This window comes from Pseudorasbora parva, chromosome 24, assembly GCF_024679245.1.
Source record: "Pseudorasbora parva isolate DD20220531a chromosome 24, ASM2467924v1, whole genome shotgun sequence".
Taxonomy (NCBI): domain Eukaryota; kingdom Metazoa; phylum Chordata; class Actinopteri; order Cypriniformes; family Gobionidae; genus Pseudorasbora; species Pseudorasbora parva.
In genome coordinates, this window is record NC_090195.1 from 11,440,221 (window position 1) to 11,584,399 (window position 144,179).

At 37.2% G+C, this 144,179-nt stretch overlaps 5 protein-coding genes across 14 annotated transcripts in view; 3 read left to right on the forward strand and 2 right to left on the reverse strand.

The window, feature by feature from the left end:
* Positions 1–6,497, reverse strand: part of LOC137063544 (neutral cholesterol ester hydrolase 1-like) — an 8,512-nt gene extending 2,015 nt beyond the window's left edge. Inside the window, exons 1-5 of one of the 2 annotated variants that reach the window (XM_067434774.1) lie at positions 6,458–6,497; positions 6,272–6,335; positions 5,011–5,242; positions 4,822–4,891; positions 4,548–4,719 (exon numbers count right to left, since the gene is read on the reverse strand). In XM_067434774.1, coding sequence (XP_067290875.1) covers positions 4,548–4,719; positions 4,822–4,891; positions 5,011–5,242; positions 6,272–6,310 — 513 coding nt within the window. In that variant the 5' untranslated portion in view covers positions 6,311–6,335; positions 6,458–6,497. Of the gene's footprint in view, positions 1–4,547; positions 4,720–4,821; positions 4,892–5,010; positions 5,243–6,271 lie in introns of both variants that reach the window. The other variant, XM_067434773.1, reaches the window with a different exon arrangement.
* Positions 6,498–8,419: 1,922 nt separating this feature from the next.
* Positions 8,420–82,730, forward strand: fndc3bb (fibronectin type III domain containing 3Bb). Of its 4 annotated transcripts, none has more exons than XM_067434373.1 (26): positions 8,420–8,553; positions 27,800–27,931; positions 28,147–28,222; positions 43,757–43,833; positions 45,840–46,071; positions 46,609–46,884; positions 49,795–49,853; positions 52,248–52,381; positions 52,795–52,854; positions 53,882–54,020; positions 54,714–54,767; positions 55,351–55,475; positions 56,921–57,095; positions 57,718–57,804; positions 60,244–60,379; positions 60,485–60,556; positions 61,374–61,495; positions 61,596–61,701; positions 64,655–64,833; positions 65,567–65,680; positions 66,213–66,362; positions 70,035–70,324; positions 72,731–72,940; positions 75,627–75,793; positions 76,298–76,425; positions 80,750–82,730. In XM_067434373.1, the coding sequence occupies exons 2-26, from the start codon at positions 27,824–27,826 to the stop codon at positions 81,047–81,049; spliced, it is 3,576 nt and encodes a 1,191-aa protein (XP_067290474.1). In that variant the 5' UTR covers positions 8,420–8,553; positions 27,800–27,823; the 3' UTR covers positions 81,050–82,730. The 4 variants fall into 4 exon arrangements, with proteins under 4 accessions (XP_067290474.1, XP_067290477.1, XP_067290476.1 ...); XM_067434376.1 differs by having other exon boundaries at positions 66,213–66,336; positions 70,093–70,324; XM_067434375.1 differs by having other exon boundaries at positions 61,377–61,495.
* A 394-nt stretch (positions 82,731–83,124) lies between these two features.
* Positions 83,125–86,771, reverse strand: ghsrb (growth hormone secretagogue receptor b). Its single transcript, XM_067434377.1, has 2 exons — positions 85,672–86,771; positions 83,125–84,175 (listed from the first exon to the last, which is right to left on the reverse strand). Exons 1-2 carry the CDS (start codon positions 86,462–86,464, stop codon positions 83,868–83,870), a joined length of 1,101 nt encoding a protein of 366 aa, XP_067290478.1. The 5' UTR covers positions 86,465–86,771; the 3' UTR covers positions 83,125–83,867.
* Positions 86,772–96,859: 10,088 nt separating this feature from the next.
* pld1b (phospholipase D1b) lies at positions 96,860–138,118 on the forward strand. 2 transcript variants are annotated; one of them, XM_067434952.1, is made up of 26 exons: positions 96,860–96,956; positions 113,071–113,247; positions 113,449–113,615; positions 114,196–114,338; positions 115,841–115,952; positions 116,022–116,087; positions 116,178–116,236; positions 116,357–116,449; positions 116,574–116,726; positions 116,838–116,987; positions 118,057–118,140; positions 119,188–119,269; positions 119,471–119,581; positions 120,818–121,006; positions 121,432–121,642; positions 128,083–128,211; positions 128,427–128,545; positions 128,964–129,074; positions 129,166–129,276; positions 129,443–129,531; positions 129,824–129,937; positions 132,134–132,183; positions 134,596–134,730; positions 136,257–136,410; positions 136,507–136,624; positions 136,788–138,118. In XM_067434952.1, exons 2-26 carry the CDS (start codon positions 113,103–113,105, stop codon positions 137,010–137,012), a joined length of 3,120 nt encoding a protein of 1,039 aa, XP_067291053.1. In that variant the 5' UTR covers positions 96,860–96,956; positions 113,071–113,102; the 3' UTR covers positions 137,013–138,118. The 2 variants fall into 2 exon arrangements, with proteins under 2 accessions (XP_067291053.1, XP_067291052.1); XM_067434951.1 differs by lacking the exon at positions 96,860–96,956 and adding an exon at positions 104,946–105,083.
* A 3,373-nt stretch (positions 138,119–141,491) lies between these two features.
* The window catches only part of tnikb (TRAF2 and NCK interacting kinase b), a 66,863-nt gene continuing 64,175 nt past the window's right edge, over positions 141,492–144,179 (forward strand). For all 5 annotated transcript variants that reach the window (XM_067435353.1, XM_067435354.1, XM_067435352.1 and 2 more), the window contains exon 1: positions 141,492–141,842. In XM_067435353.1, coding sequence (XP_067291454.1) covers positions 141,786–141,842 — 57 coding nt within the window. In that variant the 5' untranslated portion in view covers positions 141,492–141,785. The remainder of the gene's footprint in view (positions 141,843–144,179) is intronic.

The window sequence follows — 144,179 nt, forward strand, 5'->3', positions numbered from 1 at the left end:
ATACTTTTTTTAATACTACCTACCACCTTTTGCTGCGATTACAGCTGTAAGTCGCTTGGGGTAGGTCTCTATCCGTTTTGCACATCGAGAGACTGAAATTTTTGCCCATTCCTCCTTGCGTTTGTGAACAGCAGTTTTCAGTTCTTTCCACAGATTCTCGATTGGATTCAGGTCTGGACTTTGACTTGGCCACTCTAACACCTGGATATGTTTATTTTTGAACCATTCCATTGTAGATTTTGCTTTATGTTTTGGATCATTGTCTTGTTGGAAGACAAATCTCCATCCCAGTCTCAGGTCTTTTGCAGACTCCATCAGGTTTTCTTCCAGAATGGTCCTGTATTTGGCTCCATCCATCTTCCCATCAATTTTAACCATCTTCCCTGTCCCTGCTGAAGAAAAGCAGGCCCAAACCATGATGCTGCCACCACCATGTTTGACAGTGGAGATGGTGTGTTCAGGGTGATGAGCTGTGTTGCTTTTACGCCAAACATAACGTTTTGCATTGTTGCCAAAATGTTCAATTTTGGTTTCATCTGACCAGAGCACCTTCTTCCACATGTTTGGTGTGTCTCCCAGGTGGCTTTTGGCAAACTTTAAACAACACTTTTTATGGATATCTTTAAGAAATGGCTTTCTTCTTGCCACTCTTCCAGAAAGGCCAGATTTGTTCATTATACGACTGATTGTTGTCCTATGGACAGAGTCTCCCACCTCAGCTGTAGATCTCTGCAGTTCATCCAGTGATCATGGGCCTCTTGGCTGCATCTCTGATCAGTCTTCTCCTTGTATGAGCTGAAAGTTTAGAGGGACGGCCAGGTCTTGGTAGATTTGCAGTGGTCTAATACTCCTTCCATTTCAATATTATCGCTTGCACAGGGCTCCTTGGGATGTTTAAAGCTTGGGAAATCTTTTTGTATCCAAATCCGGCTTTAAACTTCTCCACAACAGTATCTCGGACCTGCTTGGTGTGTTTATTGTTCTTCATGATGCTCTCTGCGCTTTAAACGGACCTCTGAGACTATCACAGTGCAGGTGCATTTATACGGAGACTTGATTACACACAGGTGGATTCTATTTATCATCATTAGTCATTTAGGTCAACATTGGATCATTCAGAGATCCTCACTGAACTTCTGGAGAGAGTTTGCTGCACTGAAAGCACCCAATTTTTCAGTTTTTGATTTGTTAAAAAAAGTTTAAAATATCCAATAAATGTCATTCCACTTCATGATTGTGTCCCACTTGTTGTTGATTCTTCACAAAAAAATTACAGTTTTATATCTTTATGTTTGAAGCCTGAAATGTGCCTTATGTTTGAAAAGGGGGGGGGGATACTTTCGCAAGGCACTGTAGGTTACAGATTACAAGTGACCCTAGTTAAAATGTAATAAGTAGTGTAACTTTATTAAAGTAATGTAACTGATTACATTTGATAACTTTATTTTTCTATTTTCCAGCACTGGAACACATTTTTATCACTAGCCATAGGGCCATCCCTATACAGGTTGTCGTCTAAAGCTTTCAGCAGCAATATGGATTTATTGTAATGAGCAGACCTGTTGCACTGCAAATCAAACAAGAGAGCCAATCGAAAGCACCAGCATAGCATCACTTTCCTAAACACGTTTCTAAATAGCATAAGATATTGTACACTCTAAAAAATGCTGGGTTAAAAACAACCCAAGTTGGGTTGAAAATGCACCGACCCAACAATTGGGTTGTTTTAACCCAATGGTTGAGTTGTTCTTACCCAGCAATTGGGTTGTCTTAAGCAACATTTAACCCAACCACTGGGTTAAAACAACTCAACCACTGGGTTAAAACAACTCAACCATTGGGTTAAAACAACTCAATTGTTGGGTCGGTGCATTTTCAACCCAACTTGGGTTGTTTTTAACCCAGCATTTTTTAGAGTGTACATATCAAAAACAGGCAAAGCAACAAATTAATATTATTCAACATATCCTAGCTTTTTACAGAAAATATTAAGATGTAAACCCCATTGTAATCATTAACATTTTCATAAGTAACTGTAATTGAATTACCCTTTTTTCACACTAACTGTAACTGATTACAATTACTTTCTGTAATTCAATTACATAATATAGTTACATGTAACTAGTTACTCCCCAACACTGAATATTGCCCTAAAAAGTAACTAATGACTTTACTTAGTTACTTTTTATGTTACTTTTGCATACTTTTTTCTCACCTGGGCTGGTCTTGTATGTTTGTTTTAAAATAAATAGAACTTATTCACAGCAGCGCCATCTTTCATTTTTAACCAGAATGAAATCGATGTCGTGAGGGATAGGCATACATCTTTTCAGTGGGATGTACTGTTATTTCATGTGTTTTTGGATTTTTCTGCTGATGAAACATTGCAAAAATCTTTCTGAGAAATGTCAGTAGTGGAAAAAACGCTTTTCACAGCGGATGCCATTGAAAATAAGCCTATCCTAAGCTAAGTCTGACAGCCTTGCTTTCATACCCGTTGTGGAGCTGCTCTGAATAAGGTCTACAAGCTTCAGGCTGAAGGAAATGTAAATTCACGCCTGTACAGAAGAGGGAGCTGCTCAAACAAACCTTTCTGCTGTGCTGCCATTCTGGATTGCAGAAGAATAGGACACAGGAGAAGCAAGTTCAACACTCTTACTTCAGCAATAAAAACAATAAAATCACAACAACAAAAAAAGTGATCTAAAGTTATTTTTGCTTATTGTTTGAATGGTATTGAAATGTAATTGCAGCAAAGACATTGCTTAATCAAGTAAGAATAAATACATAAAGTATATTTGTGTAATTAAACATTTAATTATTGCAGGCTTGAATAATATTATGTTTGCATTTTTAAACACTAATAAAATTAGGAATGCACGATATAGCAGCCATCATATTGGTATTGGCCAATACACACTATATTGCCAAAAGTTTTGGGCATCTGTCTTTACATGCACATGAACTTTAATGACATCCCATTGTTAATCTGTATGGTTTAATAGGGAGTTAGCCCACCCTTTGGAGCTATAACAGCTTCAACTCTTCTGGGAAAGCTTTCCTCTGGGTTTATGAGTGTGTTTATGGGAATTTTTGACCATTCTTCTAGCATTTGTGAGGTCAGGCACCTTGTTGGACCAGGCTCACAGTCTCAGCTCAAATTCATCTCAAAGGTGTTCTGTCGAGTCGAGGTCTGGACTCTGTGCAGGCTAGTCAATTTCCTCCACACCAGACTCATGTCACCAGACTAACGCTCATCCATGTCTTTATGGACCTTGCTTTGTGCACTAGTGAACAGTCATATTGGAACAGGAAGGGGCAATCTCCAAACTGTTCCCACAAAGTTGCGAGCATGAAATTGTACTATATGTCTTGGTATGCTAAAGCATTAAGTGTTCCTTTCACTGGAACTAAGGAGCCAAGCCCAACCCCTGAAAAAACCCTGACACCATAACCCCCACTTCACCAAACTTTACACTTGGCACAATACCGTCAGACAAGTACCGTTCTCCTGGCAACACGACAGCGACGTGTGATTTGTCACTCCAGAGAACACGTCTCCACTGCTCTAGAGTCCAGTGGTGGTATGTTTTACTCTACTGCATCCAACGCTTTGCATTGGGCTTGGTGATGTAAGGCTTTGATGCAGCTGCTCAGCCATGGAAACCCATTCCATGAAGCTCTCTACGCACTGTTCTTGAGCTAATCTGTGATTTTACGTGGCCTACCAGTTTGTGGCTGTGCTGTTGTTTTTCTTAATTGCTTCCATTTAGTTAAAATACCACCAAGAGTTGAACACTGAATATTTAATTGTGAGGAAATTTCACAAATGGATTTATTGGATTTATTGAATGCTCTAGGTGCTTGATTGTATACACCTGTGGCCAATTCAATGATTTGGAGGGATGTCCCAATACTTTTGGCAATATAGTGTATGTTCAGTTTTAATGTTATTGTTAATGTTCATGTTTTTTCAGCACTGGTCAGCATGATGGTTTTGAATTGCTTGAAATATGATTGGAATCACTTAAAAAAAGGAAAATACTGTTAAGTGCAAAATGTGCAGCGCAGGTCTGTAATATAAACTACATAAAAATATATTTGCGTGATTATGACATGGCTTTTAATGGTGACTTTTTTAAAATAAAAAATATATATACCAGTATGGATTTAGATTTATTGGCCAATATATATATATATATATATATATATATATATATATATATATATATATATATATATATCGGTTATTGGTTTCAAAAATAAAGAATTATCGGTTAACATCATCGGCAAAAATGTTCATATCGGTGCATCTAAAATAAAAAAAGAATTAATAAATTAAAAATAAAACCAAAATGGAAATGAAAAATATAAATAAATAAATAAATAAATAAACAAACAAACAAACAAACAAACAAACAAACAAATAAATAAATAAATAAATAAAACCTAAATTAAAATATGATACAATTTTTTTTTTTAAATAAATAAAAAAACTGTTGTGTATTCTTTTTCCTCAATAATGAAACTGCAGGGATTTCTCATACCTGTTGCGCCACAGCAGTGGCTAGGTTGGCCCCAGCGCTGTCACCTGACACAGCCACTCTTTTTGGGTCTATGTGGTACCGGTTTAACACCTCAGGTGTCAGGATGTGTTTTGAGGCCTGAATGGCTTCATTATACTGATCTGGGAAACGTGCATCTGGAGCCAGGCTGTACCTGAACATACAAATTATACAAATAACAGCCGTTAATGAACATAATTGAGTTTGTCATGAACGTAGCAATTAAATGATACAGTAGACAACGTGCACTGCTTACTCAATTGATATTACCACCGCATCCAACTCTTCAGCCATACTCCTGCACTGAAGGAAATAAGTTTGCATCTCTTTTAAAGAAAAAAAAAGAAATAAATAAATAAACAATGTATTTTTTACTCACCACTTCTGTCTACTACATACATTTTTAAAAACATTATTAATATGAAATCACATGCATTTCACCTACTTCCACTGCCAAGCGTCCATCCACCTCCATGGAAATAGACCACACCGCTTTTCAAATACAGCTCTTGGCTTGATGCAGTGGCCTCAAACACTTGGGCTTCTACTCCTCCGAAATAAGTATCTGTGACCCGGATGGCTGGGCTGGACTGTGGACCCTTTATTTCATCCCATGATGCAGCATACTTAGCAACATCGAAAGGTTGACTCAGTCCAAGATCGTGAGCTAAAAAGCTCTACAAAAAAAGATTAAAAGTTACAAGGATCAGAGAGCAGGATTGTTGAATGTGCCATAAGGGTCAGCAAATCGCTTTAAGAAAATTCCATTTCTTCAGAAGGAAGTCTCTAATGAAGACTGTGGTAGTTTGCATTTCTAAAAGCATTATAGGCTCATATCCTACATTTTTAATTTGTACTATTGAGAGATTTTAGATAACTAAAATTAACCAAGCGTGAAAAGTAGGTATTTCCATTAACAGAGGTCAACAAATACAATAATGCAACAATCATACAAAAGCCAAAATTTTAATGAACTCTTTTGAAGTGATATTCAATTAATTGAAGTAATACAGTGAAACCACAAATAATCTTATTCAATCCCATGACGCAGCATCGAAAGGTCGATTTACAAGTTAAGCTCTATGTGAAAAAAGGGAATCCTATGTTTGAAGGATCAGAGAGCAGGATTGTTATACAGAAAATCTCTTTACGCAAATTCCTTTTGGAACATACGGATTAGTTCCTAAAGAGTATGATAGTTTTTATTCTTTTTTTTAAAAGCATTACAGGCTCAAATTCCACCTTTTTGCATTATTGAGAGATATTAGACATAGTATTACAACTAAAATTAACACAAAAGCACAAAAAGTTGGTAGATTTAAAAACAAAATTTTGGCTTTTCCCACATTTAAAAAATAATCAAATAAAAATAAACACTAGAAGTGAAATTCAGTTAACTGAAGTAAAAGTAGGATGAATAGAAAAATAATAATTTTATTTTCTCTCTTTTTTTTACACAAATGGTGCCTTTTTTGCTATCAAAATTGTTGTGAGAAATAGTTATAGTTTTCCTTCTTAAGTGTTTAAACTTTATTCAGGCATTTCACAATGTTTTTTTCAAATGTAATATTAAACTATTTCTGAATGAGTGCATAGCTATTCCTCTTTTATTTATGTTATAATGCATCCACATTGAAAGGGCAATTATGCCTATTTGTAATATATAATGCATGTTATATATAATGTAAACAAACGCAAAAGCTTACCACATGCATTACACCACGCAATATTGCATCCATAAACATGAGTTTCCATGGCTCTGATATAGTGCTGGGCAAAGGCAGATAAATATAATAAGCAGCTGCAATTGACAGTAAAATCGCCACGATCAAAATGGACCGCATCATTATGATGCGTTAAGTAAAAGGAACACAAGAAACTTAAAACTATACCGGTCTCAGAGTTCACATAGTGACTGACTGTATGATGTTGTAATACCTCATCTGACCCCAGAGAGCAGTGGTTTTGAAATCACAGCAAATTTTACTTTAAAAGTCCTCAGGTTTGAGAGAACTTTAAATCCATCGTTTTTAATTTTGTGCATTTTATATTATTCGTTGAGGGGTAGCATTCATTTACAACTCGTGCCTTGTGGAATATATCGATATTTACGCGAATGTTTAAGTAAAGGACATCTCATGTTCATTTTATTCTTTTCCGCACTTTTCTGCTACAAGACGATGACTTTTATTTTGAAATATCCTTCACGCTCGGTGATGTAACAGCACTTTTTTGTGTAACAGTTGTTTACATACGTCACATTGGAATGCACTGTATATCAGACATGTCAGCCCAACTATAAAAGCTCTACATTTGTTTTACTCTTTTACTACAAATTATATTAGGCTACTACTACTACTACTACTACTACGATTCTGTTTATAGAGATAGGCTTATTTATATAATATTATTCATCTTGATAATGCTGCTCGTATAGAAGTGGTTGTTAATGTCTTGATAATTCACACTTTAATTGTTCTATCCCAGACTGTGAACAAATCTCTTGAATAAGAATAAGATATGATCTGATTCATTTAATGTTTATGACCACTAAGTGGCGCTGTGGTTTCTCTTTAAGTTATGGTCACTCTTTATGTTATGGCCGCCTACTTTGTCTATAAGAAAAGCTTTGAAATGCTAAAATGCTATATATATATATATAGCAGTTTAGCATATGCTATATATAAATCTGACATTTAAATACACACACATATTTAAATGTAAGATTTTTTTAAACCTTTCAACTATTGCTATTTCTATTTATGCTATTTAATTAAGTAAAGAATCTTAAAATCTCTCTCTCTCTTTCTCTCTAGGGTTATAAATAAATAAATATATATATATATATATATATATATATATATATATATATATATATATATATATATATATATATATATATATATATATATATATATATATTTATATATATATATATATATTATTGTTTTTGCTGTTGTTGTTGTTGTTGTTGTTGTTGTTGTTGTTGTTGTAAAACTTCAATCACATTATTATAACAAGTAAGATTTCTTATTTCACCCACAAATCAGGCAAATAAAAAGAGTTTTAAAAACTTTGATTCATGGGGTTGGAATATTGCAATAAATATTAGATGAACATTTAACAATGCACAGTTATTATAACAGTATGTGTATTGTGTAGCCATGGACAATGATGACGAAAGTGTGAAGTTATAGATTATATTCCACACCTGTGTGGCTTTTTATGAGATATCTTAGTCCTAAAAAATCCTGTGTATCATTTGAGGATGTGAAACCTACAAAAAGGAACTTAATAAGTTTGTGGATAAAGCACATGACTTTTAAACCAGTAATGTGTTTTAGATTAAATGGTTTGTATTTTGAAATAAATCAAAATATTCGTATTCAGCCACAAGTTTAAGTCCTAAAGTGTTATATTTAGCTAATTCAATATTAATGTATAATATAATACAAGTTCAAGAAGACATTTTTACAGAAATTGTTTATATATATATATATATATATATATATATATATATATATATATATATATATATATATATATAGTTGATAATTTATATGTATATATTATCAAGAATTTTTGTAAAAAATGTCTTCTTGAACTTTTTTCTTCAAGCTAGTCATATTTTCTCAAGAGAGCTATTTTAAGAAAATGTATATGAAAAATATAGCCTACTGCTTTCACGTTGGCATGGTTGAGACTAATCTATCCAAAGAGGGCAATCTCTTCTAACATCCACCTTTATCATCATCATCAGACATGAGTCCGTGCGGATGCGGTCACTAATGGAATGGGTCGGGAGAGTATTTGGAGTAATACGGTAAATTTTTACACCCCCATGTGCGCTTCCACATAATTGACATGGCGGAATTCCACACTGGTCTGGTCTGGTCCACCGTGGACTTCGCAGCAACAGAATGACATGCTTTCTAATTCGGGCATTTAGGGACTAAAGTGTTGATAAGCAAGATTTACTGAACCCAAGGTAAGTAGACGCGTTTTTGTTCAAAGTAATGTAGTTTAGGAGGCGCGCGGAGACATTGTTTCGCAAAGTTTCAAGTTGCAGAAAAGCGCGAGCCGGTTGCCTCTTTGATGGGAAAGGGAAGTCTTGAATTTAATGAAAACGAAACGAACCTAAACGAAACTTAGTGCTTTAAACTATTACAACTTTTTACGTGAGCTGATTTACTTCTTTTTTATATGAGTCTATTTTGACAGCTGCATTTTAACTAGCAATACTGCAATTTTTAGGCTATGTTCATCTTGTGTATTTTTTTTTTTTTTTTTGGGAAGGGAGGGGGGGGGGGGGATCTTTATGTTGAACACTGCTAGGTTATATCAAAATTAACTACTAAAACACTCATAATGTCCAAGTGAGAATTAAGAGGCTTCGCTATTGTGATTGTCCACTGCATCTTTCCCGGAAAATTCTGGAATTCGACACCGAATCATTACAAAACCGTTTTTTTATCTTTTCTTTTTTTTATCAACACGGGGGCCTATTTGTAATAAAATTATCTTGCATTTCGCATTGCTCCTACACGATTATATAATATATATATATATATATATATATATATATATATATATATATATATATATATATATATATATATATATATATATATAAAAAAGAACAAGACGGGCTAATATGCCAAAAACAGTTGCAAAGTGACACGTCAATTCCCAGCATCAAGTTGTTTGATTAGGCGTCACGCGAATAATATTTTAACGCCTGGGTTGTAACGTCATTGCAGTGAGTATGACGTATGTTGTATAGTGTACACATACAATCCATATCCGTATATATTTCCATTAATAAAGTTGTCTACGTAAATACACTCACATCAAGGGAAGCGTTCTTTTGAGTAGAATCATTTCAATGAATCACTGAACGTGTTCATAAAAAACATTCTGGGCTGAATTTTACAAAAGCATCGTAACTAAAATGCCTGCAAAGATCGTATAGTTTCATTGGCAGCCCTGAACTACTCGTCCTTTGATCATTCTAGAACAGTCCATGAGGTTATCGATTTAAAAAATAGTTAAACTGAGAACCGTTTGTTTTGGACATAATGAGACGATAAAGCTGACCACAGTAGGAGCGTTTTGAGGATTTTACTGGTGCAACGTGAAGTTCCTAAGAGATGTATTACAAAAAAGATGTTGCACGCACACACACACACACACACACACACACACACACACACACACACACACACACACACACACACACACACACACACACACACACACACACACACGTAGGCACTTGTGTGTGTATATACATAGGTCATGCATAGGTATATAAATAGGCCTTTAATAAGGGAATGCTCTTCCACATTTCAATATGTTATATATGTATATATGTTTGTGTGTGTATTAAATAAAACTTAATTTGGAAGTGTTTGACTTGAGTGTAACTGTTTAATCAATTGCACATACAAAACAGTTGTTTTAAGAAATATCTTTGTATTGTTATTGCCAGCAAGCGTCACATGATGACAGTTATGTCACAGTGTAAAATATTTTCTAAATCGTTTTGTTGAACGGAATCGAAACGAGTTAGACTCTCCCTAAGTAGACAGCTTCATTGATTAGAAGGGGAGTGTTCAAATGTTGCAGTGTTGACACTCTCTTGTTTCCTTTGAGAATGATAGTGTTCAAATGTAAACAGTTGCGAAAGAAAAGAACAGACTCTCACAAAATGTGTTTTGGTAGTGTTTTAGGAAAAGACAAATATGGGTTGTGGATCATATTGTAGACCGGCTCTTTTAGTTGGAGGAAACCCGATCCCAAATACATGACGTCATGTGACATTCCTGAGCAAATCTTGAGGTGCAGACTTTAGAGACTCCAACCTTGGCGTCAAGTTTGATTTCTCTCCTTACTACAGTCCTTGCTGTAGTATTTATAGAGTAAAAAAGTGAAACTTATGTTCTGTAATTTAAACTTTGAATCTTTACAGCAGTGCATACTTCACTGAGACTCCATTTAGGACGTTTTATGTCAAACATAGGGTTTTGCAGACTGATATGCACATAGGTTTTATTGAAAGTAATGCTTTCAATTATTTCCAGTGACTGAAATGTTCATTTCTCTGGTGGTTACCTGACCACAGAGTGAGCACTGATTTGTAAGCATCTCACACCCCCATTAAAACACATAGGCATACTCTGACCCCTCCCAAACCTATAGCCCTTTGGCCCCAAATTCAAACATTAAAAGAATGCAGTGATTGTGGGTACACTGCAAAAACAAACCTATAGAATTTACTCAACAAAATTGAGGTAACAATTTGCACTTAATTTGTTTAGGTGGATTTTGAGTCATGTTTTGAGTCAAGTCTACTTAAATTTAACAGCTATGATACACTAAAAGAAATTTCGTATACTCTAATATTTATCAATACGTTACACAAATAAATACTAATGCCTGATTGTTATTGTATACATCTTTTGTAGCTAGCATAGTAGCATAAGTAAAGCCTTCAATATAAGTCAAGTCGCCTTTATTTATAAAGCACCTTATATAATATAGATCCTTTACAGTGATCACCCTAGACTGCCTAAAACAATGGGCGTAGTGTCTGTGACGTCACCTGTAGATTTCTGAAGAGCATTTTTGAACCCCAAAGTGGGCGGAGCAAGCCGTCGCCATCTTTGCAGCGCCTTGACTCCCTTTTGGAGCATGTCTCTAGTGGCCAGCCGATGAATTGCAGTTTAAGTCACTTCCGAGTTTGATTCAAGAGAATGACCAGAAGGTTGCCACATGGTGATAAGAAGAAAATTATGTATTTCGGCTGTTCAGCTGAAGTCAGTTCATGTTGATTCAGTTCCATTGAAAAGATCATCAATTATTAATACGGTTAATTTTTTTCTAGAAAGTAGTTCTGCAAAAAATTATGTCATCATCCAGCTCAGTTCATTTCTCTTACAGCAGCGCCACAGCACAGTACCAAATAGGAACTCAAACTCCATCAGGTGACAGCACAGAATGGAGAAACCAGGCTTAGTCAGGAGGCCAGTTCTCTTCTGGGCAACGAACGAACGGGGTGTCATTATGATTCAGGCTGCATCATATCAGAATTCAGATTGCGATTGGTAGAATTCGATTTCAAGTGAACAAACTGGTGCCTTTTTGAACAAAATCAGGCCTAACCAAAGTTAATTTAGAATCCGTTTTAGGAGTTCAAAACTGGTAAGCAGTTCTTTGGCTGGTAAGCACCTTTAAGCTACCATTGGTTAATGGCGATTACATAGGTGAGCTCTGAGTTTGGCATGGAAATCTTCTCCAGTTCATTTCTTTTGCTTAGTCCATAGAGATCAGACACAAATAAAAACAAGAACACGCTGCTTTATAGTAGAAATTGAAGTTGTGGTTCTAATTGAAAGCAACACTGTTTAGCATTTTCTATACGGTAAAGCTGCTTGATTTAAAGCAGCCTATTTTATATAAATGTACGTAAGGTGACTTGACCGAGTGCCGTATTGCAGGGCTAGTGCAAACATAACCATGTCACTTTGCTTTCTTAACGGCTGTTTTTGCACCACCTTCTTTGTTTTTTATGCTCATTTTTGTTTTTGAGAGGAAAGCGTGCAGCACTTATTTATTCATCTAAATGCCTTTCTCAGCAGTGTGGTTAGTGTCAGACCACACTAACAGTATCACTGAAAAGATATTTCAAACTTCTTTTTATCCTTAAGTGGTGAATGCAAAAGAGTTTTTCTGGGAGTATATTAGGGACTTGAGAAATTACTTGTCACTGCACTGATGTTAGTACAGCTATTGCTCATTTGCATCTTGTCCTATCATGTCTAGTAGACCAGGTTTGTTCTTTAGGTTCTACTTTGAAGAGAGTTGATGTTATCTAGGTAACAGAAATGCTTAGACGTTTGTGCTAATGGCATTGGATAATCAGATGTTTTGCTCTTTTTGTCTCCATCATGTCCTGAAAGCAATTGTAATGATCTGTCAAGCTGTCAGTACTCCTTTGTTGTTGTTATCGAATCGGTTGTGCCGAATTATTGCTAATGCCAACTTCCCCGAGGGCAACTGAGATGTTTTAATGAGAAACGTATGGTACATTTGTGAAGAATTTAGGCAAGGATTTAGCACAGGGAAGGGTGGTGGTGGTGGTAAAGATCTGGTTTAGGAATGGGTGATTCATGAAGTAGAGCATTTCCTGATCACCATCATACCCTTGAGCAAAAAACCCACAGGTTTCTCCTTCAGTGAAATTCTATTAGATTTTTTTCCCCCACTGTTTTCGGTTATGGTTAAGGATTCGAACATGAACAAGTAGTTCTAGTTGATAAAATCACACAGAACTAGGACTTTTATCTGATTGCCTGTTCCAGTCTGTATATTAGTGGTTAATATATATATGGATAAACCAACTCTTTATCCAGGTTACATCATTTTGCTAGTAGGTAATTACAAATGATTGAATAATTAATTCCAACAATTAAAAAAGAAAAACACAGATTGTTACAGGAATATACTTCCTTTGAGCAAGTCATTGAATCAATCATTCAACTGATTTATGCATTTGTTATCTCCATCTATCTATCTATCTATCTATCTATCTATCTATCTATCTATCTATCTATCTATCTATCTATCTATCTATCTATCTATCTATCTATCTATCTATCTATCTATCTATCTATCTATCTATCTATCTATCTATCTATCTATCTATCTATCTATCTATCTATCTGTCTGTCTGTCTGTCTGTCTATATGTCTATCTATCTATCTATATGTCTATCTATCTGTCTGTCTGTCTGTCTGTCTGTATAATCTTGTCTGTATAATCTTGTCTGTAAAAATCATCTTTAATAGTTTTGTGTTGCTCCATTTTAATTCAGTTGTCATCCGCAATGCTTCATGGGATTGTAGTTATTAATGTCGTAAAGTACACAATCTTGTACCTTTTGTCTTTTTGTCCAATTATCAAATGCCTTTTTGCTTTGAATCAATTTGTAATATGGTAATTCACCTCGGAACTTGTTGGTTTTGTTCATGGCTTATAAATCTTTAACAAGGGCTTCTTGAATATCTCTATAGGGGAAAAGACTAATGGGAAAATACTTCTGGAATGAAGGTCACTGAAAAAGTGGGCACTGCTGCATTCTCTTACAAATTCATAGTGTGCTAGTTTGAATTCAATCTGTCTATGAGTCATTTATTCAGCGAATTTATTCAAAAAAACTGATTCATTCAGGAATGAAACAAATGACAATGGCTGAATTGAGAATTGCATAATAGCATACTGCTCTTACTATTTTTACAATATCTTTTATATGGCAGAAATTGTAAAGGTAGTATCTCGGCTCCGCTTGCACATCTTTAAGTGCGAGTCATTGAAGCATTTATTCATTTAATTTGTTCAAAAACACTGATTCATTCAGGATCACAGCTACTGTGCTACTAGTGAACATTCTACGGTTAATTCTACTTTTTATTGGTGGAGCAAACATTTTGTTGAGATGTTTCTCAGCTCAGATCTCTGAGCTAGTGCATCATTCGATATTCTTCCCCTTCTGATCCTGGTCTCTTTGTGCATACTGTAGGTGCATTGGAATGCACAAAAGGATATTTAGGTGATGAGACCAAACCTTTCCTGCCCTTTTATCTCATCAACCATCAGTTGCTGGAGGCTGGATTTTTGGAGAAGGAATATAGGACCGTGTCTCTTCTGCTGAGCATCACAGATCATAAGAGCCTCTTATGCAGCCAGATCCAGCGATGCTTTGCATTAGATGTTTCATGAATGGCTGATCTACCTGCAGTCCTCTACTGTCTACAGCCATTAAGCGTAACATGTTTGGTACAGATGTCCCGTAACACAAATACACACTAACATAGCTTGGCTCTTTATAGCTGAGGCCCGAATCAGGATAAGGAATGTGACCTAATGACCTTTAGAAGAAGAGGGAGGGAAAGGGACTATGGTGAAGAGTGCTGCCTGTTCGTTCTGTACATACGCGTGCACATGTTTATTCCCACTGTGGCTTGGCTAGAGGTTTGTAAACATTTCAAATAATTATTGCAAAAGCATTTATTTTGTGAGCACCAAGCATCATAAATCCAATCCAATAATTTGCTTTGATAGCAATAAACAAAAAAATGTGGTAACGTTTCTTTTGTTTATTTCTAAAAATATTGTCTAAAACTCATGTGTATCATGTTGTTGTGATAACCATTCAGTGACATCATAGATTTTTTTTTTATAAGCATAAGTTATTTGTGAGCTGTATGTGTTTGAATCATTTATCGTTGATTCATGCTGTAATTTGACTCATTAAAAAGAACCAGCTCTTAAGAGTCATTTGTTTAGGAATCAGACTACCTTATTTGCACTATATATGTTTGATTCACTAAAAAGTACTGGCTCATAAAAGTCATTCTTTTTCGTGATCTGCAGTTCTGGACTACTTTGTTACTGCATGCTGTATGTTTTGATTCCCTAAAAAGAGCCAGATCAAAAGAGTTGTTTGTTTGGGATTTAAACTCCATCCCTAAGCTAACTTTTGAGAGGCTCTCTGCAGCATGTAGACGTCACATCTTTTTTTTATTTGTTGTTCGCGTTATTAATAGGTGTGTTCGACTTGATGCAATGCTGTGCAAAGCACTCTGTGTATGACCTCAAATCGATTTGAAATTATACAGAGCCGTCTGCTCTCAGATCGCTCTAATCTGTATTTTGATATCATACTGATCAGTCTGCACCATGCCGCTTGAACACAGCTATATATTTTATCACCTAAAAGAACCCATTCATAAAAGTCTTTTTGTGATTTGGTTTACACTGTATGTTACACTGTATGTTTTGACTCACAATAATTGAACCAGCTCATATGAGTTGTTTGTTCGGGATTCAGACTCCACCTCCAAGCAAACGTTTGAGAGGCTCTCTGGAGCGTGTAAACATCATCTTTTGGTCCCCAATAGCAAAAACATATCAAAAAGAAAATGTTTACAGGCTTGATACACTGTAAACCTGAATACGTTGGGCTAACTCAAAACGTTTTAACTTAGCAGAACTATCAAGTTTTGAGTATTTTGATAGCAATTAAATGTGCACTGTGTAAATTTTAGAGGCATCCAGCGGTGAGGTTGTGAAAAGCAAACGCCTACCACTCACCCCTCCTTTTTAAAGCAAAGCTACGGTGGTCGACACAGGTCATTGTCTGGAACGGCAGGGAGTAGTTTGTGCTCTCTAGAGCGGTTTGTCTGTTTAGGGCTACTGTAGAAACATGACTATACTAAATGGCGATTTCACTCTAAGGAGACTCGCCGTGTATGTAGATAAAAATTGGCTCATTCTAATAAAACATAATGGTTCATTATGTAAGGTCTTTATGCACCACTGAAAACATAGTTATGTATATTATATTGAATTTCTGTTAATGAATCCTCATAAATACTACACACTGAACTGTAACAAAATATTTAGTTAATTAACTTTTTTATTTTCAGTTCTTTCAGTTATTTACTTCACTGTTAATTAATAAGTTGTCAAAAAGCTTTTTTTTTTATTAAGAAACTCAAAGTTTAAGTATAGATTTTAGTTTTGCACTCGTACATTTTTATTGTTCTTAACTTGAGATATTTGAGTACACTGATTTATACAATTAACTTACAATGATCAGGTTACCTCAACATAAATATTTGCTAGCTATAACAAACTAATTCAGAAAATGCCAACTTGCTGATTTGCTAACATGTTAACAATAACATGGTACAGCACGTACTGAATGAGTACAGCACTTAAAACATGTAACTTACCTGCTCTCAAACCAAGCAGCATGCGTCACTTGTCACCATGATGCTAACTCTCCAGAAACCCACTTAAACAGAAACTCTTCTAAATTAGCATAACATTAATCCCTACTAAGTCACCCTTACCATTAATCTTGCATACATTACACACGTTATATAACGCTTAGTTTTATAATAATAATAATAATTCATTACATTTATATAGCGCTTTTCTAGGCACTCAAAGCGCTTTACATAGAAGGGGGAATCTCCTCAACCACCACCAATGTGCAGCATCCACTTGGATGATGCGACGGCAGCCATATTGCGCCAGAACGCTCACCACACACCAGCTGATTGGTGGAGAGGAGACCGAGTGATTAAGCCAATCAGGCTAGGGGGAAGATTAGGAGGCCATGATGGACAGAGGCCAGTGGGCAAATTTGGCCAGGATGCCGGGGTTACACCCCTACTCTTTATCGAAGAACATCCTGGGATTTTTAACGACCACAGAGAGTCAGGGCCTCGGTTTAACGTCTCATCCGAAGGACGGTGCTCTTTGACAGTACAGTGTCCCCATCACTATACTGGGGCGTTAGGACCCCAGTTTGGTTTTAGCATTTACTCTACCTTTTGAGTGGCATGGGCAAAGCATGCTGGGAAATAAAACATCCCTGTCTAGTTTCAGTTAAGCTTAAGTTAAAAAATGAGTGCATTCAACTCAAAACAATGGAAAGGTTCAGTTTTATTTCTAAATGAACTCATTTGTTTAATTTAAGTGTGTCCTACAAACCAATTAAGTATTTTGAGTTTTAGGGTTTACTTTTTATTTATTTATTTTTTTAAGTGTTTTCCGGGGAAGCACATATATCGGCCACCATATCAATATCGGCTGAGATATGATCATTTTTAATGTTATTGGCTCGATAAGAAAATGTAGCTGATACATTATAGCAAATAAATGCATAATTTCTTTCAGCGGAGACACTTCAGATGCACACTGTTTACAATGATGGTTTTGAATTGATTGAAATATGACTGGAATACTTTCAAAATACAGTTAAGTGCAACATGCAGGACATGTCTGTCAAATAGGCTACATAGAATTATAATGACAACATTATAATTGTGTGCTTTGGACATGGTGAGACTTTTGTTTTTGTAATAAGGTTCTCAGACATTACCGGTATATAAAAATGTAGACTTATATTTATCTGAAAATATATTAGTTATCAGCTTTCAAATAGAAAGAGTTATTGTATCGGCCACAATTTTACTATCCGTGCATTCCTAGTTTCGTTACAAGCTGTTCACACATGGGTGATAAAGCGAAAAATACTTGAAAATTCTTAAATATAGCCTAGTCCATTTTTAAGAAATTCTATTTTTTATCTATCACTCTCACCCTTTCTTAGTCTATTCCTCCTCTTTTATTCTGTCCCTGGACATAATATTTTATATTTTATCATATTTTAAGGGTGTGAGACTGTATACATTTCTCTGCTGTGACCCTGTGCAACTCCTCCGTGTGACTGGAGAATATGATTCACTCAGTTTGACCCAGTTAAGATGCTCCTCTGCTCCTTTTCAGTGCTTGGAGGCCAGATCACATTTCATATTGAGGTTATGCAACACTGAATTTGGATCCTGGGAATCTGTGTCTTCTTTCTTTGCACTGTCCCTCATTTTTTGTCCCTGCTCTTCTTGTGTCTTACTGTTAGTTCTGTAAGGTGAGAGTGGATGGAGTTTCAGTGCGTGGAGAAACAGGGTCAGCTTTTTGAGCTCAGCTGGGTGTGTAACTGCATTATTGTGCCTTCAGGGAGGAACCAGGTCGTGCTCCAGAGTCTGTGGTGTCAGTGTTGGGTTACACCTATATCTCCTAAACAGGAGAGAGGCGCTGAGACCGGTCCTGATGCTGTTATATGGACCAAAGGAAAAGAAAATATAATATAATACAACAAATGATTGTCTTAGACAGCAATGAGATTAACGAGAGGACATTTTTGCTCTTGAGAAACAGTCTTTAGTAATCTCTCTAGAGTGACAGAAAAGATTGCAACAATGTCACAAGCTGTTCAGTCAGATTTACCGAGATACCAAAGTCTGAAATCAAATGCAAGGAATTTCAGTATGAACTAAAACATTTCTCATTAAAATTATCAGGTCTATCCACATTTATTTTACAGCTCTATACTCATTTTTTGTTTTGTTTATTTCTTCTGAGGATTTGTCCTGAGATAAATTTGATACTAGTGTGAAACATAGTTGAGAACTTAATTAAAGGTGGGGTCGGCAATTTTGGAGAGGCTAGCAAGCTAGCTTTGAAAGCATTAGATCCTGGGCAATATGGAGCAAATATATATCTCGATATATTTAGCTATATCTTGATATCTTTACAGGAAACCCCCCAAAAACTACTGCAAAAACAAATATGCGAAATACCACAAAGTCTTTTTATTTTATTTTATTGAAGTGCAAAAAGTTAGGCAGTTCAAGCTACACTGTGTGATATTTTCTCCCATCTGGCGGTGAAAAGGTATATGACCATCCAGTGAATAATAGTTTCTGTTCCCCTCAATTCTGATTTCGTTTTAACTCCTAAGGTGGCTGATTTAGTCCAAGATTAGCATGGCAATCCCCCTCTTCACATTCGACACGGTGCCATCGAGTGTTAAAACACAAAAGGCGAAGCTTGAATTTACGGGTATGTCCCTCTTTGGCTAATGTACTTTCAAGATGGAGGGGCAACATGGCGACCAGCATCCGAACCCTCACCCGTATGTATTTTCAATGGCATATTATAAACTTATGAGAATACTTTATTACTTGAAAGAAGTAAATGTACATTAATGAGCACATATATTTTTGAAAGAACTAAGTGTTTTTAGCTAAGAATAAAATAAAAAAGTTACACAGTGTAGCTTTAAAAAAAATCCCTTTATACAAAAATAATAATTTAAGTGTAAAATAAAGGAAGAAATAATACATATTGCATTTTTTTTCATTCCAAAATTAAACAGCTGAACTCAATGTAGGCAGTGCATATAGAAACAGGGCTTCTGCGACATTTAAGATAAGCAAAATCCCTAATTACATTAACTGTAAAATAAAATAAATAATACATATTGCCTTCTTCATTCATATTTCATGCTTTCAAAAGATTAATCAAAGACTCCTTTTTTATACTTAAAGTAAACAATAAGCATTTTGCAGAAAGATGGGGCCATGACTGAGATATAAATAAACAGATTTTTTTTATAACACCACTTCCTGTTAAATTTATAAGGGCTTAGCCTACTGTGATCAGACATAGCCTACCTTTTATCTGTGCATATCCAATAATCGCAATAATCTATTTGCTTTTTTAGTTTTAATATGAAAAAAGGTTTCATCTTTCAAGTTCGGTTTAATTTGTATCAAAATTCAAACAGTAGATGTCGCGTTCTTTAGCCTACTAAAGCGTGACGGAGCGCCTCAGTGTAAGCAGCAGATTAAAGGAATAGTTCACTTTAAAATGAAAATTCTTTCATCCTTTACTCTCCCTGAAGTTGTTTCAAACCTGTATGAACTTCTTTCTTCAGCTGAACACAAAGGAAGATTTTTTTGAAGAATGTCAGTAACCAAACAGTTAACTGGAGCCATTGACTTCCATAGTAGAAAAAAAAAATACTATGGAAGTCAATGGCTCCAGTTAACTGTTTGGTTACTGACATTCTTCAAAATATCCTCCCTTGTGTTCAGCTGAAGAAAGAAATTCATACAGGTTTGAAACAACTTGAGGGGGAGTAAAGGATGACAGAATTTTCATTTTAAAGTGAACTATCCCTTTTAGCAGATCACATTCACATGAGCTGATATTCCCTTCTTTTCCAGTTACAGAACGAAATATGAACGACAGAAGGTAGGCTATATGATACAGTACAAATTACAGAAGAGCACTCTCTTATAGGACACCCGGGATGTCGCGTTTTTCCCTCTTGGTTAAAACATGAATAGGCCTATTCATCATAATCCCGTGATAAAGCTGACAAAATAATAATAATTATATATTGCAATAATTTTAAAATGTTTTCAAATATGCGATCATTTTGACTCACAACTTGTACTTTGAACTGCATAAACTGGCCGAAAAACCATGCGATCAGTTAGACACAAAACATAAACTGACATGATTGCGGCTGCGAGTGCCAATCACCTCACTGTGGGTGAAACCTGTGATTTGAACTCCTATGATGAATTTTAATATTTTGTTATGAATTTTAGCAAGCAGTTGTGTTAGAAGGAAAATCATGGTCTCTAAACTAAGTCCTGAACAATGAGACATGGCCCGAATGCAGCATTATCTCATTGTTGTAGTCCAGGAGGAACTTTAAAATTTGGCTGCTGTATGTTTGCGGCGTCATGGATCATCAGACCAAATGCAATGATTGGATGAATATTTTTTGGTCCTGAGACTTTAAAACAAAGTGACAAAAAAACACTTTCCCTACCTTTTAAAGGGATAGTTCACAAAAAAAGTCATTGTTTACTAACCCTCATGTGTAGGCTATGTACTGAAATTTTGGCTACCTAAAATGAGCGTGTTCAGCATCTATTTCATACACACAACGTGGATAAGGTACACCATTACATCTTACTGAAATGAGTCCTGTCTCATGCAGGGCCTAATTACTCGATCAGCATTTCAACCGGGGAAAGACAGCTTCTAGGCTTTACAATGTCACTTTACTGTACGTTACATTTACCTCAAGAAAGCTATTCAGTGTCTATAAACTCATTAGTTAGCTAGAAAACTACAGAGAGGAGCATTTTTCTAAATATATGCACTCACTGTATTACATATTCATTAGTTTTTTACTTAACCTAGTAATGTATTCATTATTTAATGTCTGTCATGAAAACAAGTTAAATTGTTTAAATGTTTATTTCACCAACTATAGTAGAAGAAAAATAATACTTTTTCAAGAAAAAGTATAAAAGTAATAGAATTTTCATTAGGGTTCATCGCTTGTATTAAATCTGCATGACTTTCTGTCTGCTGTATTACAGGTCTTCTGAATACATATGATTAGGGATGTGCGACTTCTACGATAATATCGTAATTGTTGTTTTAACGATGTGCAAGCTGACACAGTTGAGCAAATTTGGTCCTGTTCTTTGCGATTCCATCTTTTAAACTTTAGTTAGTGTGAAATGTTGCTGTTGGAGCATAAATAATACCTGTAAAATTATAAAGCTCAAAGTTCAATGCCAACCGAGATATTTTATTTAACAGAAGTTCCCTTTCAAAGCCTACAGCGAACGGCCGGTTTGGACTACACCCCTGCACTTCCTTCAGGAATGACGTCACTAGAACCGTTTGTTGACTAACCCTCCGCCCACAAGTACACGCAAAATAGGGGGCGTGGTCTTGTTGCTCTCCCACGTGGAGAAGAGCGCGCATTCAGCGCTTGCATCTCCCTGTAATGGTAAGAGGCGGGACATTTCCGGGGAAAGTGCGCTAAGCTGCTGTCCAATCACAACACGGGAAGCGCTGGCCCAATCAGAACTCGTTACGTGTTTCTGAAGGAGGGACTTCATAGAACAAGGAAATCATCAGGCCGTTTTTAGGACAGAGGAAACAGCGTTGTACAGATAAGTAACTTGTGTGAAAAATTGTGTGTTTTTTTTACACGTGAAACATGAACTCATGTTATATTGCACACTGTAAACATAATCAAAGCTTCGAAAACACGCGAAGAATGGGACCTTTAATACGAGTGTAACAAATTGTTCTTATACCGTTATACCATACAATTAAAACCATCATTTTAATTGCAGTGTCACTTCGGAGCAGCATTCAACAGTCTGTGTAAATCCATCAAAATGCAAAGAAAGTATATTTTTTTGTCAGTATAGTATTTGTACTCCCTGCATATGATAGCTTCATGGATGAGACTTAAATGTATGTGGCTATTAATAATCTGAATGTGGCTATTAATAAACTGAATGTGTGCGTTTACAAAGGAGATTTCTGTGTCTTGTATCTTTATTGTTATCGTTCACACAAATGATATTCTGTTTATTATAAGCTTGTGCTTGCCATTTAACTCTTTCAAAGTCAGGTGGATTCTGATTGGCTGTTAATGTTTATATCGTTAATCTTCTGGAATAAAATGGTTCTGACAGCGTTTCCAACTATATCGTTCTTCTGGGCTGTTATCGTGATAGTGGTGGTATGGAAATTTAAATTTTGTTATTGTGATAGTTATCGTCTTTGGTGTGAACAGACTTTTACAGCTTGTAGTTCTAGCTTTGTAGTCATGCTGGGCAACTCTAGGTACAAGCCAGGCTAGCAAACCGACTAGAGCAATCTACTAGACCAGACACAAATAAAGGCCAGTCAGTTGGTTTATTATTCTGTCACACTCCTGTAATGTGTCCTTGATTTCCTGTCTGTTCCTTGTCTGGACCGTTATCGCTTCAGTTCCATTGTGGCTGAGATATTTGTGTCGAGATATTTTTAAAGAGGTGATGTCATCTGGCTGTAAATGCTGATCCGAGTCACAGACGTGAGTCAACATCAGGGAGATGGAAATGCTGTGCGCCCCGAGGTGAGTTACTTTGCAGGGGAAAAAAATGTGACATTTAGATTGTTTCATTCTCTGGGAATGTGTGTGTGCAAGCCTGAGCGTGTGTGTGTGTGTGTGTGTTTCAGCTGATCAGGGCTGAGAGAATGGATGGAAGGAGAATAAAAGAGAATAAGGGGGAGATGGAGAGGAAAAAGTGATGGTTTTCTTGGTTTCCCAGCTTCCTCAGTGTTATTATGTGCCATTAGCTGGATTATAGGCCCATGCTAGACTGGGTCCACATCTGGGACTGTAAACCTGCCAGATGCAAGAACAGATTTCTAAAAAGAATTAAATCTGTCTTATGGTGGTGGAGTGTGTGCGTGTGTGGCAGGCAGGATGCTGTATTACTGCTTGGTTGCTGTTGTGAAAATTTTCCAAATTACTTTCTAATGTATAGCTAGATGTAAATTGATGTAGGTTGATTCCCCTGAAAAAAGTGTAAACATTTAGCCTAAAAATTTAGACGCACCCTAGCGGCAGCAAATCTAATCTGCCCGCGAGTGTTGTCTAGCAACTCTCAATACCCTTCTGAGCTGTAAATGCCAAACGCTTGCCGGGCCAATCACAGCGTGTATAGAGTCGGTGGGCGGGGCCATAATGACGACGGCCGAGTTGCGCTTGCGTGCTTCTAGTAAACACAGAAACTGGCGAACTGCGGTCTTTAGAATCAGCTTTGACCACGACTCTGGAAGACTTGGAGTTAAGTTTTTCTCTGAGAAAAGAACAAAGAACGGCACTGAAGTCATTCTTAAAAAGGGAAGATGTGTTCGGAGTTTAGCCGACCGGATACGGTGAATGTTTAATCTATCAACGAGCTCCATTTCACCTTCGTTGCTCTGGTTGGTTGTAGCGCTATCCTATCGCGTGCAGAGGGAGTTTGAAAGACAACCGTTTATCCCGCCCCTCGGATTGAGCCGTCAATGGTGAGTTTCCAGACCAAACATCTTGATGTGGGTCTGGCTTGTCAGGCTTGTAAACATTGGCTCTGTGGTGCTGATAAAACATTGTCTTGACTGTCCTTTACCCAGCAACACCGGCTTAGCCAATAGTGTGAGTTTGGTGTGTGGCTATCTGTTGTATCAACTATTGGATGATGAGCATTTGGGAAACCTGTTTGAAAATAATCAGTAACTTTGTGGAAATTACACTTTTTAACAGTAATATTTAGAAATGCTGGTCTGAATTTTGCTTCTCTGAAGCGTCATGCCTCAGATTTTTTGTGGCATTTTAATGTCCTTTCTGGAAATCTAGAGGAGATGCATAGCGCATAATATTATAGAGATCGCCTTTTCAAAACTTCAGAATTTTGCTATTTCCCTTTTTATAACTGCATTTAGTTGCATCTTTATCAATCTGCACTCTGATTCATGTACTCTAAAATCTGAACCCCTATACATCCAGGTCTTGAGATGTAGTAGATGTTGTCACCAAGGGAATGATTGTTTCATTAGTGTTGTTTTGGTTCTGTGAAAGGCGTGCTGTTTGGCTGTGTGACCGACGGGGAGGTGGTCTAGGGAATACCCCACATCACTGGAACCTCAGCCGTGCCATGAAAGGACTCTGTGTCTTTCTTGATTGACACTTGCTGTGACGTGGTCACAACAACATGACCCGTGAAGGTAGGGGGTCCTGCCTCTTTGTGCGACACCCCCCGCGCTCCCCTCTGCTCTGACATTGTATGAATCTTCTCAACTTTTCTCTCAGGGGATTTAGCCCTTAAACGCCCCCCTCAGCCCTACAGAAGTTCAGACTCCAGCCATCCTCAGGAATGAGGGGAATTAGGAGAGTAGAAAGAAAAGAAAGAATGGACTGATTGCTTGAGGGGTAAAGAGAGAGAGAGAAGTTTTTTGGACCCCAGAGGCCTTGGTGTGTTAAGCCGTAGTGTTAATGATTTTAGTTGGGTGGTAATTAAAGGCCATGGCAAAGAGCGCAGGGGAAAGGAAAACAAGCATGCTCAGAATGAGAACCTGCAGGATGCCTTAGTTGTGCTTCAAGTGAGGTGAATATAGAACTTCTGTCCATGTAATTGTTAAAGACACACTGGTCAACTGACTATTCTTCCAAAACCTGACTTTTTAAAATAATTTAAGTTAGGCTTTCTTTCTTCTTTGGGGGGGATGTCATTTGGATTTTTTTTTTGGAATAATGATACATGTTGGACCAAACAACATTAGCAACTTTTGGGAGGTTTGTTAGTTTCTTGGAATAACGAATCATGTTGGACCAAACAAAAGTTGCAAAAATGTTGGGGTTTTGTTTGTTTGTTTGTTTTTGTTTCGTTTTGCTGTTTCTTGCAATAATGATATATCATGTTGGACCAAAAAAAAAAAGTAGCAACATTTTGGAGTTTTGTGTGTTTATTTTTTTGTTTGTTCGTTTTGTTTAGCTGTTTCTTGGAATAACACATGGGGCCTATTGCACAAAACTAGGATTAGAGATTAAGTTGGGATATCTTGGTGATCTTGTCATCTGTATGCAAAATTTAGTACACCGCTGTCATGTAAACGTGCCCTGAAGGTGCACACACGCCAAGAACGATAAAAATAACTTCATATTGGTGGATAAATTAAGCCAGGATCACCAAGATATCCCGGCTTAATCCATTATCCTAGTTTTGTGCAATAGGCCCATGTTGGACCAAACATAAGTTGCAAGTTGCAGTTTTGTTTTTCTGTTTCTTGAAATAATGATACATTTTAGACCAAAGAGAAGTAGCACAATTTTGCTGTTTTTCTCCTTTTTTTTTCTCGCTGTTTCTTGGAATAACACATGTTGGACCAAAGAAAAGTTGGACTAAACACAATTTGGGGTTTTGTTAGTTTAGTTTAGTTTAGTTTGTTTGGTTTTATTTTGTTTTGCTGTTTCTTGGAATAATGATACATGTTGTTTCAAAGTAAAGTAGCACAATTTTGGTGTTTTGTTTTGTTTTGAGGTTGCTTGGAATAATGATACATGTTGGACCAAAGATTTTGATAATTTTTTGCGTTGGGTTGTTTTGTTTTGGTAAAACCAAGTTATAATAATATAAAATATATAAAATATTAATATACATAAAATATATATGAATAAAGTTAAATGTCACATTATGGAGATTGTAGGTTGCGAACCATTTCATGTTAACTTCAGGATGTTTTCTATTGTGAAATCCAAGGCAACAGGTTGGCTGTTGGTGGTGTGTGTTAGCATATTTGTGTGTGTGTTTTAGCAGTGGAAGTGAAGGCATTTATGACCCAATAAAAAGCCCCTATCTCTATTCTCTCATCTTCCTCTTTCCTAAAGATCAGAGGACGTCTCGGCTCTCAAGTCTACAACTCCTCACGTCTTAAACATTTGTATGTAGAGATTTTTGTGGTTTTTAATAGCCAGCTGAAGTTATTCTAACTAAAAAATGCCACAAAATTCCATGATTTTTATGGTTACATGTGTTTTATGAACATTTTGCTATAGTAAAAACAATATATTGACCTCATGGTATCACCTCAGAATTTTTTCATAGCTTAAGACTTCTGTCTGTAATCACTGTAGTTGTTGTTGTTTTCACGCGCTACTTCAGAAAATCAGATGAATGATTTTTGTCGCTCTGGGTTTGACCCCTGGAGATCACGTGTGTGTTTGGAGTTAAGTGGGACAGGTTATTGCTTTCGTGGAGGGAAATGGCACCAGTCAGCTGAGGAGATGACACTATCATTGCTGATCTTTCCCCCACTACCTGAACTTTGGTTGTTTAAATTTTAAGAGTGTCATGTGAAGCGAATATGAGAGGTGTGTATGCAGCACAAGATTGCGCTTGTTTTGAAGACAGAAGCAGAATGCCTTTTAACATAAAGCTACACTAGCCTATAGAGTACTTACAGATGCACAGCAAACTTGACTGCCGAGCAGGTTTGTTGTGCAAGTGTTTTAAACGTCAGAGCCTGCACAATGCACCATGATGATCGGTGCTACATATACTACGTCTGAAGGATTTTTTTTAACACAAGGTGAAAGATGCTGCATTCATTTTTAAATGTGTGAACCAAAATATTAAGAATGAATTTTAAGATGGCATATTTAGCAAGACGCTAACACTTGCATACAAATGCACTAGACATGCTAAGTGTACATTTGAATTAAAAGCTGAATTTATAATAATATTTTTATAATTGATTTCATGTTATGGCCAATAACAAACACATGGCAATACATATTTCAAATTTAATATTTAATTGAATTTACTATTGAGCTGTATTATTTTTTCTAATAAAACCTGTAATAGTAAGTTTCAGTGATTCTTAAGCGAATTTAAGTATCAAAATATGTAATATATGAAACATGGATAAACTATACATTATGAACTCTTCTAAAGCTAAAGAAAAGTTTTTTGAGAAAGACAAGAGTATGTTGAAGAACATGGCTCTTCTGCCGCTCTTAAAGATAATAAAACTTGGGGCAAAAAAGTGCATCTATTTCTCCCTGCGTGTTCAAAGAATCCTGGGTTTTTTTTCGTTCTTCCTTTTTCCCTTTTTTTCCTCTCTCTCTGTCCTGTCTCCAGGCTGTGGTGGAGAGACTGTCGCCCAATAACTGCATTTTATATACAGATTACATCATCCTTATACAGATTACATCATCATATAAACATGGGTGACATCATAATGATTTCACCCCTTTCCATTACTGACCAGTAGCTCTTCACTGAGTCATGAATTTAAGTGTATTTGATGCGCGTGTCTGGATCTGCTTTATTCTTCATTATGTTCTCATCATGGCTGATTTCAATTGTGGCTAATTGCTCATTTAAGGAGCCTTCTGGTATATAGCGACCGTTTCATTATACGGTCAGATATTATTTGAACAAAGTCTGTATCTTTCTCAGGCTGTTGCACGGAGGGCTCCATGAATGTTCGTCACCATGATGATGACGGACCAAATGATGGACCTCTCGCTTCCATTGGGCAACGAGGTTCCCATGATGCACCACATGATCAATGGCGATGCTCCACAGCAGGTGAGTTTAGGGGAGTCTATCTATTGTCCCTTTGTTTGTTGTTATTGATTTATTTTTATTTAATAAATTGTCAGTTGAGAAAAATTAAGATCTCACGACCCCAGAAATATTCCTCCAAGTCAAAACAGCTCTTTAGCTAAGAACCTTTAGCTAAAGACATAGAATTGCCTCTAGTTTGACGTAATGGATATGTGTGATCTTGTCTTTTTTTATAGGTGATCCTGGTCCAGGTGAACCCAGGTGAGACGTTCACCATCCGCACAGAAGACGGAGCTTTACAGTGCATCCAAGGTTTGTCCAATGAAGATTTTCTTTTCCTCCACTGTATCTTCAAGTAGCTTTCTGTTGCTAAATGTTGCTGTTGTAATCTGTAAATGAATCAGACCTGCTTTGAAATGAATCAGGGTGTTTTCACTCAAGCTTTTGGTGCCATTCGAAGTCTATTTTATGTTCCATTTGTTTATTTGGCGTAATGGCTGCTTTCTAAACTCATGCATGCTCAGAGATGTAGTAAGGTGTGCGATTTGGATGGTTCACAGCTGGTGTGAATCCAAGAACAGAGACGAATTTGGCATAACTTGTGAAGTATAATTAACGTGTCAATGCATTTTGTATTGCTGCTTGTCTTGAGTGAAATTGCCTTTTAACTTGCATTTTAACTTCGCATCTCTTGAAACACATCCGCACCAATTTAGCAAATGTCTAGGACTGCACAATTAATTGAGATAAAAATAGATATATTTATTTTGTTTAACAGTTTTATTTAAAAAAAATAATAATAATAATTAAGAAATTTGGCCAAATATTGCGGCCATACAAACAAGGACAGCCAACCTGGAGATTTTTTTTGGTTGCAACTTTATCACAAAAACAAACCAAAAAAAAATTCCTCCTAAATTGCGCAGCCAAAAAATCATCTCCGTAATAATTATTTGCAAACCTCTAAGGGATCTAGGCCATGTCACAGTTCTACAAAACCATTTCTAACCCTCTTGTGTGTTTGGCCAGTGGAGAGGCATTCGGTCACTGAATCTTTAAACTAAATTATATCTGACCTCATAATGTCTTTTTAACTTAACAAAGGCCGCTGGATTCCCTCAGTAAGAGTTTTTCAAGTGTATGTATGAGATTAAATATGGAGAATCACAGTAGCCTAGACCACAGGACACTGGTTCCGACCGTCTGAGCGCCCGCATCAATGTTTACACAGCTAAGAGGAGCTGCAATGACTGTTTAATTCAATTTGTCCAATGAGAATAGCCGAATCAGCAGCAGAGGGGTGTTTGCTTTATGGCAGAGATGGAGCTGGCAGCTGGCCGACAGAGGAGCGAGAGAGAATGTAGACCGAGAAGGAAAGTCTGCACCTCACAGGTGTAGAATATGATTCAGTTGAAGGCCACGGTAATGTTCTGGCATGTTCAGGATAAGAACTTTGTTTAATTTTCTAATGTTTGTTCAATCTTTGCCAGTTGGCCGTGCCACGCTGGATAAGGCGATTCCCCTGTTATTCTATGATATTGACTTTGCATTTTTGCAAACAATTTGCTGATAAATGTTTTCCCAGGGCTGGGCAGTGTACAGTTGGCTTATCTTTATTAAAACAGTTCTGTAAAGAGGTTGCACATTCTATGTGTGTAATTCAGAGGCTTCCCAAGTGGATGCTGCACACTGGTGGTGGTTGAGGAGACGTCCCTGAAATGAGTGTAAAGCACTTTGGGTGTACAGTAGCACATATGAAATGTATAAATGCCTCATTCATTCATTCATTCATTCATTCATTTGTCTAAAAGAGCAAAATTAAGCTCACAAATCACAGTTAATTGACTTTATTTTTGGGCAATCGTGCAAAATTGCATATTTTCAAAATCAACTTTGTTAGACTTTCCGAATGACATGTCTGCTAATTGGTGTTAAAGGGTTAGTTCACCTGAAAATGAGAATTCTGTCATTAATTACTTACCCTGATGTCGTCCGAGACCCATAAGACCTCCGTCCATCTTCAGAACACAAATGAAAATTTTTTTTTTTTTTAAATCTGATGCCTCAGAAAGGCTTTCATAGACACCAATGTCATTTCCTCTCTCAAGACTCATAAAAGGCACTAAAGACGTCGTTACAAAGCCCATCTTACTACAATGATTCTACAATAATTTTATGAAGCGACAAGAATATTTTTTGTGCGCAAAACCCCCCCAAAAAACGACTTGTATAGTGTTGGGCCAATTTCAAAACAAAGTTTTGAACATTATGAATCGGTCTATCGATTCGGATCGCCAATGTCACGTGATTTCAGCAGTTTGACACGTGATCCAAATCATGAATCGATACGCTGATTCATACCGGTTCAAATCTTTTCAAATTCGGCCCATCACTATATAAGTCGTTATTTCGTCTTTTTGCACACAATCACTATGCTCTCTGCTTTATAAAATGATTGTAGAGCTGTAGTGAGATGGGCTTTGTAACGTCGTCTTTAGTGCCTTAGTGTCTTGAGAGAGGAAATTACATTGGTGTCAATGAAGGCCTTTCTGAGCCATCGGATTTTAACAAAAATATCTTCATTTGTGTTCTGAAGATGAACGGAGGTCTTACAGGTGTCAAACGACATTAGGGTAAGTAATTAATGAGAGAAATTTCATTTTTGGGTGAACTAAACCTTTAAGAAAGTTACCCAAAAATTACATTAACATCTAAATTCTACTTCCCCCTCTAAATCAGCTTTCCAGCCAGGCGTAGGGCTTTTGATCGTTGTCTGCAGGATTGACACCAATTTAGTCCTCCCGAGTAACCGTCAAGAAATTGTGAGGCGTTATAAAAACATGTTTTGCTGCTCAAATGCATCACTTTGCGTTAGTTTGCGAATCCTTGCAGACACATTGTCGACTCGCTCTCATCAGGAGGCCAGTAAAATACACACACATGCTTGCATTTCAGAATAATGACCTTTATATGCTCTCCTCAACTTTATTTATTTTTGTATTCTTGTAATCAAGTTAGTTCACCTGATATTCTTTGTTAAATGCTCTCTGCGTCCTTGTATTCTATCCCTATCTCCTTTCCTTCACTCCTTTTCTCTGGACCGCGTAAATATGTTTCCTGTTGATGTGGCTCAGAGGCCTCCCCCCTCTCTGTGGCCCCCCAATCCCTCACCCCTTTCCTCCAGCACCGAGAAACAGAACTCCAAAAGGCAGATGTCTAATATTAACAGCCATGGTCCCAAAAAACTGTGTGCAAAAATGTCTCCCTTCTGACAGTCAAGAGAGCAAGAGGCCTTGGGCAGACGTTTAGAAGCAAAGGAAAACTTCTAAAAGAATGTGTACATATGGAGATCAGGCACCGCTAACGCACCGCACCTGGCTCGACGCTCTTTCCAGGTTAACCCTGTGCAGACAGCAGTCGCCTACAGCCTCAGGGGAGCCAAAATACGTACATCACGCAACTTGAGTCTTGGGGGGTACGAGTCCTGCTAAGCGTTTGATCTCACTGTGGGACGTGCTGGTCTTGATGAACATCACATTGCTGACTTTTGTTAAAGCATTATGAAATGCACCATGTCTGGCTCCTCTCTATTTTGGGGCCTTCTACAGGACCCGAGTGGAACATCCAGAATTCCCTTAATGTAACGACATTGACGTCTGCAGCCAAGTTTTAGAAACCGAGTTGTGGAACGTCATTCATTAAATTGATCAAAAGTGACAGTAAAGATATATATACCATGTTACATATTAGTTATTTCAACTAAATGCTGTTCTTTTGAACTTTCTAGTCATCCAAGAATCCTGAAAAAGTACCTCAGTTTCCGCAGAAATATTAAGCAGCATATTAAGCTGTTTTTAACATTGATAATAAGCATCACAAAATACATTAATTTTTAAATATATTAAAATAGAAAAATTATTTTTAATCGTAATTTCACAATATTTTTTCCCCTTTATTTATGATCAAATAAACATGGCCTTGGTGAGCATAAGATATTTATGTTGTTTCAAAAACAGTAAAATATCTCAACCAAAACTTTTGAATGGTAGCATATATACATCACATTTACATTTTGATATTTATGGTACTTCAAGGTGCTTAGAGAATATAGTAGGATCACCACTGATACTACAAATTTTTTTTTTTTTTGACATGCTACTATAATATTTTGGATTTGTTCCATGCCAATACCATGGCATTCTTGTAAGTACATTGTAAATACTATAGTATATTCATTTTATAGTACACCAGAGTACATGAAGTACTGAATACATGAATACCATAGTATTATCGTGAGACCCTCGCTTTACGATTGTACTGCTGGAATACTCTTTGTAAGGGTACTGTGCTTGTACCAGTTTTTGGACATGTTCAAAAAGAAGTTTTACCATTTGTAATTGATGCAATTTAATGCAATGCATGGCTTCTATGCACTTATGTGTGCTTTGTTTCTAATAGGGAGTAATGGTTGTCTGCTATCACCAGACCAAGCTAAATCTTTTAAGATTAAACATTGGTCTAGGGAGTCCGCTCTATATTTTCTACTGCACAAAAGGTGTGATTAACGAGCATAGTTCAAATGACTCTGTACGCAATTGGATAGTCCTTCAGCCAATCAGACCTACTATCTATCTTCTCTATCCATCATCGTGTTAAACCCACAAATAGCGCACCCTGTGGATAAACCAGTCTGTGATGCGTCCCTGCAAATGTGTAACAGAAGCAGGATAAATGAATGTACAGGTTTCCAGCCTGAGCTGCAGGGCGAAATTAAATCGCTGGCATATCAGGCTGTTTACCAAGTCTAGAGTAATGGTAGACTTGACATCTTTCTCTCTTCTGACCAATGTCATCAAGTCCATAAAACTTGGATATGTACTTGTGTGTGTATTATATTTACTGTACTCCAAGGTACTTTAAAGAAAACTATGGTGTTACCACAGACCCTTTTCACATTTCTGGGTTCTCCGAGGCGGAAGTCGTCATAATAAGAACCTTTATTAGTGGTGGTGAACAGAAACAAGAAATATAATTGTTGTGTTCTCATTTGCTTCAGTAGCAAAATAAAAAAAATCCATGATAGCATTTCTATGACTTTATAAAAAACTAAAAAAAATATTGAGAAATGTGTAAAATAGAAAATCTCACTCTGCAGCACTTCTGTAATTAAATTCCCGAGTAATATAACACACATTCCTGGTTTCACAGACAGGGATTCGATTAAGCCAGGATTAGGCCCTTTAAGTAGCCTTAATAAACGTTCCTTAGAAAAAAAAGCATTACTGGTGTGCATCTTGAGACAAATCAATGGAACTGACATATTTTAAGATCTGCCAGTGCAAGTGACTTTGAGTTAAAACAGATCAAACATGCATTTTAGTCTGGGACTAGCTTGAGCCTCGTCTGTGAAACCGGGGGCAAAATATAGTGTTGAAATAATCAAGTCATCACAGTCTTTGAAAAATGTCTGTTATGTAGTATGAAAACATCATAATCATAAAAGTAGTAGTGTCCAGTATCTAGTAGTGTCCAAATCTTTCTGCACTTGCACCCAAACTGACATTCTCACAGACAGTAGATTCTCTATGTGCAGAGATGCATATACATGCAAAGAGACGTTGATGCCTCCCATAGTAGCCCGAACAGCAGAGCAGGAGTTCCGGGAACAGATGGTGGTTGGTTAGAGTTATAAAAGTGCATTTATTTATACCAAACTCAAGTCAAGTTGGTTATTTTGCTCTCTCCATCTTGCTCTTTGTTGTTCCTGTTTTCCTTTGCACTGTTTTGCTTTTTATGGCATTTGCTGTGTTTTTTTCCCCTCGTTTAGTGTGTGACTGTTCTCATCTGGTCTGCGCTCTTTCCTGGTGGAGGAAACCCCCTCTGCCGCACAGATGATCATAGCAGAGCTTCAATTCCATTCCTCTGACTCACTCCGCTGAGGAACAGTGGATTTTTTGTGCATCATGGAACGGCATAGAGAGCGAGAGAAAGAGAGGTCTGAGGAAAAGGGCAGCGTTGTGTCTCAGTCACGTCCTTTTCATGGCGCACCCTCGGTGTGTGTTCGTGAATATGCCAGTCTTTTCGAAATCCGTTGGCACACTGGGTACTTTTTTTGAATGAAAGCACTCAGAGGAAAACTTGTTTGCTCAGAGCTTGCTCTTTCATACCTCAGGAGACAAAGACAGCTTGGACTCAAAATTGACCGTTTGTTTTCCCTTATAGACTTATTGTGCATGAATCATTGGTGAATGTTATTCCTGAGGAAAAAAGTCTTTGCAATAGCTCTTCAAAACTTTCTACACCTTTGAAATGACTCTTTTCCCCCACTGACTGACATCATCAAGCCCTTTTATGTTTCTTACCTTATCATGAGCAATCTGTTCCTGATGGATATTTTTTCCTGATCACTGTATGATCAGGAAATGCCCTGTTTCACTTCTAAACGTCACATTATGGCAGTAAAATGGTTTGTAAGATCTTAGTTTTGTCTCTCAGGTTGAGATGTTTCTCATAAAATTACTTAGGACACAAAAAGAAACATTAGATTATTATTAACAAATAAAAAGTATGGGCTGCACGATATATAAAAAATAAAATGATAACAGTATGGCTTTTTGTGATTTATCAATATTAAAAGGCTATGATTTAATATAATAATTATGTGCTGATTACAGAATAACAATGATTATTACAGAATAATAATATCGCATGAATCTCATAATCCAGTGTTTCAGCATCGATTCATTTATTGAATGCGTTTACTGAAAACCCACAAAACATTTATTTGATGTCAAAATAAAAAATTAATGGTTTACAGTATAAGAAATTAAGATGTAAAAATAACATTGTAATTTATACTAATAGTATTATTACAGTATATTTCTTTAAGTCACAATAAAAACAATAATATTTCTTATTTCATAGGCCATTTTCCTACTTTTTTTGAGCTATTAATATGACTAAAGTAATATGACTAAATAAAAAAAATATTGCATAAACAAAATGTTGCAATGTCTACTATTGTGCAGCCCTAGTATAGTCTGACTCAAACTGTTGAGATCAGAAACTCTAATGCACGTGATATTATTGTCTTTTAGTCTTAAGTCTCGGTTTGCTCGCCTTTTTAGTTTTGTTGGTGTCTGGGAGAAACAGTTGAGCTATTGGCGAGATCTCAGTTGTGAAATTTCTTTCTTAGAGCCTCTTTCGCTTGTTTCGTATAAGTTTTCGAATCCTAATTCCTTGGTTTTGCAACCTACTGCCACCGCATTCTCCAGAACATTACACAGTGGAACATTCCACCAGTTTGTTTTCTCTCCTCCTCCTCTTTCTCTTTCTCATTTCTCTAGCTCTTTCTCCGTTGTTTTTTGCTGACCTACTATTTTCAGCTACCACTGTGTCCTGCTGCAGGCTTTCTGCGTGCCTTCATGGGGCAGTGGTTTGGTAATCGTAGTCTCAAGTTCCAGGATAACAAGGGCTCGCATAAAAGCAAACCCAGCAGATTGACACCTCCGGTCCCTGCCAAACGGACTGGCACAGTTTGCACTGCCCCGCTCACAGAACAGGGTGAGTGTGCACTTCACAGGAGTGAACTCCATAACCCTCCACTGGTTCACTAACCTGTGCAAACCCACTTCACAGATTTTATCTGTTAAAAAACATTCTTAAAGAGGCAGTTTACCCCCAAAAAAAGAACTCTGTCATTATGTACTCACCCTTATGACTTCTGTGGAACTAAAAAGGTACAAGTTTGAACGCATAACTTTTGTGCGTATGGCTTGTCATAAGTCTTGCAATGTAGTGCATAGGTTACGCGGTGCTTGTGTGCCATTTTTGGCTCTTAAAAGCACCAGTTCTCATTACAGCTCCCATTACATATTCTTCAGCCATTTATATTTCGTGCTCCACAGAAAGTAAGTCATTTTGGAACAACATGAGGGTGAGAAAATAATAAAAGAATGTTTGTTTTAAAATCAGCTCTGTGTTGGTGTTTTTTGGTCTTTATCTGCTAAATTCAATCCTGGGATATATTTAAAGCAAGACGCCACACTGAGTCTGATCTGTATCTAGAGTAACGCGAGCACATTTTGGGCTTTTTAAGGATTTTTTTTTTTTGACAGACAATGGCACCATTTATGAATGTGACAGGCTTCATCCAGACAGGGCAGATCCAAGAATCTCTCTCTTCCTCTGTCGTCCTCTCTCACCCCCTCTATCATAGAGTCTGAACTGTAGATCAAGTCAGAGCAAAGGAAACTCCTTCTTAAATACAGAGCATGTCTGAGCAGGCCTGCCATGAAACTCTCCTCTTTCTCCCTTGTTTCCTCTCACTACTCTTTCTGCACGTTTATATTTCCATACATAACTTTAAGGGCCAGAGTTCCTAACCGTTTGCTTATGCATTTTTTGGAGTTTCTCATTCAGATGCACAATTTATGGGAGGAGTGTATCACAATGTTATGAATGCGTGGATGAACAAAGTTCCAGATCGTGTCAGAAGACAATGATGATCATTTGGCCGCTTAATTTTACTGTGGATTTGATGACACGGTTCAAAGCAGGCTTTTCTGTTCACTGATAAACCCCCATGTTCAGTTAGGGCAATGCTGGCCAATCCAGCACAAGCTGATCAGGCGTGCAGGGCTGGAGAGGAGCTGGGGAAGGTCCGGTCTGCCTCCTACGTAACTTTCCCTCCCCCTCCGCTGGGGAATCTCCCTACACAAGAGTCCCTTCAGCCCCACTGAGGTCAAACGTGTCGGAGTCGGCTAGTGAAATAACTGACCAGCAGCTATAAATCAGCAGCACGTCTTTACTGTTGCGTGATTCACTCGAGCTTCCGTTGCTTTTGGGTTTTTTCAGGGACGTTGGGTGGGGAGAGGGTAAAGTTCTCAGCCTGTTAACTCAGGATGGGAAGCATGGAAATGAAAACAATGCCTTGAAACACCAGAGATGGCCTGGCATGATAGCGACACCCTGATCTAATTCTCTGAATGGGCTTTTATCAGTGACACTGGGAGTAATTCAGGTCATTCCTCGGACTCGTCCACAGCGGGACTAATCAGCTGCTGAGAGCGGAAGGGTGACGGAGAGGGGGAGCGGCTGGAGGGTAGCCGTGAAGTCGTCTCGTTTTCCTGGAGGGCTGTTTGCATAACGCTCTCCACGCAGGAGCCGAATGAGTCCACGGATGATTTTTATTGCACATCCTGAAAGCCAACACCCTCCCACCCCAAGCATGCTGGGAATTCACAGCCAAGCGCTATATATCCACAGGGCTCACCGTTCCCAAGGCAGGGCGGATCTTCAGACTGTTTGGAATATTATAGTCAGTTTTTGAGTCCGTTTGCTTTAGCTTTGAAAGGTGGGCTTTGTCTTAGATTCAGTTGAATCAACACCGCAGTGTCCCATAGGAAAGAGTTCACAGCCATATTCCTATCTGTGGTGACCAATATCTTAGTTTAATATCTTAGGCATTTTATTTATTTGCTTGCTACATCTGTGCTTCCTTTACATTTTTTTTTTATTTTGCCAGCAATTACATTTCAGTAAACATCTGAACATTAATATATTTTGTTTATTTATTAAATTGTATTTGACCAGTGATTAATTGAAATAAATTATTATAAATTAATTGATGTATAACATCCATCCATCCATCCATCCATCCATCCATCCATCCATCCATCCATCCATCCATCCATCCATCCATCCATCCATCCATCCATCCATCCATCCATCCATCCATCCATCCATCCATCCATCCATCCATCCATCCATCAATCCAGTCATATTTATCTATCTATTTATTTATTGATTGATTAACACTTATATTTTAGTAGTGATAGATTGCAGTTAAATTTCATTACAACATTTAAAATAAAATTGCATTACTCAATACTAAGTAAGAACTTTTACAAGAAAGCAAAATACAAATATTCTTAATTGGCATAGGTGACATATTTATCGTCAGATGAATGAAAATAAGCTGATTCTGGCCAATATATTAGTCTGTCAATAAGTGGAACATAATAAATATATATATATTTTTAAACGTTTACTCAAACATAGTTCAGATGAAATCAATTTTATGTCAGGAGGTCTGGAGCACCATAAGTAAAAAATGGATACTAAGACAGTGGAGTGTGTGTGTTTGAAAGAGCGCACACGTCTCTCTTTTTATGAATACATTTTATTAAAATTCACAGATCCAAGCCAGCAGTCTTGATGGAGATCTTTACCTGTGGGACCTTTGACAGAGTGTGTGTTTGTCTGCATGTCCAGAGGTGTGTCTCGAGGCAGTCAGCCAAGAATATTGCACTAACTTTCATTAATCCAAATACAAACATTTCATAGTAAATATTTAGGACTGCTATACACTTCACCCTGTGATTCGAGCTTGTGTAAATGCAGTGAGGAGAGCATAGCTCTACTGTCTGTTATTTAACAGTGTTTGGAGTTCACCCGAGGAGAGTTACAACAAAATGATCTTAGCATCATATTTTGTTATGATTATGCCATTTCTTCTGTCAAAGTTTAGGCATGGGACTATATAATGGTGCTTGAATTAGCGTAGATTGTGTGTGTGGGGGGAAATCAAATGCCTCCAGGGTCTGTGAAACACAAATGCGTCCCCTTGATCAGTGAGTCTGTTGGATAAACACTTCGGCTCCCTGAGCTGCGAGTTTTCCTCGTTGGATGGAGAGAGACAGATAGTGTTTACAGCAGGAACAATGGGCCATGCAATCACAGACACATGAAAACACACACTGCATGTACGGAGAGACACACAAACCCTCTCCAGAGAAAATTACGATCTATATACATAATCAGATTGACTGCAGGTCTGGAATTCTGATGGCTTCATCTGGCTGAAAGGAAAAACAGAACAATTTCTGATAGATGAGTCCAATTTTAGTGTGTCCTTCAACATTTGTCCAACCAATAGATGTTTCTCTCTCAATTATGAAGATGAATTGATATGCTGCTGAATGTTGTTTTTCCATGTTGTGTGTGTGTGTGTGCTTGAATGTTTCTTTTTCATAGCTCAGTATTTCTATTTTAGTAGTCGGGCTGGGGCATCTCTCTTATTCTTGCTCACATTTTGGGATTTGTTCTAAACCACCTTTTTTAAGTGTTTAGGCTAAGAATTTTTGACTGGGGGACGATAAAACAGTCAAAAATCTGGACGATAAAACAGTCAAAATCTGCTTGACTTATATTCGGGGAAGACTCAGAATATCTTAAAGACTTTAAGTCATAGTTTGCTCAAAAAAGAAGGTATTTTGAAGGATGTATGTAACCAAACAGTTGACTGTTGCCATTGACTTCCATAGTATTTTTCCCCCATGCTATGGAAGTCAATGGCTAACATCAAATGTTTTGTTACACATCCTTCAAAATATATTCTACTGTGTTTAGCAGATTAAATAAATCCATGCCGTTTTGTAACATCTTGAGGCTAAGTAAATGATAATAAATGATTTTTGGGTAAAGTGTGCCTTTATGGGTGGGCTCTTTTGACCACTTTAGCAACCACCCTAGCAACCACTTTCAGCACTCAAGCATTGTGGTGGCAAGATCTCTGTAATAACGTTCGTAGATGGGAAGGAAGAAGGCGGGAACCGGCGAACATTCAACAACTTTTATTAAATAAACAAAACGAAAGTAAACCGCGGGCATCCCCTCGCGGACGACTGCCCGCATACACATAAAACATGAACAAAACTCAACATAAAGTCCAGGCCTGGTCCTCTCTCGTCTTTCGCTGCCTTTGCTCCTCCTTTTATACTCCCGTCACTCCACCATGGTGAGACGAGACCGGTGTGTCGCGCAGCTGGCGCTCATTACCACTCGCCACCGACCCGCTATCACGGGCCCTCGCCTCGCTGCTTGCCACAGTCTCGCTCACATTTTCAGCAGAAAATATAAAGAACGTTTATTCAATTATTTCTTAATTGTTTTTTTGCAATTATTGGCAAAGTACAACTATAGAGCTATAAAAATAAATGTGAAGAACATAGAGAACATGTTTAGTAGTGATCACACAATTCACCCCTGATTCAAAATTGACAACTAAACAAAATAACATGTAATTTACTAGAGGTTCTGACAAAAGAAAATGTTGAATGAATGATTCAATGACTCGCTCATGAATATTTATCTTGTTTTATTACTGGATGAAACATTTTTGATCAAATCTCTTGAATGAATGATTGCAATGATGAATATATTTAAGTCACTTGTCACCGCCTACTTGTGTAATGATGTAATTGATACAAGTTTTATTTGAAGTTAAAAGATGATTGTGCGGCTCTATTTTTCATTTGAAGGTATCATGGCAAATCTGAGCAGTTTGAGTTTTGTGATCTCTTTTGAGGGATGTTAAGTTTTTGTATAAAGTATAAATCCTCATCAGAACTCTCAATGTAATCTTAATGTTGTCAGAAACAACTGCCTGATCTTGTGTGTGTGTGTCCTCCTATGGCGTCCTGCATGCAACGCTTGCTCAAAAACACAGATCAGAATTGCAATCCCTTGCAGAAAAAAAGCACTTCCTTTCTTTGCCCAGTGGCCCTCAGATTGATGCAACACATTCCTTCCAGAAACATCTCTTTCTTTTGCTCTTTTCTGCTTGTCGTCTCCCTGTCTGGCCAAGCTAGCCCTCCAATGTGAATTTGTGGATCTTACTTAGGAACTGATCGTTTGTGGAACATTGAACTTCCGTTCTGCTCCTCTGCAATCTATGTATATGTATGTGCTGTCAATCACTGTTTCTCCAAAAAGAACAAAACCGAAAACTCCACTTGGCAGCTTTTTCTCGAGAGTTTATCTGGAATAAAAGCAAAAATACATACTCATGAGAATCTGCACGCACACATACTTTGGTAGTGTGTCAGCGGCCCCCAGGACTGACTGAGTGGACTTTATAAAGTACCCAGCAGGCCCTGCAGTGGGGGAGAGAGCCTCTCTCTGGAGCACAAAGAAGGGTTTGTTCTGCTGAAGAGGCTCTCTTCCTCGACAGCCTCCTGAGAAGCCTGGCAATCCAGCAGCTTTACCCCTCTTTTCTTGCGTCCACCTCTGTCTGTCTCTCTTGCTGCTCTTCAAACTTTTACAATGGCTCATACTTCCGGTTATGGATGTGTACAAAACCCTTTCCCTGCCTCCCCAACCTGGGCCTAACTTTTTTGTGAATGAATGATACCTCAAATCGTGGCTTGATGAGGAAATATGTGCCATTACTATTCTAAAATATGTATTTTAGAATATTTATCTAATTTATTTTAATTCCTGTATAAACCTTCATCTTCAGTTAGGGACTTTTCTCAGCAAAATTGATCAGCATTTATATACTATTATAGTATTTATTTAAAAAAATAGCTATTATATTATTTAAGTTTTTTTATTAGTTTTTAAAATATTTCTATTTAGGTTTCATTTATTTTATTTCAGTTTTAATTTTAGCAATTTTACTAGATGCTAATTCTAATTTTTGTTTAGTTTCATCTAATATTTATATTTTATTATATGCCTGCTTTCAGTTATTGAAAATGTGATTTTTAAGGATTTTTGTTCTGGTTTTTTTTCTGTTCTGTCTTTCTATCCTTTAGCCTTCACGCCATCCATCCCTTCCACCCCTTCAACTGAAGTAGAGGAATGCTTGTGTTGAGTTCTCTCTCGCTCTCTCTCTTTCTTCTTTCTTCTTTCTTTTTCTCTCATGCGCTCTCTCTCTCTCTCTCTCTCTCTCTCTCTCTCTCTCTCTCTCTCTCTCTCTCTCTCTCTCTCTCTCTCTCTCTTTTTGTGGGTCAAGGATGAAAGGGCTCTTCATATTAAGAGCCTGTGATACAATCCTGTCACTCAGTCATCTAACCACCCCCACCCTCCCAAAACCCTCAAACCCGACTCCTCCACTCTCACAGGAGCGAGAGAGAAGGGGGTCTGAATCCGCATACCTGCGCGAGACCTTTTCCAAACACGCAGAACAATCTGAATGGATTTTGTTGTGCTCTGTACACGTCGACCCATGAAAAGGTTATTTTAAGCTGCAGTGCGTATACACTCATGTCCTGGTGAATCGACCCACACACATTGCTGTGTACACAAACCCTTCCCCCGTCCCCTCCCCTGAAGAAACTCCTGTGAAGCCCCTTCAATACAAGCACAAACAGGGTCTTATTCAAACCCGGCATCCACTAGCTGCAGAGATACTGACCCCGGTATTGACTGATGGGGGAGAAACCGAGGAGAAACTGTAAAATTCATCAGGGTGATTTTGTGATTTAGTGCACCGGAGGCTGTCACGCCATGGTTCCTGCAGGGTCTGAAGGAGCCCGTGATTTCTAAAACAGCTGGTGGCTCTCCTCTACACGAGCCCCGGATGAGGGTACGCAATTTGAGTTACTTCTCTAGGCTTTATATTCTGACAATAAACAGTCGGTGTGGTGGGTGGAGGGGTTTCATTCACCGGCGTCCCATGAGAGCCATAACAGAGAGGGTTTGTGTGCCAGCGGTGGCTTTTTCTTCCTGCGGCGCAACAGTTGGATCTGATGGCTCTGATACTATTGCGTTGACTGCGGTGAAACCATAAACAATGCCTTAAACTGTTTGTTTAACCCAATGCCACAGTACGAAATATAGGCCTATAAAGTTCAGTCGGATAGTGGGTCAAAAATCATGTCAAATCTGTTTTATTGGTAAAGCACTTCTCACAATACACTCAAAGCAGCTTTACATAAAATCATGGTGTTAATGTTTATAATATCTTAATTCATTATATTGCCAAAAGCATTGGGACACTCCTCCAAATTATTGATTTCAGGTGTTCCATCACTTCCATGGCCACAGGTGGATAAAATCAAGCACCTAAGCTTGCAGATGCTTCTACTAACATTTGTGAAAGAATGGGTCGCTCTCATGAGTCAGTGAATTCAAGCGTGGTACTGTGATAGGTTGCCACCTTTGCAGTAAGTCTGGACAAATCACTGTGTTGACAAATCACACTTCTCAGTCTGACAAGTCTAGGTTTGGCAGTTGCCAGGAGAACAGTACTTGCCTGACTGCATTGAGCCATGTGTAAAGTTTGGTAGAGGGGGGATTTTTTGTGTGGGGTTGTTTTTTCGGGGGGTTGGGCTTGGTCCCTTAGTTCCAGTGAAAGGAACTCCGTTTCAGCATACCAAGAATTTTTGGACAGTTTCATGCTCTCAACTGGGATCGCCCCTTCCTGTTCCAACATGACTGTTCAGCAGTGCACAAAGCAAGGTCCATAAAGACTTGGATGAGCAAGTTTGGTGCGGAACACCTTTGGGATAAATTAGAGTGGAGACTAAGCCAGGCCTTTTCGTCCAAACAGACCAAAACTTTTGCCAATATAGTGCATCTTTGTCTTATTGTTATGTTTATTATGTTAGAGCTGGGTGATAATGTAGTTTGCATTTAGCAACAATATAAACAGTCAAGCAGTTGAAATTTGCTATAGTTTATATTTTGTGTAAACAATCATGGAGCTGAGATTTGTTATATAGTGTATATATTGTATGTGGATAATGTTGGTTGTACTATATATCCAACAAAAGATATCACTGGCCAATAATATAGTTAACATTTTAAGCAGATTTGATATATAGTATATAACAGACTGAAGCATAGCTCACTTATAGCCCTAATAACTTCTGTAAATCAATCTCCTAAGAAAATGCATGTCTTTATTCTCATTGAATTCTTGTTTTTCTTCTGTTTTCTCAATGCCACTGGAATTTTCTTTGCTGAGCCTTGCATTACGTGGTGGAATGAGGAGGCGGAGTCAGCATTGTGTTACGGTTTGATTGACGGCTTTCTTCTCTTTTTTTTCTGCCTCAGGGCCTGCTGAAGTTCCCATGATGTCACCGAATGGTTCCATTCCACCAATCCATGTTCCTCCTGGCTACGTCTCCCAGGTAACCGGCAGGAATGGGTCAGGGCCGTACGTCGGGGTGGCGAAACCGCTCGCACAATAAGGATGCGATTTCACCCCTCACAGACGAATATCGCTTTCTTGAAAACACGTTCACAAAGTGTCCATCCAGTATGTGGCAACCAAACAAACAACAGACAGACGTGCACAAAATTCTAAGTTATTCCTCTTTACTGAACGGTGTCAGGCAAGAGTTTGCTAAAGGTCAGCGCTGGTGACATTTCCGTTGAAAGGTCAAAAAACTCTTGCGGAGAGGGCAGGAAAAGGGGTTTGAGTTGTGGGGTGTAATAAATCAGTAGGGGGGGCATAATGGCACAAAGGTCACTTGTGTAAATATGATTCATTAGCGCATTCCACCCGAATGTGAAGGGCAGGACCAACCCATGTTTGGTGGGCTGCCCGATTCTTTCTCTCTTTCCAATTTCCAACATGATGGAAGCTTTTAGCACAAGTGCATCAAAATGAAGTGATAATGATGCTTATTAGCGGTGTAACTGATGCTCTGTTGCCACAAATAATAATGAGATATAGTTTTGTTGCACCATCATGTGGCCTCATAAACCATTTTTTTCTTGTTAGCTTTATCTCTTTTCTTTACCACTACACAAAAGTCATGAATTAAATGTAAAGTCAATAAACATTATCGTTCAAAAATGGTGGGGTCAGTAAGATTTTTTTTTTTATAATTTCAAAAGAGCTCTAAATGCTCACCATTTATTTGATCAAAAAAAAATTAAGTAATATTGTGAAATATTATTACCATTTAAAATAACTGTTTTCTATTGTAATGAAAATTGTAATTTCTATTGTAAATCTGAATTTGGATCGTCATTACTCCAGTCTTCAGTGTCACATCCTATATAAATCATTCTAATATGCTAATTTGCTGCTCAAGAAACCTTTCTTATAATCAATGTTGAAAACATCGAACATTTTTCAGGATTCTTTGAATAGAAATTTTATTTTTGAAATTATTTAAAAGCATTTATTTTGAAATAGAACTTTAGTTCAATTGAATGCATCTTTGCTTAATAAATAATTAATAAATAATAATCATTTCTTAAAAAAGCATCTCCCTGACCCCAAACTTTTAATTGATAGTAGTATTGTACATAAATTACAGTACATACATTAATAATCTTTTGAGGATTTGGCGTGGTAACCTTCACTCGCATAAATTTCTCAGTGTTTTGTCATTTAAGTTTCAACACTTATGTTTAATAATAATGAATAAAATGTTGTATGTTTTTTCCAAGATGTCCGCATTCCTCTCTGGACAAACCCTCTGGTTTAGAATGTTGAACGTACAGTTTGTTGTGCACATTTTGGGTACTGATGATGAAGAATGGCAATAAGGCACACCACATAACACTCATTACTTCATCTTACGTCATTTAATCACTTAAATGCACATTATATCAATTTACGAACTAGAAAGAAGGAACTTCCCAAGGGGAAGGTTTAATGTTAAAACATATAATACATGTTTTAATATTTCACTCTTTGAACCTATAACATATAGATTTTCCAGGAGGCCCTGCAGATCCAAACAGTTCTTTCCTCCAGTATAAGCATAACTGAGCACTTTGGTTTGGTTTCTGCTGTCGTCAGTGACATCACCTTCTAATCCTGAGAGACCAAACTGACTTTAGGATCACCCAGGGTTAGAAGTTGCCGTCAGTGGGTTGATATCTCCCATGTGAACTACTGTACCAGCAGATATGTCATTCCTGTAACCATTTTGCATGCATGCATGCATTCCTCCCCTGGAATGTATTTGATGCCCGTTCCATTAGAAGGCCTTGTTTACTTTGGCATTCCTGCCCTTTGTTTAAATTAGCATTGAACGTCTGTGGTTGCAACTGTTTGCACATTATATCCAGAGACAGGCTGTATTATTTGTCAATGGTGGGGTACTGATGGCCGACATCAGAGAGCCTGTGATGTCGGGAATTGTTTGGCTTGATGTCTGCGTGTTTGTATTTTCAGGTTCTGGAGGACAACACGGGCGTGCGGAGGGTTGTGGTGACACCTCATTCTGAATGTTTCCCCCCCAGTTACTCTCCGGCTCTGTCCCCGAGCCACCACATTCACCCTCCGTACCTGACCCACCCACACTTTATTCCAGCCTCACATACGTCATACTACCCCCCAGTCAGCCCCGGTGACGTGTCCCCGCACCAGTTCTACCAGCATCGACTGCCACCCATCTACCCGGAAGGTAAAGCTTAACAGTCCATAGCAGAGTTAAATCTCCTGGTCTTATTCAGTTATTTGAACGCATACTTCAGTGAGGATTGGCAACCGTGTCTTATACTAAATCATAACACAGTCCTAACCTGGCGCAACATGAAAGCAAAATACCACACAAATCTATGAAAACACAACCAATCCAAAGATGCATGATGAATGAAATGTTTGAACATGCTTGATGTTTCTCATGGTTTTAAAGACCTTTTTTATTGTTGTAAATTTTAAATATTATAAATATAATGATACTTCTAAAAAATATATTGTGGTATTTAAAGTGCATTTCTTTACTAAACTAAAATTTAAATTAAATATAAAATATAATACAATTGAAATAGAAAAACTAAGCTAAAATTGAAGATCATTTAATGTGCTAATATGTATACAACAGTTCAATTAGATCAGAAGACTAGAATATACATTGTTTGTTGCATAGTGCATTGTACTTTTACTTTGTGACATTTACTTTACTTTCTGTAGTGTAATTATGACCTTTGTCTCATCTCAGAGATCATCCCACTGTATAACGTCTCCACTTTTATGGGTCATGAGGAGTACTGTAAACCTCCACCTAAGAAGCTCAAACAGCCAGTGGAGCGTACAGGTCTAAGTCAGGTGACCAGCCCGCTGTCCAGCAGCTACAAGAACAGCACGGCCTGCACCACCACAGCGAACGGCCACGGCAAGAGCCACAGCAGCTCTGGAGGAGGAGGAAGCCCTGGCAACAAGAGGTCAGATCGAAGAGCCAGAGGAAGCCCCAAACACACGGACACCGAGCCACAAGGTGGGCTAAGTTGAATTTAAATGCCGTCTAATTTGAGAGACATCGTTCTCATTTTGTTCTCGTGTCTCTGTAGTGTTTTCATACATGTGGAAACAGCTGGGAGCAAAAACAAAGGATTTTTTCAGTGTCAGCTGGACTCAAATAACAGCAGTCAGAGCTGCTGACTCTTCAAGATGAGTCAACAGTCTTGTCCACATCTGTTTAATGCCTCATTTCTATGAAGCTTTATGGGCCTCTACTTCCAAGCCTTTATTTTTGAGCTTTTATATCAGTGTCAGCACTTACTCTGTGGTGTGACATACACATTGGATAAACAGTAGATGGTACAGGAAGCAAGAAGGAATATGGAAGACTGCCCACTAGTGGTGCAATATAGTCAGTCACTTGTATGGCGTAGGCTTTGTTTATGCTACCATTCAGAATTTGGGGTCAGTAGGATATTTTTTGCTGAAAGAAATTAATACTTCTGATCAACAAGAGTGTTTTAAATTGCTTAAAAGTGAATAATGACATTTTATATTTTAAAATGTTTATATTTCAAATGAATAATGTATCACGGTTTCCACAATGGAAACTGGTTTCATCATTGATTAATATTATAGTAAGACATTTTATTTTAGCTCCAAATCAGCCTATTAGAATGATGTCGACATGTATATTTGACCCTGGACCACTAAATCAATCATAATTTTGCACGGGTATATTTGTGGTGATAGCCAACAGTACATTGTATGGGTCACAATTATCGTTTTTTTTCTTTTCTTTTATGCCAAAAATCATGAATTTATTAAGTAAAGATGTTCTGTGAAGATATTTTGTAAATTTCCAACCATAAATCTATCAAAAATGCAATATGCATTGCTAAGGACTTCATTTGGACAACTTTAAAGGGGATTTTCTCAATATTTAGATATTTTTTGCGCCCTCAGATTCCAGATTTGATCCTAACAAACCATACATCAATGGAAATCGTATTTATTCAGCTTTCAGATGATGTATAAATATCAGTTTCAAAAAATCTATCCTTCTGACTGGTTTTGTGGTCCATGGTCACATATTTCAGAACAAATTGATGACGACCAACTACAATTTCTTAAATATGAAATTTACAACTAGAGCACACTGCAAATGCTGTATCCCGCAATGCAATGCGATCAACTTCAACTTCGACTTTTTTTTTTTACATTTCACCCCCCTTCACACCCCTCTTTCTTTCTTGGCTAATTTAATTGACTTAAAAGTTAACAAAATATATTAAAAGATTAAAAAAATTACTTGCTCAATGCAGCATGCTAATAAAGTGTAATTTAATAAGAAACAGTTGATAGTTAAAGATATATGCTATTATGGTCTAATTAAAAAACCCATTTATTTCTGATTTATTTATTCAAAATAATAAAGTCAAGGAGTCATTTATACATGAATCATACTATGTGTTTGTATATCTTTTTATTGTTTTACATTGTTTTGCCCAGTTTTTTTCATCAACTTCACTGCAGACATTTAATTTGCTTTGATTCTGTGGCAAATCAGAAAACACTGTTCTGAGGAAGAACCGGTTCCGATCCCCAATCTTAGTATACAGTATTCATTTAAAGTACGTAGTATACAGTTAGCTTGTATTTCACTGAGAATTCCACATATCTGAGAATTCCAATCAGGACTGTTCTGGGATCAGATGGTAGATGAATGTGCAACACATGTGGCATCAGATGCAGTAGATTTCATATTCTCTATATCATCATTTCCTTTTCTTTCATCATTCCTTCAGAAAACAGCTCACTCTGTCTCGCTGTTTTCCTCTTTGTTCTTTAATGTCTTATCTCACCCTGGTCTTTGTTCTTGTGAACGTTTGGTTCCCATGCCTCTGTGTCTGTGTGTTAAAGAGAGAGCGAGAGAGTGTGTGAGTCTGTAGTCTGTCTGTGGCAAAACCACAGCACATAATGAGGCACAGATCTCTTCCTGTCTGAAGTGACGGCACAAGGCTGGTCCGTGTTAAAATGCACAGGCAAAAGGCACTGCAAATTAAAACGAGACTGGAAGATGATCTGTTCCTGTGGAGATTGACTGAGAAGAGGCTCAGATCTGGCTGAAATACGTAACGTCAGAAGATAAGATTTGGTTTTCATTCTCCAGCGGTGTTTGGGACTTTGAAGCGGTAGCTTCTCAACAAGCTACTCATAGTTTACTCATTGTTTGAACTAGTTAAAGTACAGTCAAGCTATTATACACGCATGCATATATATGTGTGTGTGTGTGTGTGTGTGTGTGTGTGTGTGTGTGTGTGTGTGTATATATATATATATATATATATATATATATATATATATATATATATATATATATATATATATATATATATTTACATAATTGGTTGCTGCATCACTGTGTTTAGTGCTTATTTGTTTTCCAACACTGCCACGACTCTTTATTTGAATCCGATGAGTAATTCAGAAGTCCATACATGGAGTGGAATCTCTAATTTTCCACTCTTATTTTCCCCTCTCTCCATTAAAATGAAGAATCCAATAAAAACATCCTCTATCTCCTAATCCCAACAACATCGTGTTTTGGGGGAAAACCATTGAGGTCAGTGTGGGGTCATGTCGCCATGACTTCATCGCAGTAATGACTCATTGCAGAGCCCCTCGGGCCCCGTAGGAGCCAGACCTATGATCCTCACTCGCCCGAAAGTCACTTTCCTACCCGCCGCAGGCCCGCTCCGACAGCTCCATCCATCAGGATGTCTCTAATGCCCCAGATCTGTGTCTCTGTCTGCTGATACTGAATTTATGTTCTTTGTGTTTCTTTCCCTTTCCAAACGAGCATGAAGATGTTACACGCACACACAAACTCTGAATTACGACTGATAGGAGACGGCTGGCTATATTTAATCTCTTTTCTGTGCAGATCATGATGTGGACACGAGACGAGTTCAGGCTGTGCCATCAGGAATGGACAAGCCCCAGGTGGGTGATTCAAAACATGTCGTCTCACAAATCTCCTCTCATGCTGACAGTTCAGCCATTCGGAAAACTTTAATGTCGTAATTTCACGCTTTTGCCCGTGATTGTGGTATTTGCCCTGCAGGATTATCCCTCCTCTCTGAATATTGTTTGCTTGCCAAGTGCTTCACATTAGAAATATGAACAAATCCTAAGCATTATGATTTGCATTTATACATTTAGCACTAGCAGATGCTTTTATCTAAAGGGACTTACGAAAGAGGAGCAAAACAATTTGTCAAAGACCCAACAATATTCTAACAGCTAGATTAGAAAGCAAGCTGAGAAATGCAGAGAAGAAATGGAAGTTTTGTTTGATTTATCATTTAATTATAATTTCATTTAAATCATTTCTTCAGTATTTGTTGTTTCGGTTCGAGGTCAATATTTGAGGACCCCTGAAAACACACTGTACAAAAATACAATTAAGGTTTGAGGTTTCCCAAACATAGCAATGTTTTACATGGAGGATGGATCAAGTTGGATATATATATATATATATATATATATATATATATATATATATATATATATATATATATATATATATATATATATATATATATATATATATATATATATATATATATATATATATATATATATATATATATATATATATATATATATATATATATATATATATATATATATATATATATATGCACATGCCACTAACATTAATGATTCCTCAAATCATGTGGCTTGAGGAGAGTTTTTTCTTTCCAAGCAGTTGAAAGTGGACTATAAAATTGGTTCATAAAAACTTGACTTGACTCATATAGGGATTGGATTGTCATAGAAAAGTGGGCTCTTTTTACCTGGCAACTATCCAGAACACTCTTGTAACCATGATTTAGCAAAGTCTAGAGGTGGTCGGCACTTCCGTTTACGTTCACGAGGGGGCAGCAGGAGTTCATGAATGGTTCGGCGGTTCATTGATCAGTCACATCAATACGTTTTCCTCCTCTCTGCTACTGTACCTCATGTCATAATCTTTATCTCTATCTGTCAGTGGAAACTCATATTACATATGCATTCAAGTTTTAAAATGTGACTTTAACAAAGTATTTTAATTTTGGTAATGTAATAACACAAGCACAATAAGGATGGAAATAATGAAACACTAGATATACTGTTCAAAATAAAGCTTAAAACATGTTTACAAATGTTAGTTAAACATATTCATAGATGTGACGAACTACACCTTGAGGAAAACTGACTTCATATATCTACCTTTGGAGCAGATATTGGAAAGTAATTGCGAAAATGGCCCCAAAAATGCAGTTAATTCTAATAGACAGTCTTATATGATTGGTTTGCAGATCTGGATTAATTGGCTTATAGGTTAATATTTTGCTTTCTAGAGCAGTTGTGTTCATATACTTTTAACTTCATATACCCTTTTTGGAAGACCACAATTCTGTGTAAATTAGTTAGTTGCCTTTATTTATAAAATATTTGTTTAAAAAAAAGCATTTCACCATTTGTGTGTGTGTGTGTGTGTTATCAAGATGATTGCTAGTTTTAGCTGCTTTTGTTGTGCTTCTTTCTTTTATTTCACCCTGGAAAACTCATCTATATTCTACACAAGAAGCTGTTTCTTTTTCGGGCTTCCCTGATCCGTGCTGTGGCATTGCAGCTTCATAAATTAATTATTTATCTGTGTCTTTCTTCATCAGTACCTGTAACATTTTGAGGCAGCTGACGTGCAAAGATGTTTGTGAAGATGCTCCTTATAGCCCTTTCTTTCATTCTTTACTAATGCAAAATCACTTAATTTGAATGCAGAAGGGAAGGATATTGGGTAAATAGTCTGGTTTGCCATGGCTGAAGCCTCTTCACATGCAGATGTTTTTGTTTTGTGAATGAGGAGTCTCTGTGTGAAGGACGTCAGCTAAAGGGTGTTATGACTGATGCTTCATTCACTGAAGACAAGCCTGCTGTAGCCTTGACACCCGAATGAACTATTTACAGCTGCCTCTCTCTCTCTCTCTCTCTCTCTCTCTCTCTCTCTCTCTCTCTCTCTCTCTCTCTCTCTCTCTCTCTCTCTCTCTCTCTCTCTCGCTCTCTCGCTCTCTCTCTCTCTCTCTCTGTATATATATATATATATATATATATATATATATATATATATATATATATATATATATACATATATATATAAAATTAAAATATGAAAGGGCTAAATTGATAAATCAACTTCTAATCATATGCCAGGCTCTTTTCTTAAAAAGATGTTTCCGGCTTGTTTTCAGAAATGTTTCACTCTTGCATTAAAGTGTGTGTGTGTAAAATATTATATTTTATATATATATATTATAATAAAACTTGAATGTCTTTATTTTGGTTCCTCAGGTGTCTAATGTACAGTCCCACTCCGCACTTGTGTCGTGGACTTCTGTTTTCGTATCGGGATCATCTGGACGGGTCCCTTACGAGCTCCAGCTCAAGGACAAGAGCCGTGACGGGAAATACAAGGTTGTGTACAGGTAAGGTCTTTCTTAGCATTTATGTACTGCACAGCAGACATCATACAATAAAAGCAAACCTCTTGTCTATATTGATTAGTTTTCTCTTCATAATAGTGGGAGAATCATGATTTCTATTTTAAACAAAATTGTGATTTCTAAATTTATATAGAATTGTGCAGCTATTGCTATTTCTATATGGTCATTAGTATACAGTAGTTATTGAACAATTTTGTAATCTTCCTGATGTGCTTAGAAAATTAACTTTATGTACCTCTACAGCTTTCTTTTTTTTTTGATCCCTGAAGCAAATCATAAAGGCTATTATGAATTGATTTGAAAGCTGAATGAGGTTTAAAAGGTGCATCATTCATCTGCTCATTCATCACAAACAGATTGTCACACTTAGTCTATCTTTTTTTTGTCTTTCTCAGTGGTGAGGAACTCCAGTACACCCTCGCTGACCTCAGACCAGCCACAGATTATCACGTCCGGTAAGAGTAGTGTTTCATTTTTGCATTTTATTCATCTAGCACACGCTTTTAACCAAAGCGACTCACGAAGGAGATGAAGCGCTCCATTAACTAAGCACTTGGAATTTCATTTGAGTGCTGAAGGACCTGATATCTGATTAACAAGACTGAATTAAAGATAATGAATGTTAAAAAATGGATTTGTACTTAAATATGTGAAAAAAGTGTTCTTTTTGTAATTACAATGCATACAGCATTTGAATACATTCATTGTTATCACTAAATGATTCGTTTAAAATGGCAGTAGCAGACTTTTCTGTGTATTAAGGCGGGCGTACACTGTGCGAATTCGGACACTCGGAAGGTCGTGAGATATTGCAGACGCTACGAGTCATTTAATTTGATCATCGCATCAAATCAGCTGGTACACGGCACGACTGTTTGCACCGCGAGCCGGCCGCGATCACACCAGTTTTCATGTAACACAGACACCGGAGCTTTCAATGTTGCTGCTATGGCTTTATATACAAAAAAATAAAGAAAAAAGGTGTGAAAATGATTTGTTGAAAAGCAGAGAACAGCCATTCCTTTTAACCGAAACAACCAGAGGGAGAGAGAAGAGTGCACGTGAGAGAGAAAGTGTGTGTGTGTGTGTGTGTGTGTGTGTGTGTGTGTGTGTGTGTGTGTGTGAACGCAGTATGTGGCAGCCACTGAGCTAGTCATATAGATTGAGCCTATGTGACGTGCTTGTGCATGATTTGGCAATAGGGGACAGCTGGTAAAAATCGGGCCGACTCCCCGAACTTTTTAAACATGTTTAAAAATGATCGTAAGGTCGGGAGGTGCTCTTAACGTGCTCGGCTCGTCTCGTATTTCCTCTCACACGGTGCGAGCCGCGACCATACGAGCATCCACGATGTCCACGCGATTTCTCCCGAGAAAAAAAAATCGTCTGCGAGTTCGTACGACAGCAAAAATCGCACCGTGTACGCCCGCCTTTAATTGAACGTGCTCATTTGGAAATTCTAAGTGTGTGTGTGTTTTACAGAGTAACCACAGTGTGTGACTCTGTCAAGGGTCCCAGATCAGATGCGAGGGCCTTCACCACCCAGTGTGCCCCTCCTGATACCCCTCTACCCCCCAGACTGTCCCATCGCACCAAGAGCTCCCTCACATTACAGTGGAAGGTACGTTCTGTATTATTGAGTTGTTACAAACCATTAAAACTTCAGTGGTTAGGCTTCTGAACTATATTACTTGATGGTGGAATAATTTACGCTGATTACAATAATTAATAAGTAGTTATTTATTGATAATCCTGTGTTGCATCATGTAAAAAAAACTTAACTGTTGTAAAATCACTGTAATGTATTATTTCTCATCAATTTTGACTTACTATGTGTATTATATTGTTTTATTTATAATATATAATTCATAATTTGTTAGACTTTGTGTCCTTAGTATTGATAACATTTTATTTTTAAGTTTGTGGTCTTTAAGATAAATTAATAGAATTTATAATTTAATACTGCAAGGATGCACAACTTTTTTAACATTAATTGAATACAATTTCTTGAGCGCCAAACCAGCATATTAAAATGTTTTTTGAAGGATCATGTGACACTGAAGACTGGAGTAGTTATGCTAAAAAATTCTTTGAATAAATAAAATTAAAAAAATACATTAAAATTAAAATAGAAAACTAAAAAATATAATTATTTTATTTTCACATTATGAGTTTTGACTATTTTTAATCAGAGTCTTCTGAACTTCCATGAGACTTCTTTCAAGAACATTTAAACACTCTTGCCAACCTCAAGCTTTTGAATGGTAGTGTATACTGTATATAATCTTTACATCATTTCAAATTTGTATTGCAGCCCCCTATGGACAACGGCTCAAAAATCACCAATTATGTTCTTGAATGGGATGAGGTATGTTCTGCATCACCTGTTTAAATTCATTTGGTTATATCCTGTGTGTGCATCTATACCTCTCTCACATGCACTTATTTCCTCTCCATTTCCTCACTATTGGCCTTCCTTTTTTTACTGCTGTAAAAAATGTTCCCGTCCTCATGGCATGAGATGTTGGTCCTGAGGAGACTAAGGATTTAACCGAGTCAGCTGTTTTGCCTTATGACAGTCTGTCTACTTGAGTTATTTTCATTTACTCAAAGCTTCTCTGGCTCAATAAGAGTTGATTAAAACTCCTCAACTGTGGCTGTGCAGCTCTAAAAGTCTGTGAAGACGCTGGCAGCTGTTCCTCCCTGCAAAATCCATTCTGAATACCTCTGCCTTGAACTTTTAATTACATTTTGGCTCCTGTTGTTGTGACAATTAGCACAGCTTCAAGCAGCAATTTTGTTGTTGTTGTTGTTCTTTCATGTGAAGAGTGTTCTCTTTCTGACACAACAAGTGGCTGCTGCTGGTCTTTTTCTCTTGGGCTGTTTATGTTATTGTCGTCATCCTATTTGTCATTTCTGACGGCGTCATTTTATCCTTGTTGCTTTTTCAGGGGAAAAAGAACAGCATTTTCCGTGAATATTACATGGGACACCAACGACACTGCAAAGTAATGAGGCTGTGCCCTGCTGTCGGGTACACGTTTCGAGTGGCAGCGCTGAATGATATTGGTGCCAGGTTTGTTTCTTTGTCTTTGTCATTTACAGAAACACATTTTTTAATTCAAATTAAATTAAACTTAGTGCTGTCAAACAATTAATTGCGATTAATTGCATCCAAAATAAAAATAAATGTTTACATTATATATGTGTGTGCACTGTGAAACAATAAACATATATATATATGAAGAGTAAATAAAGAGACCACTTAACATTGAGATATACATGTTAAGTGGTGTATATGTATTATACTATATTGCTGATATTTATTATTTACCATGGTATTTTGATAGCACTCTATCAAAATAAGAAGATACTTTAATATTATATATATATATATATATATATATATATATATATATATATATATATATATATATATATATATATATATATATATATATATATATATTAGGGCCAGGACTCGATTAAAAAAAAAATCTAATTAATTAGAGGCTTTGTAAATAATTAATAGCATTTTAATTGCATTTAATATTTGACCTGAGAACAATAAGTAATTTTTCACATGGATTTTTAGTATACCATTGAATAATGACTGAATACATAAGCTTAATCAACAAAATACTGTTTATTTATTTCAGTCCAGCAGACCAGCGCAATGTTTGCCATTAAGTGTAGCAAAAGCATATTTGTGATATTTGAGGCTCGATGTGCTGCGGTGATACGCAAATTCCTTGTTGTATAGCTTGCTCACAACCATGCTCTTGTCGAGGCTTCCATCCTTTCGTTTTGTAAAACTAAATTTCCCATCCACGGGGCCAAGCAAAGTGGTCTCATCAGCTTCTTCGTTCATGTTCATTATGGTTTGTTGTTGTTGTGACTCGTGAGAGCTAGTTGGTGTTCCAGTATAATCGTACCGTCGAAACACATTCATTGAAAAACGTTCCGCGGTGCAAAAATAAGTGTGGGTTTTTTTTTTTTTCGTAATTAATTAACGCGTTAAAGTCCCGTAATTAATTACATTTACATTTATGCATTTGGCAGACACTTTTATCCAAAGCGACTTACATTGCATTCAAGGCACACATTTTTACATTATTGTAATTTCTTCTTAATCTTTATTAACGCGTTAAAGTCCCGGCCCCAATATATATATATGTATAATATAATATAAATATTGATTTAACTTTTTTGTTGTTGCTGTAAATCATAAAGCAATTTTTATAAATATAACTCACCACCAGCATATGTGCTTTTAGTTGAATGCCCGTTAATAGAATTTTGGCCCTGTGGTGTCCTTGTGTTTAATGGTGCGGTAAATGAGAAAATTCTCCGCTACTCACTGTGAGTGGTGGCAGTGCAGTTTTCCCAGGGGAGAAAGTCCAAACAGTTTATAACTTTGTGTTTCTCGCACTCTTTGATGGGCCATGGATATGTTGTATAATCTTTATAGGATGTGAAATAATGGGATTTATTACTGTTTATTATTTTCTTTTTCTGCAGTGGATTCAGCACAGAAGTCGTCTTCTACACCACAGGAAGTCTTCCACAGATTTCCTTGCCTCCACGGCTGGTACAGGCAGGTCCGTCCTGGGTTACGCTGGAGTGGACACGACCTAACAGCTGCAGTGCTGAGGAGGCGGTCACGTACACCCTGGAGATGCAGGATGAGACCAAGGTGTGAACTCAGCCCTACCGCCTACATCCCTTAACCACCCTTGTGTAGTAATTATTATGGCTTTCTGTTGTCATAATTTTTATCAGAAATTGGCTTTCTCAGTGTTGAGGGAAAATGACAGCTAAAAAACAGCTAATTCTATTAGCTCCTTTTTCTACCTCACTGGTTGCTGGTTAATCACCGTTGCCCACAATTTTCAGAGTAAATGGACTCTTCTGGGTCGATGACTAATGCCTGTTGTGTTTAGCACAGAAGACTGATGCACCCTCCAAATATTTGAAAGAGATTTCATTCACTTTATTTTTCATCTTGTTTATTGCATTCTTTTTTGTAGGATCTTGCCATTTTTAATACATTTAAACCACAAATTTGTTAGTAAAAAAAAACAGTTGTTATGGAGCAAGTTGCAAATTCTAGTGTTTGTTTGGAGTGGGACAAGTCTACACAATTGCACCTTGTTTTTTTTTTAGTTGTGGTACAGAAATGTCACGTTTCCTTGTCAGACTCATTGCAGTATTTCCAAGTGTTAGACAGCAATTTAGACTGGCTCTAAAGCAAAGCTGGAAATAATTGTTCCATACTTCACATCCTGACGCCCTAAATAACGATGTGTTTTTGGCAGGGACTGCACTTTCAGGAAGTTTACAGTGGTTTGGAGCTGAACTGTAAGTTGGAGTCCCTAAGAAGGAACACGCCGTACAAATTCAGGGTGAGTGACGAGCTTTCCAGCACAGAAAACTCACATACACAACCGTATGCACATAAACAAACCATCCATACAGCTGTTTAACTATGGTTCCAGAAAATCACATGTTCCTCAAGCACCTTCTTCACTAATCGGGCAATTAGTGATAATCTAATGAAGTTTAGTTTCTCCGCTAACCTGGAGCTGTTTCTCAGATCCAGCAGCTGTTGTTGGGGAAAGGTGAATTGATTTCCCATGGTGGTGTGTGTTAAAGGCTTTTACTCTAATCTCTGAGAAGGCAGAGAACACTGCGTTATTATCAGGGGAGAAAGGCACTTCATACAAAATTTTAAATGTCTCTCACTTGTGTGTCTGTCTGTGTGTGTCTGTCTGTGTAAATATACACCGATTGGGCATAACATTATGACCTAATACTGTGTTGGTCTCCCTTTGCTAACCCATCGAGGCATGGACTCCACTAGACCCCTGAAGGTGTGCTGTGGTATCTTGCACCAAGATGTTAGCAGCAGATCATTTAAGTCCTGAAAGCTGCGAGTTTGTTCAGCACACACAACAGATGCTCGAGATGGATTGAGATCTGGAAAATTTGAAGGCCAATTCAACACCTCAAACTTGTTTTTGTGCTCCTCAAACCATTCCTGAACCATTTTTGCTTTGTGGCAGGACGCATTATCCTGCTGAAAGAGCCACAGCCACCAGGAATATTGTTTCCATGAAAGGGTACATAGTCTGCAACAATGCTTAGGTAGGTGGTACATGTCAAAGTAACATCAACATGGATGGCAGGACCCAAGGTTTCACAGCAGAACATTGTAGGGGTGTCAACAATAATCGATTCAGCGATGCATCGCGATGCGGGGCATGAACGATTCAGCATCGATGCGGCAAAGTGCCATAATCGATTATGTCACTGTTTATTTTCTGGCGGACGATAAAGTTGTGAAGTTTCAAAAACTTCCGGTTCCGAGAGAATAACAACAAAAACAACAAGGAAGATGGCTGAGGCGGAGGGAGATGACCGCGATAGACGGGTTATTAAAAACGCGCTAACGACCCGAGGTGTGTAGGATTGTACTTATATTTTTTTTGCACAATAATCAATGAATCTATAATGACGAAAAACGCCGCAATTCACCTTTATTCCACAAGGTGGCAATGTCTGATACGCAATGATGAAGTGACGTTTCACTCATAGTTACCTCTGACAGAAAACGAAACAATAATTATAATCTGCAAAACTTGAAATGGCTCAGTGATTTACCACAGAAAGCGAGTACTAAACACAATCATATGTTAGTGTCACTGTCTCTTGATGATGGATGTGGTCAAGAAGCTGTCAGTGATCAAAATATTGATTTTAAAGACATTGAAAATGAGTTTTGAGAATATGCTGGAGATCGCGAATATGAGGCAAATGCTGGTAAACGAACTCTGACGAGGTCATATGATGATGGTATTAAACATCTGCTCAAACTGAATCCTTCCAAGCTCCAAAAGGTAAGGAAATAGGTTTTATTTTATTCTTCTGTAGCTGTTACTCTAACATCAGGAGTTTTATATATTATCACGACAGGTAGAGGTCCATGTTAAATATAGATCTGGGTCGCTAACGACCGAATATGTAAGAATGTTTGGTGAAACAGTCATGCATTTAAGGGCTAATTGCCCTTTAGGGGTTAATTTTATTTAAAGGGCTAATTTTATTTAATTACATTTTATTTAATTTAATAACTTGTATGTCAAAGATACAGGAGACACATAGCAGCCAATACAATCTGTTGTTTAATATCTGCTTGTATTGCCTCATGACTGATGAAAAATTTGCTTTGTGTGCAGTAGAATTTTGATGCATCACAATGCATCGTAGAATCTAATCGAATCGAATCGTTACCTGGTGAATCGTAATCGAATCGAATCGTGAAGGAAGTGCCAATGCACACCCCTACGCACTACCGTGGTCTAGTTCTGACGCTCTGATCCAATCATCTAGCCATCCCAATTTGGCCCTTGTCTAACTTGCTCAAATCCTTAGGCTGATGAAGAGATAATCAGTGTTGTCCACTTCACCTGTCAGTGGTCATAATGTTATGCCTGCTCTCTGTGTGTGTGTTTGTGTGGCCTGGTAATCCCTACGTTATGGGGACAAAATGTCCCCACAAAGATGGCAATATCCGAAATCCCTTCCTTGTGGGGACATTTTTACGTCCCCATGAGGAAAACATCTTATAAATCACACAGAAGGAGTTTTTTTGAGTTCTGTGATGGGTAGGTTTAGGGGCAGGGGCAGTGTAGGGGGATAGGATGTGCAGTTTGTACAGTATGAAATCCATTACGCCTATGGAATGTCCCCATAAAACATGGAAACACGACGTGTGTGTGTGTGTGTGTGTAATATATGTATCTCTTCACATTGAATGATCTTCTTAACTGTCGCCTCTACAGCTCATCACTTGCAGCGGTGAGTGGCGCAGTGCACCGAGCTCTCTGCTTGTGTGTAAGACGACCCCAGACAGACCCGGACCCCCTGTGAATCCTGCAGTAAACACAGTCACATATCACAGCTTCTGTGTGACGTGGGGTAGGAAACTTATCATGTTATGTTTCACACAGGGGTTTTTTTTATTGTCTGTTTATCATTTCATTCTAACCTTCTGTTTTTTTTCTGTTTTTATTATTAAATCAGAACCTCCACAAGATGACGGTGGATCTGGAGACTTGACATATATTCTGGAGATATCGGAAGGGAATTCTGAAGGTATTTCTGATTGCAAACGGGTGAATCTGACAAGAACATGTCATGTCACATTTAACCCTCAAATGAAAGAATATTGTATTTTGCTTAAATATTTCAGTACCATTATTATAATCTTTTTTGCAGGGTGGACACAAACAATTATTATTATAATGTACCGAAATACCAAGAACATTTTAAATGAACACATTTTAAACTTTCAAATTTAAAACATTTAGTAATGCAAATTGAGGCGGTAAATATGCTTCATTGACACGACAATACAACAAATAAAAAAAAGTAACATTATAGTTGGCGTCTGTATGATTGTTTTTGAAAGGAGTCTCTTATTATAAAATTATAAAAGTAATTATGTGAAATATTATTTCAATTTAAAAGAACTCTTTTCTATTTTAATGTTTTTTTAAAGTATTTATTCCGTTGATGCAAAGCTGAATTTTCACCATCATTACTTTAAGTCTCCACATGATCCTTCAGAAATGATACTAATATGATGATTTGCTGCTCAAGAAACATTTCTTATTATTATCAAAGTTGCTTAATATGTTTGTAGATACTGTGCACTTTTCAGGATTCTTTGATGAATAGAAATAATCACATTTATTTGAATTATAACAATGTTAATTTATTACAATTTTAATGTCTTTTTTGTAAATTTTGATCAATTTAATTCATACTTCTTAAAATCTTACTGACCCTAAACGTTTGAACAAATTGTCATTCAAATAGATAGTTTTTGATTTTTGTGAAATATGCCTGTGATATGTTTTGTCAGGTTCACTGAGATGGATATATGTTAAGAATCTGTGTTTATGTCCAGCAGAGAGGCTGTGGGTTACTCACTATAGAGGACCAGAGAGGAAACATCTGTGTGAGGATGTAAAACCAGCAACAAGCTATTCCCTGAGACTCAGCTGTGTCAATGTGGGCGGACAAAGCCAGGTATGAGAGCCAGAGTTCATTTAGTGATTTTCCAGGGTGATTCATAAGATCTCGGTCTACTTCTTGTGTTGTATATTGACTCATTGTGTTGGCTGTGCAGTGCTCAGATGACTTGACGGTGCGCACACATATTCCGCCCCCTGGTCGCTGTCAACCCCCAAGGGTCATTGGTGATGTCAAACACAAGGAGCTGACTTTGCAGTGGGGTGAGGCTCTTATTTTTTCTTTTGATATAATTTATTCTCTTCCGTCTTCAGTTCTCAAAGGAATGAACTGATTATCTTAAAATAGGCACAAATGATATATATATATATATATATATATATATATATATATATATATATATATATATATATATATATATATATATATATATGATCACAATATTCAACAAATCACTTAATTCATTTGGAAAGAGAAATTGGAGTAAAAACAAGCTAAATGAAAATTGTGTGCTTTTAGAATAATTGTTTGTTGCCAGGTCAACAGGTGAAGTATTCAGGTTTATAGAAACCGAGTGAAGTCCAAATGCAGAATGCACCTTTGCATCTACTTTTTGTATTGTTCACACATTGCATTACCCTATTTAGTGTGTGGGTCTGTGTTTGAATTAATGTGTGTGTGTTTAAGGGAGAGGTAAAATGCAGTTGTTTGTTAGCGATAATACCCCTGACTCACTGTTTTTAAGTGAAGGTGGGTTCATTTAAGAGGCTGAACACAGCCCATAAATAACTTTGTGAAATAGCATTGCGGATTTCATCCATCCATGCTGACTCTCAGAGCTCTGCACCGCTTGGACAGCAGGCGTGAGCTTCCCTGCGTGTTCTCCATCACTGCAATTGATCGGTTCCTTCCTGTAGCCGGTTAGCCACAGTTGTACAGGGAACTGAGATTGTGTTCTGGTTTTAAGAGGCTGGTAGATGGATGACTTCTGAGGTCATCATAAAGTTGATGTCTGAGCCATTGTTGCATTGTGGTTTCACACCTTTATAGCTCTATACAGAAAATAATTTATGTTTCAACATGGAATATTTCTTGTAATAATGTAACGTAACGTAAAATATTTTTGAGTGTGTGAATTATTGCAAATTTGATTTGTCATGTACATGAGGAAAAGGAGGATGAATAATTGACGTTACATAAATTAGCTTTAGTCTGCCTGTGGAACTTTTTATAAACATTAGGTGAGTTGAAATAAAATATTGCAATACATTAAAAATAATAGTAATACTAATTGTATAATAATTAATTTAGATTATAATATATATTTATGTTCCGCAATATAGGCTTTAAGGAATTATTAATTTTAATAATTTATATAATGCCTTTTATCAGGTCAATTTTTTTTGGGCATTAATAGGTTATTTATTTTTTGTTTATTTTGCAATGTAATTATTCATAATAATAATTAATTGAATACCTACTCAACTCATCTCCTAGCCTGACAAGCCAGACCCACATCAAGATGTTTGGTCTGGAAACTCACCATTGACTGGGCTCAATCCGAGGGGCGGGATAAACGGTTGTCTTTCAAACTCCCTCTGCACGCGATAGGATAGCGCTACAACCAACCAGAGCAACAAAGGTGAAGCAGAGCTAGTTGACAGATTAAACATTCACCGTATCCGGTCGGCTAAACTCCGAACACATCTTCCCTTTTTAAGAATGACTTCAGTGCCGTTCTTTGTTCTTTTCTCAGAGAAAAGCTGCAGGTCTTCTAGAGTCGCGTTCAAAGCTGATTCGAAAGACCGCCGTTCGCCAGTTTCTGTGTTTACTAGAAGCATGCAAACGCAACTCCGCCGTCGTCATTATGGCCCCGCCCACCGACTCTATACACGATGTGATTGGCCCGGCAAGAGTTAGGGGATTACAGCTCAGAAGGGTATTGAGAGTTCCTAGACGACACTCGCGGGCAGATTAGATTTGCTGCCGCTAGGGTGCGTCTAGATTTCTAGGCTACTCATCTCCCAGGTCACAATTGTTTTTTTTTTAATTATTGTTATTATTATTATTATTATTATTATTATTATTGTTGTTGTTATTATTATTATTATTAGTTGTAGTAGTAGTAGTAGGTAACACTTTATTTTAAGGTGACTTACACAATACTACTTGTGCTTACTATTTTAATAACAGTAAATTATATATATTAAGTAACTAACCCTAAACCTAACCCAAACTATAACTTTATAGTGAGTACATGTAGTTAATTAATATTACTCAGTACCTATTTCACTAAGTACAATGTAACTGTCATCTTAAAATAAAGTGTAATCCAAAAAAATCATTTAAACCAATTTAAAGGTGCACACTGTAGGATTTTTGCAGTAAAATATATTAAAAAAACAGTTATATATTTTGTTCAGTTGAGTTCTTACAGTATCCTAAATGTTTCCAACTATTTGTACATTTTGAGAAAATTGCTATTCTAACCAAGGAGCCGGGACGTCTGAGGAAGTCACCAGTCAGTTGCATCATATCTGCGTTACCCTCAGTTTCCGCTTTTATTCTGCAGAAACTCTTTACTCTTAGCAGTGTGCAACAAGTGTCAGAGCAGCCGCAGAGCAAACGCACAGAGTATCGCATAACATCATTTTAAACACACTTAAATGTATCTAATATGATAAACAGAGCTTCGTTACCTCATACTCATGACCGGAAAAGCGGAAATGGCGCCGGCCACTGTGTCCCGTCGTAATAAAAGTCCTGCTGCTCGCCAGCCGTGTGTTGCGGAACAATCGCTCCAGCGGCCTTGCTCAGCTCCTCAACACTCTGTCCTGCTCTGCTTCATACTACAGTAACGTTAATATCGCATCCATGAACATGATTTGAGTCCTATCCTGATTCTTTTAAACCGACTGTAAGGTGAAGACCACATGTCCAAGATTCTGAGCTCAAACGTGGCGTCATCAAACTACGCCTTTGTTTTTTAATAAGTGCCCTCTAGCGGACGAAAAAGAGTTACATAGTGCAGCTTTAAATAGGCTCAGCACTTTTTTACCTGTTAATATGGCCATCAAAATAATGTGATGTGTGAAACAGTCCTAATATTGCGACCATGTATTTGTGCTTTGACTTTTGCACTTTTAGATGATTGCTTATTGTTCTGTCCTGGTCTCTATATTTCTCCCCCTCACTCTTAATTCTTCATTTCTCCAGATGGTCCTGTGTGTGGTGAAGACAGTGAAAGTGTGGAGTTTAGCTTGGAGATGTGTGCAATAGAGGAAGGTTCAGAGCCAGCGGAAGTGTACTGTGGATCCAAAACAGAGTGCACTGTGGGTAATTTGCTCCCTGGCACCACCTACAGGTTCCAAATTCGTGCAGCCAACAGTGTTGGGGTAAGTCACAAAATTACAAAAAGGACAAAATTACTTAAATGTAAACTAAAATGACAAAGACAATATAAAAACAAAAGTTAATTCCAAATATTAAATACTATAATAGTTTATAATAAAAAAAAATATAACACAGAGACAGAAACATTTTGCAAATGGCTCTTCGGATTATTTTTGTGTGTGTGTATTTTTTGTCGTTTTAAATGTACATTAGGTTCATTGCTAATCCAGTATAAACCAATCCAGAAACAAATCTCCTTTCAAGTGGTTTTATTTCACAAAAGTATTTTTTTATATTGTGCCACAATATAAATAGCATACATTTTTTAGTTAAGGGAACTTGGCAAGTATTTTAGACATTTTGTCTTTTATTATTTCATAAGCAATGAGTCAGGACAATTGCATCTGAAACGGCTATAATTATGTCCCCTTCAGATAGAAATGCAGCTCTACAGTTGTTTTTCATCTCTTACTTGAAATCCATGTTTTACAAAAAAACCTCCACAACACCTAAAGGGCAAAAAAGAGATTTGCTGTCTGCCTCTGCAAATTTATTAAGAAGCTAATTTAGCCATCGCCGAAGATGGATGCCTAACACAGTGTAACGCTTTGGGTTTTCCTTCCACAGAAATAACAGATTGTCCTCCCTATTGTAGTAACCAGGCCATTCATTACCTTTGAGACAGTTAAAACGCTCTAAATCTCAGCCACTTTTTCTCTCTCTCCTCTTTTCCAGTATGGACCTTGCTCTGAATCTGTGGAAATAAGCACGGATGCTGGCCCCCCAGGACAATGTAGTCCCCCTGCCATCAACGTGACCTCACACACTTCCGCTGATGTGACCTGGGAGGTGAGTCGGCTGTTTACATATCGTTTTGCTGTATACATATAGGAAGAGTAATTTTCTGCTACATCGAAAAAGAAATACATTTTCTTTGGGATTCGTAGAAGCAAAGTTGTTTTGAATTAGAAGAATATGTGCTCAATACTGGAGAAGAAACCGTATCCAAACTGCTTTATGGAAAGTTCACCATAATATCGCCATCGATCACCCGGAAAGTGTTGGGAGATTTGCCAGTGAAGGTGTCCACACAAATGATTTTCTTCACCAATTACGCTTTCCATCCCTTCTCAAAAGACACTTGCGTTTCATGACAAAGGGCCTTTTGTGTTTTGTTCACAATGAAAATGAATGTGATTTTTAATCCTTGAATTTGAAAGATTTCATGTCATTTATTAGCGGTGCGTATGATGCATTAGCTCTCTTGTGTTTGTCCTGATGAAACCGTGTCAAGCAGGTAATTAGTCACATGCTGCTGGGAATATGCGTTTGTTGCTCTTGTTCCCTGGAGCGTAACGCTTGCTCTGATCTCAATCCCCAGAACAAAGAGAGCTCTGGAATAGACATTTCTGAATACCGGCTGGACTGGGGGCGTGATTTGGACTCTCTTGAACTGGTTTACAGTGGAATGGAAACCTTCTTCCAAATCTCCAACCTGGAGGCATCAACAGACTACTGCTGCAGGCTACAGGTAGGTCATGATCTGTTAGAGGACCATAAGACATTTGCTCAAACAAATGAATATCAAAGTGAATATCTTTTCTTTTTTTATTAGCTTTATTTTTTTGTCTTATTTAATTGTTTTATTTTTATTTTTAAATAGCTTTTTTTTTGTAATTGCTTTATTTTTAATTTTTTTTAATTATGTTTTATAATTAATTAGCGCTAATTTCTGGATGTTTAGTTCTGTGGAATTAATTAAGCTTTGGCTTTTAGCTATCATTTACTGGTTGACTAATATTTTTTAATATGTTATGATAACAAGTGCAGCAGCTACAAACTGTTGAATTTAAATAAACGTTTATTTGAAAAAAAATCATTCCATTTTTATTTACTTTTTTTTTGTTGAGAAAAATACTTGAAAGCAGAAAAAGTGTTTTAAAAATATATATGACCAGCATTATATTTTTGTCAAGCGTTTACTTTAATATTTTAATTGTGATGAATCAGTAATTCACAGTAAAATGAGTTGTGAATAAATAATCTTCCTAATTTCTTACTTAAGGAAACACATTATTCTAATTGTGCCTGAAGGTGATTTAGCTCATGAAATTGCTTTGTGCATAATCTCATTAAATTGGATTCATTGTTGTCACTGCTTGCTTTATTATTAAACAAACAACAAGAGTTTAAAACCTTAATCACAGTGTAAAGAGGATTAAAGCTTCCTGTTTACATTAAATGTGTATAATTTTTTTCCCCCTTCTAATTATTGTATTAAACAGCTTAAATGCATTGGTGTGTGCATACATTATTATTGTTCCTCTGCAAACTGTTTTAATACACAAAAAATAAACCTGCGCATTGTGATGATTAGACATTATATAAGCTGTAATAGAGTTCAAATGTTAGAATGTAGCTGTTATATCTGGAAATGTTCCGACCTTTGAGTGCTCCTCTTCACATTTAATTGGCTCTGAATCACGGCATCTGTTATATCAGGGAAGCAAAACAATCTCATCAGTTCAAGAATTAAGAGAATTCATTGCTTGTTGTGCTCTCCAAAATACTCTGTGTCCTTCCAAATCTTTTGACAATCCGAAAGCATGATTGTGTGTGTATATATAGGCCAAAAGATAATCATCAAAACTAATATAATGTGTGTTATAATTTGTTCTGTGCATTCGCTCAGCGGCTACTATAAGACACTTGTTGCACACTGCAGTAGGCTAGATCGAAAGGCATGGTAAAACCATAGACTGTAAAAAATATGGACATAGTGTCCGTGACGTCACCCATATGATTGTTTTGGAGTGTAGAGTCGAGCTGACCATTGCCATCTTGGCAACGCGTCCTCGCGCATCACGCCCAAATAACAGAAAATGTGCAAAGAATTGGGCAAAGAAAATGGCCCCCCTCGCCATGAAGGACAAAATTAGTCGTATAGACCAAAACCACAATTTGTACCAGGCTGTAAACATGTTTTTTTTTCTGCTGTAAAGTTGGCCATTTTAACATCGGATTCAATGAGATACTGTTCCCTTCTGGAGCCTGTCCTTAGTGGCCAGTCGAGGAATTGCAGTTTAAGTCACTTCCGTATTGGCTTCGACAGAAACTGGGGGAGATTGCGCACTTGGGTAAAACATGGTACTCTATATATTACAATGATGAATGTATTCAAACAGCTGCTCAGCTGTCTAATAAAACACATAATATATTAAAACGTCTCTGGTGTTTCAATGGTTTCTACTAAATAAAACCGGAAATCGAGCGTAACGCGGGTAGGATCTCATTGATAGACGACGAACAGACACGGTCCAGGAAAAAATAGCTTATTTTTCTGGATTTAAACATTTTTGGAAGCGTTTAGGATAATGTAAGTACACAAGTCAACAAAATATATAACATTGTTCTTGTGGTTTTTGGATATTTTAATGCAAAAATCGTACATATTGTGCCTTTTAAAGTCAGCATGAAACGTAAGCTATGTCTTTTCTTAAATTGTGACATATCTAAGTGAAACAGCTTCTCAAACATGACGAATTGTAGGGCGGGACATGATTTTGTCCATTGTGAATTGGTTGTGACTGGTTGTCCCGCCCTATACATGTCATCAGAAAGAGATGAGATTTGAGAGGGAGGGAGGAAAGGTTTAAAGATTAAGGTTGAACATTAATTTAAAATAAATGATGTGCTCTGATAAATAATTTATAAAGCTGCAATATTCCATAAAAAATCAAGAATTGTCCATTTTGATTTTGTGGGGACTTTAAAACCACATAATCCGCACCGGATCGTGGGCGGAGCGGTTGACGCAAGTGGGCGTGTCTCTACTTATAATTACGTTTGTTTTATACAAACTGTTCAATCAACTATCACAAACTATGCATCACTTGAAATCTAAAACACTCAAAATTCATGTTCTGAACTCGTTTTTGCAATAAATACACCAGAGAGAAAAGGGTTAAATTAAATGCTGAAGCACTAGCTATTTTACATTAGCATAATAAACGTGGTACTCATCTTTCATCTCCTGACGATCAGATCGGACGAATCCACGAAACAACAGCGTACATGTCCGTGTAAGAGTCCACTCTTCAAAATGCATCCCATTTTTTAATCCAAAACAACGAAAAAATAAGGGGAAAAAACTAAAAATCCTCTGTTGTTTGCATGAGCGTTTTGCGTTAGAGTAATCAATCATGTCCATTTTCAATGAAATAGCGATTATAATCATTATTTTGACAATCTCCCCTGTACTGTGGACTGTTCCGGTCATAATAAACCCTCCCAGGTCTCTCTCCTTCAATCACAGGCTCTCTGATGACACATGATATAAACTGAGCGTGTTACTGGCTGCTAAAGCTGTCAGTCAAATGCGCCCATGCTTTTAGTGTGAGAAGCCAGTCAATGCCTAGCATATGCATAGCCAGCATAGATTTGATTGATGGATGTAGTAACGAATCAAAAGACATTTTGCGCAGTGTTTGTTAGATATGCCGTAAGAAGCGTTGATGAATACAACTCGTTCTTACCATCTCTACAGTATCCAGCGCGGCCTGCCAGTGAAAGCACGCACACTTAACGGACACGTGCAGACTAAATGACAGACTGTTTTTATCAACTAAATGAGTTTTTTTACACTTGTAAATTCTGTAAAGAGTTGCTTTAGTTTTCAGGGACTGCAAATGCATTTTAATTAGCAGTTTATTGCAGATTCATTTGAATAAAAACTACTCTTTACAATAACAAATGTTCTAATATAATTGGCCTTTTTTGAAAGGTCGCCTAGTCTTTTTTTGACATAAAAGCTTACAGAAACAACATTTTTAAGAGAATCGTCCTCAAATTTAAATTAAAACATGATCAGACATTCTGTTTTATATTTGTTATTTTCAGGGCCTTAAAATTAAAATCTCATATTTTTTCCATAAGGGAAGAATAATAAAAAAACAATCGTGAGTCACTTACATGCATATTTCCCCTTGTTTTAATCTGTCCCTATACTACTTTGAGTTATTATGACTTTTGGGTAACATAATTTTAAGTGTCTAGTTTAAAATAAGACCACATTTATGGATATAGACGATAGGGTTTAAGAGCTGCAGACGTTTTTATTTGGGTATGTCGGTTTTTAAAAAAAAAAAAAAGGGGGCGAGGATTAAGAGGTTAAAGGTGCCATTTTTTTTAATTCTGTTCATAGGCAGTAAACCAGGCAGGGGCAGGCCCCTACAGTGATCTGGTGACGTGTCGGACCCCTGCAGCAGTCCCTGATGTAGTATCCGGAGTTCACCTGCTCGACCTCCCTCCGACCCCAACAGAAAGCGAGTCCTTCTCCCCCTCCACCTGTCTGGCCCTCACCTGGGACGAGCCCCACTGTAATGGAGCAGAAATCACCTCCTACAGCATCTCAATGGGAGACAACATCATCACAAACACCGGAAACGTAACCTGTCACATTATCAGGGACCTGCTGCCGGACAGCGAGTACAGGTGAGCTGAGATGTTGTGTAACACTTCAAAACTCTTTTTTAAGCATCCTCCACCCGCTCTATATATTTGTGCATTAGCGATGACCGGGGACCTTATTTTCGCAGTGGTTCTGTAAAATACAGACGAGTGCTGGTGAGCCACGAGCAGGTTCCTGAATTAGTGTTATTAGCTCTACAAATGGACTCCACTTATGTCTGGCTCAAGATGTGTTCAGCAAAATGGTGCAATCTGTCTACTGGGTAAATGCAAGTTGTTAGCAAGGTATTTTTGCTGTTTAGTTTTAGGTTTACAAAACTACAGTAGTAGCATAGAAAAGTGAATGTATGAGATGTTAATACACAATACATTCCAAACACTGTGAAAACAATAATTATTTAGACACCAGAAATATTTTTTTACTATTGGGTACTGGACACTATAGTTCATTTATGTAAGTGATGATAGCAAAATAAAGTAAACTGAAGACATGTTATACCCAAAAATTCTTCATAAAATGGACTTCCAGTAATTGATAAATATTTGGCACCAAAATTATTCAAAATTATTTGCTTAACTGGTTTTTCTTTAATTGCTAAGGCAACCTTTTACACCACACAATTGTGTACTGAAATTAAACAGCTGACAGCTGATTGGTTGATTGGAATCCATTAAATACCTTTCTATCAAAGTTATCTGACATTATGAAGATAAATTTGTTCTGACAGTTTAACTCTAAATTCTAAAACAGTTAGAAAATGTTGAAGGTGCCTGAATACATTTTGGTTTAAATTTCTACTATAGTACTGAATGGTTGCCATATTCATGCATAATGCTGTTAAACCTACATTATTATGTTAAAGGTATCACAGTAGTATGTGTCAACAAAAAAAAAAAAAACATTTGCATAAAGAAATGACTCTCTCACATGGTCTTTAGGCTAATAGGCTTCAGGAAAGTGAGTCTGTTAAATGTTACCTGTGGTAAAATTTGGGATAAATGATAACATTAAATGGCCGCAGAAGTGACTTCTCCATTAAGGTAATGGACAGTTAAACTCATCCTCAATTAATATGCCAAATGCACTCATAATTATCATGAATGCATAATGTCTCTAATGGAACTAGAGATTTCGATTCCTTCTTGAGGGGTCCAAAAAATATGTTCCAGCTAACCCTAATGACCCAATGCTACCAAAATGTATGTAAATTTCAAGGCATTAAATGACTAAATATCAAGCCAAGTGGTCACTGAAAACAAATTATTTTCAACTTTTGCACTTTTGCAATTAGCAGCTTGAGTCCAGGTGATTTTAAATGGATGTATGAATTCAGTTGTCCTTAAGTTCACACAAGTGTCAAAACAGTATCACGTTAGTCATACACATTGTCACTTTTGGCACAAAGTGTCCTAATGCTTTTTTTTTTTGTATTTATAATGTAATGTAAATAAACAGTTTTATTTTTTGTTTTGCTTTAAAACTAGTCCCTCACTATATATCCTGAGAATCAAGCCCCATATACAGTTTTTTCAGTCTTATTAAGTGCTTTAAATTATAGTTTTGAACATTGTGTGAGACCTTTTAATACAGATAAATAAGGCTTTAGGTTTTGTAAATAAACTTTTATAGAAATTACACTGAGACCATAAACTGTGCGCATGGTCACAGAAGGTTATTTACTCATCTGCACGTGATATTTTAATTGTTCCAAATGTGTGTAATTTTCTTTCAATAGGACACAAAAAGGGAAATTGAAAGAATGTTCACGCTGCTCTTTTTCACCAGTAAACAAATGACATCAAACACAACTGATTCTTATGCTTTTCCGTAAGAGCAACTTATATATGTTCCACAGAAGACAGAAAGTCATACAGGTTTAGAAATGCCATATACATATATCAAAGGCATTGTAATAACTTTACCTCTTTCAGAGCTCTTCCGCCAAAACAATTTTGAAATGTTTTTCTGTCCCATGTGCACTTGCAATAATTGGATTCTTGGATATCAGCTGGGTAACTTCGCAGAAATCCTCATTCGAATGCAAGACCACCGCTTCAGCCAGAATAGATCATTGTCATCTGTGCAAAAAGGTCACAGAGAGCTGGAGGCTGAAGATACCTGCAGTATTTAACTGGAATCGGCCCATTGGGAACTACTGCTTCTAAATCTGCTTCAAAATATCCATAGTAATAAGATGTTGATGGACAGAGCTTAATTTTTGGGTGATCTATTCCATTAAAGTTACCAATACTGAATCATTGACAGATTTTCCTTAGACAAGTCTATAGGGTTGTTCAAGTGAAGAGAGATCATTTGAAGAGAATCAAGAATGGATGTTAGAAGCTACTTAGCCTTTAAACCAAAGGGAACTGACAACTGTACAAGATTAAAAAGCTAAACACTTTTATTTCCTCTCTTTCTCCTCTCAGCCTGCAGATTCGAGCAGAGAATGAAATGGGCCCCGGGCCATTCAGTCAGACCCTAACAGTGAGGACGAGGCCCTTGCCGCCTTCTCCACCACGGCTGGAGTGTGCAGCGGTCGGACCTCAGAGTCTGAAACTACGTTGGGGTTTTAGCAGCCGAAGTCAACTCACCGACGACACTACCTACATTCTGCAGATGGAGGACAGAAATCAGAGGTTAGCACTGAAGAAGCGGGTCTAGGGATGGTCAAAACTACATATTTTCATAATCAGCTAGTTTGAGAGTTGATAATTTGGTCTTAATGAAGTCTTCTATAATTTAGATGTATTTTTAGAAAATGAAGAGAAAAAAGTACATGCATTTTAACAGTCAGAAATCAAAAAATAAATGTTCAAATATTTATTTTTTCAAAATAAAAGTTGCTTGATATTTACTATGAAAAGTGTTTTACAAACAAATACTAATTAAATGTTTGTGTTTTAATAAGAGGGATTAGCAGAAATTTAAAACAAAATAAATAATTATTTTAATAATTCAATTATAAATAACTGTGAAAATGCAGGGCTATAACTTAATTCTTTAGGAAAACGATCCTTCATATTTGAAGGTCCTATAACCTTTTATTGCACATACCTATCAAAGTCCTTAAAATGATAGAAGCGCTGTTTTGATAGCAGTAAGAGGGGTTCACTACAGGGGATGAATTTTAAAAACGCAACTTCTCTGAAAGTGTTTACCATGTCATGCTGACAGCACCAGTGTTAAAGACCCCCCTGTGGTGAAAATCAAGTTTGCTGGGTAAAAAGAAAATTGCTGAGTATTTTCTCCTTAAAACTGCAGTGGAAAAAAAAGTGGTTTGAAATCTTGACCTTGTAACCAATCACGTCGTAATGTGGGCAGGCTGTAGCATATAATTACCATGCTGCTAAGCAAGGGACTCTCAAAAATGAAAGGTCAGGTACTTTTAGCAATGTAGCGGGTGAATTATGTGTATGTTGTACACCGATCAGGCATAACATTATGACATAACATCAGGTGAAGTGAATAACACTGTCTTCATCACGGCTCCTGTTAATGGGTGGGATATATTAGGCAGCAAGTGAACATTTTGTCCTCAAAGTTGATCTGTTAGAAGCAGGAAAAATGGGCGATTTGATCAAGTCGACTGGATCACTAAAACTGCAGCTCTTGTGAGGTGTTACCGGTCTGCAGCTGTCAGTATTTATTAAAAGTGCTCCAATAAAGGAATGGTGCTAAACTGGCGACAGGGTCATTGATGGAGGTGGGGAGCGGAGGCTGGCCTGTGTGGTCCGATCAAACAGACGAGCTACTGTAGCTCAAATTGCTCAAGAAGTTAATGCTGGTTCTTATAGAAAGGTGTCAGAAAAGTGCATCGCAATTTGTTAAATATGGGGCTGCATAGCCGCTGACCAGTCCGGGTGCCCATGCTGACCCCTGTCCACTGCTGAAAATGAGCCTCAGGACTGGACCACGGAGCAATGGAAGAAGGTGGCCTGGTTTGATGAATCATGTTTTGTTGTGTTTTTTTTTTACATCATTTGGATGGCCGAGTGTGTGTGCGTCGCTTACCTGGGGAACACATGGCACCAGGATACACTATGGGAAGAAGGCAAGCCGGCTGAGGCAGTGTGATACTTTTGGCAATGCTCTGCTGGGAAACCTTGGGTCCTGCCACCCATGTGGATGTTACTTTGACACATACCACCTACCACCAAGCAATCTACACCCTTTCATGGAAAGGTATTACCTAGTGGCTGTGGCCTCTTTCAGCAGGATAATGGGCCCTGCCACAAAGCAAAAAAATTTCAGGAATGGTTTGAGGAGCACAACAAAGAGTTTGAGGTGTTGACTTGGCCTTCAAATTCCCCAGATCTCAATCCAATCGAGTATCTGTGGGATGTGTTGAACAAACAAGTCTGATCCATGGAGGCCCCACATCGTAACTTACAGGACTTAAAAGATCTGCTGCTAACATCTTGGTCCCATATACCACAGCACACCTTCAAGTTGCTGTCTGGGTTTACTAGTAACATGAAGAAAGTAATCTGTTTACATAACTCGTAACTTGTAATGCTTTACCCCCTAAATTGTTAAATACTATTATAGTTCTTGTTAATATATTTTGAATTAGATTTTTTGTATATTTTGTTATAAAGTTGTAGTAATTTTGTGTGCATGTCAATTTAATAGTTTCTTATTAAAAATGTCTATGTAGTTTTAGTTCTAAAACTTGTAAATGTAAATGCTTTTTATTTGAATATAAAAAAAAAAAATTCACAGTAAAGCATCTGTGTATGTGTGTATGCATGTGCTTCTTCGCTTGAATTTGTCCCTGATGCACCCGTAGCGCAGTTTTCTCTCTTCTCTCTGCAAGCAGATCATCTGAAAAGCACATTTTGTGTTTGTGGATCTATTAAGGTTGAGTTGGTAAATGAGAAGACTTGATCTCAAAGCGCTGCTGGGAATTAGAATTAGAGACTCAGGGTTATCAAGACCCCTTCCTTAATGCTTTCTCAGAGTCGCTCGTCACTGACCCACGATGGCTCATTTAGAAGCAAATGAGGGCCCGTGTTTCCCTGGTTTCGAGCTTTCAGCCTCAGTTCCACTTCTGAAAAATTTAAACCATATAAGCAGTAAAGTCTGAACTCTTAAATGGAGGTAATGAAAACCTGCCTGTAGCTCGCAATCTTTTCTACCTTCATGCTATTTATGAAATCGTTTTGAATGGAACAGAGTTCAGCCATGTGATCTCAAGCCATCAATCAATTTTTGTTCGTTTGCACTCAAAACTTTAGAAAAAATTCTAGGCTGCCAGTTAACTAAAAAATAGATTTAATGTTATTTGTGCGTGTTTGTAATAAACCTTCGCTATCTTGTTAGGTTTGTGGCGGTTTACCGAGGTCCGAGCCACACTTTTAAGCTGCAGAGACTGAGCGAATCGAGCCGCTACCGTTTCCGGATCCAGGCAGTGAGCGAGGCGGGCGAGGGGCCGTTTTCTGAAACGTACACCTTCAGCACCACCAAATCTCTGCCACAAACACTGAAAGGTACCACATTTATTATACTTTATTCTTCTCTGTGGAGGTACAAACAAAACTGTGTGTGTGCGCGCGTGTGTGCGTGTTTAAGGAAACTGATACTTTTATTCAGCAAGGACATTAAATTGATCAAAAGGGACATTAAAGACATTTATAATATTACAAATATTTAATTGAATTAAAGGCTGTTCTTTTGAACTTTTTATTCATCATTAATTTATTCATTCACTGATAATAAGAAGAAATGCTTCTTGAGCAGAAAATTAGCATCTTAGAATGATTTCAGAAGAATCATGAAGACTGAAGTAAATAACATTTTCAAATATATTCTAATAGAATGCATTTATTTTAGATTGTAGTATATGCACGTCATTCATATATTTACAATCGTACTGTTTTTGACTATTTTTGATTTTTTTTAAATCTTACTGAATCCAAACTTTGGAATGTTAGTATATAGAAGAAAATTATAATAATAAAAAAGCCTTAAAAATGTTTTGTTGTTTTCCTCAGCCCCCAAAATTGTTCAGCTTGAGGGAAATACCTGTGAGGTCACATGGGAGAGTATTCCACCAATGAGAGGAGACCGAATCAGCTATGTGCTACAGGTGCTGGGAGGCAGAGAATCTGATTTTAAACAGGTAAGATCCAAACTCCTTCATATTTTACTTCTTAAAACAGCTCTTGCTCCCAAACTGTTTCCAAGAACTTGGAAAATGTTTGATACTTTTGTTTAAATGTTTTGAGATAAGAATACCATATGGTAGTTAAAGACCTTTTTTATGCTAGAGTAGATTTACTTACGGCCACAGTCACAGGAGACAAGCTGTTGATGAATAGAATTCATTTAGAACAGGAAATGGAAACAGGGCTCGAGCTACTTGCATCATTTGCTGTTCCATTTTATCTGCTTTAACTCATCACAATCAACATTTGAATGGAATGGAGTGCTCCCGTACACACAGTCCCAAAGGATTCATTCAGTTGTGCTGTGGGGTCAGAAAGGCACGCAGAGAGAGCAAAACATGTTATCATCACGATCGGGCCCATCCAGTCGTACGCTCGCTTTTGTTGTGAAATCGATTTTTGTTTTGCCACTTCTGTGGTGCGATAAGTCGAATAGAAGTTTGCAACATTTGAAATTGTCTGGATTTATCATTTCAAATGAGAAAATGCATTACTTTTCCCTCTCTTTTTCCAGAGGAGTTGCCATTTTTACAAAGGCCACACTTCACCACAAAATCAAAAGAAAAAAATGGTATCATATTTTTCTGTGGGCTATTTTGAGCCTTGTTACTGGTATTAACTAGTGATTTAATTTGACTTATCCTATGCCCCATATACTAGCATTATAAACTAATCTGTTTTTAGAGATAAAACTCTTAACATTCTATTTTTATGAAAACGCATCCCAGAGAACGATGGGTAACCATGTGTTAATTACCCCTAGGTTCATTTTTCACCGGAGTTGTCCTTTAAACCCTGTGGCTCGTGGCGACACATAGATTTCTTAAGATACGAAACGATTGGTTTCTGCAAGAAACCTAACAGTATTTGTTATTTTTTACCTCATATCAGATGAATCTCATCTTGTATTCCCCAGCGCCATTACTTCCACCGAAGAAGGTCAAAGTACCGGCCGATCATAAATGTTTTTTCTGTAGATGCCTCATTTGACAGATCCGGCAGGCACTAGTGTGTGTGTATGTATGTATGTATGTATGTATGTATATATATATATATATATATATATATATATATAATATATATGTATATATATATATATATATATATATATATATATATATATATATATATATATATATATATATGAGCGAGAGAGAGAGAGAGTTACCCTCTAAAGCCCTATTCAGACGGGATTATTTTAGCATGGAGAGGTGGGGGTAAAGTAATTTTACCTCAGGACGTTTTGCTTTAAATGATACGTGGAAAATACTGGAGGTTTGCCACAGAGTTGTCCATCACCACCTACAATAAAACTGATTTTTCAAGCCCCTCCATGCTCGCAAAAATACGTTTTAAAAAAAACTTTTAAACAGGAAATGATGGGATTTTACCATACATTTTTACAGCAGGTCTATTCAAACGGGATTAGTGTTACCCCAGGTCATTTTTCCGGACCATTTTACAGAAGGTAAAAGTCTCTGTAATCTTTACTGACTTTATTTGTAATGATTACCGAGATGGCACATTCGGGCATTACTAAAATCACAGAGAACCTCTGGAAATAATTACTTTAACCCCACATCCCCATGTTTAACTAATCCATTCCGAATAGGGCTATAGAATTATACCTCATTGACATGCATTATACGACTGGCACAGCAATGGTTGGAGTTAAAAATCTTAATTTGTGTTCTACTGAAGAAACAAACACACATATATCTTGGATGCCCTGAAAAGTAATTAGATAAACATACATTTTTATTTTTTTTGGGTGAACTATCCCTTTATTCTAAGCCCTGTCTGTGAAACCGGGCCTTAAAAGTGACCCCACATCGACTCTTCTACCTGTTATTCTTTACGTCGCTTGCCTACATTGTGAAATGTGACCCCACAAAGGTAAAATGGATTACCTGGTCATGGAAAAAGCAAAAGCAAAACTATTCTGATCCAGATTAAACATTTTGAACAACTGGGCCCTGGACATTTCTTGTAATTCACCTTTACAGTCATTCATCTGTTCTGCAAAATTCATCCTCACTAATGACTTGCTATATTAATTTTGATTGAAAAATAATAATAATTTAATGAAGTAGTGGAGTTCCCCAGGAGATATATTATCATAATTAACTATTTAACTGAGCCAACATCATCCCCCTGTTTATGCAAATACCACTAGAAACTGTTTGAGAAGTGATTTTGATTGATCTTCGTTCTTCTTTTTAGTGCTAGTGGTGTAGCATTCAAGATTAAGTATGTAAATATTTTCCTCACCTTGAATTCATTGGGATTTTTTTTTAATACACAAAAGACTAATTATGCTCACATAATTGTGTGTCTTTCATGGAAATAATATCAAGACTTCGCCAAAAGGGAGCTAGTGTTCATTGAGAGGCTTAAAATCTCTTTTGTTTCCATGGAGACATACAATGTGGTCCTTCTGAAAGCTGCATGTAACAGGTGGAACAAAGTCACCTGAATAAGGCTGCATTGATTTTCCATTTACTCAGTGGCCTTGGAAATTTTATTTATTTTTATTTTCTTTGCTTGCATGTTCCCAAAAATGGCTAATGTTTTTTGGTCAACAACCACATTCAGTGAGCTATTGTTATATATACTTAGTTTTGACATTAAAGGCGCTCTAGAATGTGTTGAAACAATATGTTAAATTGTTCTCTGATATCTTCATAGAGGGTATGTGGCTTATTTCAAGGCAAAAATTGTCCAGATACAGTTTTACAGGTCCATTTACAACCCTATAAATTGTCCTTAGGATGTAATGCTCTGTTTTTGCCTTATTTGGAAGAGTCATGAATATTAATGTTGAGCTCTGCTCTGATTGGCTTATTTTAGCAGCTCACACAAGTTCAGCGAAGCGACTCCTGAGTCCTGACAGAACACAGACAGACTAAATGACACTTTAAGCAGAACATCTCAAATGGAGATTGATAAACTTTCAAACAGAAGTTCATTCTTGTATTATATTGATCCTGACAGTGTTGCTCGCACTCCAGATGAAAGGATTAAGATGGCTCGTTGAGATTCCCTTTGAGCAGACGGAAGTCCTTTATTAGCCGAGATCTGAAGATGTCTCTCTTATGAGACGTGGGTCAGAGACGGTGTGCAATGATTGTTTGGCCTTCTTTCTGACATCTTGGACACTTTTCTGATGACCTGTGAATCTAAAATCTTGTCATGCCCTGTGTTCATTCTTCATTTGTTCTTTTATAGCATTTGCTATTGCTACCTAAAACTTTTTTTATATTTTTTATAATTGGGGATAGAATATATATTATATATTTTACTTATTTACCTTTTTTAAAATATTTTACTTATTTACATTTTTTAATTCAAGGCCAGTCACCTTGTGTAATAATAATAATAATAATAGTAATAATAATAAAAATTATATATTTTTATAATTAGAGATATTTACAGAGCTCCTTCCTTCCATTTTTCAAAAAGAATTTGCACGTATAATTTGCAATAATATATATATATATATATATATATATATATATATATATATATATATATATATATATATATATATATATATATGCATGCAAATTATACGTGTAAATTATGTTCGGGTCCTTATAAATACCGGTCATTTTTATAGTTTATTTATAGCTCCTTGTATTACAGTTATACATATTTTTATATAAAATTATTCTCATCCGAGTTCCCCTATAATATCGAAGACATGTTTATTATTTTGTATATTAGTAATGTATTATTATTATTATTATTATTATTATTAAGAGTAGTAGTAGTATTTATCTAAACAAAGTGTGTATATACGTGTGTGTGTGTATATATATATATATATATATATATATATATATATATATATATATATATATATAATATAATATATAATTTTATAGTTTTTATAGTTTATTTATAGCTCCTTATATTACAGTTATATATGTATTATTTAAATAGTTATATAAAAATATAATAGATACAAATAATATCCATATATATATATATATATATATATATATATATATATATATATATATATTATTTCTATCTTTATTATATTTTACTATTTACTTTAATATTACTATTTAAATAATAACTATATTTTTTTATGTAAATATAATTTATTTCCCATCTCAGTCCCCCTATATAATTTCTAAGAAATGTTTATTACTATTAATAATAATAATGAATTCATTTTCATTCAATCAAATTCAAGTGTCCAAAAGTATGCACCATGATTAAATAGGAACTTGATCTAGGCTAACGCATTACTTCCCTTCTGTCTTTTAGGTGTATAAGGGAGATGAGACGTCCTTCCAGCTCTTCGGGCTGCAGTGGAGCACAGACTACCGTGTGCGAGTGTTTGCATGCAGGCGCTGCGCAGACACACACCAGGAGCTGTTCGGGTCCTTCAGCCCATCCGCCCACATCAACCTGCGGCGGTCTGACGCCACACTGGCTGTGGAAGCGGACGTCCCCAGGGTGCCCATGGGCAATTCCCTCACCGATGAACAGTTTGCCGGCCTCATAGTATTTGGGGTGGCCTCTCTCTCTGTCTTAATGGCCTTCCTGCTTCAGCTTCTGATTTAGAGGCAAGAAACATTGTTCTTCTCTGTCACTTGAGTTTTTAAACTAAAGCTTGCAAAATCATTAATGCAAGTATATTTTTTTGGTCATTGACCAAAATACACTTTTTACAGTTTTAAGAACAACCACCTTAGCAGATTATATGTTATTATTTTTTATTACAGGTTTTTTACAGTTTTTCCTACAAGGCGAGTTACAGCTTTAAGAAATCAATGATGATGAAACGTACTGTTCGGCGTCTGTGCCTGTTTTTTGTTTAAGTTTAAGATGCTGTAGCATATTTTTATATGTAGTATTTAGGAGATTTTTAACACTAAAGTAATAAGTGGCCTTTCGGATCTCAAGTTATGCAATAATGGAGTCTGAGGATGTTTTTTTTTTTTTAATGCTCAGTTTTGATTATCTTTAATTCAGTGTCTAGACAGACAAACAGCACCAATGTCCGCTTTCGCTTATCTGTGCCCCTGGAAAGAATTTCTAAAAGCTTCTTAAAAGCTTTAATTTTTTGTTTGTCTTAAAAAAAGTGTCATTGGGCCTTCTGTACAAAAAAAAAAAGAGGAAAAAAGTTTGTTTTTTAAAAACAACAACTGTCAGTCCAAAGAGAGTCAAATGACAGTCTTTGCAATCAATCATCAATGTACAGTGTTGTGAAGTCTGGAGTGTTTGTACCTCAGGGACTTGGGAGGGCCAGAGGTAATGTGAACCTGTGCCTTTAAATCCACAATTCCAAATCATTTCAGATCTGCTGCTTACAGTATTCCATTAACCCTTTCCCTTGGTCACATACAGTACAGGATCGTGTTTACTAGCTCAATCAGCCCTTAACCAAAGTTAGTGAGCAAAAAAGGTATACAGTAACAGTTTTGTTGGATTTATTTATGCTATACATTTACATTATAATGCAAATCACAGTGCAATCTTCATTTATTTATTACAAGAATCAGAACTGTCATATTCATTATTTTCCTCATGTAGCATGTCTTTTTATAGGGAGGGGGGGGTGACAAATCTTTATTATTTTTCCAAATATACCACGGCATTTTAACATCATTAACCTGTCTTATTTCAGATATATTTGTATTGTTTTTTTATTCTGTTTTTGCTTTGGTTTTGGAAATGTTGAAGTGTGATCAACCTTGTGATTTCATCTGCACAAACGGAAAGTTTTTCTTTTTTTTATTTTAACTACTTTTCGTCATCTATATGTATTGCTCAACTTTTTAGGCAAACATTCCATTGTTTTCTGATTAAAAGAAGTTGAAATGACTTGACACTAGAAAACTTGAAGTGGAAACACTTGAAGAACACTTTTTTACCTTTAAAAACTATAGAACCAGAATCTTTATAAGTGGAAAACAGAAATACTTTTTTCTTTTTCTTTTTCTTTTTTTAGCTGAATTTAGCTGGTTATCAGGTAATAAGTGGCCTAGACATAGTTTTCCATGCTTGCGTATTGCTTCATGAAAATCATTCCATATTACCATTTTTTTAAAAGCATAACTGTCACATTTATTGATGTAAATTATAATCGTAGACATTATATTTAAAAAATAAATAAACTACCATATCAATTTAAATGTATAGATATTGAAAATACTACCCTTTGTATTTAAGATGATTATGTATCTGTAGCATATATGTAATATATTTATACACAATAAATTTTTTAAAATTTCTGAAACAATTTACGGTGTTTGTATTTCATTTATGACCATCAATTATATTAAGTCTTGTATTTCAATTATTTTATTATTATTTACATTTGCTCTTTAAAGGTGAAGGATACGAAACAAACATTTCCACTGTAATTTCTGTGCTGGGAGTCATATATATATATATATATATATATATATATATATATATATATATATATATATATATATATATATATATATATATATATATATATATATATATATATATAACATATTTCCAAGAAATACAGGGTATGCTGTATAGTGAATAACACAATCAGTTTTTATTTTAAAATCAAGTAATACTGCATGACATCAAAACCTTTTTATTACACAACATGTATTGGAAAATGTATCACAGTGTGAATTAAAGGCGTATAGACACAACATATCAAATATCTTTCATAAATATTAACAAAAACATGTCCCCTCTTGAAGATTCTCAGTGTTTTACAAGCATTTCAAGAAAAAGCTTTACATTTTAATTAGAATGTCATTGCCAACAACAAGTAACATATGCTGAATTCAAACACAGCTTACAAAACAGCATTGTTCACAAACCTGCAATAAGTGCACTTTTTATGGCAGCAATGCATTTGTGTAACGTGATAAAAAACACAAGCTTGGTGATGAGCTTATAATGGCATGGGATGGTATCATTCAGCACCATTGTATCTCTCCCACATAGGGTACAATGTTAGTGCTTACATCTACAGTGCTCTGTCATCCAGTACTTCACACAGTTTAAGGCATTTTGGGTAGTGTGCATAGCCTATATACAGTTTGCATGAATACCAGGGTAAAGGGAATCGTCACACTGCTGGTGTCTGCTGATGATGGTAATACCTGTGCATAAACATGATCATATTAGGTTTGTTGCACCTAAAGGTAAAAAAAAAAAAAAACCTTTGTATGATCAGGGCTCAGCAGTTTGATCATTATTACTGCTATATACAGGCTAGATTGAAAACATGCAATGGCTTTTATGACGACTCAGTGGATGGTTGAAATTAAATGCATAATCTTAATATCACCAAAATGGTGAGGTTAATGTTGACTATTCAGATTTTTCCCGGTCGTTTTAGTCTGTGTGGAAAAGTGCACGTTTCAAAATGACCTTTCCTGTGTCACGTGCTCCAGCTGTATTCATTGCACACCGAGAAACTCTCCGCGTTCACGATGCTCTGCACTGATCGTCCGGGAGCGCGCCTCACTCCGAACAGTTTGCACGCCGCGCACCTGTACTTCTTCGACATGATGTTGTAGAGGATGGGGTTGATCGCAGCGCTGAGGTAAAACAGCACAAATGACACCAGGTTGCAGTATTCGCTGATTTGGGAGATTAAAGGAGAATTGGCCTCGGATGACTTGGAGAAGAGGTAACGACCCACGTGGAACGGCAGCCAGCAGAGAACAAACGCAAGCACCACCACAGCTGATAAAGGGAAATAAAGAAAGTTGTTTTTAATGTTTTAAAACTGTATGATATAACTAAGACATATTCTTGCAGACAGTCTGTTTAAACATGCTTAACAATTATTTCGAGTCGAAAATGACTTATGGTTGAGTCAGAATCATTAACCATTCGACTGAAGTGTTTCTGTTTCGCTAACAAGAACCGACTCAAGAAGTAATTTATTCGGTTTTCAGACTACACTAGTATGGAAAGCCGTTTTGACTTTTATTCATTAATGTGAATTCTTGATATTTTTACTAGTTCAAATACCAATTCAATTGGTATCCATGATATCATCAATTAAATTTAAACTGGTAAAAACTCTAATTCTTGATAGGCTATCAGTAATTGTATTTTCTCTACTGAAATGTCCCCATAGACTGCCAGTCAAATCCAATAGTTGACATCAGGAATTAATTCTTCTTGATAGGCTATCAACAGTTAAATTGCTACTGGTAAAAAAAAGTTTAATTGCCACTAATGTTAATTTCTGATATGAATGTGATACTAATTAGAAAGCCATTTTAGATAACTGAAATTATATTGATATCAATAATTTGACTAGTGATAATCTGTTGATATCAACAATTAAATTATTGATATCAATATAATTTCATATATCTAGAATAGCAGTCTATGGTGACATTTCACGAGTGAAAATACAATTCTTGATATCACAATTAACCTTTTAATAGTGGAAATTGAATTGTTGATATCAATAATCGACATTTTAACTATAGTGAAGAGTTGTTTATATCAATAATTCATATCCTGTGAATGAATATTCAAAACTGCTTGACATACAGTGGTCTATGTGTGTCATTTGTTGTTGTTTTTTGTTTTTTTTCTTATTATCTCAAGAGAAGTGAATCTGATTCCCGAAGAGTGACTCGCGGTTAAAGAGTCATTTGTTACTGGAATCATGCTAGCTACCAGTCGTCGTGTGTTCATTAAAATAATTTGATTCCTATAAATAATAAACAGCTAATAAACAAGTTAAACGTTTTAAAGGGAAGCTGGTGAATGGTCCATAGTTATACATTTATATTATAGAATATACAATAGTTTAATGAATCCATTCATTGTGTATGGCAAAAAATAACGAATTTAAGATAGTCCTCATGTCTGATTGGGGAGCCGCGTTTGCAAACGTGCACAAAATGAACACGTTTATTTAACTATTTATTTATGATTGAAGTGTAATGTCAAAAATGTAAACCAATGTGCATTTATTACAATAATTGTATTATAAAATATACTAAATATTTTTTTAAATATTGAACACTATTTGGTAATTATAAAATCCACTAAAATCACCTCTCGTGGCTTATTGCTTTATGCACATGGCATTGAATTCAATATAAATATGTATTAAAATAATATATATACCCACACACACACACACACACACACACACACACACACACACACACACAAAGTTCTTGTAAGACTTTGCACGGCATCGTTGAGCTCACCTAGCATTTTGACCGTTTGTTTATTGTTCTTATCCCGACTAGAAGTGGGTGCGACTGGATTCTCTTTTCTCCTCCACAGCCTTCTGCCTATGAGGCTGTATAACACTGTCAAACAGAGGACCGGGAGGAAGAAAAACACACTGGAGACCCAAACCATTATAGTAAGAAGTCCGGACCGGATGGCATATTCGGTCGCTTTACACTCATTGGTTTCCCAGGGGTTGGTGCCGTTCTCGTGCTCGACCCCAACCAGTATGAATATGGGTCCCGCGCTGCACAGAGCCACAGTCCAGAGAAGTAAAATCACCCCTTTAACCCGACCCCGCGTGACGATGACTTTTGCCCTGAAGGGAAAGCAGATAGCGAAGTACCTTTCCACGCTCAGTGCGGTGATGTTGAGGATGGTGGAGTAAGTGCAGCTTTCACTCACAAACTGAAAGAGTTTGCACAGCTCATCGCCAAAGTTCCACGGTCGGTACCGCCAGACCCGGTACAGGTCGAGGGGCATGCAGAGGAAAATGAGCAGGTCTGAAAGTGCCATGCTGCAGAGGTAAAGGTTAGTGGTGGTTCGCATGTCTTTGTATTTAGTGACCACCAAAATGGTCAACAGGTTCCCAGCAATTCCGACGAGGAACAGGAATGAGCACGTCACTGTGATGCCAGTCAGTATAGGGACTGGGAAGAGATGGACCGGGTACTCAAAGTCCTCAGCAGTTGCGTTACTGTCCATAATGTCCTCAGCGCATGAAGTGATGCTGAACGGGCAGCTGGACACGTTTGTCCAATTAGTCATTATGATTAAATTTCAGAGGATTTGCATGGGCTTAATGGCACCTCATGATTTCCACCCAGCTGTTTTTTCCATGCTTATCTTACAGGTGTTCAGTACACAGCATGAGAAGTGCACGCGAGTAACCTGTCAATGATGCGCCCCGAGCTGCGCGCGGGGGGTACACGGTCCACTCCACGCATGCGCAGAAGATGCCTCGACTAATTGTACCGTGAAATTCAGACGTGCATTTGTTCGTTTGCGATGTATTTTGTGCGTTTGCAATTTTTCTTAGCGTTTTCAGCATTTTTTTAATAACAAATATGATACAGATTACACTGATAGGGCGATTGAAAGCTGAATTGCTCGGTGATGGGTAGGGCCTAATATTTGTTCATTTTATGCCACCTGGTGGTGTGAATAGACCATCTTATAGTACAAAAAAATAAATAAAAATAAAATAAAAATAAATCGTGCTTTGCTTAGATAAATAGTAGCCTAAGTGAAGCGGCGACTGCTGCTGTCCAGGGTGCTGAAAGCTTCTTTTTTTTCAGTTGATGTTTGTTTGGCTAGCCTATATGGTTTCTTAAAGGATTAGTTCACTTAAAAATGTCCTGATAATTTACTCACCCCGTCTCATCCAGGATGTTCATGTCCTTCTTTCTTACATTTACATTTACATGTACATTTATGCATTTGGCAGACGCTTTTATCCGAAGCGACTAAGGCCTACATTGCATTCAAGCTACACATTTTTTACATTATTGTAAGTTCTTCATTTGAAAATAAATTAAGTTTTTGAGTTTTCTTCACATAGGCTTATGGACTTAAATTGCAACTAACGGGTTGAAGGTCCAAATCAATGCAGTTTCAAAGGGCTTTGAGGGCTTCAGAGACTCTGCACGATCCCAGGGTCAGAAGGGCGCTTGGCTACAGACCCAGTGGACAACCCTGTTCCCCGATCCGGACCGAGGGTGGCGTACTTGATTAATAGCGTGCAATTTTCTCTCTCAAACCACTGTTACTTCTGGTACTGCTTTTGACAACAACTGCTGGTCTAGAATTAGTTTTCTAAATAATAAAAGCATTATTTGCGCATGAGAGTTGGCAAAAGATCCACTGCGTATTTGCGTTTGTCAAATGAATCATTCCAATTTAAATTAATCAATTTTCGCTTCGATGAGTAATCTAGCCAATCACAGACATGTTTGTTGATTTCTACAACGCAATGGCCAATCACAGGTGTTTGAGTTAGAATCCACTCACGCTGAGTTTTCGTATCGAAATCAGACTCGTATAAATGTAAAAATACGATTCTTGGCTGCATGTTCTGGATCTTTGGTAAGTTGTCAGGAACACCGCTGGCTCTCTTTTCTCTTGTGCAAGTACATGTTTAATATTATTTAAAAAAGAGAAGCTCAAAATTAAAAGAATTATATATTTTTTTTGTTTTTGTTTTTAAATGACTAATTTTGCTAGATAAGACTTTATTCCTCATCTGGGATCTTGCAGAGCCTCTGAAGCCCTTTAAAGGCCTTTGAAACTGCATCGTTTTGGACCTTCAACATGTTGGTTGTCATGGAAGTCTATTATAGGCTATGTTTTCCTCAGAAAACTTCATTTCTTTTCCACTGAAGAAAGAAAGACATGAACATCTTGGATGAGATGGGTGAGTAAAATATCAGGAAAGTTTAATTTTGAAGCGAACAATCCTTTAATGAGACATTGCTGGAAAATCTTCCTCTTATCTGTTTAATCCTGACTTCCGTTCCCGCCACACTTGAGTAAAAAAAATCATATGCTAATAATGATAAACTTTCTCATAAAAACTACTAAGTTTCTCATAATAAAAAGGAATAGTCTCGTAATTATGAGAAACGTTCTTGTTGACTCAGTTTCTCAAAATGAAACTTTCCTTTAATGAGAAATTTCCTTGTAATGATGACTTAATTTCTCACAATAATGACGAAGAAAATCGCCCCCATACACTTAAATATAGTGTAGCCTATAGGGGGCGATAGTGGCCACTTTGCAGTGGTGTTTGAAACCATATTGAACCATATCGAGTGCACTAGTGCCTACATCAGGCTTTATTTTGCTTTTCAAATGGTTTGCTTTTCAAAATATCTCTCTTTAAAATATCAGTAGGCTAGGCCTATTTTTGAAAAATAAATCTGAGACTACTTAATTGTTTAACAATATATATATATATATATATATATATATATATATATATATATATATATATATATATATATATACGTTAAACAATTATATATATTAAAGAAATTTTTATGTAAATTTTATATTTTTTTATTAAAGAAAAATGTACGACATGCCCATAGTTTGGTCAATTGGACCGTATTTCGTAAAACAAAAATTGGTTCGACTAACACTAATCTTCCTATTTTCACCACACGATGGCAGCATTGTCATTTAAACACACGTGTCTTGTGTGGCCACTTTTCATATTCAAATTTGAGCAAAAATGACAGTGCTCTAGCAACAGTTGATAGCTAAATAGCCTACATTAATAATAAAATCAGACTAAGATTAAGTTATCTTCGCCATCCTTCATTACATGTGTAATTCTGAGTGGCAGTTTCTCTCTGCAGAAGATGAGGTTATGGTACATGACCGCATCTGGAATACACAACTGAGTAGAGTTACAGTTTGTCTATACATTTGATGATGTAAATAAAAATATTTTATGAAGGCCAAAATTAACAGTAAGTCCTTTACTGTGTTAAAAGGAAAGTTATATAAAGTCATGGGATAGCTTTAATGTTTTTTGTGCCTGGGTATGTTTAGGCCTAACAAAATGGACCATAAATTCAATACCTCTGTTACTTTGTTGAGAAGAGAATATAAGTAGCCTATTCTTAACTGAACAGAGCTGCTCACGTTTACATGTTCTGTTAAAGAAAAACAACATGATTGAATAGGAAACCATTTATATAGACATTTTAAGAAAGAAATAATTTACCTGAAGAGAGTGTGTTGGCAGTCTGTTGTTCAGCTACTCCAGAAACTCAGTAACGAGGTGGCTTTGACAGTTACAGATTTGAAAAATAAAAAGGGGGGAATAAAGAATTCTAACACAAAAAAACATCTCAGCATAAAGGGTTCTTCAGGTCGATACGATTCTAAATAGAACTTTGTAAAAAAAACCTTTAAAGGACCATCTATTTTTTAGAGTGTACAGATTTAGAAAATAAAGTTGTTTCTTTTGTCTGTGATTAAATATTCTTTGTTTTAAACCTATTCCTGCTGTTCCAGTATATTGGGTTTCAATGTGTAGATTGTAACATCCCTGACAAACAGCAAGTAGCATGGTTTGTTATATTGATTTAACAAAATGTTTTAAAACATTTAAGACATGATCTGAACATTATCATCCTTGGAGCCACACATTTACATGAGCATACTCAAAATAATTAATGTCAATAATGTTCACAATTTATTTCTGTAAAAGCTAAAAAAAGAAGAAAAAAAAGAAAGAAAAAGTTGTATTGTTTTTTAAAAATATTTTCTGTAACTTATTATTGAGATTATTTCTTACTTTTACTCGATTGCTTGAAATAGATAGTCTCTCATATTCTGTAATGTATGACATTTGTAAACCATTTAAAGTACCCCTGCTGTGTACGGAGTCTCCTCTGACCATCAGAAACTTTCCGATAGCAAGAAAGGAAGAAATGAAGGGTCATTTATGACTCTCATGATAAGAAGCCGGTGTAATGCAAGATAAGATTCTGTGCTCTAGTGAACAAGATTAGTTGAGGTTAGCACATGATAATGTCAAAACCATACGATTTATTGCCTAAAATATAATATAAAAGCATTATCAGGACATTAGTAAAAATAAAAAAAAAGGTGAACCATTATTTTGTGTGAAGTAAATGATGTGCTGAGATTGTGTGAGCAGTCTACCTGCACAGCCATTATTGCGTTTTTTCCTGCTGCTGCAGTTGGTCTGCTAAGAGCTGTGGTTATGCTTCAAATAAATTTTGTAGCCTTAAAAGCATTTTTTCCAGCTGTCTAGCTAGCCCTTTACTATCTAACCCTAAGTTTATTACCTTTTTATTTATTAAAGGGGTGGTTGCATGCGATTTCACTTTTTTAACTTAAGTTAAAAAAACTTTAGTGTGTAATGTTGCTGCTTGAGCATAAACAGTATCTGCAAAGTTACAGCGCTGAAAGTTCAATGCAAATGGAGAGATTGTCTTTTAAAGTTATGGCAGTTTATTGCCTACAAAAACGGCCGGTTTGGACTACAGCGAGCTTCTTCCCGGGTAGGTGACATCATAAACCCTTCCTAGTCACCGCAGATGTGACTTCAGCCCGTAATGGTAAGGGGCATGGTGTTTCTGGACAACCTGTGCTTGGCACTTCAGCCAATAAAAATTCATGAAACTACATTTGGCCATCTAACCAATCTAAGACCATTGTGTTTTTTGGAGGGATGGGCTTCATAGAAGCAGGAAGCAAACGAGCCGTTCAAAGGACAGCGGTGTGGAATAAAGGTCAAATATAAGAAATTATTGATAAGAAAAAGAAAAAAAAAGTATTAAGACATGTTATACTGCGCCCGCTAAAAACAACCAAGCCTACACAGCAAAATCCCCAGTGTTAAATCAACACTGCTCAGAGTGTATTTCGTCCCACTTCACAGAGAGTTAAAATAACTCTGAAGCGGTGTTAAAGTTAATGAGATAATTAAGAGATGAATTAAGTAATGATTTACCATTAGTGATGAACAGCTGATTAATGAGCAGAATCACTGAAGGACAAATAAACACAAGATCTACAAATGTCTTCAGCCACAGCCTTAGATGAAAACATTAAATCTCTGAAGATCTCAGCGGAGTAGGATTAAACTACTTCACAATTACTTTTGTCATACTGTACTTCTACATTATGTTTTTATTGAGAATGAACAGAGGTTTAGATACTGATGTTTTATGGAAATCATTTGGTCACTATTATGGTGATTAGTGTTTCATTTAGTTGGGCAGTTTGACTTTAAACTAACATTTCAATCTTTGTAAAAGTGTTTGACAAAACACATTTTTTGGCAGAGAAATGTGATCTGTTTTATGCATCATACAGTTTGTTGTCAGGTAAAGTTTTAAAGGTCAAGATAAGTAATCTTATACTGAACAAAAGCAGTTATTTGTTAAGTAAATCATTTGTCAACATGAAATTCTTGCCACAAATTAAACCGAATTTAGATTTCTTACTTTTAGGGGAAAAAATTATTTGGACACACAGACATCAAGAATCAGCATGTGAATCTCAACAATGGTGACATGTTTTATGTCACAATGCATTCTGGGAGCCACACAATTATAAAACTCATGGCTCCCAGCTTGCATTGCAGCATGAACCATGTCACCATTGTTGAGAATCATATGCTGATTCTTGATGTCTGGCTAAAATAATTGGTTCTGTAATTTTGAAAAAAATAAATAATAATAATCGGAATTCAAAATCTGACCTGTGGCAAAAATAAAATCTACTAAATAAAAAATAAATAAATAAAAATTTGAATTATTCAACAAAACTATTCGCACAGTATTCAACAAAATTGTCTAGTTCTTCGCCAACTTGCCTGTCTCCACTGAAGAGAGAGTTCACACTGAAACCCGGCCAGAGACTGAGTGGCCCGGAGTGGAGCTCTTCTTAAGGTATTCCTCGAATCGTTCCATTATTGATCGGTTTTATATCCATTAAGAGTTTTCTTATTCCCCACTTACTGAGAGAAACCTGCGGCAATGTTGTGGAGAAGATATGGTGCAGTCAAAGCCATTTCTTTGAAGGAAAGTGCGAACCTTAGGAGACAAGACAAGAGGCTTTCTTTCATTGGTTTTATATATATATATATATATATATATATATATATATATATATATATATATATATATATATATATATATATATATATATACTGTTTTAATGATTTCAATCATTTAATGAATTGACAGCCAATCATCTTCAACATATTTGCTCTTAAACATTCGTATAGGAGTGATCTGTTTTTAGAGTTTACACTACAGTTGCTGAACAGGTATGATTCAGTTTACACTTCTCGTTTATTTCTATATCTGCTAACAATTGGCTGCATTTCAAATCACATACAAACCTGATTCCAAAAAAGTTGGGACACTGTACAAAAAAGGAATGCAATCATTTACAAATCTCATAAACTTATATTTTATTCACAATAGAATGTAGATAAAATATCAAATGCTGAAAGTGAGAAATTGTGAAATGTCATGCCAAATATTGGCTCATTTTGGATTTCCTCAGAGCTACCCATTGCAAAAAAGTTGGGACAGGTAGCAATAAGAAGCTGGAAAAGTTAAATGTACATACACTCCTGAACAAAGACCAGGAGATGCATTGCAAGTTTTACACATTTCGCACTTGTGGATCATAACTGGGTTGTAAGTGCTGATTCAAAATGCCAAAAGAAGAAACAGGAGCAAGAGACGAAAAATAGAGAGTAGGCAATTTATTGAAAACTGCATTTAAACTGAAACAGGCCGTTCATCAGCTGATCAAAAGTTTAAGACCATAGCCATAAAAAGGTCAAATCTGCACAAAAAATGGCTTTCATGTCATTGTCCTTCAAGCAGTCATACTCTCAAGATCTCCTGATGGCAAAGGCAAAAAGGCTTTCTCTCTTTGAACGTGGCAGGATTGTTGAGCTGCATAAGCAAGGCCTTTCGCAACGCACCATCACTGCTGAGGTTGGACGCAGTAAGAAAAAAAAAAAATCCAGAGAGTTATAAGACAAAAAGGTCAAGTGGTAGACCCAAAAAGATTTCACCTGCACTGAGCCGCAGGATCTGACAGGTTGTCCTTGAAGACACAGGTCGATCCTCAACCCAAATGAAGGCCCTTACTGATGCTGACTGCTGCCCAATAACCATAAGACATCATCTGTTAGAGAAGGGCTTCAAGAACAAAAAACATCTTCAAAGGCCACGTCTGCTCCCACGACACAAACCTGCTCGTTTAGAATTTGCAAGGGAGCACCAAACATGGGACATTGAAAAGTGGAAGAAAGTTTTATTCTCTGACGAGAAAAAATTTAACCTAGACGGTCCCGATGGCTTCCAACGTGACTGGCATGACTAGGAGATCCCACCTGAGATGTTTTCTACGCGGCACAGTGGAGGAGGCTCCATCATGATCTGGGGTGCTTTTTCCTTCAATGGGAAAATGGAGCTTCAGGTTGTGCAGGGGCGTCAAACGGCGACTGGCTATGTGGATCTGTTGCAGCGGCATCCCTCTTGACCGAGGGCTCCCGTCTGTGCGGTAATGACTGGGTCTTTCAACAGGACAACGCTGCAATTTGCAAAGCCTGCCTGATGAAGGACTTCTTCCAGGAGAAAAACGTTGCTCTTTTGGACCATCCTGCGTGTTTCCCTGATCTAAATCCCATTGAGAACATTTGGGGATGGATGGCAAGGGAAGTTTACAAAAATGGACGTCAGTTCCAGACCGTGGATGCCCTTCGTGAAGGCATCTTCACCACATGGAGCAACGTTCCCACCAGCCTCCTGGAAACAGTCGCATCAAGCATGCCGAAACGAGTTTTTGAAGTGATCAACAAGAAAGGTGGGGCTACTCACTACTGAGTCCTTTTTTGACACTTTTAGGGCTATGGTCTTAAACTTTTGATCAGCTGATGAACCGCCTGTTTAAATGCAGTTTTCAATAAATTGCCTACTCTCTATTTTTCGTCTCTTGCTCCTGTTTCTTCTTTTGGCATTTTGAAGCAGCACTTACAACTCGGTTATGATCCACAAGTGCGAAATGTGTAAAATTTGCAATGGATCCCCTGGTCGTAAGATTTTGTTCAGGAGTGTATAAGGAACAGTTGATTTACTAGCCTGACAAGCCAGACCCACATCAAGATGTTTGGTCTGGAAACTGACCATAGACAGGGCTCAATCCGAGGGGCGGGATAAACGGTTGTCTTTTAAACTCCCTCTGCACCCGATAGGTTAGCGCTACAACCAACCAGAGCAACAAAGGTGAAACGGAGCTCGTTGACAGATTAAACATTCGTCGTATCCAGTCGGCAAAACTCAGAACACATCTTCCCTTTTTAAGAATGACTTCAGTGCCGTTCTTTGTTCTTTTCTCTGAGAAAAGCTTAACTCCAAGTCTTCCAGAGTCGTGGTCAAAGCTGATTTGAAAGACCGCCGTTTGCCAGTTTTTGTGTTTACTGGCCCCGCCCACCGACTCTATACACGATGTGATTGGCCCGACAAGAGTTTGGCATTCAGCTCAGAAAGGTATTGAGAGTTGCTAGACGACACTCTCGGGCAGATTAGATTTGCTGTCGCTAGAGTGCGTCTAGATTTCTCATCATCATCATCATCGTCATCTTCGTCATCATCACCATCATCCTCGTCTTCACCTCCATCGTCCTTCGTCTGAGTGTCACCATCCATCTAAGTATCACCTGTGTCCGTTACCTCTGATAATAAACTTTGCACTTGCACTAATCCATCTGTGTCCTCATCTGTGTCTGATAATAATAATGATATGAATCATGATTATTATGATTGACAGCTTCTCTGAGCGAAGTAGTCACTGAGGTAGATTTTTTAAGAAAATTAGGTTGGAAATTGGAGCTTTAACTTTAATTGGCACATTTGTCTTGATATCGCGGCTTCATTCCAAGTTGATAGCCTACTGCGCAGACTAAAGATGTCAGTGCCATATTTGGACACATGGTGGCTTAATTTTTCTACAGTGTAAGATAGTGAAGGCAAGTCGTACATCTTTTCTTTTTTTACAGTCTATGGTAACTCCAAAATTCTATGACGTCAAGCTGTAATGTGATGGTTATTACATGGCACACTCGATTCAAGTTAGCTGTTACGCTTTATCCATTTGTAGGTCCATGGGCCCTCCTATCTCCCAAAAGAGTGGTGCAGGTATGACATAACTTTGTAAGAATGTAGCATTTTAGCACTTCTAGTTCCACTGTCCCTAATTAATGATTTTGGTTAAATGGCTAAAAATAAAGTTTATGGTGAACACAAACTTAAGACACTTTTCAATCTACAACATAGAATACACTAGTATTAACGTTACCCCACTCGGCTAAATTGGACTTCAGAGGCTGTCGATGAGATTAACGTTATCATCACGCCAAACAGGTGAACTCAGTCCGCTTTTACAGCCTCGTTATGTGCTCTTATAAACTAATCTAACTGAAACGTTCCAGGAATATATTTTGAGATAAAAGATGTTTGGTCTGGAAACTCACCATTGACAGGGCTCAGTCCGAGGGGCGGGATAAACGATTGTCTTTCAAACTCCCTCTGCACGAGATAGGATAGCGCTACAACCAACCAGAGCAACGAAGGTGAAACGGAGCTCGTTCATAGATTAAACATTCGCCGTATCCGGTCGGCTAAACTCCGAACACATCTTCCCTTTTTAAGAATGAATTCAGTGCCGTTCTTTGTTCTTTTCTCAGAAAAAAAAAGCTTAACTCCAAGTCTTCCAGAGTCGCGGTCAAAGCTGATTCGAAAGACCACCGTTCGCCAGTTTCTGTGTTTACTAGAAGCACGCAAACGCAACTCGGCCGCCGTCATTGTGGCCCCGCCCACCGACTCTATACACGATGTGATTGGCCCGACAAGAGTTTGTCGTTTACAGCTCAGAAGAGTATTGAGAGTTGCTAGACGACACTCGCGGGCAGATTAGATTTGCTGCCGCTAGGGTGCGTCTAGATTTTTAGGCTAGGTTTCCTTCAGCTTTTTGCTTCTGGTTGACTGCGGGCTTTAAAATTCATACAATTTGTGTTCATCTGTTAAAAGGATCTTGATAGACAAAACGTGGGTATCATAAACTTTCTAAAGCTTGTTCTTTTGCGACAATCCAAAAGACTGGGAATATTCTATTCGGTTTTTGTCAAGGGAACCAGTGCGACGCTATAACTGCCTGATGGCTTACAAAGTGAAGTCATACCTATACCATCTCTGAAGCTGCATTTTGACTTTTGTTTTTATAACAACAATATCAGAAAACACATGCGCTTTGATAACATCTTCAAAATTAGACTACTCACACCAGACAACTTCTGCGCACATAAACAGCCTCAAAGACAAAGTGAGTAACACTCTTGGAAAGCTTCTTGGCTGATTCAATTTTCTAAACAGGTGACAACTCCAGGCAATTAACTTTTATACTTTTATACAAAATTCTTATAAACTAGTATACTGAATAAACAAGTAGTGTTCGTTTTACTTCCTTAATCATTTTCAAAACCAGGTGATGAAAAAATGTATATCGTAATTGTTATGTTAACACTATCAATAACATCTCAGCTGGTGTGGACATACATGCATAATTTAAATGGGCGGGTCCAACAGTGCAGAAGAGGAAGCGCGAGCCAGATGAATCGCGTTCCTCCTCTCGTGCTGACTTTATATTTGAGAAGCGGATTCAGACAAGCGCGGTCCTGCCTCTAGATTTTTATCAGGTATGTTGGATATCTTTTATGACTTACTAACGCTCTGTTCACTGGGTAGAAGTTAAGTTTTAACACGCAGAAAAGTATGTTGTTAACAGAGTAGCCTGCTGTAAAAAGCTAGACTTCTGTCCTAATGCAGTAGCGCGTGAGTGACGTTTGAAATGTATGGCGACAGAAGGTGGCAGCCATATATTACTGGACTGCATCACATCAGCTCAGAGTCTACTGGGGTTTTATTTTATTTTTTTAGATTAACTAACGTATAAGTAGCCTATGTCACCTTTCAAATAATGCAGTTATGTTATCATTACACACACCCACTAATTTTGCAAGGCAAACAACCTGCTGTACCTGCAGGGCAACTTCGACGACTTGAACTGATTCTTAGTTACAAAGGCTAACCTACTACAGCTGACTGACGGGTTTAAGACAAATACTAACAAACAGGAGTTCAGCTGTCTGTGCTTCATTTGATGTTAATATGTTGCTTGAAACTTAATTTCTAGGAAGTCTTGACTGTTAACTTCATGCCTGTAGCATCCTTTGGACCTTTTAAAAAAAAAGGTGGTGTCTAGGTCACGTTCACTCTATATAGCCTAATAATTATTATTATTTAACCTATATATTAGAAGTGTAACGATACCCTCATGTCATGATTCGATACCTATCACGATACTAAACGATATTTGAAAATTCAATGACATATGGTTAACAAAAGCGTACTGTTGATTAAAATCCCAAGTTTGGTATTACATCGGGGGAAATTAATAGGTTTGGACTTGGACAATGGTGACAACAGAATAAAAATATTAATGATCCTGATGCTGAAAATACCGAACAATTTTAGATTAATATAGGCCTACTTGTACTCTGTCACTGACTAGATGTATTTAAAATAATGTAGGGCACTTTTTACTGGAAACATAAGACATTTGACATTATCAGGATCTGCAAATATTCTCCTATTGCATTATACATTATATTCAACATTCTAGGAGTTGTGCAGTACTGACACTAAACTCTGTACACTTATATATGTATGAAGAGTTTATATGTAAAAGCCTTTAAAAGACACTTCGATCTAAAATGAGATGGCGATACTGAGTGAACGTAGCCTGACGTGGTCATACTCAATTCTAGTCAGAATATGAACTGCCCGACTTAAAAATGTTGTGGGCGGGGCTAAGTTCGGCTGGCATCCAGGCTAGAGTGAATGCTCTCGGCACATAGGATACATTCATTAAATTATTATACTTCAAACCTAAATCCCAGCCTCAGCCCATTCAGAATACCAGTACCAGTACCTAGGTACAGTTTTTTTTGAAGTGTTCCTTTAAAATGTAGGTTTAGGATTGCAGACAAATCTTTACATAAACAAAAATTATGTCACAATCGTTATTTTCGGACCACACTGTATTGCATAGTTCTGTGAATTTGTGTGGTCATTTATTTTTTTGTCATCAGTAAGATCCCTTCAAGGATCTTGGGACGGAATGGGAGTGTCTGGTTGACTAAGTGGGAAGGTGTGTGTTTGGCGTTGTTAAGAGTTGCTAATGCCATTTTTACCCTTTGTACCCTAACAAGGCTAGTTTTCACATCTGACAACAACTCTTATTTAGATAATGTGTATGTCTTGGATAGAAATCATGAGCCGTCACTGATTATTACTACACTTTTCAAGACCCATGGGTGTGGTTTCTGAGCACTACATCTGTGGATCACAAGATATGACCGGTCTATTGATTACATGATCTGTGATAATGTTGATGTCGACTCATACAGGGGGAGACAGGTAATCTACAGTCATATCTGCTGTATGTCACATTGATAAAATTGTTGCTGGGTTACAAGAGTTGCTAAACCACATTTTCCCCTGTAGCGATATCACCCTTCCTCCTCTTTTATTAAACACAGGGGGCTGTACAAAATGTCCCCACTTTTGCACGTTGAGCAAGCTCAAAGAAAAATGGCATTGGTGGTGTTGTGTGCTCTCATTGTGGTTAATGTGCAGCATCATCACACTTTTTTGATCCTCTTTGCAATGCACACGAAACCATGATACACAGAAGCACCTTTTTATGGTGAATCCTTAGAGAAGTGGTTCTGTTTTTAATATTTTACAAAGGCAAGTAAAACGGTGACATGTGTGTTGGCATTGAGGAAAGAGGAAACAGAGCTTGTGGTCTATGTGTAATGTTTTTTTTTTTTCGAGGAACAGGAAGTTAAGCTCACCGAGTGAGGATGAGCTATAGCGAGCCTATATAGGCTGTGATTGTTTCATGTATCTGGGAATTTTCTAGAACCTCCATGAATGTGATCCTCTTTTTGTTATGAAATTGCACACAACATCAGCATTTATGTGGATGGAGTGTTGCAATGAAACATCCAGATCTGTAGATCTCCTTATGTAAGTGTTTTTAGATTTGTGGTTACACCCTGATGCCCGTCGAGATGCATTTGTGAGCCACTTTCAATTAGAGTGGAATGACTGCCGGCTTAATGAAAGTCTTGTGACCAGACACACACTCACTTCAGTTTAGCACAATAAACAGATGCTGTCACATTAACCAGGGTAGTGGATTATTTTCTGATTAGATTTTTGTCTTAAAGGAGTAGTTCACTTTAAAATGAAAATTACCTCATGATTTACTCACCCTCAAGCCATCCTAAGTGTATATGAATTTCTTCTTTATGATGAACACAATAACAGTTACATTAATAAATATCCCGCTTCCAAGATTTATAATGGCAGTGACAGGTCCATTGACTTTTGAGCTCAAAAAAGTGCATCCATTCATCATAAATGTACTCCACGCGGGTCTAGCGGCTTAATAAAGACATTCTGAAGCGATTTGATGGGGTTTGTAAGAAGAATATCCATATTTAATAGACCGAGGGCCTGTTCTTCATACGTCGCTAACTCAGTTAGCTGGATTTGATTGTTGACAATTTGGCTTGATCTCGGATTGTTTGGTTCTTCGAAGCTCATCCTGGATTTTCTGTCATAGCAACAGGTCCGTCAGCTTAAACCTGCTCGGGAACAGCTTATTTCATGTAAACAGGATTAGATTGCATCTTGAGGTGATACTTAAAATCTGTCCCAGCCACTGCTACTTTATTACAAGAGTTCATTACTGAACCAGGGGCAATAATAATTGAAAATAATATTTTAATGTTGTGTTAAATTTGTGTTTAATACTAGACACAGTCACTTGATTGAGAGATTTATTTGTGAATTGTGATGGAATGATTACTTTATAGATGTATTGGAGGTTTACACACATTGTGCAGTTAATCTTTGTTTTTTGTTTGTTTTTATTGCCAGAAAAAAACATGTAAAATACAGCAAAGAAAATATATTAATACAGATATACAAAAAATAAAAATAAAAAAAGAAATAAAAAAGAACAATGAAACAAAAAAATGCCAGAGTATACAAACCTTGATAAATTAATAAAAAAAATTATATTCTTTAAGAATATTACAAGTCTTTCTTGCTTTTTATTCATAATATTCTTTAAACTGGTGCAATAGTCATTAGTCTCCTGAAGAAAATGAATAAAATGTGGCTTGGATCCTGACCATTTCTTCTTGTCTATATGACATTTTCCCAAAATAATAAAAGGTTGTACAATAAAGGTGAAATTATTATCATCACGTTCATTGGAATAATATATACATATATCAAAATAATTTAAATATACATTTGTTTTCCTTCTAATAAAATGTTCAATGTCCACCCAAAAAATCTTTGTGTATATACAATCACAAAAGAGCTGAATAATAGATTATTTTTCTATTGAACAAAAATCACATGAATAATCAATATCTAAATTAAACCTCTCTAATACATTTTTAGCTGGATATATACCATGTAAAATTTTAAATGTAACTTCTTTTACTTTATTATTTAAGCAGTATGCTTCACAAATACACCAAGCTTTATTCCAGTTTATATTCCTAAATACACTGTTCCACAATAAACTTTTATGAGTAGCTGTTTCACCTGTTATAATATCCCTAATATGTTTATTAGTAGAACTGTGTTTCAGAATGTCAATGTCTCCTAAAAACATGCTGTCTTGAACATATACTGCCTCAGAAGAATCACTTCCACACGCTCTTACAAATTGTATAACTTGTTGAGGTATGGCACCAAATACAACAGCATACTCTTTTGGTGTAACTGGAAACACAAATTTATCCAAAAAATTCACTATAAGATGATTAAATACAGTTTGAATGTAAAAGTTGTTTAACTAACACAATGTTGTTTTCATACCAATTATTATAGAAGAGAGATCTATTTTTATATTGAATGCATCTATTATTCCAAATGTGCAGTTAATCTCCGTCATGCATTAATGTGAGTGATGACGGATATTATGGGATGGCTTAATGCAGCGCAAGAGATGCAGATAATTTGATCTTGACTGTTAAGAAACTTTAATTAATATTCTCACATAACAAATCTGCTTCAAATTGAAATAAAAATGAAATTACAACATTATAATAAAAATGTAAAGTGTGTACAAATATTATAAAATCGTGAATATAAATAATTAGGAATCATGTTCATCAAAACAGTGCACATTTAATTTATGTTACTTTTATGTTGGTTTGGTCGTTTGTCTCTTTCCTTATAAAGGCTCTTTTTTTTTTCTTAGACAAGTTTTTTGCAGGTGGCTTTTTTAATTATATGATGTCATTACGTTGTCTTGACGCCAGCCAATCGCTGCATTGCTGATCAAGGTTTCGAGTATCGATGCATCTGCCCTCTTCAGGGAACACAGGCACGAGCAGTGATCGCAGATTATTTAATCTTAGATATATTAGAACCAAATTAGCCAGAGATCAGTTATCAGGATTAAAAGATCTGGGATCTGTCAGATCATCTCGGATGTATTAAGCGAGGTACGAAGAACGGGCCTGCCGGCGATTTGATTTCACCCTGCAGCTCTGGAAACCTGCATTACTGCTTCTGTTACACTTTTGTGGGAACCAATCACAGACTGCTTATCCATCTGACGCGCTTTTGGCGGGTTTAACACGATGACGGGACTAGAGAAGCGATGGGTCGTTGCCCGTTGATCATGCCTCTTGTGATCTGATTTGTTGAAGGAATATGATGTCACATATGGACTACTTTGATGATGTTTTTATTACCTTTCTGGACATGGACACTATAGTGTGCATACACTTTCATTGAAGGAACAGAAAAGCTCTCGGACTAAATATAAAATACCTTAAACTGTGGTCGGAAGATAAACTGAGGTCTTACTGGTGTGGAACGACATTAGGGTGAGTCATTAATGAGATCAATTTCATTTTTAGGTGAACTAACCCTTTAATATTGCGTTCTTTGACATTTTCAACGTTTTCAAAAAGGTCTTTCAAAGTGTCTTGAAACACTGACCATAATAGTATTTATTAAGGACGACAGAATTGCAAATAGCAGAACTGGTGTTAAATTAAATCACAATCTCTGTTAATCAAATCTCAGTGAGTTCTAACAACATCAAGTCGCTTGCTTGCAGGATCTAGAGGGAAATAAAAAAAGTAATATGTGTTGGTCACAACTAGAGGGCGCTTACTCCAAAGATTTATCCTTGATCATGTCTGCAGTCTTATGTACCAAGTATAGATGGACTTTTATAGACATAATCCTCTTTTTTTCCCCTTTAAGAACATGATGTTTGTTCCACCTTCTGAGATCAGCAAGCGACCGTTAAGAGACCAAAGGGATGTAATGCAGTTTCTGCAGATGTTCCAAACAATATGTAAATGCTTGTTTGAATAATTTAGCTGCAATAATAAACAGAGTAGTGATAGTATAATGTGGATTTAGATCTGCTCAGATTGCTTTCAGATGTGCTCCGCAGAGCAGTGCAATCTTTATCTGCTGTCTGAGCATTAGCTGGGTAGCATGCCTTCATTGTGCATTGATGTTCAATAAAAAAAAAAGGAACACAATTCCTGGCAGTGGTGTGTTAGCCCTCCTCTGTAATTCTTTATATAAGACCATTAGAAAAGCAGGCAGGATGCGTTCTATTGGACATGCAGTTAATATATCACCTGCACACACTGCCGGGATAAAACCAATCAACACTGTCTCCAACTTATGTTGTTCAAGGGTGGGAATGAGTACAGAACAAAGCATAGCCTCGTTTTAGATTCTAAACAGAAGATTCTGATGTGTGCTTGATGCGGGCAATAATTTTTTTTTTTTTAAAGTGAATCCTACTATATATATTATAACATGCATACAATGTATGTATGACACAAGACTGTGTCATACATGCACTAAATATGTACTAATGGACACAAGAACGTGTCATACATGCACTAAATATGTACTAATGGACACAAGAACGTGTCATACATGCACTAAATATGTACTAATGGACACAAGAACATGTCATACATGCACTAAATATGTACTAATGGACACAAGAACGTGTCATACATGCACTAAATATGTACTAATGGACACAAGAATGTGAAAAATTATGTATGGAGAGAGATCTCCAAATATATAACAAGCACCATCATGTATAAGTGTATCCTTCAACATTTCCCCATGGTCTAGAGTTAAAAAAGCAAATAAAAATAGCAATATCTAATCACAATGCTCATAGAAATCTCAATTATTAAAAATCCCAATTCATATCGTATCGGCACACGCGTCTCGTGATTGAATCGGGCAATGTCACCCTAGCCCTAAACACTACCAATCCCGAGTTTGGATACAATTTTTTTTATTTTATTTATGTCTCTAATTTCGAGGCTGAATTTACTTGGTACAAAACACACACACACACACACACACACACACACACACACACACACACACACACACACACACACACACACACACACACAGTATAAAATTTATGTACATTTTATATAGTATTTTAAAAGGTAATTTATTTCTGTGATGGCAAAATTGTGTGACTTCTTTCAGAAATGCTGATTCGGTGTTCAAAAAAGATTTCTTATTATAATGTTCAAAAAACTTAATTTATTTATATGCTTAAATTATATTTGTAAAAATGGGGATACATTTTTTTAATGAATAAAAAAAGTCTTACTGACTCCAAACTTTTAAACGATAGTGTATTATCTTATTCTAATGCTTACAGTATTATTAAATTATCTTTGCAATATAATCATCAAACAAGCATGTTAATACAATAATATCATATAGCTATGTGCCTATATTATTATAGGGCAGGCCAAAAAAAGAGGAGCGAGAGAAATTTGGAAGACCCCTTAATGACTAAATATAACAATTGTTATTGTAAATGAGGAGGATAATCTCTGTGTCAATGTAATAGGAGTTGTTCAACTACTGGTTTTGCTTTGTGTAGAGAAACATCACAGTTATGTCCTTTATCACCTCTGTGGTGGCAGTTTTTGTTACTTTCTGCAGTATCTCAGGTTTCCGTCACCACTGAAAGAGCCACAAGTGTTACATTTCAAACACGGGCGGAACGCTCTCTTTATGTGTGACTGTACAGCGTGTGGGTGTGTATGAACTGTCATGTCATCTGCCACGCAGTCCTACCAGGAGATGAACGTTTAATAACAGCTTTCAAGAAGGACTGTGGGCTCAAACACAGCTTTGTTTTGAATGCTATGCTAGGAGTCCAGAATCTGATGTGCATCCGTTAAAATGCGATTTAAAAGCAAAAGAAGACCGTGATGAATTATGTTTGTTTTTAGACTCCGTCCACTCAACGATAAGAGAAGGAGATAAGGCTTATACAAGATGTTAGCACCTAATCATCTGGCAAATATTAACCTAAATAGCACTTTTCTGAGCCTGAGATGTCAGTCTCCAAGAGAAAAAAAGTATCCCACACAAAACATATGGCTCAAGAAGCATGTTGGTGCATCTCTTGAAGAGCTAGTGAGGCTCCTCCTCCTCTTGTCATGTGACTACTCTGTTTCAGCCCCCATTACCCCCCTCCTTGGACATAACCTCCGCTGCTTTTTGACTGTGAGCGCTGTTTGACTTTCAGTGTGTGTGTTTGACTGTGTTAAACGCTTCTGGTTAGTTTGAATTTTCTGGGGCAGAAGAAGAAACTGAGGATAACCGAAATGATGGGGGCATCTCTGCCTGTGTGCAGGCAGGTTAGTGAACATTCTTTAAGGTCAATCAAGTTTCCTGTTATAGCAAATCTGTATATTTTTAACTGGACATTTAAAAATAGCTGAAAGGGTTTATGCATCATATTTCTTTGCATTTCAAAAAGGCAGAAATGAGGATAACTCTTTCATGGGTCGCTTTTTTATATACAGTTTTAGACTGCTAGTATAAAAAAAGCATGCAATTTATACATCCTTAGTATTTGCAGAGGGTGTGATTTCTCAGATGTTTGTGCACATGTATGTGGGAGAGCATGAGTCACTGCAGCATGTCAATGAATGTAATCTAGGCAGACATTTTTTGTCAAATAAATTTTATCTGAGATGGTTATGTGCAGAATAGGATATGAGTGCTGTTGGATTTAAAGTTTTCTTGAGTAAAATAGTCTGCGTATGTATGCACCCCCTAAATGCTTCAGCACCTGGTTTGCTGGAGACCCTGGGAATGTTATATTATGTAAAGAGCGGTGTATTCCTCCTACACTGATCACAGTCCACCTACCCGATTTGTGTCTGGTAGCATAATACTGACTGTACACAGAAAACGCATGCCTTGATTTGCATTTGATTATTTCCACTAACCAGAATGTGGTGATTTATTTTACTTTTTATTTTTTCTGTGCAGAACATGGTCAGTATTTGATCAATTATCAATGTACCACTCAAATGTACCAGTGCTGTTTGATTGTCTAAAATGCACTCAAAAAATGTATTCAGGCCCTTCATATTCAAGTCACATTTAAGTTATGTTTACTTTACCTAATTAAATTAAGTTGTCTTGAAATGTGTTTAATCAGCCTAATATATTTAAAACTGAAATTTACTTAATTAATTTGCGTTAAAACTACATAAAATATTTGTGCTGACATAACTAACTGGGCAGTGGATCAGTGTCATTTTATGTGTTTTTCAGTAAAGGGAAAGATGTTATTAGTTTATGTTAGTGTTTAATGTTCATGTTGGACATTGAGGAGTTTCTGTCATTTTGTGGTTACCATTTTGCAGAAGAGTGGTGCCTGTGTTTAGGCTGTGGGCACTTATACAGATTCATTGGATGGAAATCCTGCTCTCAATTCAATATTTTAAGTTTGTCCAATGAGTTGATTTAGCATTTTATTTTTAAAAATATGCTTATTACATTATTTTAAAGGCAAATTAAATTTATAACAGTGTTCACCTTACACAATAAACTTTTATAAATCTAACATAACATAATTAAGTCAACGGCACATAAATATTATGTAACACTGACAAATTCAAATGGTTTGTATTTACTTGTATTTTACTTTTTTTGTGTGTGGTTTTAAGTAAGATACAGTGCCAGATATTTTTGGACACACTTGACGCAATTTGTTTTTAATAATCATACCTTTTGATCTAAAGACTGAAATGCCTGACATATTTATCAGCCAGACAAACAAGAAATATCAGCCATAAATGCACCACAAAAAAAAAAAAAAAAAAAACTGCATTACCAAGATTGCTTCTAATTGGACAATTTCTATAAAAAAACATTTTTCTAAAACAAATATACAATTGAACATTGAAACGGTTTTGCTCATTTTGTGGAGGACGAACTCATATTTGTAATTCACATCAAATAAAACCTAATTTGGTACCATCTTTTGTATCGGGTTGTTCTGTAGAAACCAGGAATATCAGAACTTTACATAATTTTCAAGGCTCCAAGGTGCTCAAGCTGCCATATTAGACAGCTTGCTCCATCTTTGAAACAAAATCCCCAGCCTTTAAATAACCTAAGGTTTCAGAAGGAGATACAATGATAACAGATTTTCTATACAGAATCCAATACTCAATCATGAGATGCTAGGAGGTGAAGGGGTGGAGGTGGGTGTAAATGTCTGTGTGATAGACTGAAGAACATGAGTTTGAATGAGCTTAAATACTATAGTTGATTAGAGTAGGTGGAGTAACAAATCAACTGAGTGTCAGCTGATGTCATTTAGCGATCAGTGGTCTGCCTGAACTATGATTGAATTCCATTCAATCACTCAAGCTCCATGTCTTTTAATGACCTTAAATGTTCAATTTAGGACTTGATCAGGTGACCCATATCTCGGTTCATATCTCTCATGTTATTTGAACCTTTTTGGAAGTGGGGTTTGTATCAGTGTTGGGGATTTTTGTGTAGTTTCTGTTTGGATCCTTGTGCAGGGAGGTGACATTGTCGTGGCAATACCGGTTGGACTGACAAATTTACTGCTCTAGAGGGACATGCTTCACTGCTCCACACACATGGTTCTAGTGGCGCCTTTCCTTGCTTCTGTGTTTGAAAAGACTTGGTCCCTTGCCAGTTTAACAGATACCTTTCAACGAACACTATTGGCTGTGCATTAATTACAGATATAGTCCCATTGGAGCAACTCACCATTTCCTGGATCACCTATAACTGCATGACTTTTTTTTTAAAGACCAGATTGTTAATGTTTAAAGTGCATATTTTGTTAGTCATTTCCAATAACTGTTGTTCTTGGATGCAATTGCTAGGGGGTTCTGAATAATATTTTGGCTAAATCCCAAGTTCTACTAGGCTGCTTAATTTTATGTCTATCAAGTGCCTAATTTTGTCCAAGTAACTATCAAGTCCACTTGATTGTGCACACACAGCAAACTCGTCTTTCTGCACTTAGGGCAGATAGGTCAATAAGTTGATACCTTTGCAATAAGTTCATTCGTGAAATTTCCTCACTACTAAATATTCTGCGGTCAACTGTTAGTGGTATTATAACAGCAACCACGTAAAACTGGAATTATGGTGTGGGGTTGTTTTTCAGGGGTTGGGTTTGGCCCCTTTCTAGTTCCAGTGAAATGAACTCTGAATGCTTCACTAAACCAAGACAGTTTGGATAATTTCATGCTCCCAACTTTGTGGAAACTGTTTGGAGATGGCCCCTTCCTGTTCTAATATGACTGCGCACCAGTGCACAAAGTAAGGTCCATAGATGCAAAGAAGAGTCCTGACCTCAACCCGAGAGAACACTTTTGGGGTGAATTAGAGCGGAGACTGCAAGCCAGGCCTTCTCATCCAACATCAGCACCTGACCTCACAAATGTGCTTCTAGAAGAATGGTTAATAATTCCCTATAAACACTCCTTAACCTTGTGGAAAGCCTTCCCAGAAGAGTTGAAGCTGTTATAGCTGCAAAGGGTGGGCCAACTCCATATTAAAATGTCATTTAATCGTGCATCATGTCTTGGGTCATTTATTTATTAGAATTTGGCATCCAATTTATTGTCTGACAGGTATAAATCCTAGTCGCTTGATAGCATGCCCTTCCCAAATAAGCCATGTTGAAGTATCAGTCTTGTTTATAGCACATGCATTATTAACAAATTCTGAGTGCTAAAAAGTGTGAAATTATTTTCCCCGATACACTTTACACACCTAGGCATGATGTACCTTCTGGCCTAGATCAATTGGATAAACATACTTCTAAGTGCTTCAGTTGGACGCATGAAACCGCATGAGGTTAGGTGTTAGTTAGTTAAAGGGTGTGTTTTATGTTATAGTGGTGGGAATGCTGCTTTGTGGTCATGCACCTTTATTTGAGAAGTATTTCAGCCAAATGTCACCGTCCGCCCTCAAACATGCAGGTGCGTCAGTGAAAACACAGCACTGTTGCATGCTTGCATTCCTCATCCTATCAGAACTGAACTGTTTCCACATCCTGATAGAGGTGAAACTTTCTCAGCGAAAGTCAGTGGCAGTATGAGAAGTGGTGGATGTGTGAATTTGTGTTTTGCCGACTACGCAACACTGGAATGTAAATTTGTAAAAAGCTGTTTTTTGGTAGCTTGTGACGTTTGAGAGATTTGTTTATGTGTGTGACAGACTTCCACACTGGAACTCACGGTTATTTGACTGTCTGATTTACATAAAACGAGGAATATTTGAATAAAGTCTTTGACCTTCATACATCTGCATATCTGTGGCTTTTAGGAGGATTTTTAGGAAAAGCACAGTCTAGTGTTTGTCCTCGTTCCGCTCTAGAGCTTTATTCATGACACCAAACATGTTGTTTTAACTTTTTATGTGTCTCCCACAGCAACCTGTTTATGTCATCGTTGTAATATGAGCCCACATTTGCCAAGTTGAGTTTAATTATTATTTTTTGCATACCTGCAGAATGTGCAGATGGTGTAACTGGACTTGGTGGTGAACGTGAACCAATAACTCTGTGAAACGGGATCTCAAAGCCACTAATCTTCACATTTAGTACTGAAATTCTAAAATAACTTTGCCAGTGCGCCATTAAGTATGGATGCACAATACACTCCTGGACAAAATCTTAAGACCAGGAGATGCATTGCAAGTTTTACACATTTCGCACTGGATCATAACCGGGTTGTAAGTGCTGATTCAAAATGCCAAAAGAAGAAACAGGAGCAAGAGACAAAAAATAGAGAGTAGGCAATTTATTGAAAACTGCATTTAAACTGAAACAGGCCGTTCATCGACTGATCAAAAGTTTAAGACCATAGCCCAAAAATAAACGCACAACAGTACTAAAAGTGTCAAAAAAGGACTCAGTAGTGAGTAGGCTAACCGTTCTTGTTGATCACTTCAAAAACCCGTTTCGGCATGCTTGATGCGACTGTTTCCAGGAGGCTGGTGGGAACGTTGCTCCATGTGGTGAAGATGGCTTCACGAAGGGCATCCACGGTCTGGAACTGACGTCCATTTTTGTAAACTTCCCTTGCCATCCATCCCCAAATGTTCTCAATGGGATTTAGATCAGGGAAACACGCAGGATGGTCCAAAAGAGCAACGTTATTCTCCTGGAAGAAGTCCTTCGTCAGGCGGGCTTTGCGAATTGCAGCGTTGTCCTGTTGAAAGACCCAGTCATTACCGCACAGACGGGGGCGCTCGGTCAAGAGAGATGCCGCTGCAACAGATCCACATAGCCAGTCGCCGTTTGACGCCCCTGCACAACCTGAAGCTCCATTTTCCCATTGAAGGAAAAAGCACCCCAGATCATGATGGAGCCTCCTCCCCTGTGCCGCGTAGAAAACATCTCAGGTGGGATCTCCTTGTCATGCCAGTAACGTTGGAAGCCATCAGGACCATCCGGGTCAAATTTTTTCTTGTCAGAGAATAAAACTTTCTTCCACTTTTCAATGTCCCATGTTTGGTGCTCCCTTGCAAATTCTAAACGGGCAAGTTTGTGTTGTGGGATGAGACGTGGCCTTTGAAGACGTTTTTTGTTCTTGAAGCCCTTCTCTAGCAGATGACGTCTTATGGTTATTGGGCAGCAGTCAGCATCAGTAAGGGCCTTAATTTGGGTTGAGGATCGACCTGTGTCTTCACGGACAACCTGTCGGATCCTGCGGCTCAGTGCAGGTGAAATCTTTTTGGGTCTACCACTTGACTTTTTTGTCCCATAACTCTCAGGATTTTTTAAGAAATGTAAAATGACTGTCTTACTGCGTCCAACCTCAGCAGCGATGGGGCGTTGCGAAAGGCCTTGCTTGTGCAGCTCAACAATCCTGCCACGTTCAAAGAGAGAAAGCCTTTTTGCCTTTGCCATCAGGAGATCTTGAGAGTATGACTGCTTGAAGGACAATGACATGAAAGCCATTTTTTTGTGCAGATTTGACCTTTTAATGGCTATGGTCTTAAACTTTTGATCAGCTGATGAACGGCCTGTTTCAGTTTAAATGCAGTTTTCAATAAATTGCCTACTCTCTATTTTTTGTCTCTTGCTCCTGTTTCTTCTTTTGGTATTTTGAATCAGCACTTATAACCCAGTTATGATCCACAAGTGCGAAATGTGTAAAACTTGCAATGAATCCCCTGGTCTTAAGATTTTGTTCAGGAGTGTATATCAGTCAGTATTATAGTTCATATTGGCTGATATTGTTTATATATAGTGGTTCATATTATAGTGGAATTTCTTTTTAATGTGCATGCTCATTTCCCCTATTTTACTTGTAGATCACCTTTGCTATCATCTAATGTTTAAAGGGACAGTTCACCCAAAAATTAAAATTAGCCCATGATTTACTCACCGTAACCATCCTAGTTGTATATGAAATTCTTCTTTCAGATTTCATATATAAAATGCCCTGCTTTATTATGGCAGTAAATAGCAGCACAATTTGATGCCCAAAAAAGTATACATTCATTATAAAAGTAATCCACACAGCTCCAGGGGGTTAATAAAGGCATTCTAAAGCAAATTGTTGGGTTTTTGTAAGAACAATATCCATATTTAATACATTATAAAGTAAAATATTTAGCTTCAACTTACGGAAAAAAGCATAACTGAAACGACAATGGCGTTGGACTTAGCGTAAGTGTTTTGACTGGCGAGAGGCATTAAACTTTCTTCTTAAGTTGAATACGGAAGGTCTGCCCGAAGCTAGACATTTTAAAAATTGCTGTTTTTTTTTACATATGTTTGCACTTTTGTCGGCTTCAAATTTTGGGCTGCCATTATAAAGCTGGGAAAACCGATTATATTTGTCTGAAAGAAGAATGTGGTATACACCTAGGAGCGCTTGAGGGTTTTCTTTTTTGTGTGACCTATCCCTTTAAGTTATTTCTAAAAAATATAATAAGTTAAATGTAACTTAATCTCTAAAGGATTATCTATTTGTCATTTTGTACATTTTATAATGTGATGCCTAAATTCACTTGAACCTTTTTTAGACAAATTAGTACAGAATTTTGATATCAACTGTTTATTAGTTATTGACTACAACATGAAAATAATGATCAGCTTATCGTATCAGCCAAACTTTTACTATCAGTGCATCTCTTGTTGTCTAGGTGTTGTAGGTACTGGTAGAAGGCATTGTTAGTGATGTCCTTGATAACTGCATTGTTTTCGGATGTGTATCAGCTTTCTCAAAATAATTCTATTGTTTTTCTCAGAGAGAAATACCACAGGGTGACTAGAGATTGCTTGTCTCGATAGTTGAACCCAGGTTGACTTGAGACTGCAGTTTTGCAATACTATGTTTTTAAAGATGATTTGCTGAAACGATGGCTCTTGAAGAGAAGCTTGTTTCAAAGGAAGTAAAAGCACATTTATTTTAGACCTGCTGCTGTGGTTACGAAAATCCACTTGTGTAATCACACTTTAGGTCAGCTAACACCGCTCATTCAACAGAGAAGTGTCTGAACTATTACTGAGGATTGGAATAGGCTTTGATGGCTCCAGGTCACATCCATGGAAACGAGTTCTGCTTTAAGAGAACTTCACTCTGAGTGTGTCTATTATAACAAGATTTGTTTCATAATAGACAAGAAACATTCACTGAGAGTGGATTTAAGTATTACAGGTATCATAATGTCATGAATTATGAGGTCTAGATTAGACTAAAGTTTCAAGTGATAATAAATCATCCTCATTTTGTTCTGTGTGATCGCTGATATGAATTTAAGTGAGTGATTTTAATGTATTACAGATGTATTCATAATGAAATGTCATTTCATAGAAAACAACTATTTCTTATAAATGAAGATATGAGAAAAGAGGATATGAAAAAGGAAGATTATATATAAAGGAAGAAATATTTCTTATTATTATCAGTGTTGTAAACAATCTTGCAGCTTAACATTTTTGAGGAAACAGAAATGCATTTTTATGTGATGTTTTTATGCTTCTCGAACCTATTTGTGAGTAAGAAAGAGGAACAGGATGGAGGTTGCAGACTGCTGTCTGTTGTCCCCAACTTTATACAGACTTTTCTCAGACTGTTTCAGCGCTGAATGAGTTTCTCTAATCTCATTCATCCTCCCCAAAAACAAGTCACTACACACACATGCTCACACATGTTTGTTTGACATTCCCTATTGTGGATACAATATTTAAACAAGATGAACATCATATCTCATACCATTCAATACATTTTCGAAGGATTTATGGCTTTTTTTTGTCAAGAGCAAACAGTTTTAATACTTCCTCATTTAACATGCTAAAAAAAAGTGTTGTGTTTTTCAAAGGAGTGCCCTGGCCAGCAGGCCGTTTGTTAGCCATGCTGCGACAGCAAGATCCCACGGTTAGCACCCTGCATCTGGTGGCCAATGATATGACCGATATCATGGAGAACTTGGACACACGAGAACTTGACATTGGCGATGGGGAAGAGGAGTTTGATGGACGGGACCCCAATAGTACAGGTAAAAGAAACAAAGAACCACATAAAATCACAACATAATCCAAGCAGAGGATTTGTTTGTGATATTTTGTTAAAGATAATACACATATACACTACAATTAGGGGGGCAGTGAGATTTAAAAAAAAATAATTTAAGAAATGAATACATTTATTCAGCAACTATGAATTAATTTAATCAAACAGTAAAGTATTTTGTCCACAGAAAACCGCATCCCCTTCTCAGCTGTGTATAAAACAAAAGGCTTTAAAGAGCCTGGGGCACGTGTGTTTCTTACTGCGCTTCCCATCACCGCCAAAATCCTGGAGGTGGAACGCTTCACTTCTGCCCAGGATCGCTTCAATGTCACGTCCCAGAGAAGCGTCTCTAAGGTGAGATCTCCCACTCCTGTTCCCTTTCATGAAGTGTCAGTATGTGGGCTGGTGAGGTATATTTGTTGCCCGGGAGATTTATAGGTTGCCAGAGCAATTTACATGTTGCCCTGGAGATTTGGACAGCGTATATATGAAAATACTTAGCACATGCAAAATTGATTTTCAGAAGAATGATGACAAAAGCCCCTGTTAAAGATTCTGATGATTACTCATGTTTTGATTGTAGTTTGTTAAAGGTTTAAATGGCTGAAAGGAATAGTTAATTATGTGCTGTCCATCATGCCGGTTCAAACCCAGATGCTCTTATTTTCAAGTTTGAAGAAATCTCCTTCCATACAATGACCGTGAAGACCATATCTGTCAAAGTCCAAAAAGACACCATAAAAGCTCCATCAAAGGAGTCCATATGACTTATGTCTTCTAATACCTTAGTTTTAGATGTTTTTTTTCCCTCCAATGCTACTTTTGTGTTGTTCAGTAAAAAGCATTTAGGTTTGGAATGACGTGACAGTGAGTAAATGATGACAGAAATTTCATTTTTGGCTGAACGATCCCTGATGGCTGGTCTTGTGTCCAGGTTGTTCCGGCAGTGTTTAAGATAGAGATGAGGCATGGAAACTTCACCTGGTTGGTAAAGAGGAAGGAGAAACATTTTATGGAGCTTCACAGGGAACTCCGTGCCTACAAGACCTTCCTCAGAATTCCATTGCCCACCCGCAGGTGACCTGATCATAAATTATATCTATATAAATAAAATATTTTAATTAATTATTTATAATGTGCTTATTAAAATATGAAAAAGTATATTTAATTAATTTGATTGATATTGTTATATATGAAAAATATTTATATTTTATATGCTATATAATGGGAAATATTATTGCAGTTTAAAACAACTTTTTTTTAAATTTTAAAATGTAATTTATTCCTGTGATGTCAAAGATGAATTTTCTGCATAATTTCTGTGACGTCACAGAATTTACAAGTATTTTGGTGCTGATTTGTGAATGGTCTCTTAATGGTAAAAAGTCAGAACAGCATATTTGTGCATGTACCGGTAAAGTCATTCTGGTAATTTATTGGGATTAATGTGTGAAAGGTGTTAGTATGTCTCATCCCGCCTATAGGGCAAAAATTAAGACATGAACGCCACTGGTCTACATGTTGACTTTACCACAGGATGACTAAACACACTTTATAATCTTAAAGGAATAGTTCACTTTGAAATTAAATTTTGATATGTTTTAGCTTACCTCATGGGCATCCGAGATGTAGGAGTATTTGTTTCCCCAGTAGTTTCAATTGATCATTTTAGGTCAAACCGTTCTTGTCTGTGCCTCACATAATGCAGGTCTATGGTCACCACCTCAATGAGCATACCCAGAGAAGTCCAAATTAAACAATCCCCCATCGTAAGTACACACTGATGGCCTAAGACACGAAACGAGAGGTTTGTGTGAGAAAACGAACAGTATTTATATAGTTTTTACCTCTTGTACACCACTACGTCTGACTGATCCGAGGGCGCGCGTGCGTGTTTCCTGTCGTGACATATGCGCGTTCTGGCTTTAGTCTGCGCAAGCGCGGAAAGCGCTGGAAGTGGATCTATCGCGCGTGTACGTCTCTCATTGTTTACACAGAAATTTGGGAAGTGTTACCTTTCACTGTGAAGATCTAAACATATTTAGACGCACAGGACATCGCAATGGAAGATTGCGATATGTTAACAGACAACGTTGAATTTTTTTCACAACCATATTTATTTGAACCAGAATACACTGATCAAGAATGTGATACCACTTCCGCCGCTTTCCGCGCTTGCGCAGACTAAAGCCAGAACGCGCATATGTCACGACAGGAAACACGCACACGCGCCCTCTGATCAGTCGGACGTAGTGGTGTACAAGAGGTAAAAACTATATAAATACTGTTCGTTTTCTCACACAAACCTCTCGTTTCGTGTCTTAGGCCATCAGTGTGTACTTACGATGGGGGATTGTTTAATTTGGACTTCTCTGGGTATGCTCATTGAGGTGGTGACCATAGACCTGCATTATGTGAGGCACAGACAAGAACGGTTTGACCTAAAATGATCAATTGAAACTACTGGGGAAACAAATACTCCTACATCTCGGATACCCATGAGGTAAGCTAAAACATATCAAAATTTAATTTCAAAGTGAACTATCCCTTTAAGATCTCTTCCTCTGTCTTTGCAACAGTCACACAGAGCGAAGACACACTATAAACAGGAACCTTGAGCGGCACATGCCAAGTCTACCCCGGGGAGGAGGCGAAGAACTGGCCAGGGAAGAGCAAGTCTCTAGTCGAAAAGTCAGTTACCTTTTTCAGTGGTACACTCCTGACAGCAGATGATTGTCTGACCAGTGTTTTTTTTCACAGAGACAACTTGAAGACTACTTGAATAAACTGCTTAAAATGCCAATGTATAGAAACTACCACGCAACAGTATGTATATATTTGGAATTATGAAAAATATTTCAGTGGGTGTTGTTTCTTTGCGTTAACAAAAAATTTTGTCCCCTTTTTTTGCCATAGATGGAATTCATTGATGTGAGTCAGCTGTCCTTCATTCATGATTTGGGACCAAAAGGCTTGTAAGAGCACTTTTTCTATTAGCTACAAATGATTTAATAATTATTTATAGATATATTCTTGCCTTTTTTTTTTTTTTTTGGTAATCGATCCTTGAGATTTTGTGCTTTTTTTCTTCCCAGAGAGGGTATGGTTCTCAAAAGGTCAGGGGGTCACCGTATTCCTGGACTGAACTGCTGTGGCCACAGCAAAATGTGCTACCGCTGGTCCAAACGGTCAGAGTGTAGTTTTATTCATTCTCAGATTTATAGGATCTCAAAATAATCACTGTGATTAAAAACTTCGAGATGATTTTTAAAGAAATTCCATCTTCTAATATCTTACTGTTGGTCTTTACAGGTGGATGGTGGTGAAGGACTCCTCCCTGCTCCTCATGAAGCCAGACAGCGGTGCCATCTCATTCGTCCTGCTGATGGATAAGGCGTTCGGGATTAAAATGGACACTAAAGACACTGAGACAAGGCACGGTGTCCGCATAGACAGTCTGTCCAGGTGTGTGAACTGTAGATCACATGGTCATTAAGGCAAAATTCAATTGACATGCACCATACTTTTTATTTTTTATTTTTTTGATAAAATGAAAGAGATTTCTGCTTCTTAAAGGACTCTGGTGCTGAAGTTCACAAGTTACCGTCACGCCCGCTGGTGGGGACAGGCAGTTGATGATTTTGTGCGCAAGTATGGCAGCAATTTCCTTAAGGATCACCGCTTTGGTTCCTTTGCTAATGAACAGAAGAACATCCCATCTAAATGGTAATTATTGCTTTTTTACGTGCATACTATGACTAAAAAGATCATATCATAGATGCTTAGGAGTGGGCTCTTGTGTTGTAATCATCAACCACCTTGCAAAACCATGGCAACCTGGCCACAAAGCCTTGACTCTGTGGCAACAACTTTTATATGCAGACAGGAACTGCTCACATTCTTCAGGAAATGTAAAATTCTAGTTTTAAAATGTTCAACTAAGCAAGGAAGTAATTTGGGTTTACCAAGTGGGTTTACTAACTTTTAGCATTAGATTTATAATATATAATTGTTATATTAGACTGCATTACTGATTTATATTATTTCTTGAATAAGCAGACTAAACTTTTAGCTTTAGTATTAAATATATTATATAATATTATATTATATTATATATTATATTCATTCATTCATTTACTATAATATTAACATTTATTTATTTAAAAATAATATAATTAAAATAATAATTTTGGTTTACTAAACAAATTAAAGCTTATTGTAGCTTATTGTATTAGCTGTCCTAAAAAAGGATCATTTGGGTTTACTAAGATAAATTTTAGTGTTAGTTTTATATTAAATGATAATTTGGGTTTACTAAGCAAACTGAAGCAAATTTTTATCTTAAATTATATTACCTTTTGTATTGATATTATATTTAGTGATTTATTATTTGCTTCTAAATTTTTCACAACATTTTCATTTGATGCATTTAAATAATCTAGCTAGCAGAAGCAGGTCTCTACTCGGTTTTCTAGAACAGATAAACATGTGAAAGCTTTAGCCGTCTACTGCTGTGTCTTCAGGCGAAGCCTGTTTAACTGGAGTAACTTGAGAGAATGAGAGGGAAAGTGTAACTATAGACTCCATCCTCTTTTGACCCTTTGGAGAAGCAAGATGGTATCTAGGGCGGCATCTTCACTGCTGGTCTAGGCAGATGATTTGTTGTTCATTGTTACAGGATTAAACCCTATTAGCTTGCTTGTTCTTTGAATAATGAAAAATATGTAATTAAGTTTGAGACAGTGAGAGTGTGAACTCGGGACTAATGATTTGATGGATTGGGTGTGTGTTTCAGGTATGTGAATGGGAAGCAGTATATGGAGGATGTGGCAAATGCACTTGAAGAGGCAGAGGAGGAGATCTTTATCACTGACTGGTGGTATGTTGAGATAAAGCCCCTATCATACATTTCTCTGTCCTCAATAAAATTCTAAGAAAATCAATAAACTTGCCCAGTTTTAGGAAGGCAGCAGGAAATGGAGTTTCTTAGAGGGTTTAGACTTTAGGATATCAATGTCCTAACCAGACGTCACACAACCATGGCTTTTTCTGTCCAAATAGAAAATGAATGTGCAATGAAAAAACTACATAAATACACATATTTGATGTTTAATATGCATGTGTAGTATAATTTTAAACCAGTGAAAATTCATTAAAAAATGAACTATCTTAAAAAGTCATGGGGAAATATGTTATTGAATTTATGGTCAACAATTTTTTGGTGTGAAAATGTGACAATTAATTAATTGTATTTATTATTAATAATTTAAATATTTTTTTTTTTTTTTTTTTTTTTTTTTTTTATAAATTGTTACTGAATTTTGTTTTGTATTTATAATTTGATATAGTCTATTCATTTTTTAACAATCCTATCCTTATTTTTTTTGTATTTAATCTATTTTTATTTAATTGTTTTAATTAAACATTTTAAAAATCCTTATCCAGCAACCACAAAAGAAGTTTATTGCTCCAGAAGTGTGAGAACCTTGAACACTGCAACAAGTGACTATCACAGTGTACTGTTGCTAATAGATGTATTGCTTTGACCTGTCATAACAATGAGGTCATGAACTTAGAGAAAGCCCAAAGGAAGGTAGTACTAAAAAAGCGAGGGAAAGAAAGATGGTTGTATACTTTGTATGCACCCTCTAAGAGGGCACCTCCAGCTGGGAGCAATGGCCAAACAGATCTGTTACCTTCATCAGACAGATGCCTGGTGCTGTGTTACAGCATCACTCAGTCATCGCGGCAGACATCCTGCAAGTGTGAGATTGTTGTGTGTGTGTGTGTGTGTGTACTTCTCTCTCTAGCTTAATACATTTGAAATTATGTAAGCGACAGTGAGACGTGAGACTAGACATTTATGCATATTTGATGTTACAAATGCTTCCTCTGCTCATGAGGTCACTGCTGTGTGTCAATGCAGGCTGAGCCCTGAGATCTTCCTCAAGAGGCCTGTCGTCGAGGGCAACCGCTGGCGACTCGATTCCATTTTGAAACGGCAAGCGGTGAGTTAATCCAACCCATAGCTGTGGTGATAGCCCATCCATCAGTGGCTTTACTGCACCAGGGCCAGCAATAAAACCTTCCCATTCACTGTTCTCATGTAATAATTTACATTCCAGGGTGTTTTCTGTTTTCTTGGTTATATATTAATATAGACTGGTGGATTTTCAGTACTGATCATCAAGAACTATTTGTTCTTGCAGCAAAAAGGTGTGCGGATATTTGTGATGTTGTACAAGGAAGTGGAACTGGCTCTCGGCATAAACAGCGAATATAGCAAACGAACACTACTGCAACTTCACCCCAATATCAAGGTGAGATAAAAAAAAAACTAGTCAGTTCATGAATCGACTAGTGCTGTCAAATAGATTAATCGTGATTAATCATGTCTGACAGACACATACAGTATTTATTATATATACAAACTTTTATACTGAATATGATTAATCGATTTGAGAGCACTAGAATCATCTCTTGTGAAATATGAGACAACAGAGACTATGTTGGGCTTTCTGACGTAAGAATACTGATGTCTTTACTAGATGTTACAATACAAGTGCTTTTTCTGTCCAAATAGAATGCAAGCATATTTGATGTTTAATATGTATTTGGAGCACAATTTTAAACCGGTGAAGTTTCATTGTGAATGGGGATAATCATTGCAACATGGAAAAATCTGGAATTTTAAAGTTGTGATTTTCAGGCATGGAAAATATATAAAAAAATATATCTTAAAAGGTCAAGAGAAAATCATGGGAATTTTCTTGTAAAAATATTTGCATTTCATATAAATTATTACCAATTTGATGCTGTGGCTTTATTGATCCTGAATGTATATGTGCCATTTAAAATGTTTAATTAATAAAAGGACATAAATAGTTTTGAAAGAAAATGTCTGGCTGTTTCAAAGAAAAGAAAAAGAGTAAAATAATGATTATGGTTCTAACTGGTCACTCAAACAAAGTTTGTTGATTCAAATTCAACCTTCGTTCATCTTCAGAACACAAATTAAGATATTTTTGATGAAATCCTAGCGCTATCTGACCCCACAGAAACAGCAATACAATGACCACTTTCAAGGCCCAAAAGGTAGTAAAGACATGGTTCAAATTGTCCATTTGACTACAGTGGTTCAACCTTAATGTTATAAAGCGACGAGAAAACCCAAAATAATGACTTGTGTTAACAATATCTTCTCTTCCCTGAATTGTATATTTTATTATAACAAATCTTTGTTGTGAATATGTAAATTAAACATTGTCATATGAACAAACCTACAGTGACATAATCATAAAATGAGTCAGGAGTCAGTAACTGCTCTAATTGATTCACTAATTGACTCATTAAAAAGAACCGCTTCAACTGAGTCACGTTCACTAATCAGAAATCACATGTTCATTATTGCACTCACACTCTAACAATATGAGATCTAATCAAAATTGTAGTTTTTGTTGCATTTGCAACCATTTTACGTTCTTTACCCATTGCGCCGCACCAAAGAAACAAAGAGAAGGAAAGACTTGCCAATAACAAACTTCTTTTCTTCTCAGGTAATGAGGCACCCTGACCACGTATCCTCTTCCGTGTACCTGTGGGCGCATCATGAGAAGATTATAGTCATTGACCAATCAGTGGCTTTCGTGGGAGGCATTGACTTGGCGTACGGACGCTGGGATGATCAGGAGCATCGGCTGACTGACATAGGAAGTGTCACCAGGACTCTTCCTGTGTCTGCAGAGGTTGGATATGGTATATTATTAATAATAATGGTATATTATTATTTATATACCATTATAGTATTTATTCATATTTTAAATTGATTTTTTTTTAAATTCATTTTAGTTTGTTTTATTAATTTTGTTCATTTTTGTTTTTGTCCATTTTATTAAATATGCTTAGTAAAATATGACATAACGTTAATTTATTTTATTTTTATTTTAGTTTTATTTTTGGTTCTTCAGCATGAAATGAAAGCTGCTAAAGTCTTTTCTTACATATTGCAACATACTGGTAAAATCGCTTCAAGTCTAGCTGTATATATTTTCTCATTCTTGATTTTGTCTGCCGGGACTTGATTAGATCATAGGAAGTTGGGCGTTGCAAACTAAATGGAGGCAGATCTGATATACTTACTTTGAACTTAAGGACTTATTATTTGTCACAGAATGCCTCTGAAGCCTCTCCTGCAATGGCTGCTCCATCAAACGGGCCCAGCGCTGTGCACATAAATGGCAAAAGTTTGGACACATTGGACCAGCCAAAACTAAAAGGACAGGGGAAGACCAGGAAGACCCGTTTCAGCATCCGTAGGCACTTACAAAAACACGGGCTGACGTCTGCAGGTAGCGTGAGCAGCGCCGAGAGCTCCGAAGAAAGTGAGTACGCCCCCGTCTCTTGAACACTCGCGAATGCAGACTAGTGACACGTTACAGACCTAAACTCCCACATTCAGCTGTTATCACAGATGATTTTGTAATGCCCATTGGCAGCACTTTCATATGACTGACCTGGCCATCTTGTGCAATGATTTACAGCATTTACCATAAGTGCAAAAAAAGAAAAAAGAAAAAAAACATGAATCATTAAGGTTTTAGTTGAGGCTTAAGATATGAGATGAGGGCCCTGGTTTCAAATACAGGGCTAGTATTAAGCTGGGATTAGACCTTTAAAGGGTTACTTCAGCGATTGGCATATGACTTTGTATCAGTAGAAACCCTGGAGTATATTCAAATGATTGTGCTGGCTCTGCCCTCCTACGTACCTCCGCTCAATTTTCATTTTCATTCAGTACTACGTCTGGGACTGGGGTGTATTTTTAGGTTTTCTCGGAACAAACTTATACCGGTCCAATCAGCGAACAGAGGGAGTGGCTGAGAACGTTGACGTTGATTTTGTGCACTAGTTTGAATTGTAGTTCAGTAATGGCGGTGGAGAAAGATGCAAACAAATCCATTCATTCCATTGTGGCACCGCTACCAAATATCCAAAGCCGGAGCAATAACCATCTTTGCTGGGGTTGTTTGGTGGCCCTCCTCCCCATCAGGGTGAATTTGGGAAAAGTTTGATTTTCCAGCTCGCTCCGTTAGTGGTGAAGGAGTTTGCTGAAGACCTATTCGGATGGTAATTGTTCCTCGTGGGGTCGGAAGGTATTGCCATCATTTACAGCGGCTAGTCAGTGATTTTATTGCCGTCCGTTTCCCACCACTCGCGTAAAAATCCCTGGCTGAGTTACCTACTGCTTTTGACAAACATCATTGTTGACCACTACAGAGCAACGGTTGTGCTTTGCTGTTATTTGGATGCATTTTTAGACTTAAATTAAAATAAAAGCACGTAAACATTTGAATTGGTCCATTATTTATAGCAGCATTTATTATAATACCAAGCATATGACATTTTATTTACAGCATACAATCATGTTACGGACCACGTGAGCACCGCGTTCCCGATCACAAAACTCTCCCCTCCACCGTGGCGTGATTAAATCACAATCCGAATGCACGAGTTTTTGGTTTTATCCTATGGTTTTATCACTGAGGTGGCCCGCACAAGTGCACATTTATGTGTGAAACGGGCAAGGGGCGCATGACATACGTCACGATCAAACATTAGCGAATGGTTATGGCAGATCCATAGTGGCTAAGGGCAGATCCAATATTTTTTAACTTCAACAGAGTACCTGCCTTTGCAGAAATAAATGCTTGTCAGTGGAGAGTGGCCAGACTCCATGTACAAATGAAATGTACGAGAGTCTGGTGAGACCAGGCTAACAATGGCCAACACAGGACAAAAATATAATCGTCGTAGACAATAGAGTAGCTAGCGCTCTATAGAGCAGTTTGTCCGTTTAGGGCTACAGAAACATGATGCCGCAAAACTGTGATTTCACTGTAGGGGGGACAACTGTGTATGTATATAGAAAATGGCTCATTTTACGGTAATAAAAAGGTTTTATATACACACACACACATATATAATATTATTAGTGGTGGGCTGTTATTGGCATTAACATGAGACTCTTATTGGGCGATCATTTTTTTTTTTTTTTAAATGCCGTTAATCTATTCTCAAAGTTGGGTTGGGAGCTGGGTCTGTAGCAGCAATTCCAAACCACGTTGCCGCGTCACCCTGCAGTGCCGTTTGATGAGAGCAGGGGTGCCTTGTAAAAGGTGCCGGCACGCACTTGCACCGCGGTTCATCTTGCATCTGATGATGCATCTTTTATATGGGTTGTAACTTGAAAATAATGCTTTATGTATGTTTCTGTCAATGGATACACATGCTGGCTTTTCAGTGATACATTACAACAGCGATAATAAAAGAAAAACGTGGGCAAAACGGTCTCTCTTTGTAAATGGTTCATGCCTGCGAGTGCTGTGGTATGTTAGAATATGAGCAGTCATTTTCACTGTCATCACCTGTGTATAGAGCCAGAAGTCACGAATGATAACTCGCGTGCTGAGAGAAGATTTATCTCTGTGCATCATCCGAGAGCGCGCACTCGTCTCATAGCGTGCAAATATTGAGTTCTCTTTTAAGTCTTGCGCTTGAATGGACAAACTCGCACAAAAAGTATGTCAACATTTCCATCTTGATAAGTATCCGCGCAGGCATAGTCTGTACTCTGTATATGCCTTTAGTGAACTGTATACAGCCGAGAAAGATGACTCATATCCCTGCATTAGGTCTTAAAGGGGCAGTAGCCTTTACTGCTGTCTGTTTAATGTCAGACAAAAGATAAGGACATCACTCACTGCTCTTGATTGAATAGCTTGTGTAAGTTTAATAAGGATTCATCTTTAATTTAAACAGTGAAATAGGCAATTATTTTACATTTGATTACTTTATTCACTTTCTCTACTAATTTTCTCCTTGGGATTATTTTATTAGCATATTTGATCAATAGCATATATTTGTGCTCAGGGCCGGCGTTTGCTATAGGCGAGCTAGGCGATTGCCTAGGGCGACAATTGTGTTAGGGGCGCGAGCGCGCTCTAGTGCCACCCATTACTACCCATTGAATCGGAACAAGCGAAATACAACATAATGTTCATTAAACATGATCATCATAGGGCGCCCCCTCAGCCACACGTTTTATTACTAATCAACCTGATTATTAGATTGAATTGATGGTGATTATTGATTATTAGTTCAGGCGTAAGGTCAGGCAAATGCTCATCTTGCGCGTTCATCAAAAATGAGGCGTCTAAACCCCGCGGATGCACAGGGGCGGAAAAAGAGAAAAAAAGAAAGGAAGAAAATCGAAAGAGAGCCCAGTATAGAGGTTAGTCTTCTTATCTCAGCCAATAAGTTGTCAAACAAAATAAAATTACTTAGTATCAATCTTATCAACTAATATTTATTGTCTAAATATTATTAATATTGTCACTAAGCTATCACTTGCTAGTTTTCTACATAATTACTATACGTATTGCAAACATAACTTCACTGACAATAATCTACAATAACCTACATGGATGTCATTTAAATATCAAAAGGCCAGTTCGTTATGAATATGGATAACGTATGCATGTTATTTATGAAAAGTACAAACGCTCTCTACGTGGGCGTCGGAAGGAAATAAATACGGCCTCTCGTTTTTTTTAGTTTTTTTTTTTACTGGCGCAGCCTAATGAAAGATGCCATATTATTTACATTATACACAAATATGCTGTGTTCACCTAATTCTTTACAGAGGCTGTAGTGTAGTGGTAAGACGCATGGCATCAAGATTTGATGCAGATCGATCAGAGGTTCGATCCTGCCTTTTGCCACACTCGCTCTATTCCCTTTTCCCATCACATATCAAATTGGAAAGGCATATATTTTTAATTAAAAGTGAGAAAATGTTTGAAAAGTGGAAATAAAGCGTCGAACGTGTTTAATAATAAGTGCTTCTCGGTTAGGGGTAGGCCTAGGAAAACAGACATGTGCTGAATTAGAGACGATAAAAGTGAGTGGAGTTAAAAAACTCCATCTCGCCTAGGGCAACCAAAGAGCTAGAGCCGGCCCTGTTTGTGCTGCTGCTTGTATTCAAGTTATTTGTTCTTATTTTCTTTATTTTTATTTGACAGTAGTCCTTTTTTCCCTGAACATAGTAAATACAGAACCGTACCAAAACTGTGAACCTCAAACCGAGATACAAACCAAACTGTGAGCAATCTGTACCTTTACACCTCTAGCGTAACGTATGTGAGAGGGTAGCACACACATTGTGAAAGCCTTCGGCAGAATTCAGATGAACCATTTTAATCTAGATTTAAAATGTGTATCTATGCCTACCTCTTTTTATATATACTAATACATGCATTTTAGTCTGAGACTAGGCTTAAGCCTTGTCTGTGAAACCGGAGTTTGAGGATTAGATGTGATCTACTTGTGTTTAGGCCGTTCACGATAACAAATTTTGCTGGACGATAAATTGGCCAAGAAATTATTGCGATAAACAATAATATTGTCATTCTGAGACCATTTTGATCTAAAATGATGATAATGACAATAATGCAGGTACATTTATTTCAAAGATCAATAAACTTTTATTTCTAAAGACTATTTAATACTGAGAATGGAAAACATTTAAAATATCAATAAATACATCATTAATCAATAAATCATTACAATAAATGAACAAAAGAACAAAAACAATAAATAAAATGCATGAAAACTGCAACAGATGAGGTGCATATTAGGGGTGGCACGATTCACAAAACCCATGGTTCTGTTCTGTACTTTTTTTTTCTTTTTTTTTTGAATCGTTAACACTCCAGAATTTTACTTCAGCATATGATATATAACTTAATTATCAACTATTTAGGATACAGCATTAAAAAATAAATGTTATATCTTGTAATCATGCTTAAATAACTTGACTTGACCATCTGAGGAAAGCTAGGTGAGATTTTGATACAGAAAGAGAGAAGACATATTGATTAAATGCTTTTCATTTATTTGGCAAAATAGGAGAGTGTGTATTGCCATCTCTACAGGAACTCGTGTGCCTTTTTAGCACACAAAGATTGAACTGAAGAATTAACTTGCATTTATCAAACTGCCAACTTCAGTGTAGCTTTAAGCCTCGTTTATACTCTGCGCGCCTGCGTGAGCGCGAGGGTGAGCGCGGCAAAAAATAACGTCAACGCGGAGTGCGCGAGACCCAATTTCGATTTGGCGCTGTGCACGTCAAATTTTGTAACTTTGCGTGCAGCTCAATGGACACAGCGACCCCATTGACGTCAATGGCGAAATAATGAAGTCAACCTAGGGGCACTCACTTTCTGATGGCTGAGCGAACTGCGCAGGCTCAGACTGAGCTTGAGGACGTAGATGTGACGTGAGCCTCCTGTCTGACAGCTGTAGGTCTTCTAGTAGTTGTGGAAAGTGAAAGCTGAATCACGTTGTTTAAATATTTTCTCCCGTTGCTTTTGGCTCACTATGGGCTTCTCCCCATTCTTCCCCCTTGACTTTATCAGACTTTGTCTCCACGTCCCCCCGACTGTCTCATAGACAGTAAAAGATTGCCTGCGAGCGTCTCCTCAGGTCTATACGGTAATTTCTCAACTGTGCGACAGAGTCGCGTTGGTTATGACGCAATCGTTAGCCTATTTTTACAAAAACAGCTTCTGCGGGGCGATAGTGTAAGATACAAGGTAACGGAGCCTTTTATGCATTGTCGTATTTCTTTAGAAATAAATAATGGACAAATGGAATCTTTAAACGTCTCAGATGTAAAGTTATTCACTGTCAAAGTGACTCAAAAATGAATGGGAGTCAATGGGATGCTAACAGCAGGTGATGGCTTGGTTAGCAATGGCAGCCCCTAGGGGTGGAACGCTTTCCGAGCGCTAGATTACCCCCTTGTAGCTCCGCAACCGAAGAAGCACGATTTCCAGGAGAATCTGGCCAAGCATGACGTCTCATCACACCGGCATCCGGTCTGCGCGTCGAGTATAAACACCGCCCAAACGAGGCGCGCGCGCGCAGTCAACGAGATAGACGAGGAAAACAAACAAGCATGCAAATGAAAATTATCAAGCTCATTTTTTTAATCGTGCAATTAATTGATTTATTGACTATCGCGACAGGCCTACTTGTGTTAATGAATATTTCTGAGTAGAATCTATTTTTATGTTCAAATACTCTGAGTAGAATCTATTTTTATGTTCAAATACTCTATCATTTTCTACTCAGATGTTCCACACACCACACATTTTAAGAGGATTATCCAGGTTGTAAAGATACCCCCTTTTCTTTAGGTTTTTCTAATAGTATTTGCAGCCACCAAAATTTGATCCCTCTTAAATGGATTGAGCTGAGGGTGTCCATGCCCTCCTGCTTGTGCCCAAGTGGTGAGTAAGAATCAGGCTTGGGTGAGATGTTTCGGGTGTGCAATCTATGAGAGGCTGCCCCTAATTCTGATCCTGACCATTTTGTTGTAAAGAACTATTTTATTAGAAGTCAAAAATATCATCCATGTCAAGCGGGCAACCTCTCAAAACCCTCTGGGCACACAGAGCACTGTGTGGTTTGCTGTGTTTCAGCAGTCACATTGTATTCTTGCAGACTCTTCCTGATGAGTAAGACACAGAATATCCAATGCTTGCAGATTCCAAGCATGCGTATTATTTTGGACTGATGCCGTAGTAACTTAGGGGTGTGAAAGCATGGATTGTTTACTTAACATGTTCCGTAAAAAGTAGTTTTGAGTGTGTTTTTTAGTTTGATGCATGATTTTATGAAAACACAAAAGTTTTACTCTTGTTTGTAGTTTTTTTTTTTTTAATTTGTTGTTTTCTTTTGTCTGTGTCACTTTTATTAGAGACTGAAGCAGCACAAGATCTGCCAGCGGATGTTATTGGCCTGATGGGTAACACCCGGTTCTGGCATGGCAAAGATTACTGCAACTTTGTGCATAAGGACTGGATCCAGTTGGATAAACCTTTTGATGGTGAACGCAATGGCATTACAGCATTTAAAGTTTTTATATTCATGTTTTTTCATCTTCATATAATGTATGTAAATACAATATAATACATAAATTAATTAATATAAAATTATAAGTATTCATAAAAATGTTTACAATTTTAAATAAAACTTTAAATTGTTATGGAATGTATTCATGTATTTATATATAATTATTCCTGCAATATGGTCTTCTTGCAGATTTTATTGACAGGCACATAACTCCCAGAATGCCTTGGCATGACATTGCCTCAGTGGTTCATGGGAAAGCAGCCAGAGATGTTGCACGCCATTTCATTCAACGCTGGAATTTCACAAAGGTGAGGAAATCAATATTGGCATGTCTTAATGCCATATGTCTTTATGCCTTCTCCCAAAATGTTCTGTTTTTATGTGGATAGTTGATACAGAATATGTCCATGGACTTGGTTTCTGAACATCTAGATAAAATGTATATAAATGCAAAGGAAAGTGTTTTTTTTTTTGTTGTTTTTTTAACTGGCCAGTGTCCATTCAAATAATTTTATAATAAAGTAAAACTATTCCACAGTGTTTTTATATTGGGTCAAAGCTGCATGCATAATACTTTAAAAGGAATTGGTTTCGGTTGTTTTACATGCTACACCACAAGCTATTTCCACTTCCCACAAGTATTTCATGTCAACCCCTGTGCTGTTGGCTAATATCCTAAAGCGTGGCTTTTAATATGTTTGTATTTGCATTGCCATCTTGTTTCAGATCATGAAGCCCAAATACAGATCCTTGTCATACCCGTACCTCCTCCCTAAATCTCACACTACTGCAGAGTTCAAGTATCAGGTCCCTGGGTGCTCCCAGACTAATGTCCAGGTAAACTGATATAAACGTCAATATTCCAATCAGACCTCCTACAGACAAATCCCACATACGGCTTTCTTTGACTTATTCTCTCATTACTCAGGTGTTACGATCCGCCTCAGACTGGTCAGCAGGTATAAAATACCACGAGGAGTCGATTCATACGGCTTACGTCAACGCAATTGAAAACAGCAAACACTATATCTACATAGAGGTGTGACACAAAGGACTTATTTTCAGTTTGTTTATTATCCCCTCTAATAGTCTGGATGTATTGGTTGCTAACCACAGAGACTGTGGCTTTTCTAGCTATAAAGAAAAATACCGCATGTCCTAAAGCAGCCATTCACTGGGCTCATGTTGTGCGTTTCCTCTTTTAGAACCAGTTCTTCATAAGCTGCGCCGACAACAAAATCGTTCACAATAAAATTGGAGACGCCATCGCCAAGAGGATCATAAAAGCGTACCGGTGAGCTGCAGTCAATAGCTTGTCTTTTACCCAGTCCACCACCCATTATCTTTTGTATGTCCACACACCTATAACACATACTGATACACTATTTCTTTAATGAAACACTTGTAAATCAATAGGACAGGAGACAATTGTTTGTCTAAGGACTAAACTGTATTCTTCATTTGTAAAAGAATAGCCAGCAATGATAAATAGACTGTATAAGGCCATACTTTGGCAAAGCATCTCTGTTATTGATCTGCCTTGCTTCAAAGGTGACATGTAATCTTGTTCTTTCTGTGATTCACAGGGAGGGTAAAAAGTACCGTGTGTATGTGGTGACACCACTGCTTCCCGGGTTTGAGGGGGATATCAACACCGGGGGGGGCAGTGCCATACAGGCAGTCATGCACTTCAATTACAGGTAACACTAATATTACGATCCTTTATATATATATATACATGCATGCATCTATTAAAATACTTCATTCAGTTAAGGATGCAGTTGATCAGTGAAGAAATTTAAATAACAAAAGAACATTCTATTCATCAAAGCATTCTAAAGAAATGTTTTTATTTTTTTGAGCACCATATCCACATATGAGAATGATTTCTGAAGGATCATGTGACACTGGAGGAATGATGATAAATTCATCTTTACATCACAGAAATAAATTACACATCAAACTATATTTAAATAGAAAAAAAGTTATTTTAGATTGTAATAATATTTCACTGTTTTAAGTATTTTGATCAAATATTTCAGCCTTGGCAAGTATGAGAGACTTGAAAATATTACAAAATTAATTGTAAATTAATAATATTACACAATTATTTTTTCCCTGGCACTAATAAACAAAATGATTTCCCTCTTCTTTGACTACAGAAAGTTTCAAATTCTGAAAGTTTAAAGTATGTTGTCATAGCCTAGCATAACATATTTCTAAAAAACAAATGAAATGTGATATGGCCCCTTTAATTTAATATATGTTTGCACATGTATTTCAGTCAATAACAGACACACAATGTGTAAAATAATCTGATCATTTAAAGGAAATTGACAGCATTTTTCGCAAAATGCCACAGAAAATACCTCATGCTATTAATGTTGAAATGTTAAATATAACTATACAGACATAGTATAGAAAATCATTCTATAACACCTTGTCACGTTAGATGTCTAATATGTTTTGTGGCTATTAGGCATGTGCCGATATCAATTTTTCATGTTGCGATTAATTGCTGAAGTTTTATCACGATCCACGATATTATCACGGTATTGAAATAAGTTGCTAAAAAAAGTGTTGCCATAGCATAACAGCTTTAAGAACTATTTTTGTAAGAACAAAAATAACTGAATGTTTAAATACAAAAATGCACCAAAAATATATATAGCTCTTGAAAAAAAATTAAGAGACCACTTAACATTGAGAAATCAATGTGGATTTTTTTCAGAGCTGTAAAAGTACAATTTTCAAATAGATTAAAGTGCAAAATAATTAGGCTATAAAGAACAACAGGTAGGCAAACAAATTACAATAAGGTCTCATTATTTAATGCATTAACTAAGATTGAGCAATAGGTGCATTTGTTACAGAAAATATAATGTTTTTGTTAATGTTAGTTAAGAAATACTGATCATTGTTAGTTTAATCTTAGGTCCATTAAAAAAGTTATTTTGATTTTGATTTTAATGTTATTTAACAGTAACTAAGAAATTAACATTACTTAGAATGATTAATTCTTTAGAATTTTTTAGTACTAATTCTAAGTATTTTTCATTGTCAGTTTGGTAATAATGAATTAACATGTTAACTAATGAAGTTTTTGTCTCAAAGTTTTACTGAACAATAACAAATAATTAGAACTGTTCTAATTATTAGGGCATGTTGTAGGCCTAGTCCAGATTAAAACATAAAAATGTTTAAGTTTGAAAATAAGTAGCCTATTAAGTCTTTAAGTATTAAGTATTTGGTGCTGTGATGAACAACACTGAGATTACAAAAAACAAATGGCTGTTTTAAAAACTACACGCGTTTTTTGTTTGTTTGCGGGTTTCCGGGGTAAGCGCTGCATTTTGCAGTTCATCAGCGCCCTCTGCTGTCACTGAGCGGCACTTCAGCAGCGTGTCTCCTTCACTCGTTCATGTGATTCTCATTTACACCTGAGCGCTTCCCTTTGACGCAGAATACAGCGGTGTTGAGCATTTATACGGTTAATGGGCGACGTATTCTTGAGAGCATTATAAAAAAATTATAAATTGTTAATAAATTATTATTTACGATATTTTAAAGTGCCCACGATAACAACATCGTGCATATTCATTATCGTGATAAAAATCGCATTATCGAAAATGTCTAGTGGCTATACTATGTCTAATATACTATGGATTTCAAAATGATTTTCTGTGGTAACTGACCAAAGAATTCCTCAAATGTTTCCAGTAGCGCTTAGCTTGTATTGAATCCAAAACATTCTTAGATATACCTATAAAATATTATTCCTGCCTGAAGTTATCAATTATCATTTAAACAGGGAGTGTTCTATAATTGAAGGAATTTGTTTATGTGTTCATCTCTGAAATGACTGTACCATTTTTAATACTCTCATGTTTATGCAGGACCATGATCAGAGGAGAATGCTCCATTATCTCACAGCTGAAGAAAGAAAGTGAGTACTAAGATATATAAATACCCACCAGTGTTTAATCTGTACAGGATGTGTCTGTAATTCTTCAGAAGATCTGACTCAGTCTTGTACCGTAACCAGATGTTCTTTCTGGGGGTTCTGTGAAGTTCCTGTGGTAGACCGATGCAGTGCAGGAACTCAAAGACCTGTGTTGATTTCCATCTCTACCGTTTTAAAAAATTAATGGCTTTGTTGATTTGTTTGATGGGTTTCAGTCTCAAAGGAGTGGAGCAAGCAGACTCAAACAGACAAGAGCAAGAAAACAAGTATTTCCTGCTATGCTAACCTTTTACCTATAAACCTTTAGACTTGACATCCCAAAACTACTTTGAAATAGACTATAATACATTGTCAAACAAATTTGCTCTTTTTTTCTTGCATTAAAGAAGCTCGGCCGGAGTAAAACATAAAATATTTGCAATTTATATGTTGTTTTCAAAAAAAGTATTCTGTCCATTCATTGAAATAAAATGCTTTTTTTAGTCAGATGGGGTAGTTAAGGGGCTAAGGACTGCTAAACAGCCAAAACCTGACCCCTAGGGGTCGCCGGCCTTAAGAACATTAAAATACAACAGCACCCTCTTGTGGTTCTTAAAAGAAAATTCATAATAAAAGACACACTCTTGTGGTAAGACCTTATTGTGAACTGGAGAGTCGGCACTGTGTGTTTTTATTGTGCAACATCTACTTGCATTGAGACGCATTGCAGTGTCACAACCTTTCAGCTTGCATCTATTACCCCACCATGAGAGAGGAAGGAGTGAAGTTTCTCTTTGTGCTTGAATTATCCAGCACGTTGTTGGTGTTTTGTTGCAGCTTCACTGGATCTGAGCGTTCCCGCGGTGTCCCGAACATGGATACAGATACATATCGCTACTCTCTAAAAATGCAGGAGCTCGAACTGTGGGTGCATAGTTGGTCTGGCATGGTTATAAACGCTGTTGTGCGCTGTGTAACTGCATGTCCCCCTGCTCAAATAAAACTGGTTGAGAAAATACCAGTATTATATATAAAATATATTTTAAAAAGAGGCAAAATATGAAGGTAAAACATTTATTCTAGAGTGACTGTATAACTAAATAGAGGAAGGACCTTTACTTTTGCCTCTATTGAGCTCCTAAAGTGGCGGCAAAGTTAGCGGTTTCAAAATGCATGCGAAAAGTCCAAGTTGGCTCAAAAGCAGATGGGTTAAGCTGGTGGAAATGGACAGAATAATTACAGAGCAAACCACTCCGTTATTACCACATTCTGTCAAAACGATCTAACATATCATAATGATCTAAGATATGATTTTAAACATGAAATGATTTTCAGACCTCACTTGGTTAATTTATTCAAACTGAACCTTTACACCAATCAGGCATAACATTATGACAAGTGAAGTGAATAACACTGATTATCTCTTCATCACAGCACCTGTTAATGGGATATAGTAGGCAGCAAGTGAACATTTTGTCTTCAAAGTTGATGTGTTGGAAGCAGGAAAAATGGGCGAGTGAGTTTGACAAGGGCCAAATTTGAATGGCTAGACGACTGGATCAGAGCATCGCCGAAACTGCAGCTATTGTGGGGTGTTTCCAGTCTGCAGTGGTCAGTCTCTATCAAAACTGGTCCAAGGAAGGAACAGTTGTGAACTGGCTACAACGTCATGGGCGGCCAACACATGGTATCAGGATGCACTATGGGAAGAAGGCAAGCCGGCAGAGGCAGTGTGATGCTCTGGACAATGTTCTTCTGGGAAACCTTGGGTCCTATTTACAGTCTATGGTCCTAGAATCCATGTGGATGTTACTTTGACATGTACCACATACCTAAGCATTGTTGCAGACCATGTACACCCTTTCATGGAAACAGTATTCCCTGGTGGCTGTGGCCTCTTTCAGCAGGATAATGCATCCTGCCACAAAGCAAAAATGGTTCAGGAATGGTTGAGGAGCACAACGATGAGCTTGAGGTGTTGACTTAGCCTCCAAATTCCAATCGAGCATCTGTGGGAGGTGCTAAACAAACAAGTCTGATCCATTGAGTCCCCACCTCTTACTGGACTTTAAGGATCTGCTGCTAACATCTTGGTGCCAGATACCACAGCACACCTTCAGGGTTCTAGTGGAGTCCATGCCTTGATGGCTCAGAGTTGTTTGAGGAACAAAAGGGGGGCCAACACAATATTAGGAAGGTGGTCATAATGTTATGCCAGATCGGAATTGTCCATCACGTTGTTCTGCATGTTCCACAGAAGTAAAAGTCATGGACATGAAAGTGAGACAATTATGACAGATTTGTAATTTTTGGCTGCACTATTCCTTTAAACTGTGTAAATATCAAATGAAAACAGAACAATTTATGAAAAAACAAAAATAGAAAAAAACATTTGCTGTGTCTCTGTCTTTGCAGTGGGGGATCAGTGGATGAATTACATCTCATTTGGGGGTCTGAGGACCCACGCTGAGCTGGAGGGAAGGCTGGTGACTGAACTGATATATGTGCACAGCAAGATGCTTATTGCAGACGACAACACCGTCATCATTGGTGAGTGAAAATAGAAAATTTTCAGATAGGAAAAACACATAATGACTGTATTATCTATGCACATGTGCTCATAGGAATGATGCAGCAATCATGAAACTTCTGCTGTTATATAATGTGAAGTAAAAATGTTAAAGGTGCCCTAGAATGATTTGAAACTGTTAAATTGTTCTCTGATATCTACATAGAGGGTATGTGGCTTATTTAAGGGCAAAAATTGTCCAGATACAGTTTTACAGGTCCATTTACAACCCTATAAATAGTTGTTTGGATGTAATGCTCTGTTTTTGCCTTATTTGGAAGATTCATGAATATTAATGTTGAGCTCTGCTCTGATTGGCTTCTTTCAACAGCTCACAGCAGTTCAGTAAAGCGGCTTGTGAGTCCTTACCATCCTGACAGAACACAGACCGACTAAATGAAACTAAGCAAAACATCTCAAATGGAAATTAATAAAATGCAGCTTACTTGTTTATTGGTGTTTTCAGATCATCCGCACGTGAGAAAGAGCTCGCGTTCGTGCGGTTGCCAGATTTCAGTAATTTAAATCCCCCAAACAGCTTTTCTGTAAAAATAAACCCGTATACACTCCGGTTTTACATAAACATGTCATATCTGGCAAATATGCACGCAAGCTCTCTCTCGCGCACGGACGATCTGAAAACACAAACAAGTAAGCTGCATTTTATCAATCTCCATTGACTATCGTTTTAACTTATATGGTGGAAAAGGTGACGTTTGCTAGAAGGATTGAGTGAACGATCTGTAACCAAAGTATCTCCTGTTGTATTTTGTAATACAAAATAATATTAACCTTTGTCTTTAGACACATTATTTAGTTTTGTATGGTACTTGGTGTTTCCTATTGTTACTGTACTAGCTTCTTGCGTCATCTAGACAATGGGGTCTCTCTAAGAAACTATCAGTTTAATCAGAAATTGTTTAAACAGTCAATAAGTGGATAAATTACTACTTACTGCTTATAGTTAATATAGTTGCCCCTTTCTTCAGTTTAAGACGCTGAGTGAAGCTTGCTTGAAATGGGCCGAACAAATGAACGATTTTTTGTGGTATCCGATTATAATAAACCTCAACCATGTGTCATGAGAGCCGTTTTTGCTATCTTCGAGTGTCTTGTTTACCATCAGTAGATTCGGCTTGTTGGACAGATGCAAATGTTGGGGGCGTGCATATAAATGATCCACAACGCTTACGTCATGGTTGGGTTTATGTTGAGAAGCACTTTTTTTTCTGTTGAGTTTTTGATTTACGAGATTTACATAAGAAATAGGAGGCAATGGTGTTTGAGACTCACAGTATGTGATGTCCATGTACTGAACTCTTATTATTTTTCACTATGGCAAGGTTAATTCAATTTTTCATTCTAGGGCACCTTTAAAATAAATAGAGAGTAAAGGGCTCCTCTTTCAGTCAAGAAGAAGTATTGCATTCTAAATGTCAATTATTTAATTTCTAAAAGCAGTTTCTCTAATTTTATCTTAATCCGAAATGTATACTGCATCCATCAGGTTCTGCCAATATCAATGACCGGAGCATGCTGGGTAAGAGAGACAGTGAGGTGGCCGTCATTTACGAGGATATCCAGACTGTGAAATCTGTCATGGACGGTGAGGAGTATCAGGCTGGACGCTTTGGATTGAGTCTGCGGCTAGAGTGTTTCAGGTTCAGGATTCGTTCAAATCCGTTTGCTGCATTTGGCATTTTAGACACATGCAAATAGGGTTTAAACATGTCTTTTACTTCCTTTGAAATCAATAGGACGATTCTAGGTGCCAACACTGACCCAAGCATTGATGTGACGGACCCTATTAGTGACCAGTTTTATAAAGAGGTGTGGATGACCACAGCATCCAGGAATGCAACTATCTACCAGAAGGTCAGCTTAACCTTTTTACACACAATTTCTTCTTCTGCATCGTCTTTTTGCATAACCATTTGTCTGTCTGTCTGTCTGTCTGTCTGTCTGTCTCTATCCATATATATAGAAAATAAATAAGTTGCTTTTCATGTCCTGACTGAAACTTCTCCATCTCCTCCAGGTTTTCCGCTGCTTGCCGTCCAGCGATGTTCGAGCAATTATGGAGTTGGATGGCTACCTTTCAAAGCCTGGTTTAGAGAAGGAGGACCCTGCCCGTGCTCAAGAGGAGCTGAAGAAGATCCGGGGCTTCCTGGTCCAGTTCCCTCTCCAGTTCCTCAGCGAGCAGAACCTTCTCCCACCCATCGGTTCAAAAGAAGCCATGGTGCCCATGGAAGTATGGACATGAGAGAACCTCTCAACATTACCAGACTTCAAATAAACTGCAAATCTAGCAGACGTACCAGGAATGACTTCATCTCTCTGATTATAAAACGGACACTTCTGAGACCGAAAAGGAGATCTGGAGGAGAGTCAGCCATCGGTTGTTTACCCATCTGGAATTAAGGACATCAGACTGGTTTGTTTCATCCCTGTTCGAAACTTGATTGTTTGTATATTCTAACACTATGCAATTAACTTTTTATGAACTATCCTCACAAGTCCAATACAAGATGATGAAATGGATGTTTTTGTGAAGTTTTTGGTGTCCTTGCTGCAGGAGAAGGATGCTAATATATTGATTCTTGTCCATCATCATTAGTGAATGGTTTTGTGCCGTGTAACACGCACTGAATATTATTCTCTGCATTTAAGTGCCAACTTATGTCTGTGTAACTTTTCTCATTTCTGAAGTGCAAACATTCCTTGTGTACTATAACTCAAGATGTATGGGTCTGTGATAGTGGACATGGTCCATTAATTGTTATTTTTCCTATGCTACGAATTGCCATGTTTTGGTGGCCTTATTAGTTTACTGTGTACTTGATGCTAGGTATGAACTGAAATTCACCAAAGCATTTGTCTATTATGACCAAACTAATTGAGTTGGTTTCATGAGAGTACAGACTAGTATTCAGTTTTATTCCAATTATTTGTCTACATAGTACAGTATACTGTAAAAACATGCTATGCCTGAAGCTCTAAAGAACTTCTTATCGAAACTGTTGATCATTATACATTCCAAGTACTTTAGAGTCAACTACAAACATTTTACGTCACTGTAAAGATTGCAGCATGGGTGTTTGCATTATAAATTTGCAGCATGTAACCTCTAACAGTTGTTAGCCAAGCACTTAATGTTAGCACTGTTGACTGTGTGTCTCCACTTTTATAGTAGTTCAGGAACTGATTTCTATTCTCTTTATATCTTTTCCTCATTGTCTTTTTACCATTTTCCCCATTAATTGCATTTTTTGCACAAAATATTTATCAAAAACACAAATGATATGTGTTGGAATGTATATGAAATATGTGAATTGATGTTATATAGATTAAACAATGATTTTCACACTACTGAAGTGGATCTGTCTAGCTATTGTTCGTCAGAGTTTTGGGATTTACTACATGAATAGTTGATTGGAATATTGTGTGTGTGTGTGTGTGTGTGTGTGTGTGTGTGTGTGTGTGTGTGTGTGTGTGTGTGTGTGTGTGTGTGTGTGTGTGTGTGTGTGTGTGTGTCCGTCTGTCCATTCGTCCAGGTAAACCGCCAAAATGTCCCCATAAAAATGGTAATATTCAAAATTAGGGCTGGGTATCGATTCAGATGATTCAATTCGATTTCGATTCACAAGTCCTCAAATCGATTCAATTTCTATTCTCGATTCGATTTTGGATTCTCGATTCAACTCAAATGAATATAGATTTAATACAAATACTAAATTTATTTATGAAAAAGAACAGTGAACATAAATGGGTAACTAAAAAGAAATGAAGAGCCACAATCATGTATGTTAAACTTTTTATTTTAGGTACACCTGAGTACATTAAAACAGAACGCATCTCTACATTTCAAATCCATACAATTGTTAAATACAATTTTGATGCAACTTTATTTAAAAAAAAATTCATCTGAGAAGTATTTTATGGATGTTTTGATAAATTTATTCTAAAACATAAAAAGCTAGGATATTGGATAACTTTTTTTTATAGCAATTTTCAGTACACGACAAGCTTTTCTTGCGAATTTGCCGCTCATGTGTGCATTTACTTTTCATACATGAGAAATGCGTTCATTATTTTTTTTCAGTCTATTTTTAAACTTTGTCTGGGTTTGCTGTATATTCTCTGGTTTTGTTAACACTTCTCAAAACAGAGTGGCAGACTCTCTGTACAAATGAAATGTACAAGAGTCTGGTAGGACCAGGCAAGAAAACTGCTTATAAATCAGACTAGATTATGTTTTTTTGAAAATGTAAAAATACAAAAAGGTTAGGGGATAGAATATACAGTTTGTACAGTATAAAAAACATTGTCTATAGAAAGTCACCATAAAACATGAAAACACAACTGTGGGTGTGTGTCTGAATGTGTGAACACTGTCTTACTGTCTCTGTGGTATGTGTGGGTGTGTGTGGTGTGTGCATTTGTTTCTTTGGGATATGTACAGCTGTCATCTTTCCTGCAGACTGTGGTCTATGAGCTACAGCTGAGCAACAGTCCCTGATGCAATCTCCTGACCTTTGACCTACCTCTCACACAGTGCAAATATCACTTTGTGAGTTGTCATGGGGAGAAACTGCAATTATAAAGCTATAAAACTTGATGAGTGAGTTTAGATACCTCTTGATCCTACATACAAATATTCGATTTCACTGTCAAATTGATATCAAGTTAGCTGCCATTTCAGCATGTAAATGTTATATTTTTGAAACAATGGTAACTGGCCTAAAGTTTGCCTTAAGCAGGTCTCTGTTATTGTAGAGAACAAGCCCAAACACAAAGTGTAATTTCTATCTGAGAAAGAAAGATAAAGGGCAGGATTACTACAAAGGCAGGTTGTCCTGTGCTCAAGCTCATGCATGTCTGAACATTTTGTTTCTAAAATCCTGATATGTGTGCCTGTAAGTAAGCTTTCTTGGTACAGTTTAAAAAAGACCTCTATTTATCATGTTAAATGTGACCATGTGTTTATGTGCGTCCTTAAACTCAGGAAGACGGTGTGGTACAATGATTCAAACAAGCATGGGGTCATTTAAAGTTTCCTAAGATAGGGTGTGGAAGAAAGATGTAAACATTAATGAGAAAAAATGTTGTAATTATTTAAATCTTTAATTATATCCTTGAAACATAACTTCCTTTTCCTTAATGTATTTTCACTCTATTTTTAATGTAGTTTATTACATTCAACACAAGGCTTTCAAAAATCTATTTAGGTCTGATTAACCTACTTCATTCTTCACAGGAATCCACAGGGGATATGTTGCATAACCACGGGTTTCAATCCTAATAAATATCCCAGAACATACGCGTGTCTAGCGAAGTCTTTAATGATATGTGTACTAGACTGTGACCGATTGTGTTCTGCTAACACTATTAGTTAATTCGTTGTTCATTAGACAGGGGAAGAAAGATGCACCACCCTTTTCCTCAACTCTTCAGACAAATTCTAAACAATAATGACAATGATGAATGGGAGCAAATCTGGTTTGAAGGCATGAAATGTGATCAGGCTAAGCCACAGAAATACAAAGGATCTTATCATAAAGACAGGCTATTGGACGAACCACTGCAATGGGGCTGACTGCATTGTCAGCACAAAACATTTTCTCACAGGCAATGCTAATGCTAATAGTGCTGTTGCAACAGATAGCACTTGGATGCGCAAGAACCCAATCAGGTTTTCAAATACACACACACACACACAAAATGGCCTGTTTTTACAAGCAGAAGTCACTGGGGAACAAAAGCTGTTCTGTAGCAAAAGGCAAAAGGCAAAAAGGAATGAGAGAAATGTAGCACTGCAGAGTCTGTGCTGATAAGATGAAAGCTATTACGCAAGGGAGGCTTCACACTGGCTGAATGCTAGGGATTCACTGGGGAAACATGGACTTTTACAAACGGTTTTAAGACTACATATGCCTGTATTTTTTCCATTATCTGCATGAAGTAGTATAATTTAGTTTATAATTTATGTTTCCCCCATCCAACACACAAAAAAATGCCTTTAGAATAATTTAAATTCCCATTCATTTGCATATATTCCCAAATAATTTCAGACTTCGACCGCTAGATGGCAGACTATTCACTGTAGTACTGTCATTGATTTGTGAGATAGATAGCTAGACAGACAGACAGACAGACAGACAGACAGATAGATAGATAGATAGATAGATAGATAGATAGATAGATAGATAGATAGATAGATAGATAGATAGATAGATAGATAGATAGATAGATAGATAGAGCTCATAACATTCAATGGGACTGCCATCATGACAGACTGAGTGTGTCATAGAGGATGTTTTCTGCCAAGACAAATGCGAGAGGAAGGTGGTGTGGGGGGAGGAGGTGCTTTATAAATCGCGCTGCTTACATAAACGGAAGGTGAGAGGAAGTGTGCTGTTTGTGGCTCACTGTCTGTCTGTCTGAAATATGGCTTCCTGTTTATGACTGGTCTTACACATCATGAGCTGCTCAACACATGCATACAATCACAACAACAACAATAATGCATTTTCTGAGGAGAAGTGTGCTATGGTTACAATTACATGACATTTTAACGTTTTGTTCAACGTCGAGTCAGCGTTATTTTGCTTGTTTAAAATATCCAATTTGTCAAGTATGTTAACTCACCTTGTAGCTGTAGCCCTTATTTTCTAAACTACTGTGAGTTTGGCTCCGCCTCTCGCCCTGACCACGCCCTAGAAACCCCAGTGATTGACACGCCTTCACCGCCTTGCCGAGCCCTGATTCACGTTCACTCGTGCGCGCTGGTGCTTTGGACTCGTGCAGCAGTAGATCATCGGTACCAGCGCGAGATGTCTCCTTCATATGCGTTCATATAGCAGCTAATTCGGTTTTATACACCCGGAATCGCGAAGAACGGCGACTTCGCACCATCCGGGGGCTTCATCTGGTCCGATTGAAGTCAATCCAGCCCGTTTGGTGTATTACACGGATCAGTTCGGCGTCTGTATTCATGATATTTCGGGCATTATATTGTTGAATATAACACATAATCATGGCGAGTGACTCTCCTGCGAGGAGTCTGGATGAGATCGACCTGTCTGCTCTGCGGGTGAGTGGAGAGATCCAGTGCAGTGAGATGTTTTGACTTACAAAGGGTGAAATATGTTCAGCATCTCGCCATTAACGATGGAGGGGAAATATGGGAGCTCTTATTGATGCACCTGACCGAGAAAAAAACCCCGCACTGAACAGAGATGGACGGAGGATTTCTTATTATGAGAGATTTTATAATTGGATGTATTTAGGGACGCTTTGTTATCAGGAATAATACAAATATTTTATAAATGTTTTAAAGACAAAGCTGCTGCACTATATGTTTGTCCTCGAGCATCTGATGAAATAATAACGCTAGAAAAATAGCTTTTTATTAATACGCAATTCGTTTTGAGTTCCTGGTTATGCGGCATGATTGTGTAAAAATAATAGTACTAAAACATGTAAAGCTAAAACGTGTATTCAATGTATAGGTCAACCATTAAGCCTTTATTTGTATAACTAATGTGGCTGCACGACAGTGTTTATGCTAATGTCGCACTGTAAAGCCTACCGTGAGCAGTTTTTCGTCAACCTTTTTGTTTAGTGAAAATATAGCTGGATATTATTCACTGATACACATTGACTGTGTCTGGTATTCATCCGACTGAATGCCCTATATGCTACATGAGGCCTACAAAAATAGCAATGCAGACAGCTTCACTTCTTGTCCTCGCCATTATATGATAATGATATACTATCAAGATGTTTCCGTGCCAAACATGTGCACGTATTGTGTTGAATTTGCAGCTTCTGTCCTTTGTTTGCTCTGTTTGAGATCATTTCTCTGTGACATACATCCTCTGTCTGACTGGGTGGACAGAGCCAGGGCTGCTCTGGATGCTGGACGCTCTAGGCTACTCTGAGTGCTCTGAATGCTGAGTTCCCTTTTGGTTGCTCTGCTTGATGGGTACTTCAGTTCCCCTTTCCCCAAAACAGGAAAATCTCTGGCCCTTAACCTGCTGGGCTCAAACCAGGAATTGCTAACGACGTACAAGGGCCAGGAGGTGGGATGTAGAACAATTGTCCAACTTCTGAATCTGGCAAGACTTGAGGTGCGGCCATATTCTCAAAATTTCACAGCCACAAAAATCCATTGGCTTATGTTGTAGCAATGTTTAAAGCACAGCTCAAACAGAATTACTTTCAAGCCAAGCAGCTTTCTGTTGGTCAACGCAACGAGTTCACATGACCAACTTGAAAATGAACGAAATCTGAGTGGGGAACCTTTTCACCCTCATGCATAACTCCAGACCTCTCGGATTCCTATCAGAATGACTGGATTTTAGTTTGCGTAATTTTGGTCAACAATCATTCATGTGAAGAGCATGAGGGTCAAGAGTTAAGATAAAGTACAATATTGAATTAATCTGGCAAGACTCATGAGGCAGTCACACAAGACTTTGAACTTGCAAAATTTCTTCAGACACTGCAGTGGTCGTGATATTCAACATATAACAAATACTAAATCCAAAATGTAAAAGCATACACTCTACTTCACTTTCTGCAACACTGTTTGTGCTCTTGAAATTTCATCTCTTCTGTTGGTCACACGTCTTCACATGGAATTAATTTGCAGAACCAAACTTTTACGCATGCCAATGTTTGAAATTCTCCTACATTGGCATGCGTATGAGTATGTAAGTGAATGGAACAAAAGTGTAGCGACCGCCCATTTACACAAACAAATAAATACTGTTCTCGTTATGTTCAGTGAATAATTAACCAGTTGACACTGAAAATGCACGACATGACATCCTCTGTGTTTGCACTTTTTGTTTTCTCATCTCTGATATAACAATGCTAAATTAAACTTAAAATTAGCATGAGGTGAAAATTCACCCCAAGTCCATGTTATAGATCTGAAAACGACAGACTTCACTCTGGTGACATATGCTGGACTTCTCCAATCATTTAGGATGCGTTTACATGACAAACAATGTACTAAAAACTGAAACGTTTTTCCTTTCGCGTTTTTTTCCGCATACAGGTGACAATGTTGTCACAACGATCCCCCTTCACACTGATATATGAAAACGATTAAAATTGCTGTATTATGCTGTATTATACTTGCACTGACATATCTTAAAATATGTGAGAGCCATTGTTTTGTCTCAAGATGCACATCAGTAATGTTCTTCTTTGTAGGACACATTTTAAAAAGTTTCTAAAATGTCCTAATTGAACTGAGGCCTAATCCTAGCTTAGTCTAATCCCCGTCTGTGAAACCGGGTCATAGAAAGAGTTTGCTCCCATTACTATGAATGGGAGAAACTGTAATGCGCAATATGCCGACCCACCATCAAATCTGTCAAATCGCTAATTGGTAAAGTCGTTGCGTCACTGCCGCTGC

Excerpts from the sequence above, each read along its gene's own strand:
- fndc3bb (XM_067434373.1), top strand. The coding sequence starts at position 27,824 with ATGTTCGTCACCATGATGATGACGGACCAAATGATGGACCTCTCGCTT. Across the intron at positions 52,855-53,881 it reads GCCACAGATTATCACGTCCG|AGTAACCACAGTGTGTGACT; the intron begins GTAAGAGTAGTG and ends TGTGTTTTACAG. Across the intron at positions 65,681-66,212 it reads CCGCTGATGTGACCTGGGAG|AACAAAGAGAGCTCTGGAAT; the intron begins GTGAGTCGGCTG and ends CTCAATCCCCAG.
- pld1b (XM_067434952.1), top strand. The coding sequence starts at position 113,103 with ATGCTGCGACAGCAAGATCCCACGGTTAGCACCCTGCATCTGGTGGCC. Across the intron at positions 121,643-128,082 it reads CGCCGAGAGCTCCGAAGAAA|AGACTGAAGCAGCACAAGAT; the intron begins GTGAGTACGCCC and ends CACTTTTATTAG. Across the intron at positions 129,938-132,133 it reads GTCATGCACTTCAATTACAG|GACCATGATCAGAGGAGAAT; the intron begins GTAACACTAATA and ends ATGTTTATGCAG.
- ghsrb (XM_067434377.1), bottom strand. The coding sequence starts at position 86,464 with ATGACTAATTGGACAAACGTGTCCAGCTGCCCGTTCAGCATCACTTCA. Across the intron at positions 84,176-85,671 it reads ACAAACGGTCAAAATGCTAG|CTGTGGTGGTGCTTGCGTTT; the intron begins GTGAGCTCAACG and ends TCCCTTTATCAG.